The 144,179-nt window shown below is 35.5% G+C and overlaps 7 protein-coding genes and 2 non-coding genes across 19 annotated transcripts in view; 2 read left to right on the top strand and 7 right to left on the bottom strand.

The window, feature by feature from the left end:
• Positions 1-9,501: 9,501 nt before the first annotated feature.
• On the bottom strand, positions 9,502-16,001 carry LOC112715166 (probable LRR receptor-like serine/threonine-protein kinase At5g10290). Of its 6 annotated transcripts, none has more exons than XM_025766934.3 (12): positions 15,674-16,001; positions 15,201-15,338; positions 14,320-14,452; positions 14,085-14,156; positions 13,442-13,585; positions 13,261-13,332; positions 13,110-13,175; positions 12,621-12,691; positions 12,373-12,507; positions 11,678-12,019; positions 10,858-11,252; positions 9,502-10,091 (listed from the first exon to the last, which is right to left on the bottom strand). In XM_025766934.3, the coding sequence occupies exons 2-12, from the start codon at positions 15,283-15,285 to the stop codon at positions 9,777-9,779; spliced, it is 1,830 nt and encodes a 609-aa protein (XP_025622719.1). In that variant the 5' UTR covers positions 15,286-15,338; positions 15,674-16,001; the 3' UTR covers positions 9,502-9,776. The 6 variants fall into 6 exon arrangements, with proteins under 6 accessions (XP_025622719.1, XP_072060724.1, XP_072060726.1 ...); XM_072204623.1 differs by having other exon boundaries at positions 15,913-15,978; XM_072204625.1 differs by having other exon boundaries at positions 12,373-12,504; positions 15,674-15,958.
• Positions 16,002-49,278: 33,277 nt separating this feature from the next.
• On the top strand, positions 49,279-52,534 carry LOC112715165 (uncharacterized). The gene is made up of 5 exons (XM_025766933.3): positions 49,279-49,930; positions 50,562-50,877; positions 51,569-51,661; positions 51,779-51,846; positions 52,106-52,534. Exons 1-5 carry the CDS (start codon positions 49,611-49,613, stop codon positions 52,269-52,271), a joined length of 963 nt encoding a protein of 320 aa, XP_025622718.1. The 5' UTR covers positions 49,279-49,610; the 3' UTR covers positions 52,272-52,534.
• A 357-nt stretch (positions 52,535-52,891) lies between these two features.
• Positions 52,892-52,982, bottom strand: TRNAY-GUA (transfer RNA tyrosine (anticodon GUA)). Its single transcript is given in 2 exon segments — positions 52,892-52,927; positions 52,946-52,982. It is a non-coding gene; the product is annotated as a tRNA-Tyr (tRNA).
• A 19,372-nt stretch (positions 52,983-72,354) lies between these two features.
• LOC112715163 (chaperone protein dnaJ A6, chloroplastic) lies at positions 72,355-77,112 on the top strand. 2 transcript variants are annotated; one of them, XM_025766931.2, is made up of 8 exons: positions 72,355-72,837; positions 73,231-73,458; positions 74,282-74,420; positions 74,544-74,601; positions 75,357-75,399; positions 75,748-75,796; positions 75,880-75,960; positions 76,046-77,112. In XM_025766931.2, the coding sequence occupies exons 2-8, from the start codon at positions 73,352-73,354 to the stop codon at positions 76,901-76,903; spliced, it is 1,335 nt and encodes a 444-aa protein (XP_025622716.1). In that variant the 5' UTR covers positions 72,355-72,837; positions 73,231-73,351; the 3' UTR covers positions 76,904-77,112. The 2 variants fall into 2 exon arrangements, with proteins under 2 accessions (XP_025622716.1, XP_025622717.1); XM_025766932.3 differs by having other exon boundaries at positions 72,565-72,866.
• A 964-nt stretch (positions 77,113-78,076) lies between these two features.
• On the bottom strand, positions 78,077-78,160 carry TRNAM-CAU (transfer RNA methionine (anticodon CAU)). The gene is given in 2 exon segments: positions 78,077-78,112; positions 78,123-78,160. It is a non-coding gene; the product is annotated as a tRNA-Met (tRNA).
• Positions 78,161-89,009: 10,849 nt separating this feature from the next.
• On the bottom strand, positions 89,010-99,753 carry LOC112715162 (linamarin synthase 2). Its single transcript, XM_025766930.3, has 3 exons — positions 99,141-99,753; positions 96,858-97,770; positions 89,010-89,670 (listed from the first exon to the last, which is right to left on the bottom strand). Exons 1-3 carry the CDS (start codon positions 99,649-99,651, stop codon positions 89,568-89,570), a joined length of 1,527 nt encoding a protein of 508 aa, XP_025622715.2. The 5' UTR covers positions 99,652-99,753; the 3' UTR covers positions 89,010-89,567.
• Positions 99,754-106,717: 6,964 nt separating this feature from the next.
• Positions 106,718-107,878, bottom strand: LOC112717326 (uncharacterized). The gene is made up of 2 exons (XM_025769392.1): positions 107,127-107,878; positions 106,718-107,015 (listed from the first exon to the last, which is right to left on the bottom strand). The coding sequence occupies exons 1-2, from the start codon at positions 107,876-107,878 to the stop codon at positions 106,718-106,720; spliced, it is 1,050 nt and encodes a 349-aa protein (XP_025625177.1).
• A 24,564-nt stretch (positions 107,879-132,442) lies between these two features.
• Positions 132,443-133,246, bottom strand: LOC114924524 (uncharacterized). The gene has a single exon (XM_029289366.1). It carries the CDS (start codon positions 133,244-133,246, stop codon positions 132,443-132,445), a length of 804 nt encoding a protein of 267 aa, XP_029145199.1.
• Positions 133,247-139,146: 5,900 nt separating this feature from the next.
• LOC112715161 (uncharacterized) overlaps positions 139,147-144,179 on the bottom strand; it is a 6,463-nt gene continuing 1,430 nt past the window's right edge. For 2 of the 5 annotated variants that reach the window (XM_072204621.1, XM_072204622.1), the window contains 10 exons: positions 144,136-144,179; positions 143,683-143,779; positions 142,818-142,889; positions 142,625-142,716; positions 142,448-142,529; positions 142,267-142,359; positions 141,987-142,051; positions 140,938-141,115; positions 139,771-139,879; positions 139,147-139,653 (listed from right to left, as the gene is read on the bottom strand). The exon at positions 144,136-144,179 is cut by the window's right edge and continues 96 nt beyond it. In XM_072204621.1, the coding sequence (XP_072060722.1) occupies positions 139,553-139,653; positions 139,771-139,879; positions 140,938-141,115; positions 141,987-142,051; positions 142,267-142,359; positions 142,448-142,529; positions 142,625-142,716; positions 142,818-142,889; positions 143,683-143,779; positions 144,136-144,179 (933 nt within the window). In that variant the 3' untranslated portion in view covers positions 139,147-139,552. Of the gene's footprint in view, positions 139,880-140,937; positions 141,116-141,986; positions 142,052-142,266; positions 142,360-142,447; positions 142,530-142,624; positions 142,717-142,817; positions 142,890-143,682; positions 143,785-144,135 lie in introns of all 5 variants that reach the window. The other 3 variants (XM_025766928.2, XM_072204620.1, XM_072204619.1) reach the window with 3 other exon arrangements.

Genomic DNA, 144,179 nt, shown 5'->3' with positions numbered 1-144,179 from the left:
GAAGACCGGGTTTGTTTTGGGAGGGATACTGAGGAGGTCCCTCATTTTTTCTACATGTATGAAAGCAAGATTACCCGTTTGGGTGTTTTTCTTCCATTTTCTGCTTTTGAAATAGCTGTTTTACGTCACTGCCGAGTTGCTCCCACCCAACTTCAATTCTTGGGGTTTTCTGAAAATTTACCAGTTTATCAGCCACGCTTAGATTTTCCGACCTCTTTGAGGATTTTCTTCTATCTTTTCCACATGACCAAGCCCTTCAGTGGGCAAAATAACAAGCAGCAATGGGTGTCTTTCCGAGCCATACAAGGTCCGAGAGTTTTCACCCTTTTTGATGAATCCTTCCATGACTTCAAAAATTATTTTTTCAAAGTTCAAGGTGTAGAGGGTCACCACCACTTTTTCCTGGATGAAAATTCTGTTCCTCGCTTTCCTCTGTACTGGTTGGAGGCCTCCCCCTATGAGAAATATGGTTTGGATGACTTGGATGAGGTGGAGGCCGCCATTGTGGGGTTCTTCCAAGAAGTGTGGGGGAGTGCCCCATATCTGGATACCAAAAAATTTCTCCAGGGGTCGCCAACCTTTGTCCAGACACAATTAGGTAGCCTTTGTCTTTTCTGCTTTATTTCCGACTTGTTTTCCCGACTTGTCTGACTTTTTTGGCTACTAATTTGTTTTTTGCAGAGATGGCGAAGAGGAATTCCAGTGAATCTTACCAGAGGGTTCAGGAGGCCAAAGCGAGGTCCCGTGCCAGGACCAGCAGCGCCAGGGTAACTAGCTCTCCTCTTTCTCATCCTTCCCCTTCTTCCCAAAATTTGGGGACCTCTTCTCGTCCTATTATTGTTTCCTCCTCGGCCTCTTCTCAGCCGCCCCCTTCCCCCCGATCTTTTCCTGAGCCAGACAAGAAGAAGCGCAAGACTTTAGAGTCTTCCTCTTCTTTTGAAGGCGAGGCTAAGGTGGATGCTCCTGCATTTGTCCGGAAACACATCTATCCCTATACCCGTATAGGTATGGATGATGTTTCTGTCCAGAATCACCTCACTATTCTGGCTCAGGAAAATATCTGGGCGGCGACGGTGTGCACTAAGTTTCTTGATATTTTTTAGAAGACTCCTCTTAGCTCTCTGGGTTCAACTTCGAGGGTTGAAGAGTTGGAGGAAAGGCTTCTCATGTATCAGAAACATGAGAAGGAGTTGAAGGAGGAGGTCGCTAAATTGAAGGAGGAGAGGGATGGCCTCCGGGAGAAGGGGAGAAAGTTACAAGCCCAATGCAATATGGAGGAGGGCTTGAGGAAGAAGGCGCAGGAGAGTTATTCGAGCTTGTTCAAGGACCTCGTGGAGGTGAGGAAGGACTTGTTGAATTCTCGGACTGCTTACGCCGTGTTGGAGGACTCTATTGCTGAGGGAGTCGAGGAGGCTTGGAGGATTTTTAAGGAGCAGGTCGGAGTCCTTGCTCCCGATCTGGATCTCTCTCCTTTGAACCCTGACAAGATTGTCATTGATTGTCTCCTCCCCGACTTGTGTCTGAATCCGAGTTGAAGACTCGGGGTCAGAGAATCATAGAGTCTCCTCCCCGACCAGACGACGCTCCGAGTTCTTCCAAGGCTCCTGAGACTTTTCTTCCAACTCCTGTCGGTGCTTCTCTCCCTGGTCCTGGTGGCGTTGCGGCCAATCTTCCTAATTCTGGTGGTGATCCGACTACTCCCGGTGGTGATGCTTAAAAATTTATTGGCTATCTGAGGGGCCCGGCCTGTGGGTCCCCTCTTTTTAAACTCTCTCTTTTTTTATGTTGGTGGTGGTGATTGACATTTTATTTGGCCTTTTAAGGCCGTAAACAAAATATTTTAGAAATACCCTTTTTTGGATAAGGGTTTAAGTTATCTTTCGTGTGCATACTTTTCTGTTTTTGATACTTAGAAAATTTCTTCGACTTTTTCTTGAAAAACCTTTTCATTTGGCCTGTCTGTCCTTCTTAGCTTTTTTCGCTTTGAGGACTTAGGACAGTCTTTTAGCTTTTTTAATAGGTTTTTCGATCTCTTTCTCACTATTCCTTATACTTAACTTTGCGGTTTATTGATTTTTTATGACTTAGGTTATTTTTGCGATGCGTTTTTCTTCTACTCGATTTTTCATTTCGATTTATGGGTTGAAGTGTTTCCGAGCTTCTCTACTCGGGTTTTCATTTCGACTTATGAGTCGGAGTGTTTCCGAGTTTCTTACGATCAACTTTTATAACCTCTTTACACCGACTTGTACCTCGTCGTTTTATCCTGACGACCATCTAGGTCGGTTCATGGGATTTTCACGCTTTGTCGAACTTAAGTCGGCGCATTTCGTAGAAAAAAAATAAACGAGAAGGAATTTTTATAAGAGATATTTGAAAAAGATCTTTATTTATTTGGAAAGGTACTTTTACTGCTACTAAGGGCTTTTAGCAACTTATTCCCCTTAGGCTCTACTATGATGCCTCGTTAAAAACCCTTCTTCAGAAAAAATCCTTTGTTTTTTGGGAAAAAATCGTGAAGTAGGGAAAAGAGTACATCAGGGAGTAGAGTTCGCTTTTAACTATAGTACCTTTTTCATGTTGCAAGCATGCCACGACTTTGGTAACTCGGTGCTGTTTAGGTCGGTCACCTTATAATAACCCTTTCCTAAGACCTCATTAATTTTGTATGGTCCCTTCCAATTAGCAGCGAGTTTTCCTTCCCCCGATTTGTTGACTCCAATGTCGTTTTTGATCAATACCAAGTCGTTTGGGGTGAAGCTTTTTCGAATGACTTTTTTGTTGTACCTGGTAGTCATCCTTTGTTTCAACGCTGCTTCCCTTATCTGGGCTTGCTCTCGGACTTCGGGGAGCAGTTCGAGCTCCTCTTTGTGCCCCTGTATGTTTCCGATCTCATCGTGGAGAATCACCCTTGGACTTTGTTCGATGATTTCTATTGGTATCATGGCTTCTATGCCGTAGACGAGTCAGAAGGGAATTTCTCCAGTGGTAGATTGTGGCCTCGTCCGGTAGGCCCATAACACTTGTGGGAGCTCTTCAACCCAGGCTCCTTTTGCACCTTGTACTCTTTTCTTTAGTCCTGCCAGTATGACTTTGTTGGGTGCCTCGACTTGTCCATTTGCTTGTGGATGTTCCACCGAGGTGAACTGGTGTTTGATCTTCATACTGGCCACCAGGCTTTTGAAGGTAGAGTCGGTGAACTGGGTTCTGTTGTCTGTAGTAATGGAATAAGGTATTCCAAACCTTGTGATGATATTTTTATAGAGGAACCTCCGACTTCTCTGGGCTGTGATAGTGGCTAATGGTTCTGCTTCTATCCACTTTGTGAAGTAGTCTATTCCCACAATCAAGTATTTAACTTATCCTGGGGCCTGGGGAAAAGGACCTAACAGATCCATCCCCCATTTTGCAAAGGGCCATGGAGAAGTTATACTGATTAGCTCCTCGGGGGGAGCCACGTGGAAATTTGCGTGCGTTTGGCATGGTCGGCACTTTTTCACAAATTCTGTGGCATCTTTCTACAAGGTCAGCCAGTAGAATCCAGCTCGGATTACTTTCCTAGCTAGTGACCTGGCTCCGAGATGGTTTTCGCAGATCCCATTATGAACCTCCTCGAGTACCTCAGTGGTCCTTGAGGTCGGTACGCACTTCAACAATGGTGCTGATATTCCTCTTTTATAAAGGATATTTTTCACCAGGGTGTAATGTTGTGCTTCCCTCCGGATTTTCTTAATCTCTTTTTCCTCTTTGGGGAGGATGTCGAATTTTAGGTATTCGACCAAGGGATTCATCCATCCGAGGTTTAGCCCAATTACCTCTAGGACATCTCGTTTGTCCTCTACTTTTACCACAGAGGGTTCTTAGAGAGTTTCCTGGATCAAGCTTCTATTATTCCCTCCTGGTTTGGTACTTGCTAACTTGGAGAGGGCGTCTGCTCTGCTATTGAGATCCCGAGTTATATGCTTAACTTCGGTTTCCGCAAAGTGCCCTAAGTGTTCCAGAGTTCTCTCCAAGTACCTTTTCATGTTTGGGTCTTTAGCTTGATACTCTCCATTTATCTGGAAGGTCACCACTTGAGAGTCGCTGTATATCACCACTTTCGTTGCACCGACCTCTTCTGCCAGTTTCAACCCTGCAATCAGGGCTTCATACTCTGCTTGATTATTTGAAGCTGTGAATTCAAATTTGAGGGATACCTCTATTTGGGTTCCCCTTTCGTCAGCCAGTATTATGCCTGCACTGCTTCCTGTCTTGTTTGAGGATCCATCTACGTAAAGTTCCCATGTAGTTGGCTTCTCTTGATCTCCCGTGTATTCTGTTATGAAGTCGGTGAGGCATTGGGATTTGATCGCTGTCCGAGTTTCATACTTTAAGTCAAACTTGAAAAGCTCTATTGCCCATTGAACCATTCTCCCTGTAACATCCATCTTCTGGAGGATTTGCTTCATGGGCTGGTTCGTTCAGACTCTTATAGTATGTGCTTGAAAATAAGGTTGTAGTCTTCGTGAGGCTATTACTAAGGAGTAGGCAAACTTCTCTAGTTTGTGGTACCTTAGCTCAGGGCCCTGCAGAACTTTGCTAATGAAGCAAACCGGATGCTGTCCGACCTCGTCCTCCCTTATCAGGGCTGATGCGATGGCTTTGTCTGCTACGGACAAATATAGGACGAGATCTTCCCCGACTAGAGGTCGGGTCAGGATCGGCGGTTGGCTCAAGAATCTTTTGAACTCTTGGAACGCTTCTTCACATTCTGGAGTCCATTCGAATTGGCATCCCTTTCTTAGTAAAGAAAATAGTGGAAGGGATTTGAGTGCTGACCCTGCCAAGAACCTGGAGAGGGCTGCTAGTCGGCCATTCAATTGTTAGACCTCTCTTAGGCAGGTCGGGCTCTTCATTTCAAGGATGGCTTTACACTTATCGGGATTTGCTTCGATCCCTCTCTGTGTTAGCATGAACCCTAGAAATTTTCCAGCCTCCACCACGAAGGTACACTTTGCGGGATTTAGCCTCATCCCGTGCAACCTTATGGTGTCGAAGACTTGCAAGCGGTCTGTCAAGAGATCAGCTTCTTCCTTAGTTTTCACTAGCATGTCTTCTACGTAGACTTCCATTAAGCTCCCGAGGTGGGGGGCGAACACCTTGTTCATCAGCCTTTGGTATGTGGCCCCTGCATTTTTTAGTCCAAATGGCATGACCACGTAGCAGAAATTTGCTCGGGGCGTGATGAACGATGTTTTCTCTTGGTCTGGCTCATACATAGGGATTTGGTCCATGAACGACAAGTATTGATACCCCGAACTAGAGTCTACTAGAGTATCAATACTTGGGAGTGGATAAGGGTCCTTGGGACACGCTTTATTTAAGTCGGTGTAGTCGACACACATCCTCCATTGACCGTTTTGCTTCTTGACTAGCACTACGTTTGCTAGCCATGTTGGATATTTAACTTCTCTGATGAAGCCAGCTTCTAGGAGTGCCTGTACTTGCTCTTCCACCGCTAGAGCTCGTTCAGGGCCAAGCTTGCGCCTTTTCTGTTGTACAGGTCGGGATCCTGGATACACTGAGAGCTTGTGGGACATAAGCTCGAGATCTATCCCAGGCATGTCGGAGGCTTTCCAGGCAAAGAGGTCGGAATTGATTCTTAGGAGTTTAGTCAACCCTTGCTTCAGGGTTTCCCCTAGGTTGGCTCCTATGTAGGTATTTTTCCCTTCCTCTTTGCCGACCTGTATTTCCTCGGTTTTTCCTCCTGGATGTGGTCGCAACTCTTCTTTGGCCCTTGCTCCACCGAGTTCTATGGTGTTGACTTCTTTGCCTTTTCCCCTTAGGTTCAGGCTTTCATTGTGGCACTTTCTTGCCAATTTCTGGTCCCCACGCACCGTTGCTATCCCCGCTGATGTCGGGAATTTCATGCAGAGATGGGGGGTAGATACCACTGCTCCTAATCGGTTTAGGGTAGCTCTTCCGATTAGGGCATTATATGCTGACCCCACATCGATGACTATGAAGTCTATATTCAGAGTTTTGGATTTTTCTCCTTTTCCAAAAGTAGTGTGGAGGGGCAGGAAATCCAGTGGTTTTATTGGCGTGTCGCCTAGCCCATACAAGGTGTCGGGGTAGGCTCTCAGCTCCCTTTCGTCGAGCCCTAGTTTATCAAACGCAAGCTTGAAAAGGATGTCTGCTGAACTTCCTTGGTCCACCAGAGTTCTGTGGAGATGGGCGTTGGCTAGGATCATGGTTATCACCACCGGATCATCGTGTCCGGGGATTATTCCTTGCCCATCTTCCTTTGTGAATGAGATGGTAGGAAGGTCGGGCGATTCACTTCCGACCTGGTAGATTCGCTTGAGATGTCTTTTGCGAGAGGACTTGGTGAGCCCCCCTCTCGCGAATCTGCCTGAGATCATATGTATATGTCTCTCCGGAGTCTGCAGTGGTGGGTCTCTTCTGTCCGTGTCATCCCACTTTCTCTTTCCATGATTGTCCGACCTCTCCATGAGATATCTGTCAAGTCGGCCTTCTCTGGCCAGCTTTTCTATCACATTCTTGAGGTCGTAACAGTCGTTTGTTGAGTGACCATATATTTTATGGTACTCGCAGTAGTCGCTGCGACTCCCCTCTTTTTTATTCTTGATGGGTCTGGGAGGCGGCAACCTTTCAGTATTGCAAATTTCTCTATATACGTCCACTATGGAAACCTTTAGAGGAGTATAAGAGTGATATTTCCTGGGTCTGTCGAGACCGAGGTCTTCTTTCTTCTTTGGCTCCCTCTCTCTATCTTTTATCGAGGGGAGGTGTCCAGGTCGCCAGCTTGACTCTCTCAGTCTGGCGTTTTCCTCCATGTTGATGTACTTCTCAGCTCTTTCTTGTACATCACTCAAGGAGGTGGGGTGTCTTTTTTATATGGACTGTGAGAAGGGTCTTTCTCTAAGCCTATTTACCAGCCCCATAATGACTGCCTCGGTGGGCAGGTCTTGAATCTCTAAGCATGCTTTGTTGAATCTTTCCATATAATCCCGTAGAGGTTCTTCGACCTCCTGTTTTATTCCCAGGAGGCTCGGTGCATGCTTTACCTTGTCTTTCTGAATGGAGAACCGCATTAGAAATTTTCTCAAGAGGTCTTTAAAGCTGGTGACCGACCTTGGAGGGAGGCTATCAAACCACTTCATCGCTGCTTTTGATAAGGTGGTCGGGAAAGCTTTGCAGCGTGTTGCATCAGAAGCGTCAGCCAGATACATCCGACTTTTAAAGTTGCTTAAATGATTCTTTGGATCTGTGGTTCCATCATAGAGGTCCATGTCGGGACTTTTAAAGTTTCTTGGAACTTTTGCCCTCATTATGTCCTCACTAAAGGGGTCCTCTCCTCCTGGGGGTGACTCTTCTCGGTCACTGTGGGAGTTTCGACTTTTGAGGGAGGATTCTAACTTTAAGATTTTTTCTTCTAACTCTTTTCGTCGTTCCATCTCCTCTCTTAAGTGCTTTTCTATTTCCCTTTGTCGCTCCCGCTCCTGTTCCAGTTGTTCCAAGCGACCTTGGTGGCCATGGAATAGCCCCATTAGTTCAGTTGTATGGGGTGGCCCATCCTTTTCCGATTCACGCCCCTCGGAGGAGTTCATCTTCAAATTTTTAAATTCGTAGGTGCCTTCCCTATGTTGGTCGTTGGTTCCCTGGTGAAGGGTTAGGTTTGCGTCATTGTTTCCGGTATCTAGATTCTCTTGTTCAGAATCTGATGCCACATGACCATCTTCCTGTGACATGTCCACCATTACTGGTTGATCTCTCGGGTCCCCGGCAACGGCGCCAATGTTACGATGGGCAACCGGAGATTAATGGGTTGGACAAGTTTGGCTGGCCCAATCGTCTGAACGATGAAACGTCCAAGTGAGTTGGTGATCCAAGGCCCCCGTCCAACTTGTGTAAGGGAGAATGGGGGGTGGTACCTGCAAAGACACTCCGATGCCAAAGTTAGCAAAGGGGCAAAACAGGTCTAGAGAGTATTGGGCTTCTGGTATACCTGAGAGGTGTTAGTGTATTTATAGGGGTGAACCCATAACCACCGCTGAAGTAGTTCCGCCTTTTAAGGTGGATAACCGTTCCTTTATCTTAGGGAGGTTGAGATATGGCTCCCGGAAGTGGGTAGAGAGATTTTAGGGCGGTTACTCATTTGAATGAGTGATTATCTGCCAGCTAATATTCGTCCCCGACTACTTTAGGGTTAGTCGTGGTAAGAACCGACTTCGTAGGGAAGAGGTCGGTTCAAGGCGAGGCTCAACCCTTTTGGGTTGGGCCTTTTGTTGGAACCTGGGCCTTATCATTGGGCCAGGGTATGAACAATTATATTACTAATTTAACAACTAAAATGTATCACATGACACTCATTCAAATTGAGATGAAATATTTTTCTTTAAAATTAATAAATTTCCTTCCTCTATTTTCTTATCTACCTTGCTTTCTTTTGTCTATTTAACTATTTCTTTCTACTCTTGCCACTCTATATATAACTTATAATATATATTTTATATTTTATATTTTATATTGCTAATTTGACAAATCAAAATGTGCCACGAAATATTCTTTCATTACAATTAAAATAAAATCTTTTTTTCCAAAATTGACAAACTCTCTCTTTCCTTCCTGGTTTCCTCGTCTTTATCTTTCTCTATTTTTTTTATTCTACAAAAAATAAAATTAATAAAATAATATAATTTAAATATATAAAAAAATATTATTTTTAAATAACAAATATAAAAAATAATTAATTTTATTTGTACAACAGATTTAACACCAAATTAAATATAAAAATATACACATTAAATTCTTTTAAATTTTAGAAATAAATATTAAAATTAAGTATTAATAAAAAAATATTTTTATAATATATAATATCAAGACAAAATCAACATAATTTCAAAATATTTATATTTATATTCCCGTAATAATATTATTACAGACAAAAAAACTAATATGTATATAATTGAATTAACACAAACACAAACCAATGAGTTGAACTTACACAAACTCCACTCGACATATTTAATATATGAGCTTAACTACAAAATCATGCTTGCATTAGTGCATTACAAATTCATAAATTCAATATATGAGCTTAACTACAAAATCATGCTTGCATTACAAATTCATACACTCAGCTTATCTTAACGGTTGCTTCTAGCCTTATGAAGAGAAATTTAAAGCTTGCATTACAAATTCATAAACTCAGCTTATCTTAACGGTTGCTTCTAGCCTTATGAAGAGAAATTTAAAGGTTATGAAGTACACTTTGATTATCTACGTTAAAACTTTATCTTGTGCCCTTAATGATTACCATAAGACAACATAAAATTCTTGTAACTGAAAATTCAGAAAAAAACGAGGCCTCGATTTCTCGGTTTCCTAAAACTGGGTTTTCGAGCTATTGAGGAGTACCTGCTCAGTTTCACACATCCATGCATTATTTAAACAAACTGCAAAACCTGTAATCACGGCTTAGAAAAGGAAAAGAAAGATCCAAAATGTCATGTTCATAGCTTTGGTTGAAAAGTCTCATGTATTCTCACAAGGGTTTGCTCTATGCACATGAACTACTTTAAGGAATTACATGGAAGAATTTCTGTAATTCACTAAAACAGACTACAGAGTTTGTTCCCCAAATTTTTTGGGTTTGGCTCATGTTTTTCAACCACAGCTGTCAACATTTTATGACGTGTGATTGTAATTTGGATACTCTAATAACAGAAATTTTTTGTTCTACAAAGACACTGATGACCTCATTGATCGTATCATCTTCCACCAGACAACTCAATGGCATCTTGGTTATTTATTGAATCTTCTCCCCACCCCAATCTTCTTTGCAGTCTCTCGTAATCCTGCCTCCGGTTGACCTCTACGTGTTGCCATTCCTCCCACCTTTCGGCCAGTCCTTCTCCGTCCAACATTCTCACGACCTCCGACATTGCTGGTCGGTCCTCTGGTGATGCTTGTGTGCAGAGTAATGCAACTTGAACAATCATTTCAACTTCTTCTATTTTGTAATTTTGTTTCAGGTTGCGATCAACAATAGCATCTAGTCTTTTCTCCCGTTCAAGTTTCTTAACCTTCAACATCACAAATATGGCAAAAACAGTAACCAAAAAGCACAAACTGAATTGCACAAGCTCCACGTCTCTTATTATTAGTTCACCATTCACCATTCACCATTCATTATCAATTATCAATATGATCAAGGTGAGAAAGTATAAGGAACCAACTTTGAGTGGCTAATATTAGCCAACTTTTCTTTTTTTAATTATAAAAATTTTCATTTTTTGGAGGATTAGCATTTAGGATTTATAATTTAAAATTTAGAGTTAAGGATTTGACATAGGGTTTAGAATTTAAGATAAACAAAATAATCTTAAAAAAATTAGCTAATGTTGGCTGAAAAAAATTGGTTCCCTAGCTTTAGTCGATCAAGGTAAGGGCATTTGAAACCAAAACGTACACTTTAAACAATAAGTTATTATGGACAAAAGCAAACACTAACTTCCCCGGGGTTTAAAAAGACCATACTTAATACCCTTATATTCCTAAATTTTGTAATATATGAAACTGATCTCCACTACAAGCATAAGATTTGAGAGTGGTAGGTGTAAATATGATAGATAAAAGGGTGCTGAGTCTAGTGTCACTTAACTTTAAGGGAGATCACTGTAATTTACCATATACAATCATACTCACAATGTGTATTGATAAAATAAAATGCCAAACCGGAAATCATCAAGGCATCGAAGCAAAGTTCAGAGCATGTTCCTACATTTAAAAAACAAGCTGACACACATGGGGAGCAGACAAAAAGGTTAGGATAAAAGGAGGTTGTCTTACATGGTCAAGCAACAGCACATCGTCTTCCTCTTCCAAACGTGAAAAGTCAATTGCACGTTGACCTGTAACAAGCTCTAGAAGCATTATTCCATATCCGAAGACATCAGTCTTTTCTGAAGATTTTCCAGTGGACAAGTATTCAGGAGCTATGTGGCCCATGGTCCCACGAACTTGAGTTGTCACATTAGTCCTTCGAACGTCAACTAACTTTGCTAAACCGAAGTCTCCTACAACTGCCTCGAAGTCTCCATCCAGTAATACATTAGCTGCCTTCACATCCCGATGGATAATCTTAGGATTGCATTGCTCATGAAGATATTCTAGGCCTCGGGCTGTTCCCAGAGCCACTTTTTTTCTCGTAGGCCAATCCAAAACAGCCTCCCCAGGTTTAAGTTCTTCATAAATAAATGACCCAAGTTTTAGAGCCAGCATAAACAACAATATACAGTTCTATGTTATCAATATAAATTTAAATTTGGCGGAGCAGGATACAGAATTTTTTATGCTAACTAGTGGACATTTGAAATTGGGTAAGCCTACATTATGACAGTTCTATTGATTATATAGATCAACTTCATCTTTCTCTTTTGTGTTTTATTTCCCTAAGCCTCTGTTATGATGATGATAATTATACTCTGGAATGTTAAATAGCTATAGGAATGAAACAAAATAAGGATGCAAAATGGAGGCAACTCTTCAACTATACGAAGAACCTGTGCAATCACAGTTATAAAAATAAATAAAAATATTACTCTCGCAAAGCCAATTTGATTTATAACTAGCAGGACTGCTCGTGCCATATAAGTTGATGGTTAAATACCTCGAAGACGATAGGCAACACTTAGGTTCTGCATGAAGGGATAGACTAATAGGCGCTCCGTTGGAGTCGTACAGAACCCAATCAGCCGTAACAAGTTCCTATGGACAGCTACACTTATCATCTCAACTTCACGCTGGAAAGCAGCATCTCCACCAGGACTTTCATAATCGGTTAACCTTTTAACAGCAATTTTTGTGCCATCGGGTAGAACACCTTTATAAACCTTCCCAAAGCCTCCCTGTCCTAAAACATTTCTCTCACTAAAGTTGTCTGTAGCTATTTGCAGTTCTCTCCAAGCAAATCTTTTCAGCTGACCAAATGCAATTCGCCCATCAACTTCACCTGGAAAAGCAAGGGAGATAGGTAATTTACATTAATTAATTTCATATTGTTATTACACTCTACATTAAAAGCTTCAGTTTCCTGAATTCTCTTTTTCTTTCTATTTAAATTTTTCATCTCTTAAAAGATAACTTTTCCTCTTGTTCTTCTTTTCTATGTTGAAAACATCCTTGTATGAAAATTAACATAATATATATTATATAGCATTATTTCAACATGATTTCACAATGAAAGCAGTACTAGAAGGTTTAATCCGTAGATTATCGAGATTTAACTGAATCTTGCCCTAGTCGACCAAAATGTAGGAAAAGCTTAACAAAAAAAATTGCAAAGAGTATAAACAGAACTCGAACCTGCAACATCTACGTAAACATCACGCTTGTAGCTCTTGCGCCAGAAGAACAGTAGACCACCAAGACAAATAAGAACAACTAAACCTAAAACTATTCCAACAATGATGCCAGTTTTCGGTTTATGCGATGAACCTGCTGAACAAAGGAAAACTAGTTTCAGAATACAGTGTGTAGCAGGGGTGGGTGAGGTAAATACTAAATAGCCTTCAAAAATAGAAAAGGATCAGCAAATATTTCAAACAAGTAACCTTGGTCTGCAATATCATAGGCACAAAGTTTACGATAATTCATGCCACAGTTCAACTTATTTCCAGTGAAACTGCAACATGGAACACAGAAACAAAGTGGAACGTATTAAAAAGTTAAATTAATTCCGCTATTAACAAGCAAAAACAGTGCATGGATCGAAATTTGAATATACAAGAGTGGCCATTCCAACACAACACTCTCACTTCTCACAGCAGGAGCACCCTGACAGACGCAAATAATTCAAGGACAACAACAGAGGTGCCTTTTTACAAGTTTAATTTCTTGATTGCTATAATACAGAGTATCTTTCTTAAATTAACTAAAATGTCATCAATTTCCCTGCTCATTCAGTATGCCTATTTCATATGGCATCTTGTGTCGGATTCTTTTGGACATTGTGACTACCTATGATCTTTGAGTCAGGGAAAGAACGGTAGCTTTCAACTATGGTTTAAATGTCTCAAGTAACTGTTGATTATCATACATACTTGTATTTAGAAACATTGAATAAGCCTTCTGGAATCTGACCACTGAGATCATTTGAATCTAGAAGACTGCAAAACAGAAATTCAAAAAATCAATCAGATCATAAAGTGATACTGAAAGTTTTATGCCTGCATCTAAGAAAATATTACATACACATTGATCAGGCTTGGAAGATTGGCTAATGATTCAGGAATAGATCCGTTGAGGTTGTTTTGACTCAATGTTCTGATTGCAAGACAAAAAATAGATGCATTCAAAAAAGGTTAACAATGGAAAACAAATGCTATTAATCACTATATATCTGTAGAACTTGGAAACAGATTTCCATACTTACAAGAACTGAAGCTTTTTAAGGTTACCAAGGGAAGAGGGTATTTCACCGGTTAATCTGTTGTTTTGCAGATCCAATCTGACTAATCTTGTAAGGTTTCCTAATTCTTTTGGTATACCTCCAGTGATGCCATTCCCATTTAGAACACTATATGCATAGAATACAGACATAAGCCATTTGTTACATTTTAAATCTTGATTGTGAGGTTCATAGTAGGAGTAAATACTAAATACAGTTTGGAAAAGCAACAAATGACTTTTCAAAATATAACCAGATTACAATACAAAGATGCACATGCATGGCTCACATTAAAAGAAAATACATTTCTGGAAAAATATCAAATGACTATCCAAATCACCACACATTCACAGTCCCATAGAAACACATAGAGAGCAGGGGAGAAAGCAAGCAAAGGACGACACATGTGACACATATTTCTATATTCATTGTCTAAAATTTAATCCTGAGATAAACGTGCACCGAGAATTTAGATGCTTTCACAGTTCAGATTATAATACTCGTGCAAAAGACCAAGAAAGATACGACTAGCAAATAAAATGTGGGCAAGTGAAGGGAAGTAAAATTCAGTTGCAAAGTTTCTATAAAATTTTACCCATGTGTGAATATTTCATTTATAAAGACTTACAGAGTTTGAAGACCTTTTAATGCTCCTATTCTTGGTGTCAAGTATCCTGTAAATCCCATAAATGCTAGTGAACTGCAACAAACTAATTTATATAATTATCCAGCACATAAATATTCAATATATAAAAATGCGGCATGGATAGTCTTACAGTAACAAAGACGTCCATCGACCTATTCCGCACATCAAATATTTAAAAGAAAATAATCGAGAGAGATTTGCGTTAAGAATATCTTACACTTGATAAATATTGCCACTTGGGTCACAGTAAACATTAGACCAAGTGCACGGGCTGACTTGGTCTCTATTCCAGTTAGTAAGCTGATTTTTTGAAGCATTCAATGATAACTTCAATGCATATAGGGCTTCCTCTGAAAGAACAGGATCATCATAATTCATACAGCTATTGCAACTAAATCTAGAAGTCATCAACACTTGCAAGTTTCACAAAAAACAAAAAGGCAATTATGTCTAAGATTCATAACATTTTCTATGTATATCCCATATACAAAATTAGCGGCTTCTTTTCAAATTTCTGAAACATGTTCTTTCTCAATAAGTAAATGACCAGAATTCCAAAGTTTTATAATCAACGAAAATGGTTATTCTACAATTGGCATAATGATCATTCATATAAGACAAACGTCACATAAAGATTGCCAGCAGTTCAAACGAAACAAGCAATCATACTACCAGAAGATATGACTAAGTGAAAAAAGAAGGTGCGTAGAAAAAATTATAGCTCTAACATGTATAATGAGCCAAATAGCACAATTATTACTACAATAGAAAATAGCAATATTAGTCTTTGGGGTTTTTATGTCAAATGTGACTCAACTTCTCACTCTGAAATTCTCCCTATCCTCTATCACACTAGCGCAGCCAACTTCCTCCTAACCCTAAAAGCCGATTTTGATTCCAGTGACAGAGGGAACTAAAAGTTAACATTGAATCTAATTTCTTATGAAACCTCAATTGTTATCCACATTAAAGCTGAAATCCGAAATTGGCCATGGAAACAAGAACAAAAGGAAACAAGATTATTACAATTTGACTTAAATGTTACATAGTTCCCATGCTTCTCAATATTTGTCTCGTAAGATGAATACAAGATTGTACCTTGTGAATTATTTTCAAGCTCTGAAGAACATAGTGTAGCCAATAGCAAAAACAATACTATGAAATCCATTTCTACTTGTATCATCCACTTGCACCATGTGCATGATAATCAATCAGCATAACGAACAACCTTCAACTCTGCAATGCAGAATATCAAACCATTAAGATGAAACAATTAAATTAAAACAATAAAGACAAACGCCACATAAAGATATGAACCAAAATGCCAAAGTCATGAACCTCCAAAGAAAAAAAAAAAAAAAAAAAAAAAACTCTTCATAATAGAGATGTCTTGCATGTATGCCTCATTTATATATATAATTTCTTCCTCCGTTTTCAAAAATAACCGTCAATATGAACAGAGCCAAAAAAAAATCAGTGTTTATTGCAAAAGAAAAAATCAGAGCAAAGAAAGGAATAAAAAATAAAAAACATATGACATATCTGCCAAAAGCATGAGTGAGAAAACTTACTAACAGATACGGTTAAAGAAGAAGAAGAAAGAGAAAACGAAACCCAGAATTGGAACTATGTAGAAGAGTCTTTAGTCATTACTCATTAGAGTTGCGGTGAGTAGAAGACAAAATATGAAACATTGTCTCTTTTTTTCTTTTTATTTCTTGTCATTTTTTGTGAGTGGAAGATAAAGAAGTAAAATAAATAATTAAAGAAAGAAATAAAGGAAGTAAATGTGTGGAAGTAAGGTACGTACTAGCCTACTAGGTGAGAAAAGAGTGTTTTGAATGAACATTGAAGGCGAAGCAGAATACTGATTAGTGAATACTAAACTAACAGAGAGACAGCTTTTTTTTTTTTTTGGGGGAGAGACAGCTCATTTAGATGGCTAATTTTTTTTATATGGATTAAATATGTGTAATACATTATTATTATTTTTTTATGGAGTTATTTATTTTTTAAATTGATATTAATCAAATCGAATGTTCTGATTTATTTGATGAAAAAAATTATAAATTAGACGGTTTGATTTTAATTTTTTTATTTTTTATTTTATAAAAAAATTAGAAAATTTAATTAATATTTAAAATTTAATTAATTTGTGTTCTAAAAATACATTTCAAAAATATAATAATAGATTTTTTAATATTTTTAATATATTTATTGTATTAAAATATAAAAAAATTAATTTTTATAATAACTTTTATAAAATATCTTTTTATGGTATAGTTAATTTCTGTCTTTTAAGACACAAATTAACAAAATTCTAATATAAAAAAACTTTTAATTTTTAAAACTTAAATCCGACAATCTAATTTGTAAATTTTTTAAAAAAAAACTTAAATAACTTAAATTAGTAGATTCTATTTTTTGGATATTATATAACTAAATAAGAGATTAGAAATACCAATTTTTTTAAGAGAAAGTCTAGAAGATCAATATTTTTATTAAAATTTGACCAACACTTAACTAGTAAAAGAAAAATAAGTAATTTCATATCATTAGATAAAATCTCATACCATTAAAAACACTAATAATAACTAATTAATACTTATAAATCACAAAACTTATTACCCCTAACACTTCTTTCTTTAATTCCATAACATTGTCTCATCTTTTTGTTATACACATTACACACTGCATAGAAAAAAATAATAAGCATAAAATATTTTATATCATCATTTAATTATATCTATTTGTTTAAATAATTATTTAGGTGTTTAATATAAAATAATTAATTTTGTTTTTATAATTTAAAATAATTAAATATATATAAAATTATTTTAAATTTACAATATGTTAAAATTAAATTCATTAATATTTTTTTAACCAATAATCAATTAATTTTTCTAAGTTTTCTTTATTTTTTTAATTATATTATATATAAATTAAAAATTAATTATCAAATCAGTTATTTATATAAAATACACATTAAAATATAAAATATATATTAAAAATAAATTAAACAATACATATATTTATGTATAAATATATAATAATTAATTTGATAGCTATTTTTGTTTTTCATTAAATTATATCAAATTTTAAAGATTCACTCCTTTTATTTTATTTTATTTTATTTGTTTCTTTTAAATGTTTTTAACAAATAAATTAATTAGAAACTAAAGGAAAATGCATAAAATGGATGCAAAACTAAAAGATTCCAACATTAATAATAGTTGGATAGTGGAGTCTATCCATATCATTGTGTGCTAGGTAGAACAACTAACTTTAAGACTATGACCAATTAATTATTGGCCGATGTCTGTGTCTCTCACTGGTCGTTACTTGGACTTTATTGGATGACTAGTCCACTACCACTGCTAGCTTCTCGAACCTGCATTTCACAAAATAAAAATATATAAAATTTCGTACTGAATTTATATTTTATAGGTCTTTATGAAAAGTAAAATATCATGCAAGTTTTTTAAAGGGAAAAAGACAGATATGTCCTTGACTTTTCAAACTTTTGACAAATACATTTCTAACAAAATTTAAATATAAAAAAGTCTTTGACTTTAACAAACGGAGGACAATTTAGTCCTTCCATCTATTTGCCTCTCATAAACCTAACGGAACTGGCTGACGTGACTGAAACGGTGTACAGGTGTCCGTTACGATGCCACGTTGGAAGGGGAAAAAAGTTCGAAGGACAAATAAGTCTTTGACGTCATTTTACAAATAAAGTTCGAATGACAAATAGGTCCTTGAAAATTTTTTTTTCATTATACTTCTAGTCTTCTATTATGCTTCTATTATGAGAATTTAGTTTATAAAATTAGGCTAATTTTTTTTGTATGGAAAAAATATTGGTGTTTTTGTTGAAAATAGAAGAATGTGGTATAATTATAGATGGGTGGATTTTTTTTGTGGGAAGTCAACACGTGGAGGGCGTGGTGCAACACGTGGAGGGCGTGGTGAACACGTGGGAGGCGTGTTGAACACGTGGCAGCATCTTAGCCAACACGTGGGGGCATGTTGAATAATTTCCACAATACTGTAATACACTTCAAATGTCAATATTCAACCAAAACACTAATTTTCTTTCCATATTAAAAATAATTTCTGATAAAATTATGCTTGTATTTTGAAATCTAGTTAACTTGTTTTATTCTACAATTTAAATTATTTGTATTAAAATTGTAGAAATTGGGTTTGTTATGTTTCTACTCTTTTTCTTAAATTGCATTAGTTTAGTTTTAGTGCATTTGTGTATTATATTAGAATTTGTTAAATTGCATTAGTTCAGTTTTCATCATACCAGTGGCATTAGTTAGCATCAGTTAATTTATACATCAAGTTAGCATTAGTTCATTTGTGCATCATTCATGTATTAAGTTAGCATTAGTGCATTTGTGTATTATATTAGAACTAGTATTTTTATGCATAATAACATTACGAGAATATTTTTTTTAAAATTATAGTTTACTTTGTTCTAACAGTATAAATTATGCATGACACAAAAGATTTATAAAATCAAACTACTTTTACAAAAAAGTCGTAAGTTGACAAAAGTTTCTGACTAAGAAGACCAAGATATCTGCAGATAAAAAATTAAATAATAAGATTTTTAGTTATTATTTTTATATGAAAAGTCTAATTTTTTATTAGTAATTAATTTTAACATTCGTTATCTAAAATTTAAAATAATTTAATCTGTATAATTTTACATTTAAATTATTTTAATTGTAAAAAAATATCGAATGACATATTTTGATTTGTCAAATTACTAATATAAAATATAATTATATATAGAGTAAAAATAGTAGAGAGAAATATAAAAATGAAGAGAGGTAGATGAGAGAATTTAGGAAATGAGTTTATTAATTTTGAAAAAAAAATTCTCAAGGACCTATTTGTCCTTCGAACTTTATTTGTAAAATGACGTCAATAACTTATTTGTCCTTCGAACTTTTTTCCCCTTCCAACGTGGCACCGTAACGGACACCTGGATACCGTTTCAGCCACGTCAGCCAGTTCCGTTAGGTGTATGAGAGGCAAATAGACGGAAGGACTAAATTGTCCTCCGTTTGTTAAAATCAGAAACTTTTTTGTATTTAAATTTTGTCAGAAATGTATTTGTCAAAAGTTTGAAAAGTCAGGATTTATTTGTCTTTTTCCTTTTTTTAAAAGAATATCAAACAAGTAATAATGATAGACAAATATATTCTTGAAAATTTGTAATATTGGACACAGTTCATCATGCTCTCTTTTATCCTATAAATTGAAACACCAAATCTTTGAAAAATTGCAGCTCAAAATACAATTCGTATTCTTAGTCTTTTATCTCATTCTGTCAAACAACTATAAGTCTACTATTACAATTTTTCGGGAACTTTTTTTTTTCCTTAGAAATCTATATATCTATCACAATTTTTCTTTTCAGAAACTTAATAATTATTTTTCTTAATGACCTATAAATTCGTCGTAAAATTCTTGCAAAACTTATAAGTCCTAATACTCTAGTTTTTATTTGTTTTCAAATTTAATTCGATTTCAATCGGGCTTTCTTTCTAACACGCACGCATACATTTTGCAGTAGAAAAGTTATGTAAAAGGTGTCTTAAATACATACCTAACTTGTCCTACTTGTATTTGTATACTTGCATCCCTTGTGGATCGTATACAATGCGGCCTGCACTACTGCACTTCCTATATAAAACAAGGAGAAGACGTGTATGTAAGTGTCTTCCTTTTAATATGACAGATGAGAGATATTAAATAATAGGATAATTTATGTAAATAAATTATTATACTTTTAAAATTAAGTAAATATATTGTTTTTAAAATAAAGATACAAATGCATTATTTTACGTATTTATATAAATTATTACTGGTAGTAGCGGTTTGTGAATACATAGAATTCGCTGCTGTCAGCTGTGGATTATGAGCAAACGTGGCAGCACAGAAACTACTATAGTCAGCCGCAATTTCTGCTTGTTTGGAGATTGTCATAAATCGCTATTGCCAATAACGGTTTATATACTTAGTAGTTCGTGTGTAAACCACTAGAACCTATAGCGATTTACGTTTAGTATGTGTGAGCATTGTGGCTTACATAAATCGTGGAGGGGCCAAAGGTGGAGGAAGAGTGTTATTTCTCATAAATAGATGGTGAGAAAAGTTTTGTGGCTCTGGTCCACTACTCAGAAAAAATTCAAAAGAGCAAAAGGCATGGTATAAAATTCACGGATAAAGAACCGCTTAGTATTTTTATCCGATCTTCGATTACGTTGGCAGAGATTAAGCTCAGCATATTACGGAAGCTCGGTGCATGTGGGACGAAGTGGGTAAAAAATTATTTTACAAGATTCACATTGCTGTGTGTCAGCTGGTGTGAGATATGAGACCTTTGTGATAGGGTCCGATGAAGACCTGTAGGTCTTGTTTCATTACCGGCGTAGTTTTTCGGAGGTGGGAATACCTGAGCTGTTTGCGAAGTTGGAAGATGGTGTCGACAGCTTTGGGGCATCGGCACCGAATCCTCAGTCGACCACATCGATGCCTGTGGTAGCAGCGGCAGTTCTGATTCCTGAGCCCCAACGTGTTGTTCATGCTAGTGTGCCTCCTGTTGTGCCTGATTTTGAATTTGAGGCCGGACCGGATCGAGTTGAGAATGGCTTGCGTGACCATGATTCGGATGAGGAGTCGGTCGATATTGGAGGGACAGTGACGATGATATTTCAAGCAGTACACCTACAGTCCATGGAGGTTTCGGTTCTGGAACACAAGAGTACCCTCCACATCTGTCAGCCTTAAACTTGGAAGCCATCGGCATACACCAGAATGTAGAGACAACCTTCGTGGGACAGGGTATGTATGATGTGAATTCTTTGACGGAATTTTAGATTGGCCAATTGTTCGTTCTAGAGTAAAGAGGAAGCTGTGCTGAATGTGAAAAATTATAGCATTTGGCGTGGAGTTGAGTACAGAATTATGGAGTCTGACAATCTTAAATTATTTAATAATTTTTAATTAATAATTTTATATAAAAATAATTATATTTGAATTTTTATCCTATAACATATATCTCTAATATTAGCACTAACATTCTTCCAAATTTTGCATCATTATTTAAATATTAATAAATAGTAAACTTTTTCATGTATTTTTTAAATTAAAGTAGAATTAGTTTTGAAATAAAATAATTTTACACGTATATCTAATTATATAATGTTATATTAATAAAAATAATTTTATTTTTTATATTAATATCGTGAATAATTATCCAAAAAATATGATTAGACAATTATATAAACAAAAATATTTGACAATAAAAAAATTTTAGCCAAAAATAATTAAATTTTTTGTTTAACATTAATTAATTATTATTAGAATAAAATAAATATTAAATAAAATAAATTTATATTTTTTATTTTTTTAATATTATTGATATATAAAATATTTTATATTATCAGTATACTAAAATTAAATTTATTAAAATATTTGATAAATATTGAAAAACATTTTGGCATGAAATAATTAAACTTCACTAAAAATATATTGATATAATTTTTTGTACCAAAATTTCTGCTACTAATAAAACATATGGAAGCAGAAGATTTGGGAAATGGATTAATGGTAGCAAAGGTTTGAAGATGCATAGGATAAAAGTTAAGAAAACAAAAGAAAGGAAAAAATATAATTTCTAAAAAATTTGTGTAGGTACAATTTGTAAATATTTTAAGAAGAGTTACTGGTTAGGGGTGAGTACAGGTCGGTTTAGTTTAGGTTTATGGTAAAATTAGAACCGAACCGATTAAAATACAATTAGTTCGGTTTAATTTGAATTTATATTTTTTTTTGTACATGTGTCCGAACCAAACCAAATATATTAAGAACGGATTGGTTCGGTTCGAGTAATTGGGTACTCGATGATTTTAAAATTTATAAAAAAAACTAAATTTTTATCTTAAAAATTCAACAAATACAATAAACATGTGACATCAATAGAAATAATCCAAACATGTTAAACACCAAATACATTAAAAACTAAACTCATTAAAATCCAAACATATTAATAATAAATAATCTTTGTCTAATAAAAAAATTATATATTTTTTTATTTATTTATTTAATTAATATATGATCAGGTTCACGGGTTGATTCGGATTCCATACTCTCAGAACCGATATCCGAACCAATCACTAACAAAAATCATCAGTTTGATTCGGGTTGAACCCAATTACCCGTTGATTCCAAAACCAATTTAATTAGTTCGGTTTGGATTCAGACAGATAATCGGATACTTATTGTCTGTACTCACCCCTATCACTGGTGTTTTTTCTCTAGAGAGTAGAAAGGACTATCGAATCGTTGGCTGGCTAAACAAATAGTACTCTTATGCAATGCACCAATAATTTAATAAAAAAATTAATAAAAATTTATCATATGTAATGCATATATTTTTTTTCTAAATATAATAAAGAAAACTTCATTCTTCACTTAATCACTTCTATTCTTCATCAAAGAAATTTTCTAAAACAAATTGCCCATTTAAAAATTGAACTAATGCTAAAAAAATAAATAAGAGAAAAAATAAGAGGTGACATTCTATAATTATTTTCTAGAGTATTGCTGATAGTATATTATAGATTTATAGTAATAGTCTAAACTCTAAAGACATGATCAACACTAAGCATTTTGACCATCAGAACAAAATAAGATTGAGAATAATGTGTAAATATATATGACTTTTCTCTAAGTACCAACAAATTATTTATACATAATATTATCAAGTTTACTATAATCTACTTTTTCTTAGAAATTGGCTAATATATCAATCTTGTATTATTACATTAATTAAAATATTTAAATTTGAAGAACAAAAATTTACAAATGAAAATGTCATTCTAGAGCCCCTTGGCCCTCAATCAACCTCATCCTATGATTGGCAGACAGACAATGAGAAATTGACAAAGTTGGGATTCTATAAGCATCTATCTTTGATTATTTTATTTCCCTACTTGTTATAGCGTGATGCTTGGACACATATATGTACGCTTTTTAATTTTATTACGAAGAAGGTAATAGTGTAGGACAGTAACATAGAGAAGCAACGTGTTTTACAAATGTGTGATGTCAGGGAGCTATAAATCGAATGGTATGAGTGTTCTCAGAAAAATCGAACGATCCAATTTTTGTTTTATTAAAAAAAAATCTTTTTGTAGAACACGAACGGTTCAATTTGCTTATTCCAAAATTTAAAATTTTTCCCTTATAAATCGAATCATCCGATTTGACTATGATATTTTTTTTCTAAAACAACTCATATGGTCCGACTTATTAAGGCACAAGTCAAAAAAGACTACTTTCACATCTTGGTCTAGCATTATTATACCCCGATAACACAACACATCACATGCATGCCCCCAATAACCAAAAAATGAGCCCACATATGTATAGTTTAATTGAATTCAGCTGTTTTTCTAGGAAACGCCTCACCAAACCTTGAAAAAACTGTCTTTTGGATGTGTTTGAAAAGACAAAGAAAAATTATGTAAAATTATTTATAAATTAATTATTATATTTGAAATATACCATTGTTAAAATTGATTTGACTTAATTTTAATAATTTGTATTTTTCTTGTTTCATTATGTTATTATTTCTTTCACTTCCATATAAAAATTTACAAAATAAAAAAATTACTAAGAAAAAGAAAAGAGCACATGCAAAACAAATTAAAAAAATAAAAGCAAATAGAAAACAAAAATCATTGAAAACTAGTTTAACAGATGAAGGGATGAAGAAGGAAAATTGTCGTCGTTTTGATAGTTTATTTGTGTGGTGATGGTCAATATCATAGTGTAGTCTAGTAGCGAAAACGATGACCAGAGCTACATATATTTGAGTATGTAATGTGATGGTCATAGCCTTTCGAAGCATGATGATCTTCCAATGCAATATCAGATGTAGGTTTATTGCTTTGCAACATTTGGTTATAGTTTATGTCTATCATAAGAGCACAAGTTTATTGTTTGGTTTGATGAGACATAAATATTAAATAAAAAAAAGATATAAAATTATGTTTGGTTAATATATGAATTGAGATAGAGATACAAAAATATAGATATAGAAGATATAAATATAATAACATATAATTTTTTCGATTTATTTAGTACTTACATATACAAACAAAATAATATAATAAAATGTAAATACCAATATTGTCTTTAGTATTGTGAAACTACCACTATCATTATCACATTTTCTGTCATTACTAACACCACTTTCCTACCACCATTTATAACTCTTAAACTAATTAAAAAATGTAATTAGACAAAATATTATCATCAAATCTAATAAATATTAATTAAAATTTAAATGAATAAAAAAATAAATAAATAATAAAAAAATAAAAAATCCAAATGCAATAGACATAATAAAAATAGATCTGGAGGTAGAAAAAAGTAATCGTATGGAAGAGAGGCAAACTCAGAGAAAGAGAAGAAAAAAAACAGATCCAAAAGCTACAACGCCAAAAATAATGACAATTGCGACTTGAAGCAGAGACAACAACAGATCTAAAAATAAGAGCAGATGTAATCGTGAATAGTGATGATGACAACAATAGCTGCGACGAAGGATCTTGATTTGAAAGAATGAGAGATGGAAGAGATGAGGCTCTGAAAATGAGGAACTGGGAGGGAATGAAATAGAAGGAAGGACAGGGGATAAAGTTATCACAAAGTAAGAAGGACAGGTGACGGTGGAACAGATCAGAAAAAAAAAAGGTAAGAAGAAATAAGAGAATTAGGGTTAAACTTACCACAAGGATAAAATTAGAATTTAATAAAAAATAAGGGACAAAAGTGAAAAATTTTGTGTTTTAAGAGTTATGTCTTAGTGCCTTAGGATAAAGGAGAGACACTAAAGACACATATTTTGTGTGCACTTGTGTACTACCGTGTCTATAAAAAATTTGTTTTATAAACTAAACAACAGACATGTACCACAGTATCTATGTCTTGATGAACATATATCACAAAACAAATGCTGCATAATAGCACACAAAGATACAAAATTTGTGTCTTGCACTGAAAGGTAGAACACTAATTCAAAGACATGGATTACAATTTTTTTTAGCAATAATTTTTTTAACTATTTTCCATACTAAATTCTTAAACTTGAAATTACTTTTGTCATAATTCTAAATATGTTCTTCTTCTTTTTCTATATCTCTCATTTATCACCATTTTCTCCTCTTTCCTTCCTTCCACCCTAACCATCATCGTCTCTCTTCCTCCATTCTTACAACCCAAATCATTGTTGTCTCTCCTTCTCCTTTCATCCTAATCTTCACTACCTTAGTGCCTCTACCATCTCCATCATCATTATTGTTGTTTTCATTTGTTATAATTGTACCTTTGTGTCTGCTGTCTCTCTTTCCTATCTACGTTTTGCACATTGTCATCTCTTTCTTCATTTTTCTTTACTCCATCTTTGTCTTTGACTTTCTTATCCTTACTTTCGTGTCTGCCTCGACAAGATTTATTAATGACACCTCTACTTCACACTGCTTTTATCTTTGTTTTTACCCTATATCTATTGTAACCTCTACTTCATGTCACATTTGTCTTTGTCTTTGGTACCATGATCTTTTAAATCCACATTTCTCTTTCTTCCTCTATCAAATTGACTACATCTTTTTTTCATATCATTGTCTTTGTTTGTCTCTATTTCTTTTTCATGTCAATTCTTTTTCTTTGTCTTTTTTCCTCGTTGTCATCTTTATTAAGTCATCTATTTCTTTTCTTCGATTTATTGATTTTGATTGATAATTTTTAGTGATCTTATATTTTTTGTTGTTGGATTTGGATTGAAATTTTATTTTAGGTTAAGAGCTATTAATGATGGTGGTTTATATCAAGATGGAATTAGAGAAGTGATGGTTGTGATGATTTGTGATAAGGGTAATATTGAAATTTTGATAAAGTTGTAATTTCTATGTTCTGTCATATATTTAATTACCAAACAATTTTTTTGGATAGAGTCTCAGGCCCAAAAACAGACACGACCCGAGACCAAATCAGCCTCGATAGAAACCATCTCTCCAACCAAATTGTAGCCTAATTGAAGCCTTCCTCCTTGCATCACCATTAGTGCATCTTTAGCCCGAACTTCTAGCACTTCACCATAATGTCCGTCGTGTCATGCTTCTGCCTTGCCAGTCTTTAATCTTCATCCACCATGACTGTCAAATTTTGTCCATCACTGTCGAATCAGAGTAATTTAGTCTTCTACCACACAAATGTGAGTTTTCGGAAAAGATTGGGAATTCGATGCCACCCATCGCCTTTGAAAAGGTTGCATTGATACCTAATAAATTAGGTTCTTATACCTTTGATTAGCTTCTGCCGACGTTGATGCTAGGTCCGAACCAAATTCCGTTATCTCCATTGTGCCTCTGTCGCCTCTTTATCTGCGAGTTGCCTAATCTCCCCTATTGATCTCCAACTTCAATTATCTTTCAAGCAATTATCCAAATATTTTCTTGCAATTGGGTATGCTAATTCGTTTCCCTCTCTCGTGATCTAGGTGAAACACAGGTGGGAATCAATTTATCCAACCTTCTGAATATGTCGTATTTAGGAATGGCTCCCTCTTTCGTTTCATTCCAATATATTGCATTTACATTGGCTTTGATCTACTTTTTTGGTGGAGGCCGCTAGGTAGCTTTCCTATTATTTTTTATTCTTTGATTACTTGTGGTTGTTGTGATTATTTGCCTAGAATTAATTGCTTCTCTGAAGTTTGTCTCAATGACTTTTTCTCTGATAATTGTAACTTCTAGGTTTATTGTCGTATTTTAAAATATGCATTCTTCTTTATTTTTTAAACTTCCTAGCACATAAATTCTATTTTAGCCATTATGAGCTTTGTTATCTCTCTTCCTTGCAACTTAGCTTTATTGAACATTTCAATTAGCCATAACCCAAAATTTGTAACTAATTCTTTAGTAGGAGTACAATGTACTTGGCCACCAAACTAGGCAGCTCTAGCCTATAGAAAGAGCAAAAGAACATGTTTTATTGTTTCAATATCCTCCCTGCATAACAAACAATTAGGACTATTAATAATTTTTTTTAATAAATTATAATTTACTAGGAGAATGTCATGAGTAGCTCTCCATAGTAAAAATTAATCTTCGAAGGAGTTTGCAAATTCTAAATATCCTTCCAAAGTTCTTTCATATCCGTACTAGATGAAGGATCCTCATTTTTATGCTATGTTAGTTTTTCTTGACCACATGATAACCAATTTTAACAGTGTTGTTCTCATTCTAATTGTGAGCCCAAATCAATTGATCTTCTCTTCTTACCAAACTCAAAGGTATTAGCAAGATTTTCTCTCTAATGTGATTAGAAAAAATTTCACTTCTTTTGTTCATTCCACTTTATATCTTCTATTATCAAATTTCTGACCAGCTGAATTGTGAGATTTTTAGTTCTTTAAATCTTCTTCATTCCTATTATCCAATTGTTATTCCAAATTCTGATTTTAGAACTTTTTTTGATACTCCATCTTTTATTTCTCTTGAAAAAATTTTTGTCTATAAAGATACTCCTCCATAACCAAGAGGTTTCTCTTTCACACTTGGTATTCCAAAAATCAACATCTTTAAAGTATTTTGCCTTCAAAATTGCTACCTATAAAGACTCCGAATTCTTTTGAATTCTCTAAACCTGTTTGGTAAGATGAGCTATGTTTTGACGGTGAAGATCTTTAAATTTCAAACTCCTTTGTGCTTTACTATTGTAAAATTTATTCCAGCTTTCTAGTGTATCTCCTTATCCCTGTCAATTGTTGCATACCAAATCTAGTAAATTTAACACAAAATTTTTTACAAAATTTTTTTGCAAACATTAGCACGTTTACTGCGTAAAAAGGAATGGCTTGTATAACTGATTTAATTAAGACTTTTTCCTATGCTTGGCTCAAAAATTTTTCTTTCTTTTCATTCATTTTCCATGACTTTGTCTTCAATCTAAGCGGTCTTATTTTTTGATCACCCTTATTGAGATGGAAGACCTAAATACTTTCCAAGATCATCCCAAAAAACTATTCCTATAATTCCCTTAATATTAATCCGTTTCTGAATAGACACCTGTTGCCAAAAAATTAATCCTGATTTATCTAAATTAATCTTTTGTCCTGATACTTTCGTACACTTATTCAAAATTAGAATAATTTTGTACATCTCTTCTTTATTTACATTAGTAAAGATGATACAATCATTATCAAACAACAGATGTGTAATGATGGGACAGTTGGAGCTATCTTGAATTTTGAAATTCTTCCTTTTTTCAAAGCCTCTTCCATAAAGATGGAAAAAACCTCCAAGGCCAGAATAAAAAGGTAAGGTGATAGCAGATCACATTGTCTCAAATTCCTTTGTGAAATAATCTCTTTTAAGAGATTTTCAGTAATTTTGAACCTATAATAAATTGCGCTCCTTACACACTCTATACAAAGCTCAACTCACATAAGATGAAATCTGAAAACCACCAAAACTTTTTCTATAAATTGCATTCTACTCTACCACATGATTTATTCATATCTAATTTAATTGTCAAACTCTCTGAACTTTTTTTTATCTTTTTTTGTTAGGCTATGAAAAGTCTCTTATACTATACTAATGTTATCTTGTATGTATCTACCTCTTACAAAAGCACCTTGAATTGATGAAACGATTTTATCTAGGATGTTCTTGAGCTGATTTACTAAAATCTTAAACATGATTTATACACAAAATTATAACTTATAGGTCTAAGATGATTAAGGCTCTCATGATACTTAATTTTAAGAATTAAAACCACAGTTGTTTCTCCTATTTTTTTAGGAATCTTTTAGCTTGAAAAAAATCTTTGACTTTCACAATTACCTCTTTGCTAATAACATTCTCATGCTTCTGATAAAAGAGCTCATTCAATCTATTAGGTCCATGTGCCTTCATACTCCCTAAGTTAAAAACTGCCTCTTGAATCTCCTTGTTAGTGAGCTCTTTTGTTAAGCCCTCATTCATCTCCTGTATTATCCGACTCAGTACTTTATTAATGCAATTTTTAGTATTCCCAAGATAGTAGTAGTAACGAGCTCTGCAAAGTGATCTTAATGAGCATCATTACCTCCCTATTTTCACTAATCCAACGGTCCTCTAAAATTTTTAATCTTTCTATTCTATTTTTATCACATTTCTAGATAGTGGTTACATGAAAAAATGAGGTATTCTTATCACCCCACTTAAGTCATTTAGCTCTTTATCATTGTTCTTAAAATTTTTTCTCACTCTTTTACAGTTGTGCAATCTCTTTGTTTATTTCTTGAATCTGCCAATGTGCTTCTTAGAGAAATCATTGTTTTGAACCTTCTCCAATTTATTCTTAAGCCTTACAACCTCTTTATCCGCTCTAGAAAATGTGTTCCTGCTCTATTTTTTCAATTCTTTTTGCAATTGCTCATTTTTTCTTTGAATTTATTCTAGTTGTTTGTCTCTCTGCCTTGATAGTTTCAACCTCTTTTATTATTTCTTTCACGATATGTGAAAGGTATGTGTTTTCAGATGTCACCTCTCAACCAGGACAAACACATAACTTGGTGAACACTACACCAATCTATCCTCAAATCAAGTTGGGTTAGGCTGAGTCTCGATCAAATCAGACTAATGATATGCAACCACTATTTTGTTCTTGTGTGATATACTCCTTCTATGTTTGTGATCTTGGTTTTGCTTGATTCATTATTTTCAATATTTGATGTTTGAATGCATTGAGCATGATTGAGACCATCTTTGAATTAAACTCACTCACCCATATAGCCTAACCCTTATATCTACCTTTGTAAGCCAATTTTGAGCTTTTTAATCCCCTTTGTTCTAACTGTAACCACATCAAAACCCTAAGCGTAAAACCATGGAATAACCTTGAATTGCATCTTTGATTAGTTTAGGTTGATGTGTGTGTCATTTAAGTGTGGGAGAATTTTGGGAAGCATTGGTAGAGAAAAAATTTTATTTTGGGTATTCATTGAAAAAATTGAAAAATGGGTGCACATTCATGTATCAACTTGCTTTAACCATATGCATTTGTCATATAAAAAAAATTTAGAAAAAGAGAAATATAGAGAAAAATATAATATAGTAAAAAGGAGACAAATGTTTCCCCAAAAGAAAAACAAAAGAAAATGAATAAGAAATGCATATGTGTTGTGAATGGAAACTAAGGCATGAATGTGTGTGAAAAGAAGTAATGGGTGGTTAGAATGCATTTTTGTGGGTTGGTTGATATAGGTTGAGTTGGGTACTTAAGCTAATCAAAAATTCAATCCCTTAGTCCACTTAGCCATATATTCATCTTACCATTACCCCAACCCCATTATAACCTTCTAAAGACATCATGATACTTGCATACATGCATCAAATACTTGTTGATTGTTAGATGAAAGACAAATCCTTGAAAGCATGATTAGAGGAGACTTAAGTGAATTGACCCTAAATACCGAGCGATTAGAGTATATACACACCTAGTGAGGGTTCGATTACTCAATTTTATGTCTCCACCTCTCTTATCATGTATTCTTGTAAGTTGCTTCATTTTGATGAGTTGAATCAATTCTTTAGATTTTGATTGCATTGAATTAATTCTTTACTTAGCCCTTATATGTCTATACTCTTGCTTGAAAATTTGATTGTTTGTTTTCACCAAATCAATAGGAACTATAGATAGATAGGTATAGATAGTATATAGTATACTTGCATGCATATAAATAGTTGCATTCAATAAGTTGTTGCCCCTTTGATCATTCTCCTTTGTTTGGTTTAGCATGAGGACATGCTATTGTTTAAGTGTGGAAGAATTGATGAGTCCATATTTGACGATATATTTTGGCTTAATTTGAATGAATTTCATCACATAAACTCACACTTATTCACTTAAATAGCATACTTTTGTGTTTTATCCCTAAGTTGAACCTAAATGTGAAAACATGCATTTTTATGCTTAAATTGAGCAATTTAATCCCACTTTTATTTCATTTGATGCCGTGATATGTTTGTGAGTAATTTCAGGTCCTAGAGACAAGAATGGATAGGCAAAAGTGGAAAGAAGCATGTACAAATGGAGAACACATGAAGAAAACAAAGGAGAAGCACACAGTCAAATGTGCATACGCACAACCTTCTGTGCGTACGCACAAGAAGAAAATCAGTATGTGTGCATGCGCACAACCCTCTGTGCAAATGCACAAGTGAAAATTCTGCAAGTGTGCGTACGGACACATCTGTGCGTACGCACAGGTCCCTGCACGTTGATTCATTAATAAAGCACGTGGCTCGTGATTTTGGGGATCTTTTGGCCCAATTTTGGAAGGCTTAAGCTAGTTTTGAAGTGCTATATCAAGGGACATCATTCACATATGAAAAAAAGCTTTCATTAGGACTTAGACATAAGCTTTACATTCAGTTTTAGTTAGTTTTCATTAGTAGTAGGAAGCTTCCATAGAAGTAGGAGTACTGTAGAATTTCTCTCTTAGGGTTTATGTAGTTTTCATTGTAGCATTTTATAGCAAGTTTTGATCTTGAATTTTCACTCATCTTTTGTAAGTACTCTTTAATTTCTCTTCAATTACATCATCTTTACTCTTATTTTCTTTTGGTTCAAGTACTTTTTTAATATTTACAAATTTAAGTTCTTGAAGTTTTGATTGATGCATTTAATGTTTTATGATTTATATTTGCTTGTTTGGATGTCTATTGTTGATATTGTGAATAGTTGGTTATAGTTTTTTATTTTCCTTTGCAATTTCTCATATTTTGTTTTTATGCCCACAAGGTATTTGTAAAAATGTCAATTATGAGTTTTGAGTAGATTTTCACACCTTGGCTAGGAAAATGAGTTCCTAGGATACTAGAGTCATGATGTCCGACATTTAGTGACAACTCTTGGGTAGCTAGTTGACTCTTGTTTCTATTGATGCTAGCTTTTTACCAACTAATTTGGTAAGTTAGCTAGGACTTATGGATTAAGGTCAATTATGCTTGCTTGACTTACTCCTCGATGTTAGGTGTAGACGAAGTGAGATTGACTCATCATAGTTGCCATAGTTATGGTTATGACGATGATAGGATTTTTTGGATCCTCACTCCCAAGTCAAAGCTCTTTATGCATTTATAGCATTTTCACTAGTTTTGACCTTGTTTCCTTTTTTACTTTCATTAATTTCCTTTTTGATCATTTCTTAGTTCTTTTAATCTTTTGTTCTTTGATTGAAAACCCCTTCGCCTCACAACCAAAAGTGTGACACTTCAATTACATTCCGAGGGAGAATGACCCGAGGTTTAATTACTCTCGGTTTAATATTTGAATTTGAAAACTAAACTTTGATATTCAGAGTTAGTTGTTGATTTGGCTATACTTGCAACGAAGTGATTCAATTTTGTGAAAATCTAGATCAACACTAAACCTTCACATCACTCTTCTCTGAGTAAGAGGAAGAAAGAGAGTGTGATGTAAGTGGCTGTTGTCCAGTCACAATCTCGAATGGACTCTTTCCTATGGACTCACTCCTTTGAAGATTGTATGAGAACTGGACAACGTCTAAGAGTTTTGCCCAGTCCTTCTGATTAGCACTTACAAAATGTTTCAAGTAACACTCGAGTAAATCATTCACTCTTTCCATCTGCCCATCAGTTTGAGGATGGAAGCTTGTTGAGAAATGAAACTCTGACCCATGGAGTTTGAATAGCATTGTCCATAGTCGTCCTGTGAAGCGTGGATCTCGATCACTAATGATTCTCTTAGGAAATCTCCAGTACTTCACCACATTCTTAAAGAATAGTTGTGCTGCTTCCTCTGCAGAGCAGTCAGTAGGGACAAGTATAAAGGTAGCATATTTCGAGAATAGATCCACTATTACAAGGATAGATCTAAATCCCTCAGACTTTGGTAAGGCAAAGATGAAATCTAGAGAGATACTTTTTCACAGTTGCTCCAGCAGAGGCAGAGGTTTCAACAAACCACTTGGTATCTTGTTTTCAATCTTATCTTATTAGCATATGAGACAAGTCTTCACATATCTCTCCACTTCATTTCTCATTTGAAGTCAATAATAGGAAGATTCAATGAGCACCAAGGTCCTTCGTTTCTTCTTATAAAATAAATAGATTCCAAAATAGATATTTATATGAGTTATAAGTAAAAAATTTTATTTAATAGAATTATTTTTATTTAAAAATTCTATTAAATAAAAATAATTCTAAAATTCTGTTTCTTTGATTTTATTAAAAAATAAAACTATTTGAAGCTATTTTAGTTTATATCACCTATGACAACTATCCATCCTGTGGTTCAAAATCAACAGATTTTTTGAGCAACTCGTAAGAGATAAATGCATCGAAATTTCATGACCTTTTTGATACGACCAGGGAAATCTTTTATCTATGAGATTTCTCTCCGCATTGAATTTCATCAAATCCTAACAAGTCGGAATAGGTACCAGTTAAGTTATGGGATTTATGTTATTTCATTCGTTATACGAAAGAGTAGGTCGAGAAACTATATACCAACCCATTTAGTGTCGTGACATTCCTTCATTAACTTTCTCCTTAGATTTTTCCACTTAGGAATGTATAGTCTTCTCTCTCTGGTGTAGAGAAGGTCGTCTTCTAGCCAAAATCTTTTGGTCTTACATTCTTTAGACAACTCCAATAACTTCTTGGCCAATAGATCATGTTGCAACCCTATTTGATGGTATGCACAATATCTCCTTCGCCCATAAAAATGGCTGCCAACTCAGCCTTGCAGCTCAGCACATCTGCTACTACATTAGTCTTACCTGACTTGTATTCAAATTTGAAATCAAACTCAGCTAAGAAATCTTGCCACCTAGCTTGTTTGGGGCTTAACTTCTTCTGCGTTTGGAAGTAGCTTGTAACCATACTATCTGTCTTGACGATGAAGGGTAAACTAAACAAGTAGTGGTACCAAGTTCTCAAACAATACACCACTGCAGTCATCTTCTTCTCTTGGACGGTGTATCGCCTCTTTGTATCATTCAACTTGCGACTCTTAAAGGCAATGGGATGTCCTTTTTGCATCAAAACTCTTCCAATAGCAATGTCAGAAGCATCAGTGTAGACTTCAAACACCTTTGAGTAGCCGGACAATGCTAGTACTGGTCCTTCTGTGATAGCAACCTTCAATTTATCAAAGGCCTTTTAACATTCCTTGGACCATTCCCAAGATTGATTCTTCTTGAGAAGATTGGTTAATGGTGAAGCCTTGGTGGAGTATCCCTTGATAAATCTCTGATAGTAGTTAGCCAACCCAAGGAATGATCTCAATTTAGATACTTTATTTAGTACTCCCATTCTTTAATAGCCTTCACCTTCTTTTGATCCATAGAGAGAGTTTCACCTTTATGATGTGTCCTAAAAAGTAGACTTCATCCCTTGCAAATGAATACTTTTCTCTTTTAGATGTTGACTCTTTTTGTAATAGAGCTAAATATGTAATCTATCCCTTCTTGAATACTTTCTTGAGTTGCATAGCAGAGAGCATAGGTGGTCCTCTAGCTGTATAGACTGTAGGGATCATGCATGGAGACACTTTCTCTATGACGCATACTATGTCGTAGTATGACATCGGTATTATATTTGTATTCCTTTGCAAGTCGAGTCCGATGATCATCTTGAAATCATCCATGGGTGCTACTAAAAAATCCACAAGACCCTTCCAAGAACCAAGAGTCATTTCTTCCTCTTTTGTTACTCCCTTAAAGGGTTTACTCTTGGTATTCACGAGTTTGAACCAGCCAGTCTTTTCGGTGATCTTTAACCCAAGCCTCTTTGCTTCATCAGGCGTGATGAAATTGTATATAGCACCAGTGTCGATCATAGTCATGACGGATTTTTCATTGATAAAGACTTTGACATATATCAAGCCTTTCTTTTCTACAGGACTTGCCTCTTTGCTATTCACACTATTCATGAGTTGGACAGATCCAACACACTTAGTCACTTATGATTGAGCCTCTCGTTCTTCAGCAATAGACGCCAGAGTCCCTAGCTTAAGGCATTCCTTCTTTTGGTGTGGTCTCTTACACACGAAGGATCTTCCTTTGGACACGAAAACTTTCTTCTTTTTCTCGTATTCTTTTTTTGAAGAGTAATTTCCTTCTTTCTTGGTTGAAAAACTTTTTTCCTTGTCTTTCCCACCCTTAGTGAAACTAGGTTTGGAGAAAAATTTGGGTTTAGAGTCTCCCCAATAATATTCGGTAAGCGATTCGGCCACTACGATGGCCTCTCGACATTTTTAATATTTCTCCTTTGTAATTCTTGCTTTGTCCAAGGTTGGAGTCCATTAATGAAGAAGAACAACACATCCTCTGATACTAAGTTAGGAATTTGAAGCATGAGAGTAGTGAACTCCTTTACGTAGTCGTTAATCGTACTCTTGTCCTTTAACTTCTTTCTTGCTTCATAGACTACATTCTCAGGAAAGAATTGTCTTTTCAACTCTCTTTTAAAATCTTTCCATGTGGGTATGTTACAAGTACCCTTCTTCATATCTACACATTTTCTCCTCCACCATAAAGTAGCATTATCAGAAGGATTTTGCTACTGTGTAGAAGAAAGATTTCTTCTACATGTATAAAAGCTACGTGTCTTGTTTAAGAATTTGACAGTTGTTCAGTATAAAAATGTGCGTTAGATTAGCAACTTTACGAGAATTCTAGAAAACTGTGATTACAGGAATGGTAGGTCCCATATATTTTTTTAATCAATATACAATGAAGCTTGTAAAAAATGCTAATGACTAAAATTAAAAAATATTTTTTATGCAATTATTTAATAAATTTAACATAGTGAATCATAAAAGTATTTTATAATCGCATGTTAATGAAAATTTATTTTCACACATAGTACACAAATCTAAAAATTTAAAGTTATTTGCAAACATAGAATACATCATAAAAAAATTTTCTTTTAAATATATAATATATAGAACTAAATTACACAAATTATTAAATATTAAATAAATTTTAATTTATTTATCTTCATTATTGATAAACTAACAGGTACTATATGCGCTTTTAATTTATATTATTATATAATACCAAACCTTTCACCTCCATATTATGTATTTTATAAATTATATAATAATTATTTAATTAATTAAAAATAAAAGACCAAAATTGAATTCAAATAATAAAATTAATAATCATAATGTAACGTTTGTCCATAATTAATCTCTATTAACACAATTATACGTTATTTTTTTATCATAATTAAATTCTCAATTAAAATAATTTATAAATATCTAAATCCTAAACACTAAAATCATACACCATAAAACTTTATATCTTAAATTCTAAATCCTACACCTTAAAACCATAAATTCTAAATAAATAAAAAAATTCTAAATTTTCAACACTAAATTTTATACTCTGAACTACAAACTCTAAATCATAAATTATAAAATCACAAACTCTAAATTTTAAATCACAAATCTTAAACCATAAATCTTAATTCTAAAATCCAAATTTTAAACCCTAGACTATACTCACCACATATAGAAATTTTTAACTCTCCCTCACTCTACATTCTTAATCTAAATCCTACACACTTATCAATATCCCTCCGCCCCTTAATCACTAAACGCTAATGAAGTGAGTTATTTCATATATCTATATGTGGAGAAAATTATATTTTATGTCTTATTTTACATTTCTTTTTCTCTTATTTGCGTGATTAATTTTATCACAAAATCAAAGAAAAAATTATATTCAAAGGCATAGTAGTGTATTGTGTATATATAGTTTCACTACTACTTTTATCAGTGACATCTTATTTTTTCATGAATTAATTTTAGAGTAATACCCCAAATAGGTTCCCAAGAAATTTAGTATCCGACAGTTTTGTCCCCCACAAAATTTAAGTAAGATTTTGACCCTGAGATTTTCAGATATCCCCCAAATACGTTCCCAAAACTGTTTGATCCGGTTAAAGTGGTGACGTGTCAGGTTAACTGTGACATGTCACCTTTAGGACATTTTGATCCTCATCTACACTGAACAAAACGACGTCGTATTGGAACCAAGGGTAAAACGACGTCGTTTCGGGGAGGACAAATTCGTCCCTACTTAGACAGAGAATGCAAATGGCACCGTTTTCATGTTGGGGACCTATTTGTCTTATAATAGTATCTTAGGGGACCTATTTGACCTATAATTCGTGATGTTAAAAGAAGCTATATTTACTTCAACGCAAACCTTAAAAACACATTGACATTGGTCTGTTCATTTATCAAAATGGTAACATAAACCTGAGAACCCAAACATGTTAACCACACAAATATTTGGCTTCAATAGCAACACAAACCAAATCAAGTCAAAAGTAGATTTATTTTCTTCAACATAAACTAAACGAAACCATTCTAAACAACATAACGTCTTCTTCCTCCAACATAACAAAAGGTGGTAACATAACTAAGACAACAACTTTCACACTAATTCTTAGAAGCATCATTTCTTGAAAGACTGGTTCAACTCTCGTGTTGGAATGAATTTGAACAACTTAGATACTGTGCCACTGGTTACAACTGATATTGTCTCAACATTAACACTCTCTGAATTCTTTGCCCTAATTACTGTCACTTGGAATAAACAGTATTGTTATCACCATATTTCACACAAAATTTCAAACATGGTGATAACAATACTGTTTATTCCAAGCTCAGTTTTTTTTAGACGTCCAAAGGAGACAGTAATTATGGCCAAGAATTCAGGGAGTATTAGTGCTGAGACAATATCAGCTGCAACCAGTGGCACAGTATCTAAGTTGTTCAAATTCATTCCAACACGAGGGTTGAACCAGTCTTTCAAGAAATGATGCTTTTAAGAATAAGTGTGAAAGTTCATGTCTTAGTTATATTACCACCTTTTGTTATATTGGAGGAAGAAGACGTTATGTTATTTGGAATCGTTTCGTTTAGTTTGTGTTGAAGAAAATAAACCTTCTTTTGACTTGATTTGGTTTGTGTTGCTATTGAAGCCAAATATTTGTGTAGTTAACATGTTTGGGTTTTCAGGTTTATGTTACTATTTTGATAAATGAACAGACCAATGTCAATGTATTTTTAAGGTTTGCGTTGAAGTAAATATAGCTTCTTTTAACATTACGAATTATAGGTCAAATAGGTCCCCTAAGATACTATTATAAGGCAAATAGGTCCCCCACATGAAAATGGCGCCGTTTGCATTCTCTGTCTAAGTGGGGACGAATTTGTCCTCCCCGAAACAACGTCGTTTTGCCCCTGGTTCCAATATGACGTTATTTTGTCCAGCGTGGATGGGGACCGAAATGTCCTAAAGGTGATATGTCACAGTTAACCTGACACGTCACCATTTTAACCGGATCAAACGATTTTAAGAACGTATCTGGGGGATATCTGAGAACCTCAGGATCGAAATCTTAGTTAAATTTTGTGGGGGACAAAACTGTCGGATGGAAATTTTTTGGGGACCTATTTGGGGTATTACTCAAAAATATATTTCATCTTAGGATATGCTCACAAATTTTCTGCCCAAAAGTATTACAATAATAACAAATATGAACCACAATACAATTAATAAAAAAAACATAATATACACCCACCGTAAAAAAAAAACAATTACGACCCACAACCTGCAATAAATTAAAAACAATTATCTAAGGCCATTTATACCATTTAATAAATTAATTAGTTAATTACTAATCCACTGCAATCTTTTTAATTAATTTCCTGCAGCATCTAACCACCTCCTAGTAGCCTTCAGCTTTTGTCTTTCAAAGTCTAATCTCATCTGTCAAATAATATACGGAACAAACATGTTGGAGTTATCGATAATAAAGAATTAAGCAATACGTGTTTTCTACATGTGTATAACAATATGAACTTCTATACCATAGCGAGATCCTTATCAGAAAGGTAGAAAGCTGTAGTGCGTATTTTTATTGCTTCTTTGACCACCCCTTAGCCTTCGAAGTACCTCTCCATTTTCCATGGGAAGTTCTCCACCTCTCGAGCGTCCGTCACGCCCTTAAACTCCTTCGAATTTGGGAGATCAATCTTTGTCTTCTCCCTTATAATGGTTGGTCGAGATTTTGCCTCCTCGAACTTTCTCAAATAGCTTCAAAGGATTCACAAGCTTCTCTTCAATTTGGAGCATTCATTCTTTGAAAGCATCTTGTTCTTTCAATACATGAGCCTCGAGGGTCTCCTTATCGTGTTCTATCCTATAGAAGCGCTCATCCATAGAGGATAGAACATTCTCCAATATTGAAACTCTCTCTTCTAGGAAGTTAGATTTCTTACCTCTAGGCTCACTTGAAGAGCGCACCTTCTTTCTTTTCCATTGAGAAGGAATAGTATCCCTTTTCCGTTGAGACTCAACATGCTCCACAACTACACTAGAAGGCATACCCACAAATCACTTGTGCTCCCTCTCGAACCTTGCTCTGATACTAAATTGTCACGGCCTTGGACACACTCTGACGCTACTGTGCCGGCACTCGGACTTACTCAACTTCTTGAGCTAAGACCAAGTCAGCCTAATCTTCAATACTTAGCAAGAAAGATAAGAACACAAGAGAACACAAGAGAATGGAAGCTTTGGTGGAAAGAATACTATATTACTCAAGAGTTTGTTACAAATGACTCACACACCCAAGCTCTAACTCTCACCCCCTATTTATAGTCACCCACCTCCTTAATAGATGGTTAAAATTAAATCTAATTGACGTTTAAGATTGATAATCCAGAACTTTCTCTATAACTATATATCGTACCACAACTTTCTAAATACTTATAGATTATTCCATATTACTCTTTATTCTTCTATATAAATCCACACTCTTCTAGAATACTATATGACTTTTCAAATCTTTCTAGAACCTTTTAAGATATTCCAAAACCTTTCAAGATATTCTAAAACATTTTGAAAACATCTAAAGCATTTTCAAAACTCCAAAAAACTATACAAATACCGTAAAATTTAACCTTCTAAAAAATTTACCGTGACAATATGACTAAGTTATTTTTTATTATTTTATATGTCAATTAATATATATAATCTTTAAATAAATTATTTTATATTAATTTAATTTAATTTAATATCCATTCTTCTTCAAATTAATCGTATGTTTTTAATTATGTACCTTTATTAAAATAAATTTTAAATTTTTTTAAATATTTATAAATTAAAAAATAATTATGATCACGAGATTACATGAAGAGGAGAAGAGAAGAAACTGCTGTCATAAATTTATAGTACAGTGACATATGTCATTCATGCAAGTAATTCAATGATAATTAATAAATAGAAAATTAAATAAAATATATATAATAATAATAAATAGAAAATTATTTAAAATGATACATTTATCCTATTCTAATAAAAAGTGTTAGATATGTTAATGAGTTTTCACTAAATTATTATAGAATTGAATATGGACTCAAGTAAGGGTAAAATACTTATATAAACTAAAGACAATTCAATATTACATGAATAATCCAAAATAAAAAAATATTACGTGGATGTCTCTAATCATACTTTTATATAAATCGAATTAAATTAATTCGAATTACATAGTATAGTAGTAAATCGAAATATATGGGATTGAATTACATGGAAACATTATTTTAAGTATAAATCAAATTGACCTAACTCAAATTACTTTACGTGGCACTAAATCAAATCAGTCTAATTCAAATTACATGGTGCAACAATAAATCAAATTAAGCCAATTCGATTTGTATTCCCTTATTAAATCGAATGTAACAAATTCGATTTATGCTCAATAATGGTTAAGGATAAATCGAATTCACTATTCTCGAATTAGTATGCATTGAGCTATATGTATATATCGAATTTAAAGAATTCGAATTAGTATGAAATCAATATATATAAATAAGAGCTGAACGTGAATTCTTCACGATAGTAGAAGTCACAATGGCTAGTGATGATAGTTTTTTAGTTCTGGTGCACTATAGAGAGTCGATTAAAGCAAAACGCATTCTGGAATCAAAGTAACTGATAATGATTCGTTTAGTGTTTTTCTCAAACTTTTAACGAGTTTCAACGAGATTCAGAATACTATAATCTATAAACTAGGGATGTAAAGCGTGAAATGGGTGGAGAAGTTATTCTTTAGAATTTCGATTTTAGTGTTGCAGAATGATGTGAAGTACGATTCCTTCGTCATAAGCAGTGACGAAGATTTGCAAGTTCTATTCTATTGTCGTCGGCAGTTTTCCGAGGTGAGGACCCCTGAACTGTTGGCCAAGCTTGTAGATGTGGTCTGCAGTTCAGAAATTTCGAACCGGAATACTCAACCTACAGCAATGACAGCCTGCTCTAGTTCAATGCCTTTTGGTGCCTCTTCATCTGTGCCCGTGATTGCACCTGAAGTAATTTTAGTTGCCTCCTCGTCCTTTGCAGCTGATCTAAACCAAAATCATGACAGAGAAATAGGTGATACTCTATTCGGTGAGCACATTTTGATTTTAGACCGACTTACAAGAGGGTTTGGTTGGCTAAGTAGAAGGTCGTGGCTCAGATTTACAGAGATTGAAAAGAGTCATATAATGAGTTGCAACGATGGGTACAAGGTGTGCAGATGACGATGTCGGGTAGTGCCTCGTTAATCTAACATTTGATAATTCACAACGAAAAGCTAAACCCTTTAGTATATAACTAAAATTGTAGTTCCTCATTAATCTAACATTTAATAATTTAATTTTTTAAATAAATTAAATAATTTTAAATTCTTGCTAATCTTCTATTGCCTAGTTAATCCAATACTTAAAATCTAAAATAAGTTAAATTAATTTAAACTCCAACAAAATTTCTAACATCGTTAAACTTCTAACAATAAAAATGTACAAACTCTAACCAAACCTATTAAATCTACTCGTCAACATACTTAGTTACCCCTCATTCAACATGCATTTGTGATTTCAATCTTCTAACACCTTAAATCCGAAAATTAATACTCTAGCTACTATTTAAAATTTAAAGATTCTAATAATTCTAATAATCAAGTTTTAAGCAATTTAATATCACTAACAGATCTTTATTTCTTAAAGAAAAAAAGTTAATTTTTTTACTAACCTCTTTATGCACATTACCAGCAATATGGGCGATTCTATCCAACTGATAGATTTTATTTGGGTCGTCTTCCATCTCCACAGTTTCAATCTTCTACTATAGATTTCCTTAGTTGCTCTGGATTTTTCGTTTTGGTTGGGTATGGCATAGTAAAATGTAATTCGAAACAAGTCAATTTGAATTCTATATATAGAGGTATGTATGTAAATCAAATCAGGATGTGTCGATTTACATTGGAACGCGAATATGCGTAAATCGAATCAAGGTGTGTTGATTTACTATTGGTGTAATTCGAATTCAACCAATTCGATTTACTATGTACAAATACCATGCGCTAAATCGATATAGGCTGTATTAATTTACTATGGACGATGTCTAATACCATGTGCATTCCTTAGTAAATCGTAGACACTTACTTCGATTTACATGAAAGCTTACTAATTCAATACACTTTAATTCAATTTACTACTATAATTTGTAATTTGAATTTAGTGAATTCGATTTATATAGTAATATAGATGGAGACATCAACGTAACGTTTTTTGTTTTGGGTGATTCATATAATATTAAGTTTCCTTTGGTTTATATAAATGTTTTACCCCAAATTTAAAATAGGGTAAATTTTTAAAATCACACTCGATTTTTAATTTTATAGAGATATTGACAAAAATAACTCACACTTTTAATAACAACAAAATATCTTTAAAATATTATAAAATACGATAAAAAAACCAAAATAATATTTTTTTATAACTGACAAACAACTTTTGTAATTTACAAATTACTTATGCATTTGATTCAAAATTTTGTAAAAGTATTTGAATAACTATTTAAACATACATATAAAAAATCGGATAAAAAGTTTATCTTTATAAATTTTTTTTTATTTTTAAAAAAATTCTTGATCATTAATAAAAAAAATCGTAATATAAAAAAATTTACTTAGCATAAAATTATTAAATTTTAAAAATAAAATTGTCTTATGCTTTTAATAGGGGTGTATATGGTCCGATCCGACTCGAAGATCCTACACGGACTTGAACACTTTGAGAGCTAATTTGGTGTAATTTTACCAGGTTTAGGATCAGATAAAGGTCTTAAAAATAGACTCGGTCATTATTTAGGGTTTGGTCCGGATCAAGGCGAACCCGGCTTCACCCGACCCATGTGCATCCTAAGGGACTAAAAAATATATATATATATATTTTAAATACATTTTAATATTATGTTATATTAATTATAAGCTTATTATTTTATTTTTAATCACACTTGTTAATTAGAAAATAGATCAAAGATGAAAGTAGAATTTATGAACAAATTTAAGTTCAAATATGAATATCAACTTCTTAGTAACAACTTTTTTCTTCTTTATAAATAAATGCATATAATTTTTTGACATAAAATTTATCAAAATCTGGACTTCACCAGTTTAAATTCGGTTTTAGTGTGAACCGAAAGTAGTAAGATTTTTCATTGAATTTAAACTCGAATAAAGGTTTCAAAAATAAACTCAATTATTATTTAGGATCATATTCGGATCAACACGAACTCAGTTTCACATGGCTATGTACACCCCTAATTTTTAATAATATTTGTAAAAAATTATATCAAAATTTTATTTTTAAAATAATTTTTAAAAATATATTTGATATTAAATATTTTTATTTTATTTTAAAATATTTTTATTGTTAATAAAAACATTTTTTTGTGAGTATTCTAATAACTCCGATGTAAAAGTTGTATGTGGTTTAAGGTCTTTGGAAAGTTTTAAAAATAATTTTTTTTGAATTTTTGATTTATGAAAAATAGTAGTATTAATATTTGGTGCAATTTTTAAAATTAAATTATAGCTTTCTAAGTAGTTATTTAAGAGTTTATAGATAAATTAAAAAAATGACTTTTCTCATAATACTACTATTTTTTATCACATTTCTAAATATTTTTAAAACTAAAAGTTCAAATACAAAATAACTTATTTATAAATTATTTTTAATATAATTATTTATTATTTAAACTATTTTAAAAAAACTTAATTAAACTATTTTTACCCAAATTGAGCCTTAATCTTCAAAATAAATACGCATCCCGTCTTGTAACAATAACAAAATGATACATTGATTAAGAAAATGTCACAGAAAAGTGAAAACATTTGTCATTCGTCACATTGTCTTCGACTCTTCGGGTTCGTTTGGACTTTGGTCCTTGAGTAATTTGTCATTAGTTAGAAGATTTTAACGATAACTTTATTTAATTAATCAAGATTTGTCTGTCCGAAAGTCTAAAGGTGTCAACCAATAAAGGTAGGAACATAAAATAATTGCCACCTTGACTCGTGCCGTGCCCCGCTTTTCAATTTATAATAATTTTTACGTTCTTATTTTATTGAGGAAAGAAAATATTTTATGTATCTTATCGGAATCTGCATCTTATACATACTTTATTATTAATAACTCATTCAAAAATAAAATGTCTGATTTACATACATTTTTTGTTTTTATAACATTTATTTTTAGATTTTGATTCTATACGTAAAACCTAAAAATTATTTATTTTAATAATTGCTATTAGTTTTATGTTAAATGATAATGAAACAGTTCATCACAAAAACAAATGATAATGAAACAACTTAATTGTCAATATAATAAATTAAAAGTATTTAATGAATATATGTTTTTAGTACATATATTCAAGTCATTAATTTAGATGTTTTAATAAAAATATAAATTTTAAATTTTTAATGTATTTATTATATATTTATTAAAATATTAATTTAAAAATTTTTTATATTAACTAAATTCTAAACTAACATATTAATGTGACAAATTAAAGATAAAAACATAAATTAGCATAACGTGTAAATTTTTAATTTGAAAAGTTTATCATATCACGTAAATCTTTAAATTTAGAAATTTATTTTATATAATTTGGTTTCAAGTTATATAAAGAGAAAAAGAAAGAATTAAAATACTTTATATCTTGTTTTATAAAAATTAATATAGCTAGTTTATAATTATTTTTTTTACGAAGGTCTGAATTGTTATTTAGTTTTTGTTAGAAATAAGAAATTTTCTCTGAAAAATAAAAGAGTAATACATAACATTATTTTTCAAAGAATATTTTGTTAAATTTCTATTTTAAGGGTAAATCACTTCAATAAATTAATTAAAGTATGATAAATATTAGGGTAAAAAATGCATTTAAGCCAAGGAGAGAAATTTATTACGCATATAAGCCAAACAAAAATCTGATGCAAGAATCAGCCAAAGTACACTTTAATATAATTCGAAACAATTACATTTTTATATGTTATTTTTAATTCAATGTACTAATAGTAGTTAAAATTAATTTATATTTAATAATTTTATACTAAAATTAATTTACTATAATCTTGTTTTATACTTCTTTTAGTATATTTTTTTATATTATATAGTATTTTTTCTAGTATCTTATTGTACAATATGTAATTCGAATTACCATTTGATTCGAAATGTGAGTAATTCGAATCAATTTGATTCGAACTTCCTCCTACTCACGTGTTCCTACTAATTCGAATCGACACAATTCGAATTATGCTTTTATAATTCGTTCCAAGTTGATTCGAATTATTTGAATGCAATGGTTGGGAATAATTCGAGCTGTATTGATTAAAATTATTAAGGAATGTAATTCAAATAAAGTTGTTTCGAATTACATTAAAATGTGCTTTGGCTGATTCTTGTATCAGATTTTTGTTTAGCTTATATGCGTAATAAATTTCTCTCATTGGCTTAAATGCATTTTTTACCCTAAATATTACATATATCACCCAAAAACTAAAAACATTACGCATGTCTTCGTATTTTTATATAAATCGAATGAGGCCATATCGATATAGTAGAGAATATGGTAAAACGATTCAAACTGCTTCAATTTATGCATGAATGCTTGAACCTCTAGTAAATCAAATGAATACAATTCAATTTACTTTGTTATTATTAACTAAGTAAATCCATTGAGACTGCTTCGATTTACATGAACGTAAACCATTAATAAATCGACACAATGCAATTCGATTTACTATATATTCACTAAGATATATAAATGGATGTATGTTAATTTGATTTATTATGGTACAAATATATACAAAGAATATAATAAAGAGTACATTTAATAATATTCATAATAAATACAATAACAAATATATTTAATAATAAATTAAAAAAATAATTATAAATATTTCTTATAAATTATTAAAAAATGTTATTATAAATTATAAATAATTTATTATAGTTCTGTTGATATTTTAGCATCCTAAGAAAATACTAATAATTAACCCTTTTTACCAATATTAGTTAATAGTTAATAGTTAATAACTTATTTTTATTGAATAATTCTCCACATACAGGTATTTTTTTATACAAGTCTTTACAAGTCATTTATATTAACGCGCTTCGAACATTATTGCATGTTTTCACTGCACCTTCTTCTTCTTCTTGCTGCACGTTTTTCTTCCTCTTCCTCTTCTTCTTCTTATTTTTTTCGTTTCTTGCATTCTCTTTCTCTTTCTTCATTTTACGTGCTTTTCTCTTTGTTTTCTTTTTTCGTTATTCTCGATTTTCATTGTTTTTTGACATCAAGCTCTGAAATCGTTTTTGAAGAATAAGAAGCAGCAGAAGATGATGAGGAGAAAGAAAAAGAGTTCTGAATTATGCATAAGGTGTACTTGAACGAATTTTGGATGTATTTCTTAAATCCTTTGGGTGTAGTTTTGTAATTCTTTGGGTGTATTTTTGTAATTCTTTGGATGTATTTCTATAATCGTTTGGGTGTATTTCTGTAATCTTTTGAGTGTATTTCTGAAGTTCTATTATCTTCAAATTTGGCAAGAAACTCGTTTTCATGGAGGAAGAAGAAGAAGAGTGGTTCATAATGCATGGTGAGTAGCACGCTTTGGAAACAGGAAGTGGTTGAATAACGTGCGTTTATTTATTCTTGAATGTGGGAGTGTAATGCATGTGTTTTGTTGGGCTTGTGCCAACTTGTAAGACTTGTAAGCTAAAATGACTTGTATATGTAGCAGGCCTCATTTTTATTATGGCTGCATACGGATCGGATCGGATCGGATTAGCCTATAATTCTATTCGATCCACACTACACTCATCCGATCGGATACGATATTCGCATTTTTTTAAGTCGGATCGAATCGGATATTGGGTATATCCGCATAATTCAAAAAAACTGTGTTTAAGATCTTGTTTGGTTATTTTTACAAAAAATGTCAAAAAAAAATTATTTTTTACCTGTTTAAACCTATTTACTCCTAAAATATTATCAATAAAAGTTTTCTTGAATAACAAAAAATATAATAACACAAGATCTAAGTTTAATTCTTCTAAGTTGAAGTACAATATAAAAAATTAAAAATAAAATATCATAAAATTCATAAAATAACGCACTAAAATTGATATCACATCAATGTTTACTTTTTTAAACTATGCTATTTATATGAGATGTGCGGATATGCGGATTGGATGCGGATATTATCCGATCCATATGCAGCCCTGATTTTTATATTATTAAGTGTTTGTTTGGGCACCATTATCTTAATAAAAAAAATCTTTTTTCAATGAAAAATATTTTTTTATTTTTTAGTATGTTTGACAAATTTTTAGTTGTAAAAGTAAAAATATTATAAAAATAAAAAATATCTTTTTTGAAAAGCTGTAATTTACATAATTTTTTAAAAGATCTTTTTTCTTTAAAAAAAGATATTTTTCATGTATTAAATAGACAAAAAGTACTTTTATATTATTATACTCAACCATAATTGATAGATAAAAAAATATTTTTGTTTGAAATATCCAAACATATAATTATTTTTACTTTTTCATAAGATTAAAAAAAATAATTCCAAAAAAAATATTTTCTTAAAAGTTCACCCGATAAACAAATCCTAAAATTTATATTTTGAAATTTAAGATTTTGAATTTAGTCTTTAATATTTAAACTTAATAAAATATTTGCCAAAAATATTATATTTTGTTGGTCATTTAACATTAAATCCATTGACCACCGTAATAGTCAATTTAGTATTTAATTTTAATAAAACATCAAGTAATTTTAAATTTAATTATTATGAGTTCTAATTTTTAAGAATACATGCTAAAATTGTTATTAATACAAATTTGAAATTCTTTATTTTAATAAATACTCAACAAATCATTAAAAATTCAACTTTATAACTTTACCAAAAAAAATTTTCTAATTAAAAATTTTAACTTTTTCAAATTTATTTTATTTAATATTTATTAATTATAACAATAATTAATAAATATTAAATAAAATAAATTTAAACTATTTTAACTGATTTTCTGTCTTTTAAATATTATTATTATTATAAAATAAAAGATACATTATAAAAATAATTACATAATATATACACAAAAATTATATAAATTATATGTGTGTTATTTATGAAAAATACATTGTTAAAATTAGTTAATAATTAATTACTTATATTTTTTTACAAAAAAGGCAAAAATATATTTTGATTAAATTAGTTAATAAATAATTATTTATAATTTATAAAGATATTTTTAATAATTTATAAAAAATAGTTGCAATTATTATTTTTTTAATTTATTATTGAATGTCCTTTTTATTGTACTCGTTCGATTTAATAGGAAGTCTAAGCATTCATGTTTTTTTTACTAAAAATAGAAAAATTCGAACCTACATAAGTGAGTACGGAAAAATTATACTATTTAAAGTTTGAGTTATAACTTGTTGACAACGTGATCGAGACATTTAGTTAAAAGAAACAATGGTTAAGTGCATATTAAAGTTTAGTATTAAATATTTTATATTAAAACATATATTTTATATAATTAATCTAATGACAAATTTTGTTTATAGAAATAAATAACAGTTGATTTAGACAATATTGATTGAATTTTTTTATATATCCATATATGCATCAATTTCAATTCTAAACTCAAACTTCGTTGTCATTGCATAACGGAAAAAAAATAATAATAATAAGAAAAAAAAAGATGATGCTAAATTATTGCTTCCATTTCCATCACTGGTTAGTTTCTCTTTCTTCAGCGTTTTCTTTTAGCCAATGAAGAAGAGAACAAGTGAACTATATCTCTGCAATATCAATCTCCACTTCCACACTCTGCAACGCGCACACATTGTTGAAACTTGAAACTCCAATACTACTTCCTATTCCTCTTCCTCAACGCACTTTTAATTTCTCCACTCTAACACACACAAAGTTCAAATAATAATAATAATTAAAAAAAAAACAGAAAAAGAAAGGCTCAATGACTGGCGCTAGATGCTTCAGCTTCACGGCTTTCCAAGACCGCTGCTTCCGGCGATCATTCTCTGCGGCAGGGCTGAAATCGGCGACCACCGACCTCGGCGACGGCGGCACAGTGATGCACTGCTGGGTGCCGAAGAGCATGGCAGCTTCGAAGCCTTTCCTGGTGTTGATCCACGGCATCGGCGCCAATGCAATGTGGCAGTGGAACGACTTCGTTTCGTCTCTGACGTCTCGATTCAATGTCTTCGTCCCTGACCTCGTCTTCTTTGGTGACTCCTACACCACCAAACCCGAGAGATCCGAGTCCTTCCAAGCCAGGTTCCTACTTTTTCCTTTTTTCTTTTTGTTTTGATAACTGTAAAGACTAAAACAGCTCGTATGACAGTTACGCTTAACTCAGTTAGTTGTAAGTTAGTTACTTCCCTCCAAAGAGTTAGTTATTCAGTTGTGCAGATTACAAAAGAATTGATGACACTAGAAATTATGTTTTCCAAGAGCAAGTAAGAGATTTTTACGACCAACTCGTGGTTAGCTCGCTCGTAAGTCGCTTAAGGAAGTGTGTGGGTTCGAATTTTTATTGGCCAGCGTCAATAGCACATCTATTTGAAAAAATTGTTTGCAACAGCTATGTTGCATATTGGAAATGAAAAAATAATAGCTAAAATTGTGGTGTATATATTGAAAAGATTAACACAAGAAGTGGGAGAATATCATAGATGTGTTTTGTCATGAATAGTATAAATGATGTAAGGCAGGATCGTATATTTATTCTCTACTTTCTTGTTTCTGAGCGCGTATAAGAATTTCTCTGAAAATTTATAAGATTTTCTCTTGGCAACAGCTGATATATGTGATGATCTATTGTATATATTTAGTTGAAACGATGAATCGCTATAAATGGAGATCAAGAAACTCATTTATTCCCCAATTGTTTGAGTTGTAATACCAGGTGCGTGATGGCAATGCTGGAGGCTCATGGTGTTCACAGCAGAGTGAACATTGTTGGGTTGAGCTATGGCGGATTTGTGGCGTACAGCATGGCAGCGCAGTTTCCGGAGAGTGTAGACAGGCTGGTGTTATGCTGTGCTGGTGTGTGCTTGGAGGAAAAGGACATGGATGAAGGGATGTTCAAGGTGAGGACTGTGGATGAAGCCGTGAACCTCTTGCTGCCGCAGACGCCGGAGAAGATTAGGGAGCTGGTGAAGCTTACTTTTGTGAAGCCTATCAAGGTTTTGCCTAGTTGCTTCCTCAATGATTTCATTGATGTAAGTGGCTTAGTTTCTGTTTTTTTAAATTAGAACATCCAACATATCCATTGTTCACATTGTTTAGTATTCTCATTGTCTACTTATACTTTTCCTTTTTTTAATTTTTGTAATCTTATCCTTTGGTTTATAGTTACAGGTTGCTCTGATTTTAAATAATTTCCGGAATGGTTTACTTGGAATTGTTTGTAAGAAATCTCACTTGACTTTGTAAAGTTCACAATTTTGGTTAGAGTATTGGACTGAATAATAGCAGGACAATCATGATTCATACTTTCATAGGCATGTGCATAACTGCGTATACATATTTATACTTGCCTCATTAATGTTGCATTGATTATTTGCAACATCAATCAGCTAGCTCTTGTGTAATAAACAATAACTGATAAATTAACTCAGGCTATGTTTACATAATCTGTCCTAATCCCAGAAAAACAAGGAAGATTGTGTTAGGCTTGCGACAGATATGTAACGCTTTTTCGCATCCTAATACATGGCCACTACGTGACGTCTTTGGATCTATGTAGGGTCATGTTAGGCTTGCAACAGCCATGTAAAACTTAGCCATATCCCTTTGCATGGCTGCAATGACTCTTTGGATCCATTTAGGGTTGTGTTAGGCTTGTGGCAACTAAAGTAAAATTTTGTTGCATCCCAAAACTCATCTGAAAATGGCCTTATGTACTTGCAGGTGATGTGTACTGAATGCCGCCAAGAGAGGAAAGAACTAATCCAAGCATTGCATAAGGATAGAAATATGTCTAATCTTCCTAAAATCTCCAAGGTTTGGTTAATTTATTTGCTTCTGAAACTGATTTTGTATACTCAGTTTATTTTTACCACATAGCAATTTTGCATTCCAATACTTGTTAGAAATCATGACTTTTCAATAATGATGCAGCCCACACAAATTATCTGGGGGGAGCAAGACCAGATATTCCCATTGGAATTAGCTCACAGACTCAAACGGTAAAGTTTTAAGAAACCAAGTCTTCTGTTAATTTTATCTTGGGTTTTGTCAACCAAAAGGAACTGGTCAAGTTTTAACCCATGCCCTTAGCAAAACCCTTTTGTCCTCTATAATTTAGACTCGACTCTACAATTGGACCCTATGTAGAATAAACCATTAAGATGAAGCTAATTCATTCTTGTAACTAGCTTTGTTGTTTTCAGTGTGTTCCCCATTGATCTGAATTTCGGGTTATAAATTATTGTTACTTCTCTGTAGGCATATCGGAGAGAAAGCGAATCTGGTGGTACTTAAGAATGCAGGGCATGCAATCAATGTGGAGAAGCCCAAGGAAATGTACAAAAACATAAAGTCCTTCCTCATTGATCCCCTGACTCCACTATCTAATCAAGAAAACCACAGCAATGGTCATAAAGTGGACTAGAAACTAGAAGGAGAGTTTGACCCCTGGCCTAAGAAAGAGACCTTTCAACGTTGTAGATATTTTTGTCTTACTATTTCTGCGCCAATCTAATCCGTGCGGATCATTCACTATGAATATGTAGGTTAAGGATTATATATATGGACAATCAGATTCCATGGATATATATGAATGACTTATGGCCATATGATATCATGGGTCAATTATGTATCTGCCCATCATGCTTCACCTACAACACAATATTTATTGAAATGTTTTCCCTTTCATTTTTTGGTTGGCTGTTTGAAACAATGTTGAAACCATGACTATGGGAAAATAGTATAATTGAGATTTGAGAGGGAAATAATTCAGATAGAATAACTGAGACGAGAAGAAATCAAGGTAAATGTTCCATAATGATAATATAATAAAAAATGCTATTTGTACACCAAAATGTGTATTTGTATTCCAACATTTATTTTATAATGGTGTATTATATTAGAATACAATTTGCCTAGTTTTTCCACAGACCACAATACGTAACCTAACCTAATACATTAATAATGATACTAATTGGACTATTTTAGCCTCTCTGAACCAGCGAAGTTAGCGTATAAAGCAAGGAGGAAAATAAAGAAAAATATTCCGACCTGCCGGATTCGAACCAGCGACCTAAGGATACCAGCTAGGAAACCCCACTACAGTCCTCCGCTCTACCAACTGAGCTAAGGTCGGTTAATGTAAATCTAATTCATAAATTATTTATATATATATATATATCCCATTTTATTTGGTGTCTAATTGTCCATTTATTACTGGGCTTTCTTGATTGTTTCAGTTTTCTTAGTTCTTTTGTTTACATTATATTGTTTACAATAAAACTATAGGATCAAGTCTTTTTGTTTTTTAAATTAAATCCAACCAATCTCTTTTATTGTACGCGCATTTTTTTTTCAATATATATTCAATACCAAAAAAAAAATTATATATATTCAATAAATGTATTAAACTTATCCCATTTTATTTTGGTGTCTAGTTATCTATTTATTATTAGGTTTTATTGGCTGATCTAGTTTTTTGCCTAAAATTTTTAATTATAGAAAAGACATGTGTGCAATAATTCAAGTATTTAACTTTATTGGTGCATGTATTTTTATTTTGGTACGAGAATCAGTAATTAAACTTACTGATTATTTCGCAAGTTAATTTTTAAAAAATTTTAATATTAAATTAGAGAATTCGATTTGTTTATTGTGATTTTTTTTAAAATTTATAAATCGGAGGATCCAATTTTTATTTTTAACAAATTAAATAGTCTGATTTTTGTTCCAAAAAAATCGGAAGGTTCGATTTTTATATTTTAAATAAAAAAGTTTCACGTTTAAAAATAACATCTTTGTAATCTATGATCCTGAAAAAATCATTTTCACCCAAGCATAAAAAATAATGTGCGGCCAATTTTTCTTAGTTCTTTTGTTTACATTATATTATACATACGAATCCCGCTAGAGATACAATGAGAAATCTTGACAATGTGTATAATGGACTAGTTATTTAACCCAATAGAGATAAATAATAAAAATCCCTCTATAGATTACTCTAAATTCAAAAACTCTCATTCAGTTATTTCACATCAAATTTCAAATTTCAAATATCACAATTTTAAATTTCAAAGTTTTAAAAATCTAATTAATTATTTCAAAAAAATAACCATCCAAAATTCTAATTTACCAAAACATTTCACTCCAATACCCTTTTCTTTTTTAACCGGTAGCCACCCCACCTTCATCAATAATCATCCCACTTTACCTTCGCTGCTTGGCCTGCCAGACGCTACTCACCCTTAGCAAAAATAATCATCCACTTAAGAATAAAAATAATCATTCATATACCTAATGAATTGAACATTCAACATATTTTAATATTATATAACTAAACCCAATACAGTCAAAATAAACATCTACATAAAAATTAAAATAATCATCCACATACCTACTAAAATGACCATTAAATACATTAAAATATCTCATTTACAATCAGAATAGACATCTCATTTATATGAAAAATAAACATTTACATGCATCTTGGTGCCAACAATGTTGCAGCGACAACAATGGCGCTCCTTCTTCTCATCACCACCATTTTCTCATCATCGCAAGATCCACGTCATAATCAAATACCACTTGGCTCAACTCTTTACCCAGCTACTCAACCTACTACATGGCTTTCTCCTTCTAACCTCTTTGCATTTGGCTTTTACCAGCAACAGCAGGCCAATGATAATGGCGGAAGGTGCAGCAGCAATATTACCACATGCATTCTTGTCACCGCCATCATGCCTGCCATCGTTTCGTGCCGATGATGCGTCCGGTTGAAAGTGCAGAAAATTCTGATGCTGGACGTTGTTCAGCCACGTCGAAGTTGGTCCTCCATCGCCGGCACTAGAGAGAGTTAGCATCTCAGTGCCGTTGCCATCCTCGGACTCGGCGTCTCTGTCCTCACTAAAATCCTTCCATTCGCTGTGGTGTTTTCAAGCTTTGGAGACCCAATCCTGTGGCTTGTCTGCTTCGCCTTCTTCTTTGCCAAGGGATTCATCAAGCCCGGTCTTGAGAACCGCATCGCGTACCAGTTCGTCTCACTCTTTGGATGCTCCTTGCTAGGGTTAGGGTACAACTTGGTCTTCAGTGAAGCGCTTCTCGCGCTGGCGATTCCGTTGGTTTCAGCGGCACCAATGAGAGAGAATGGAGAGGGAGAGAGAGAGAGGGAGGGAGAGGAAGACCGATTAGAAGTGTTTGTAACTGTTTAGAATCTTTATTTGCTTTGTATTTAAAATAAGAAATAATTTTATAATTAATTAATTTAATTATCATTTAATATTAATTTCAAAAATACCCCTATTGTACACATTGTACACTAATTACATTGGCTCCTCATACTTTCTTTATACATTATATACAATAAAGCTAGACGACCTAAAAGTTAGGCGATCAAGTCTTTTTCGATCTAAGTTTCTTTTATTATACGTGTACTTTTTTCTTTTTCTTCTTCGCTTTTTTTTGTCTTCTTCATCCTCCCTCATTATCATTATCGTCGTCTTCGTCATCATCTTCTTTATCATCTTTTTCTTTTTCTTCTATATATGTTCAATAAAACTATTAAACACATAAATTTTGATGCACAACACAGCAATTTTGGTGCACAATACAAAATTTTTTAAAGGACCATATGTTCAGAATATTAACACCTAACTAACAAAAATGCACCATATAAAAATTTTGGTACACAGTAGAGAAATTTGATGCATAACACAAAAATTTTGATGTACAGCACACAAATTTTGATGCATGACACATAAATTTTGGTGCACGACACATAAATTTTTAAAAGACCACATGCTCAAAATATTGATTCATCCAACCAACAAAATACATTTAGCGAAAAAATTTATATATTATGTGCAAAACTTTCTATGTTATGTACAAATATGCAAAAATTTTTATACTATATCAATATGTTTATGCTATATGCAAAAATTTTTGTGTTATGTGTAAAATTTGTGCTGTATCAATAAATTTTTATGCTCTCAAACAAAAATTTTTTTGCTGGAGAAAAAGAAAGCAGTGATGCATGCGTACTTTTTTTGTTGGATTTGTGCCAATTTGGTTGAACTTGGTTACATTACAAAAATTATACCAGAGATAAACTATTTTAATTTAGACATTCAATTGCCTCAATACTATCACCTTCAATGAATAAATCAAACATGCATCATTTTTGGACCTTCTCCAAGCTCATTAGACAAGCTAAGACTTCTACTTCATTGGTATGGAGAGATAAGAAGCTCATCCACGTGACTGCCATGAGAATCTCTCCATGCCAATCTTGTTTTACCATTTCAATTCCAACTGTGCCATCATCAATGTAAGATGCGTCGACATTAATTTTGATAAGGTGGGTAGGTGGTATTTCTAAAAAATTGAGGCTATTCATCTCTAATGATATGTTTTAGATCCCCTTTTTCACTCTCAATTGAACTTTCAAAAATTTCTCATGCTTTCTTACTGCATTTTCTGTTGCTTCGAGGGGACTTTTTAAAATGTCATTGAAGACCATGTCATTTCTCGCAGACCAAATTAATTGTAGGTTCGTGAAGAACAACCCTTGTCTATCTGGGTCTAGCTCTCTCAGCATTTCTTCAATCCATTCTGTGATGGTCTTCTCAAGTTGTGCATGTGATCGAATTGTTAAGGGACTATCAAATCAGAATATTCTTGCATACTCACATTTTTTGAAAAGGTGATTTTCAGACACTTCTTTCCTCCAACACATCAAATAAAGTGAAATGCAATTCATACCTCCTTTTTTGCAAATTGAGTCACGTTGAGAGGGATCTCTTCATGTTTCTTCAAACATAGTGTGTTATTCTTGGATGGGTCTTTTCTCTCCACAGCCTATCTCAATTTAGCTCTGTTGAATCAGAGGATATGGAGCTTTGGTGTTAGAGATTATTCTGCTTGATTACTTTATGGTATGCGTCTCTAGCCCTATATTCTCCATCCTTATTAAATTTTAATTTTTAAAAGAATTTGTCTTGTTGTTTGTGTGACTAGTAGGGGTAATTCTAGGATCTGTTGTGCCTCAAATAATATAAAATTTTTCCTAATTTTTTTCGCATCCCAATATGTGCCATAATCAATTATCAAGTCTCGCACTATCGCATTCTCTTTTAAAGTTGTTATGAAATTCCATATTCTATGCTTGTTTTGTTTGGACAACTAGCATATTTTTTAGATTTTATGCACTTTTTATCCTCTATTTTCCAAAGCCCCACATCTCAATTACCTCCCTGCCATTTAGAATGCTTCTAGGAAAGATTTTTTGGAATAGTATCTTGCTTTAATGACTCTGGTCGCCAGTGAATCTAGTTTCTTGATGAGTCTCCAACCCTATTTTGCAAGTATGGCCTGATTAAAAGCCTCAAAATCTCTGAAGCCGAGCCCTTGATTTGTCTTGTTGGAAGACATTTTGTTCTATTTTACCTAATAAATTTTTTTCTCTCTGTTTTTACTCTCCTTGTAGAATCTATATATCATTGCATCTAGGTGTTGGCACAATCTTTTGGGTAGTTGGAAACAACCCATTATATATGTGTAAATGGATTGTCCTATAGCCTTGATAAGTGTCTCCTTCCTGGCTCTAAATAAATGCTTTTCCTTCCATCCTTTAGGCTTCTTTCATATCCTCTCCTGGATAAAGTAAAAAACCTCATTCTTAAATCTTCCCACGAAGGTATAGAGGCCCAGCCGCACGTCCAAGTACTTTGAGTGGTTATTAATTGCCTTTATCCCTAACCAATCTTGGATAAAATTCTATCTGGTAGTTGGCACATTTCAGCTAAATGATATTTTTTACTCTAGGTTGATTCTTTAGCTTGACTCTTTTTGGTAAAGAGATAGTATATTATTTATCCATATAATGTCCTAGTCTGTCACTCTTGAGAATAATATGCTATCATCTGCAAAAAAGAAATGGTTGATCTATGATGCCTGTCTGACTACACTAATCCCTCGGATAACTTGCCTTTTTTGGACTCTGATTAGTAATCAAGATAGCACTTCAATACACAATAACAAAAGGTATGGAGAGATAGATCACCTTTTCGAAGATCTCTAGAGGGTCTGAAGCTCTTGGTAGGAGTCCCATTCAAAATAACGAAAAATAATACTATTGACACAATTTCATATGAGTCTAACCCACTTGTCTAAGAACCTTATGGTTGTTAAAACATCCTTTAAGAACTCCCATTTAATTTCGTTATACGCTTTTATCATATCAAGCTTTAGTCCAATGTAGCCTTTTTAACCCCCCTCCCCAATCTTCTTCTTCACATAATAGAAGATTTCAAAGGCCATAATCGGGTTATCAGTTATTAACCCGTTCTTTACAAAATGCTTTGAAATTTTCCTACTATATAGGGTAGGATCTGTTTCGATCTATTAGCAATTTTCTTAGTTACAAATTTAAATATGACATTACATAGGGATATAGGTCTAAATCTTTTGTATGTTTGGGAGTTTTTGATATTTGGAAATCATACAAATATAAGTAGAATTAAGGAGATTAGGGTTAACATTATCATTAAGAATATGTAGCACACAATTTATAACATTATCACCGACTATTTTCCACATCTTTTGGTAAAAGAGTGTCGACATGCCATCAGGTCCTGGCACCTTAGTTGGATGCATATACTTTAGAATTGCCAAAACTTCTTCTACAATGAATGTTCTATCCAGAGTCTCACTCATTCCCATGTTGATTATGTCTTTGACTACTTCAGTGATTCTTTGGTCATCAGTGACCTCCTTAGAGCTAAAAAGCTTCTAAAAAAAACTAATCACCACTTTCTTTATCTTCTTTTCATATTCAAAAATTCATCCAACATCATCTCGGATAGACTTCACCCAATTCCTGCTTTTCCTTTGCAAGACCTTCTAATAAAAGAATTTGGAGTTTCTATCTCTATACTTCTACCAATTTATAATTGACCTTTGCGCCCACCAGGTTTCTCTTATTTCAGCATATCATCCAGTTCACCTTCAATTTTTTGATTCTTCTGATTACTTCTTCTTCTTGTTTGATTGAGTTTAAATGTTGGAGCTTGTTCTGAAAAATTTTGATTCTCATTGGAATGTTACCGAATTTCCTTTCTTTCTATTTATCTAGTTCTATGTCATAGTGCTTTACTTTCATATAGATCAGTTCTCAATTACCCTCCTAGGCTTCTTTTATTGTCTTCTTGCAATTTTTACTTGATAACTAGCATTCTTCGAACTTGAAAATAGTGCTGAGGTTTCCTTCTTCTTCTTATTTCTCCGAATAGGTCTACTAGTATTAAGTAGTGATCAGACTTATATCTGTTAAGGTGTTGTACAATTGTTTTGGAAAAATATTTTTCCATTCAATTGTTGCCAAAGTGCAGTCAAGTCTCTCTTGTATGTTGTCATCACCTCTTTGTCTGTTAGTCCAAGTGAAGGAATGACCCACGAATCCTAAATCAAGGAGTTTACTTGTTTGCACTACGTCCTTAAATTCTTGAGCTTATGTGTAGTTGACCATGCTCGCCCCATATTTTTCTTCTTGTCCCATAACTTGATTAAAGTCTCCTTACACTAGCTATGCTCTCCCATTATCTCTGCACAAAACATGTAGTAACTCCCAACTTAAGTGCTTGTTTGTGTTCTCTGGCCATCCATAGAATTCAGTTGCCCTCCATCCTATATCTACATCTGTTTCTTCAACCTAAATGACTATATGGTTAATTGAGAAGGATTTGATGCTGGCATTGACCGAATTGTCCCAAAGCAAAGCTAAATCTCCCGATCATTGTCTTCCCTCCTCCACACAATTCACTCTTACTATATTTGATAAGTCACCCTTGTGTCTTAACCTTATAATCTTTATCTCCTTTCTTCTTGTTTCCATGAGAAAAATAAGATTGGGTCCTTCTTGTTTAATGAGCTTGTTTAGAGCTCAAACTGTCCATAGGTTTTCAAGACCACGACAGTTCCAACTAGGGGTGCACAGACCCGGCCCGGCCCGAAGGCCTGGCCCGGTCCCGAACACTTTAGGGACTAATTTGGTGTGATTTCATCGGATCTAGGGTCGGGTATGGGTCTCAAAAATAGACCCGGTCATTATTTCGGGTCGGGTCCGGGCCATAGCTCCGGTCACCCGAAGTCGGCCCGGTGGCCCGGTCATCATACACAATTAATATTTTGTGTTATTAGTGATAGATCATGACTATTCTTATGTGGAATTTTATTGTAAACCTTAATATTTTGTGTTATTAGTCATTATAAGACTATAAATTAATGTATTATGTTTAGAATGCATAAGACTTTAGACTAATACATAAGATTGTGTTATTTGTATTGATTTAAATATTTGGTATTATTAGACAATATTAGTATTGATTGTGGTTATGCTTTAGTATTGATTGTGGTTATGCTTTAATTTTGAAGAAGGGTTGGTTCTTGTTATATTTTTCTAAGTGAATTTTACCATGTTAACTAATGGTTGGAGTCTTGGAAATTTGAATTTTTTTACATGCTAGCTTACAAGAAGGTATCAACGTAATGTAATGTTAACGGCCCGGTTTTCACCCGGTTTTCACCCGGTATAATTGTGGCCCGAAAGTGTATTGGTTTCATCGGGTCTAGGGCCGGGTTCGGGTCTAATAAATAGACCCGGTGTATATTTCGGGCCGGGTCTGGGTCACATCAAACCCGGTTTCACCCGGCCCATGTGCACCCCTAGTTCCAACTGATAATCTTCATGTATTCGGCAGGGCTACCCAGTAGCCTCTGCCATTGTGTTCTCTCCTTTCTCAGTCAACTTTCTTATCTTTGATTTTGGGGTATCTATCTCCATTACTTCTTTTTCTTGTATCTTCCTTTTTTCATTTGGTGCCTCCATATTCTCCTTTCATATTTATGTTGTTGATGCTTCTTTATAGGACAACCTCTTCTATGTTTTAGTTTCTGTTTTGGCATTGACTTTTCTTGTATTGGTGGTATTGACTAGCACGCTTTTCGTTGCTGCATTATCTTCATTTTTCCTTTTTATTTGACTTTCACCATTACTCCTCCTTCTTCTCCTTTGCCTCTAATCACAAACTTTCTCTCTTTTGAAATGGTGATTTTACCTGTACATCTTGTGCTATCTTCCTTCCCTGATTTTGGGTCAGTTTAGGTCTAAGTGTTTAGGTTTTCTTCTTCTGTGTATTTCGAGTTTGAATTTTGTTAGTTTTTCCAAAAATTTCTCAGCCATGACTCTTTGCCTCTTTAGATCTTCTCCTTTTACATTGTTTCCTTTTACCTTTTTCCTTTTTTTTCTTATGCTCACCTTCGTTCCTGGACTTTCTGCCATCATCTATGGTCCCAGCTTCTTGGAACTGTTCTTCCTTGCCTTCTTATCTCTCACCACCTTCGCGTAGATACTGTCTTCATGTCCAATCTCCCCATAGTAATAGCAGAAGTTTGGTAATTTTTCATATTTGAACTCTACCCATACTAGGTCATCTTCCTAACTTCCTATATTAGCACCTTTAAGAAGAGGCTTCTTATTGGTTTCTAGTGTTACCATGACCTTTATGAATTTGGTCTGATCTTTACTACTCTCGAAGATTTTGCACTTCTTCACTTCATCCATAATAGGTGCAATTTTTCTTCTAAGCTTTGCGGTCTTGTGGTTCTCTTGGAGGTTCCAAAGTTGAATCTTGATTTCTGCTTCGTCCAACCTTTTATCTATTAGATCTTCACTTTTATTCCATCTTTTCACTAGTAGTCATGAGTTCCTAAAGGACCAAGAATTTTCTTTGATTACTTCTTCATGTCCTTCTCTCCTCTTAGAAGAAGAACTGGTAGATCTTCGGTTTTAGCTCGACTACTCTAAAACGTTAGAGTTTTTTTCTATATGTTGTACATTGTTGATTGTACCCATGCTGTGTTGATGTTTTATCTAAGTGTAGTTTTCTACTAGGTTGTTTGTGCATCCTTATATCCCTTTCTCAACATTCTCATCATCATACATTATCAAGGGTTCTTCTTTTTTCTTCTTGTCTTTTATCATTGTTTGAGGTTATTTGGCTATTGTTTGGGTCTGATATTGTATTGTGGTTTAATGGAATAGGACAATACCGATGTTGTGCAGCATAGGACCATTTTATACACGATGTAGGACGGATGAGACACTACTCTCCTTTAAAACCTAGGGAATCCCTAGGTAGGACGAAAAGATTAATAATTTAGGATTGAGTTTGAATTACAAAATAATATAGTGAAAAATTTGGACTGTGTTTAACATTGTATAACTCAGTCCATGTGTACTTTTTGGAGTGAAATTGAGAAAATAATTTTGTCGAGAACTTGATTTAGGGTTTACAATTCTTTTATTATACAATTTGTTCTTGTCAAATTGATTTATGTTAACAATTACTAAATTGAGTAAATAGCCATTTTGTGATTATGACTTTGACAAAATAGACAAAAAAATATAAATAACCAAAATAATTACAAAAATTATAGTTGTTAAAACTGGATCGAATCGTAGAAGTTTGGTCAGTTTGGTTCGTTATTTAAATCATATAAGGAATTAAATCAATCAAATTCGTTGAAAACCGATGATTCACGTTAAAAATCGTTGGTTCATGAGTCAGCACAAAAAACGTATTTGTCAAAGGTAGGCCAGCGAGAGAAGATGTACCTAAGATGCACACCAAATTTGGTTAAATATATAAACTTTATAAAGGATTCTCTTTTTGCTTATATGCCTGATGTGAGACTAACAACAAAAAAAGAATTTTTAGAATGATGTGTATTGTACAAGCTCAATTTTATGGAAATGGAGCCTGTATGTGAGCTTTTCATCGATATGGAATCAAGGGGGGTTAGACATGTATGTGGGGCAGAATTTTGGCAGCTTTTAGGAGAAGAACTCGGACCGTCCGAGTTCTTTGTTTGTGAATTTCCTAAACCCGAAGACGCACGGTCCGATTTGTGGTGGGGAGGGAAAATGGTTTGGTGCGGATAAATCGGACCCTGCGATATGGCTGAGTTGGAAGAGAACTCGAACGGTCCGAGTTGCATGTAGCGACTGGAGTCGGACCGTCCGTTTTGGCTAGGAATGGCAGGACCGGTTTATGAAAACGCATGGTCCGATTTGGTTGTTTAATATATTTTTGAATGAAGTTAACCTAGTCGAATGGTCCGAGTTGAGTATAGAGTCTATATAAAAGGGTGCAACGAGTTAGTGTTAGGTTACCCGTCTTCTTCCCTTCTTCAGCGCCGCTTCCTCTGTTTCGTATTTCTGGATATCTTTCATACTTGTTCTAAATCACAAAAGTTAGTAGTTAATGTTATGTTTTTTTTTGTGAGTAAGAGAAATGAGTGATAGAGTACTACTAAAGGTGTATTATTTTGGTCAAATTTTATTACAAACGTCTGAAGGGGTAAAATTTATTTGTGAAAATCCACTAGATGTTGTTATTCCTTTTATCATTTCCTTTGAAGAACTCAAAGGTTTGATCTGTGAGAAGATTGATTCTGAGAGGGCAAAAAAAATATCCTGTGTTCTATACAGATATCCCATACCGGTATTTGGTGGGTTTGTCCAATTTCAAACAAGATATGTGACGGACGACGCGAGCATGCAGGAGATGTTTTCAATGTATATTGAAAACCGGGCCCAGATCTCGTTTATCGAGTTGTATGTTGAGTTTGAACAATCTGAGGCTGACCGAAACATTCTACGAGAAGATTATAATAGTGACAGTGAAGAAGAGTTCGAAAGCAACTACGAATGTGTTGGTGCAGATGGAGATGAAGATCATGGTAACGGAAATATGGATCCAGATGTGACAGAGGTGGCAGATGCACTCGCAAACGATATGCCGTTTGGGGAGCCTTCATTCATGCGAGTTCTGGACTTGGAAGCCATGCATGTTCCGGAGTTTCCGGAATATATGACTGCAGGTACATTATAAAAAAATTAATAGTTTTTTTTATTTAGTTATTGAATTATTTATGAATGAATTAGTATTTATTAACCATTATTTTAGCATGCGTTGATGTCATGTATGTGTTAGACATTGAACCGGTTGACCCGATCCTATGTAAAAAAAAATTAAAAAATAGTACGAAGTTAAAAAAATAAAAGTCAACATATGTGTTCACTAACATTTGAAACATATAACGTTATTTTAAACTAATATAGAACATAGAAGTTAATATTTTATTATTATTTACGTTATACACTATAGGTATTGGGTAGAAAATAATAATAAAATTCTCTACATTACGAAAATGAAAGTTAACGTGTGTTTGTAGATATGACATAGAGAACCGGACCGGTTAGTATTTGGTTCGTCGGGGTTGACGGTCGACCCGGTCGGTCTGGGCCGGTTTTTTACATCTGACGTTCATGTCAGTATTTGTGAAAAAAGTTACCCAGTAACATGATGTTAGGGTCAGATTTATATCATACTTGATGCAGTTAATATTGATTTATTAGGGTTTTGAAATATATACATATTTATTGAAATTTTTCCCATGCTGGTTGTCCTGGCAGAAGTTCCTATTGTCGCAAATGGTGAATTTGCTGTTGGGATGGAGTTTAGTTCCCGGGAAGCTATTATTAAGGCAATAAATAGTATACCATACGACGAAGCGTAGACTACCGGGTGTATGAATCTGAGCCTTTGACATTTTATGCCAAGTGTACACAGTATGGGTCAGGGTGTGATTGGCTTATCAGGGTTAGTCTGATCAGCAGGAAGTATTGTTGGGTTATAAGGAGGTATAATGGTAGTCACACTTGTACCAGAGCCACCATTTCACAGGATCATTCGAAGCTGGACTCCATCACAATTGCAGAAGCAATAAAGCCATTGGTTGAGGCTGACCCCTCCGTAAAGGTAAAATCGGTTATAGCAGAAGTGCAATCGAAGTTCAACTATACTGTTAATTATCGGAAAGCATGGTTGGCTAAGCAAAGGGCAGTAGAAAAAATATTTGCATGTAGATTTCAGGAGGAATGATGTTCGGATCCACCCGATCCACAGCATAAGCAACCCAAACAAACTGGAAAAAATAAAGGAACCTCAACATAACAGTCCACAACGCCAATTACAATAACAATGCTGTATAATTATGTCTCAGACCCTAAACCAAAAACTAATACTACTTTAATTAAAACACACCTGCCCTTCTTGAAGTTCATCAAATGACTTCCTAAAGTGAGCTAACTTCATATATCTATATCGTCGGTCACCACGCTCCCAGTTCCGCCACCTATTATGATATATTCAATTACCTCAACTACCATTAAATGAATCTTAAATATCAAGATACGGGTACATTGTAACAAATTATTACCTGTTTGCTAGCAGAAAACTTCGAGGTTCCCTAGGTAGCGGCGATAGGTATGGCAGCCTGATCCAAGCCCAACAGAGTAGAAGTGTTAGTGGACCATCTATTTCCTTGCAGTTAAAACGGGATGCCCGGCATAATGCCCTGTAGAGATGTGCCAGGCATGCCGCTCCCCAATTATACTGACCAATACTACCAAAATCACGTAACAAGGGTAAAAATTTCCAATGCACTCCTGCCCCAGACTTATCCCCAAACAAGATCGTCCCGATCAACAACATAATATGGCACCTCACATACCTCTGTATACTGATATCATCAATCAACTGTAAATTTTCCTTTAGATCACGCAGCCAGGTAAGTTTTATGCAACTAGATCTACAATCAGACATACGCGGTACAACTCCAAATTGAAGCAAACATTCCGCCTCCAACGCTTCAAAACTGCTCATTGTCATCCCTGTGACTGGAAGACCATCTGTGGGAAGACCAAGAATCAGAGCTACATCTTCAAGTGTCACAGCACATTCACCAATGGGAAGGTGGAACGTATGTGTCTCTGGGTGCCAACGTTCAATTAGAGCATTTACCAATGCTTTATGACACTGCACTATCCCAATCTGAGATGCATGATAGAACCTGGTAATTCGCAAATGATCCTCCACCCTTTCGTTGTACCGATCCGAAGGAAGTGGATGGTTACATGTCAATATTCTTGATTTCTACAAAAAAAAAAACATAACAAATTACTAATCAAATTATTAAGAATTACTAACTTACCATCATCAATCCTTTGACTGAATCCTTATACAACTAATTCTTGTAACTTCTAAATTTAATTAGTTAATCCTCAAAAGTATTCATAACTGCTAATGAAACTCATTACAAATACATATATTCCTAATCATAAATCTCAACAATATTACAACATCCACAATAATATCGAACGTTAATTACTCTTTTATTAAAAAATTTTTTCCCTGCAATACAAAATATTAATAATCTGTATATGCCATCATTCATATTCTAACAACGGTAATAATTAACTTGCTAATAATAATTACTACAATTAAATTTATTTAAATATTCTCGTAAAGAAATATCTAACATGGCTTAATTAAAATAACCTTTCTAATCAACTCAGCATTAACACTTTATCACAATAATAATAACATTTAACCAAAATCGATAACAGTTATACTTAATTTCTTAAAAACACATTTAAATAACATTGGCTTACAAATAATAATTATACTAAAAATAAATAAATTTATAAAAAATTTACATTATCTACTACTTACTACTACAGCCAAAAACACAAAACTAAACAACAACAACAACATAATCATAAAAAATTTTCTTATCATGATATATATAATTAATAATCTGTAAAAAAATATTTAAATAAAATCTAACAAATATTTAAAAATTAGTCATAACCATTCTATTTATATTCTTCAACTACACGTCTAACAACAACATAATCATAACAAATTTCCTAATCATGATTTATATAATTAATAATTTGTAAAATAATTTTAAACAAATCTAACATGAAGCTCAGATTGATCAACATCTTTAATTTTGTATTTTTTTGGCATTGTTGTTGCTCCTCCACCATACAAAACTCAGAGAAATGAAGAAGAAGGCTGTGAGGGTGAAAGGTTAGTGGGAGTGAAGTGTGGATTCGGATGGTGAGGGAGCTAACTTTTCTTTCTGTGTTTATGAGGGGCACCGTTTAGGAACTCAATGGGGAAGCGACGCGTGTCCATTGTTAAACCAACTCGGACCGTGCGATTGGTCCAACGAAAATCGGACGGTCCGTGAAGCTCAGCCATCTCGGAGGGTCCGAATCCCTCACCAACCTGAGCCAAATGTACTGGAGTCGGACTGTGCGTTTTGTGCCTTGAACTCGGAGGGTCCGAGTACCTTTCCCCCTGACACCACAACTTGGTTACACACCTGCCACCCCCATATCATTATTATAAACCAGTTAGGGTACAATATGTAAATTAAAAAGCGGTATTGTATAATAAGCGAGATACGGGGCTTTAGTTTATATTTATAACCGTTTCAATTAATTTGGTTTATATTTATTTAATTTAATTTTAGTTTGTACTAATTTTTTTCAAATTAATCATATTTTTTAATAATATACGATTGATACCATGAATAAAATATTTTTTATTAATCATAATATATTTTCTCTATGACTATGGTATTTAATATTTAAAGTATATAATAGATATAGTTAATAAATTATTAGAATTAAAAAAATAATAATTAATATAAATTCAGTCATTCTTAAATTATTTTTATTTTATTTAATAATAATAATTATAAACTCATTTATTTTTTTCTTTTCATAATTATATGATATATATTAGTATTAATTTTTTCAATAAATACTTATAGTGTATAATCGTTAATAGATATACACTAATTAAAGAATGATTAAAATTTGAAAATAATAGTTATTTTAATATAAAAATAAAATAAAAATACTTATGATAGAGTAAAAATAATAAAATATTTATTATTTTTGTTCTGTATTATTTTAGAATGATTTGATTATTTTTAGAATATTATTAAAGATATGTATTTTAAATTTTAATTTTAAGTTTTTTACTATTTTATATTTTTTATTTATGTTGGACCGAATCAACCGGTTTAATCCGTGATTCACTGGTTAAAACAATAACCTAATTAAGGATGGTAAAATTTTTCGAAGCACGGGATTTCCGTAGAAACCGCCCTAAATGGAGACTCGAAGATAGAGAATTTTCTCCACGTAGATGGGAATGGGGGCGAAAATTCTCCCGTGACAGACGTTGGGATCCGAGTAGGGATCCCCGCCCCGTCTCCGCTAATCTCCGAATTATTAAATTTATTTAAATACCCTTAATAATTTATTCTTAATATAAATTTTTTAGTAATTTCACATACCATATATATATATATATATATATATATATATATATATATATATATATATATATATATATATATATATATATACACACCCTAATTTTAAAAGTGTCTTCTCTTCTCTCCATAATACTAACACTGCGCCATCCCACTCCTCAGTCATCCCAAAAGGCTAGAACTCACAAATTCCAATCTCTCACAATGTCACAATTATACTTCTCGCCATTCTTGTTCAGTGTTCATCGTGTCATTACCTCCTCGCCGCCTCATTGTCTATTACTGCGACGTCTTTTTTCCTTTTTACTGCTGTGTGACTGTATCCTTGTATGTTGTGATAATGTTTTTTGATTTTTTGATTTTTTTTTTAATTTTTCATTAGAACTTTCATATAAATAATCAATATAGAAAGATGAAGAATGTGACCTGCGAAAAATGGGAATGGGGGACAATATTCTCCCACGGCAAAGATTGAAGTAGGGACGGGAAACAAATCTATGAACGGAAACAAGAAGCGAGAAGGTATTTTCCGTCCTAACCCTTTTTCGTTGCCATCTCTAAACCTAATGATCCAATAATTTGATCCGTTCAATTATTAATTTGATTCTGACAACTATATAAAAAATATATTTTATTTGACAAAATAAATCAAATGCATATAAATATATAAGTAAATTTATTACACGTTTGATTATGTTTATCAAATGAAACATATCTTTAAAGGATTATTTTATTATTTTTATCTTTTTATTTGTGAAAATTCTAATTTTTTAGAGTCAAAATAATTTTTATTCTACTAAATTAATATTAAATGCATTTGAATTCCGAAACAATTATTAATATTTTAGAAAGGAAAAAAAAGTATAATAATATTTAGATAGCATGCCACCACTCCTGATTCCTGAAGCTAAGATCTTTGTGGTGATTCCTAAATTTAGAGTATTAATGTAAGTTTTATTTATTTTAAGAATTAAATAATTTAAATATTTTCTAAATCTTTTTAAAAGAAATTCTTTATATATAAGCGTTTTTTCATACAAGTCATATAAGTTATTTATTTATTTTTTTTTTTCTTCTTCTTTATCTTTTTTCGTGCCTCTTCTTCTTCTTTTTCGTTTTTGAAGTGTTTCATCTTCATTGTCGTGTTTCTCCTCGTTTTTCTTTTGATTTTGTAACATTATGTATTGTTTTCTTCTTTGTTTGATTTTTTCCTCCCAAAAAGAATTATAAGAATATGAAATAAGAAAATGAAGAAGAAGAAGCAGCAGAAAATGAGGAGGAGAAAGAGTAAAAGTTCTGAATTATGCATAAGGTGTACTTCAACGAATTTTGGGTATATTTTTTAAATCCTTTGGGTGTATTTCTGTAATCCTTTGGGTGTATTTCTATAATCGTTTGGGTGAATTCCTGTAACCATTTGGGTGTATTTATGTAACCGTTTGGGTGTATTTCTGTAATCAATTGGGTGTATTTCTATAATCGTTTGGGTGTATTTCTGAAGTTCCATTATCTTCAAAACGATTTCAAAACTTGATTTCAGAAACCGTGAAAATCGAAAAAAAACGAAGCAAGAATACCAATAATAAACGCAGATAAAACAACGAATGAAAAGGTAAAGAGAGAACGCACGAAGGAGATCGAACAAATTTGAAAAGAAACTTATTTTTATGGAGGAAGAAGAAGAAGAGTAGGAGAAGAAGAAGGAGAAGAAGAAGGAAGAGGAGCAGGAGAAGGAGGAACGCGAAGCACGCCATAGAAATCGTATATGGGCCAGCGTGGTTTTTGTTAAGTTTCTCCCAATTTGTATGACTTGTAAACCAAATGACTTGTATGTGTAGCACTCCTCATCTTTTAATAAATTGAATAAATTACTATTTGTACCCATGAAAGTTTAATACACTGACAAATGTACCCATAAAAAAACAAAAATAACTTTGTACCCACAAAAGACAGATTTTTAGAGACAAATCTATCCAAACCCTAAAAAATTATTTAAAATGTCCAAACTGCCCTCTATTCCTCCACATCATCCCCCCACAATAAGCTCAACCCTGAACCCGTTGGCTTGCTACCACCATAGCCATCAACATCATCACCACTTCCGCCGCCATTATACTCAACCCATCTTCATCATCGTTGTCTTCAATCTCATGCACCTCAACAGCATCATCATCGTCCCCCTCGTCTTCATCTATCTCCTCTCCAGACTCATTCTCCTCTTCATCAATTATGAAAAAAAAAATTCAAACTTTGAAAAAAATGAGGCACCCCGCAAATCAGTAACACAAAAAATTCAAAGTGAAGGAGAAAAGGACCCGCGATTGAGGAACGCAGATATGAACGCTGTTGGTAATATTTATTTGTCAAATAAACGTTCTAATTTTTAACAGCATCTCTCTCTTTCTCTAAATACAATTATTCAATTAAGCTAAGCAAACGAAGCACCCATCTTTATACAGAAGAGAGAGAACAAAAACAACATAGAGACAGAAGACATGTCTGCTTTGATACCTTCAGCGTCAACTCCGATCACCACCAAAACCACGCCAACGAAGACAACTTCTCCGGATACAGCGGCTACTTCAGCTTCTCCCGCGGAAATGTCTCTGTCGTTGACCACACTTCTCCGTCTTCTTCACCAGACATCTTCAAATTTAGCGATCTGGATCCAAGTTACTTGCAGTCTCCCTTCGAACTGGTGCATGTAGCAGAAAATGGTAATGACAACCGATAGCATTTTCGTCTCAGACGAACCAATGCTTCCAACGCCTACAGAGATGAGATTGGAGAAAGGTTACACCCTTCGTGAGTGGCGCCAGTGAGAAGTGAGAAATGATAGAAAATTTTGAAAATTCGGAAGATTTAAAAAACCTTAATAAGGATGGGGTTGTTGATGTTGACAATGAGAGGAGAAAGAAGCTGTTGAGGAAGAGGCAGAAACGTCAAAAAGGGAGAACGGTGGGTCGATGATGTTGATGGCTATGGTGGTAGCAAGGAATGAGAACGGTGGTAGGGACGTAGGGTTTGGAATTGGGGAAGAGAAGGTGGGAAATAAAATTATAAATTAAAATTAGATTATTTTTAAAGGGTAAATTTGGAATTTTAAATAATTTTTTAAGGTTTGGATATATTTGTCTATAAAAATCTATTTTTTATGGGTACAAAGTCATTTTTGTTTTTTTTGTGGGTACATTTGTCAGCGTTTTAAATTTTTATAGGTACAAATGGTAATTTATTTTAATAAATTATTCTTCGAACACTAATAAAAAATCTAAAAAAAATATTATTATCTTAACAATGGCATTAACAAATTTTTTAAAATTGTTTTGTATGGAATAAAATATATATATTTTTTAATTTTTAAATTATTAATTTTTTATAAATTTATTTAAATTATATCACAAAAAATATTTTATCCCATGTAAAACAATTTTAAAAAATAACTTAAAAAATGTTAGAAATACTATAAAAATTTGTAATATCCTAATAACTTAGGTAAATACATGCATGTACTCAAATTTTAAATAAAATACTCTACATATTTTATAATAATTTAAAAATTAAAAATATATATTTTTATCATTTACTTACTTAAGTCACTAGGACATTGCAAATTTTTATAGTACTCTTAAAAATTTTTTTATTCCATGTGTAGTAATTTAAAAAAATTATTTTATCAAAAAATATTTTATTCTATGCAAAATAATTTTAAAAAATAATTTAAAAATGGTAAGAGTACTATAAAAATTTGTAACAGACCCATTCAAATTACTATGTGTATTAAAACAATGCTAGTTCGAATTAGATTGATTGGTGCGAGTCACGCTTCTTTATAGTTTCAATCAATGTGATTCGAATTACTTCATAGATATAACAAATACATAATTTGAATTGGCTCAATTCGAATTAGTTGATTTTGACTAATTTAAATTTATGTGATTCGAATTATTGTGGGTTTTGTAATTCGAATTAGTCTCGTTCGAATTACATGAAAATTTCTTTTTGATAGAACCTTATAACATTTTTCTTTTAGTAGAATTATGTAATATCTGTTTGAATTTGGTTTATATATGTGATTTACCTTAATATTAAATGCATTTGAATTCCTAAACAATTATTAGTATTTTAGAAAGGAAAAAAAAGTATAATAATATTCGGATAGCATGCCACCACTCCTGATTCCTGAAGTTAAGATGTTTTTGGTGACTCCTAAATTTTGAGTATTAATGTAAGCTTTATTTATTAAATAATTTAAATATTTTCTAAATCTTCTAATAAATTGTTCTTCGAACACTAATAAAAAATCTTAAAAAATTATTATTATTTTAACAACCGCACTAAAGCTACTGTTTAAGTATTTAGTTAAATCCATATTTTATTTATGGAAAATTCCGAAAATTCAAGTGGCCGAAAATGTGTAGTTGATTTGCAGCAATAAGAGAAGGCGTTAGGGTTCTAGAATTAACTAAACAATAATAAGTTAAGCAGTTCAAGTAATAAAAACCGAAACAAAACTCCACCACCCGGTTCCTTCATTCCTTGCTTGCTTTGGTGTGTAGTAATTGGAGAGTTCCGTTTCCAACTCCCATCACAAATACACACACGCAGCATTACTACGCTATGCCCTCCTCATCCTTCAACCTTCCACGCGCCACAACACTATCTTCTCTCTAGTGATAACATCACGCGCCACACCGTAGTAGCGAGCTACGCTTAAACCAAGACTCAGCCACCTGGTTCGTCCTTGTGTATTGGGAACTACGTAGTTAGTTTTGTTCTTCTTATTTGTTCATTTCTTCGTTTTTTGTTGTTAAATAAATTGACCCTCTTTTCTGTTAGAAATTACGTTGCTTATCTATTTAGTTCACTAATTGCAACTTTCGTATTCCTTTTATTATTATTAGTATTATTTGCTCATGCGAAATTTGAAATTTTGTTTACGGTATATGTTGTTATATATCTCGTCACTTTTGTTCTGTTTGTAAAACCTTGGATTCTTATTTTGTTTATTTTTTGTGGGTGAAATTTGCTTTGCTACTGCAATTGCTTGTAGGTTTTTCAGACTTTCTCATATCATTTATGGCATAATTGATAATTCTCAATGAAATTTTCATTTTTACTTTTTGCAGATTGAAGAATTTCGTTAAGGATTGGTGGTGGTGGTGGTTGTTGTTGAAGAGCTTGGTTAAGTATTCTTATACTGATTATTATCAGTGTATTGGCTTGCTGAAATAGTGAAAATTATATCGGATGGCAATTACACATTTTGGTAGTACGTTTGCAACTCAATGGGGAATTCGTCCTCAGGTTTTCGCAAGATCCAGCATAGTAAGCAAGACTACGTCATCCAGCCACAAGTGAGTTCTCCTTTGGTTAGATATATCTGTTATATGGAATACAATTAACAATTGGTTTGAGGTGTTCTGCCACTATTCCTTGTTAATCATGATGATGCTCTTGAATTGAAAAAGTGCTAAATAACTTCTAACATGTTTTCCTTATCATAGTATCCATGTGATAACAATAAGCTTTGGAGAAGATGTAATTTTGTTACTGTAATTGTCGTGCATAGTAGTTTTATTATTTGTGTATTGTCACAGATTCTCAGAGCTAGGTGCTGTTTTTATCCTACCTGATATTAAATCTTAATATAATGCAATGTCTTACTTAATAGCAGTGGTGGATCTTTGTGGAAGGAGTGACAGTGGCGGTCGCCAAATTTTGACATAACTTGTAAACTTTTTTAGAGTAAACCCCCCAATATTGTCTTTGATTAAAATACGAGAGACAAAATAGTCATTTAAGATTTAAACGTGACAAATTCATTCCACTCAATCATTTTACCAAACAAGTTTGTCTCTAACCATTTCAAAAAAGCGGGGACATATTAGTCCTCTCATGTATACGTATGGAATGACTTATCTGTCACCCTTTTCTGAATGATGATTGACTAATTTGTCAACTTCCGAATCTTGAGAGACGATGTTGTCCTTTGTATTTTTTCCGTGAGATGAAATAATTACTCATTTCTTTTATAATTACTACTAACTCTTAATATTAAATGGCTCCCAATGGACTAGCTTCGTCCTTGTTTAATAGATACACTTTCTTTGAGCATAGTTCATTGTGTTGTAGAGTGTACTCCAATTAACTTGTGTATTTGTGTATTACTTCCTACAGTGTTACAAGCAGGGTGAGCTTTATAGCGGCCCCAGCTTCAAGCTTTTTCTCCCGGGATTCCTCACGTGCACTATTTAACATGAGTTCATCTCAGACATATCACCGAAGGGGTTCAAGGTTGATAGTTAGAGCAGAAACAGTAAGTTTGAATTACTTGTGCATTTCTAAGTAACACTGCCTTTTGGGTTTTTCTAATACAATTGTGCCTTACTAAATTAGTCCTTCACGCTAATTTGTTCCCTTTTAACATTACAATATGCAGGATTACTATTCCGTCCTTGGCGTGTCAAGAAATGCTAGTAAATCTGAAATTAAGAGTGGTATTATTCCATGCTTCCGCTGTCTAATACGATTGAACTTCCACCATTTTTAACTGATATGCTCAAATTTCTTGTTTTATTACCTAATTGTGTCTTTTGACTTATTTTTATCGATAGCCACTTTCTTAAGGTGGGCAATGGTGTCGATATAAAGCGAAAGCAATTACAACACTGAATCTATTAAATAGTAAATTCTTATTCCCTATTGTATAACTCAAAAAGGTGCACCTAAAATACACGTGAAGTATACAAGTACTAGAAATGAACAGGAAATCTCAAGGTATGCTTGGTTGGGGTTAAAATGAGGTGAAAATTTTCATGGATGAGTTCCATGACTAAAATTACACATGGAGCTCACCTGTAGAACTTACTGCCCCATTTTTACCCTCAGCCAAATGTACACTAGAACTTAAAACTATCAAAGGAGTCTGCCAATACCCCGGAACGGAAAAAGAGTAGTCATATCGGTCAACTGTGAAGGATTTGTTAGTGATGTATTACATAAGCTTGTTGCTAAGACTTGAGAGCTACTTTGTTGAAAGGTTTTCATTAACGTAGGATTTTGTCTTCTCCAAGAAAGTTTAATTTTATTTGGCAAGATTGCAAACTGTCAGTTCAGTTATAAGAGCTAGTGCGAGATGATTGTAATTGATAAATTATCAAGTGTGTATGTTATGTTTCATTGTGCACATTTTGTTTGTTTATTGCTTCTTGTGTGATTGCAATATCAAATTGCTATACTTTTTATGTTTCAGCTTATCGGAAGCTTGCCCGGAATTATCATCCAGATGTGAACAAGTGAGTTTTTGCCATCTGTTTTAATCACCATCTACTTTCTTACATTCTCCCTCTGCTTAATTGCTTTGTTCCATCTCCTATTTTTTTTTTAAATTTATATTCTTATTTTAATGTTGCTCTGGACAATGAAATTTGAATGTCCTATGCTATAATGCTTGTAGATTGTCCTTAGTTAAAGAAAGAAAAGGTATTTTGTATAATACCTCAACTGCTTATTGGATAAATCTTTTGATCAAGAACCCCATCACATGCCAGTTTTGCTAGTTGTGTTGGTTTCTTATGTCGATCAGAGTCATGCGATAAATTTTGCTTATAGCTGAACACTTCTGTATTCACTTTATGCTGCAGAGATCCTGGTGCAGAACAGAAATTTAAGGACATTAGCAATGCATATGAGGTAAAGCTATAGATTTTCTAGTGTTAGTGGCATTTATTCATGTTTAGTAGTAAATAGTGGTCTAAATTTTAACTATTTTGCAGGTCTTATCAGATGATGAGAAACGATCGATATATGATCAATATGGAGAGGCCGGGCTTAAAGGTTCAGGAATGGGCATGGGGGTAGGTAACCTTTGACAATGATGAAGTATTTATCATCACATGCATGTTTCTCAATTCTCAGAAAGAAATTTATCTGTGATTTCAGGATTTCAGCAGTCCTTTTGATATATTTGAAACGCTTTTTGAGGGCATGGGTGGCATGGGTGGCATGGGTTCAAGAGGTGCTTGGAATGGAGCAATTGACGGTGAAGATGAATATTACAGTCTCGTTTTGAACTTCAAAGAAGCAGTTTTTGGAGTAGAAAAGGAGATAGAGATTAGGCGGTTAGATAGCTGTGGAACTTGCAATGGTTCAGGGGCTAAACCGGGGACCAAGTCATCCAGATGTAGCACTTGTGGCGGTCAAGGTCGTGTTGTCTCATCAACCAGGACCCCTCTAGGCATCTTTCAGCAGTCTATGACCTGCTCTTCCTGCAATGGAACCGGAGAAACATCAACACCATGCAGCACATGTTCTGGGGATGGTCGTGTGAGGAAAACAAAACGGATAAGTCTGAAGGTTCCCCCTGGTGTGGATTCTGGTAGCCGTTTAAGAGTCCGGAATGAAGGCAATGCTGGAAGACGTGGCGGTGCACCTGGTGACCTCTTTGTAGTTATCGAAGTTATCCCAGATCCTGTCCTCAAACGAGATGACACCAACATTCTGTACACCTCCAAGGTGTCTTATATTGATGCTATCTTGGGAACTACAATCAAGGTTCCTACTGTAGATGGCATGGTGGATTTAAAAGTCCCGGCTGGGACTCAACCCGGCACGACGCTCGTTATGGCTCGGAAAGGTGTTCCGCTGCTGAATAAGAGTAACATGAGAGGTGATCAATTGGTTCGCGTGCAAGTCGAAATCCCCAAGAGACTGAGCAGTGATGAGAGAAAACTTATTGAGGAACTTGCTGATTTGAGCAAAGGAAAGAGTAAAGCTGCTGCTAGTGGTACTAGGAGATAAATTTTTTTGGGTCAAAACATGTTTTTTGTTTTTCCTTTTCTATGTAACGTTTTACTCACTAAATATTAATTCTCCTTTTCATGGATTGCTTCTATTTTTTACCATGACACTTGAGGAGAACAGAACATGGTAGGAATAGGTTGTTGCTCCTTATAGATACAGGCTTATATGAGGATTGAAAAAACTAGAAGTCTTGTTCTTCATTGGAACTGTTGTGTCTTTCATATTTAGTTATTCTTTTGGGAAAACAATTTAGATGAACACTGAGGTATATACACTTATTACGTTTAAGGGAAAATTGTTCAAGCCATGCTCCGGTTGATATTATAATAGTAGTTAACTTATTTTATCACCAGAAGTTTGTATGTTTTGCCAAAGTTTAAACATGTTACTTGTCGCAATATCTGTAAGCATATATCATGATTGAAAGCTACTAAAAAAATTGAAATTTAAAAGATAGCGGTGATACTTTGTTTTAATGGGCTCATGCCTAAAGGCAGAGGGGGTTTAGACAAAGATATTCGTCATTAAACCAGTTTGGAAGTTATGTTTCTTCTGGTAAGATAGAATATTAGAATATATTCAAGAAAATCTGGAAAATAACATAAAAGAGAAAGTTATAAACATACTGCCGATTAGTAAATGAAGGAAGAATTAATTAATTTTTGAAGTTCCAGACAATAAAATTCTCTTTTTTTTTTTTTTTTTTCAAATTGTTGTCTGTTTTTGTATTTATGAGAATGTTTAAGAATATCTTTAATAAAATATGTTGGATTGATTAGAGCAGTAAACGCCTTGGTCCTTTGATTAAAGCATTCAAATTTGAGAACAATACACGAAAAAAGTTTTGTTGAAACTTTTTTTTTTTAAATTTTTTTTTTATTGAATCAACATTTAGATATTAGTAATTCTATCGGGATAAAAGGTACATAAAATATAGATACATAATCTTATAAGAATGGCTATAGGTTTACTAGTTCGGACTTCGGATTATGCGTACAAAGTGCTGTGAGGTAAGAGTGAGTTCAACTAAAATTATTTAAAAAGAAAAATTAAGGTTTTTGGCAAAAGGAGTGCAATAAAATTTCAAGGAGCAAGAAGGAATGATAGGTAACAACCTTTACAAGAAGCAGTGAAGCACAGAGGAAATAAAAATGGAAAAATGAAAAAATATGGGGTGAGAGAGGCTCGAACTCTCGACCTCAGGATCACTCTAAGCTATGAGACCTACGCGCTAACCAACTGCGCCACCACCCCAATGTTGATGAAATTTAAAATAAAATTATATTTATCATAATATATGTTTTCTCTTGCAAACGACCATGACAAGTTAAATCTTCAATTACTTATTATAAGAATAAAACGACAATTGTACTATAGAAGATACTTTTCGTGTGCCAAAAATACCCTAACGGACCAATTATGTAATCAACATCCGGATATTCTTGGCACACGGAAGCCATCTTCCATGGTTATAATTGTCGTTTTATTCTTATATGAGTACATTTGTCAGCATCTGTATTTTTTATGGGTACAAATGGTAATTTATTCTTTATCATAATATATGTTTTCTGGTGTGATAATGATATATTAGGAATTTGATCATTACAAGTTGGTATCATGGTAGAACTCGGGCATAGAAGTTCCAGAATTGCGGAAGAACATAAAGGTTTGACAATTGTGATTATTGTTTCTAGGGAAGATGAAGACTAATAGGGATGGAAGAAAAGTAACAATTTCAGCAGCTTACCTTTTCTCTGGAAAGCCCGAAATGAAATAATCTTCGAAGGAATCTCCATAGTACCACAAGCAATAGTTGATGTGGTAGTCTTTGAAAGCTCTTATTTTAGGAGAGTTTGTGAATGTTAAATGAAAAAAGAGGATGAAATTACTTTTTTTTTTAATATGTTTTTTGTTAGATAGATTGGACAACCCTCAATCTTAGGTACCACACTTACTCTTCACATGTTTACCACACGTTGCAGGTTGTAGCAACAGCTAGGAGATTTTTTGATCGGTTGCAATCGGTGGGACTCAAACTCAAGACCCCCAGGTGGAGAAGAAAAGACTATGTCATTTGAGTTATAGCTCATTGGCAATGTTTTTTTTATTACATTCTTAAATGTTGTAATAGATTTTCTCCCTCTTTACCATTGTGTGAAGTCCATCTCGTGGACTCAAACATTTTTAATCCATCTAATAAAATTCACCTGTTTTTAATAAAAAAATTAACCGAAAAAGAAAAACTTGTTCATAATGTTGAATAAAGTTTGTGTTTTTGAGCTTTACTCTTAAGCACATACTTCACTAGTGAGACCTCCGTCATACTTTCGGTGACCGCTGCCAAACACTGCCCATGAGAGGAGGTTATGTCCGTAGAAGACAATTCAGGACTCATGATCCAAAACAACCACCAGGACAAGAGAAAAACACTACTCTAAAGAGTGAAAGAAAGGTACATAATGGGAGAAGATTAAGCCTTTACAGGAGATACTTTTCTAGTCCCCAAAGAAGAGGAATAGATGCTAGGAGAGCAACAACATTCAAATATGAAGATAGTGCAACTACTAGTGGTGGAGGCCCAAAAAACAAAGTCATTCAGTGACACAGTGAGAGGAGGGATGATCCCCATGGAGATGGAGGATGACATCTTTTCATTGTCCGAGGGGGAAGAGTCTAAAGAATTTGACACCAACATGGAGGTCGGGGATAAGGAGGAGGAAAACAGAGGCGCTAAAGAGACAACAAAAATGAGCAACCAAATTCCTGAGATTAGAGTGGAAAGAATGGATGGGATCTTCAACTTCGTCCTAAACGAGGCAGCAATAAAGACACTTAGACACCTCTGGTGGGACACCCTCATAGTGGAACTCCTAGGAAGGAAGATATCCTTTCTAGCAATTACAAGGAGGCTAGAAACTATATGGGAAAGGAAGGGTAGTGGTGCACGAAATTGTGATCATCAATGGGGCCATCAACATGGTACGCTCAATTGCAATCTCAACGCTTTATCACAACTTCGCACAACTAACCAGCAAGTGCACTGGGTCATCCAAGTAATAAACCTTACGCGAGTAAGGGTCGATCCCACGGAGATTGTTGGTATAAAGCAAGCTATGGTCATCTTGTAAATCTCAGTCAGGCAGATTCAAATGGTTATAGGTGATTTATGAATAAAGCATAAAATAACGATAGAGATACTTATGCAATTCATTGGTGAGAATTTCAGATAAGCGTATGAAGATGATTTGTCCCTTCCGTCTCTCTGCTTTTCTACTGTCTTCATCCAACCCTTCTTACTCCTTTCCATGGCAAGCTGTATGTAGGGTTTCACTGTTGTCAGTGGCTACCTCCCATCCTCTCAGTGAAAATGTTCAACGCGCTCTGTCACAGCACGGCTATTCAGCTGTCGGTTCTCGATCATGTCGGAATAGAATCCAGTGATTCTTTTGCGTCTGTCACTAACGCCCCACAATCGCGAGTTTGAAGCTCGTCATAGTCATTCAATCCTTGAATCCTACTCAGAATACCACAGACAAGGTTTAGACCTTCCGGATTCTCTTGAATGCCGCCATCAATTCTAGCTTATACCACGAAGATTCTGATTAAGGGATCTAAGAGATAAACATTCAAGCCTCGTTTGCTTGTAGAACGGAAGTGGTTGTCAGGCACGCGTTCATAAGTGAGAATGATGATGAGCGTCACATAATCATCACATTCATCATGTTCTTGGGTACGAATGAATATCTTAGAACAAGAATAAGCTGAATTGAATAGAAGAACAATAGTAATTGCATTAATACTCGAGGTACAGCAGAGCTCCACACCTTAATCTATGGTGTGTAGAAACTCCACCGTTGAAAATACATAAGAACAAGGTCTAGGCATGGCCGAATGGCCAGCCTCCCAAAGAGGGTTCAATCATAAAAACATGATCAAAAGATTCAAGTGATCAAAAGACGAAAATACAATAGCAAAAGGTCCTACTTATAGAGAACTAGTAGCTAGGGTTTACAGAAATGAGTAAATGACATAAAAATCCACTTCCGCACCCACTTGGTGTGTGCTTGGGCTGAGCATTGAAGCATTTTCGTGTAGAGACTCTTCTTGGAGTTAAACACCAGCTTTTGTGCCAGTTTGGGCGTTTAACTCCCCTTCTTGTGCCAGTTCTGGCGTTTTACGCCAAAATTCTTGAGCTGACTTGGAACGCCTGTTTGGGCCATCAAATATCGGGAAAAGTATGGACTATTATACATTGCTGGAAAGCCCAGAATGTCTACTTTCCAACGCAGTTAAGAGCGCGCTAATTGGGCTTATGTAGCTCCAGAAAATTCACTTCGAGTGCAGGGAGGTCAGAATCCAACAGCATCTGCAGTCCTTTTCAGTCTGTGAATCAGATTTTTGCTCAGGTCCCTCAATTTCAGCCAGAAAATACCTGAAATCATAGAAAAACACACAAACTCATAGTAAAGTCCAGAAAAGTGAATTTTAACTAAAAACTAACAAAAATATAATAAAAACTAACTAAAACATTCTAAAAACATACTAAAAACAATGCCAAAAAGCGTATAAATTATCCGCTCATCACAACACCAAACTTAAATTGTTGCTTGTCCCCAAGCAACTGAAGATCAAATAAGATAAAAAGAAGAGAATATGCAATGAATTCCAAAAATATCTATGAAGATCAGTATTAATTAGATGAGCGGGGCTTTTAGCTTTTTGCCTCTGAACAGTTTTGGCATCTCACTTTATCCTTTGAAATTCAGAATGATGGGCTTCTATAGGAACTCAGAATCCAGATAGTGTTATTGATTCTCCTACTTTATGAGTCTTGCCGTGGCCCAAAGCACTCTGTCTTCCAGTATTACCATCGGATATATACATGCCACAGACACATGACTGGGTGAACCTTTTCAGATTGTGACTCAGCTTTGCTAGAGTCCCCAATTAGAGGTGTCCAGGGTTCTTAAGCACACTCTTTTTGCCTTGGATCACAACTTTATTATTTCTTTTTCTTTTTTTTTGCATATACTATCTCTTTTTTTTTTTGAATTCACTGCTTTTTCTTGCTTCAAGAATCATTTTTATGATTTTTCAGATCCTCAGTAACATGTCTCCTTTTTCATCATTCTTTCAAGAGCCCACATTCATGAACAACAAATTCAAAAGACATATTCACTGTTCAAGCATACATTCAGAAGTCAAAGTATTACCTCCACATCAAAATAATTAATCTGCTATAAAATTCAAAATTCATGCAATTCTTCTCCTTTTCAATTAAGAACATTTTTCATTTAAGAAAGGTGATGGATTCATAGGACATTCATAACTTTAAGGTATAGACACTAAGACACTAATGATCATAAGACACAAACATAGATAAACATAGGCATAAAAATTCGAAAAACAGGAAATTAAGGAACAAGGAGATTAAAGAGCGGGTCCACCTTAGTGATGGCAGCTTGTTCTTCCTCTTGAAGATCTTATGGAGTGCTTGAGCTCCTCAATGTCTCTTCTTTGCCTTTGTTGCTCCTCTCTCATGACTCTTTGATCTTCTCTAATTTCATGGAGGAGAATGGAATGTTCTTGGTGCTCCACCCTTAGTTGTCCCATGTTGGAACTCAATTCTCCTAGGGAGGTGTTGATTTGCTCCCAATAGTTTTGTGGAGGAAAGTGCATCCCTTGAGGCATCTCAGGGATTTCATGATGAGTGGGATCTCTTGTTTGCTCCATCCTTTTCTTAGTGATGGGCTTGTCCTCATCAATAAGGATGTCTCCCTCTATGTTAATTCCAACTGAATAACAGAGGTGACAAATGAGATGAGGGAAGGCTAACCTTGCTAAGGTAGAGGACTTGTCCGCCACCTTATAAAGTTCTTGGGATATAACCTCATGAACTTCTACTTCCTCTCCAATCATGATGCTATGAATCATGATAGCCCGGTCTATAGTAACTTCGGATCGGTTGCTAGTGGGAATGATTGAGCGTTGGATAAACTCCAACCATCCCCTAGCCACGGGCTTGAGGTCATGCCTTCTCAGTTGAACCGGCTTCCCTCTTGAATCTCTCTTCCATTGAGCGCCCTCTTCACAAATGTCTATGAGGACTTGGTCCAACCTTTGATCAAAGTTGACCCTTCTAGTGTAAGGGTGTTCATCTCCTTGCATCATGGGCAAGTTGAACGCCAACCTTACATTTTCCAGACTAAAATCTAAGCATTTCTCCCGAACCATTGTAAGCCAATTCTTTGGGTCCGGGTTCACACTTTGATCATGGTTCTTGGTGATCCATGCATTTGCATAGAACTCTTGAACCATTAAGATTCCGACTTGTTGAGTGGGGTTGGTAAGAACTTCCCAACCTCTTCTTTGGATCTCATGTCGGATCTCCGGATATTCACTCTTTTTGAGTTTGAAAGGGACCTCGGGGATCACCTTCTTCATGGCCACAACTTCATAGAAGTGGTCTTGATGCACCCTTGAGATGAATCTCTCCATCTCCCATGACTCGGAGGTGGAAGCTTTTGCCTTCCCTTTCCTCTTTCTAGAGGTTTCTCCGGCCTTAGATGCCATAAATGGTTATGGAAAAACAAAAAGCAATACTTTTACCACACCAAACTTAGAAGGTTTGCTTGTCCTCGAGCAAAAGAAGAAAGAAGAGAGTAGAAGAAGAAGAAATAGAGGAGAAGGAGGTGGCTTTGTGGTTCGGCCAAGGGGGAGAAGTAGTGTTTAGGTTGTGTGAAAATGAAGGAGTGAAGATGAGTTTATATAGGAGTGGAGAGGGGGTGTATGGTTCGGCCATAATGGGTGGGTTTGGGAGGGAAAGTGGTTTGAATTTGAATGGTGAGGTAGGTGGGGTTTTATGAAGGATGGATGTGAGTGGTGAAGAGAATAGTGGGATTTGATAGGTGAGGGGTTCTTGGGGAAGAGGTATTGAGGTGATTGGTGAATGGGTGAAGAAGAGAGAGAGTGGTGGGGTAGGTGGGGATCTTGTGGGGTCCACAGATCCTGAGGTGTCAAGGAAAATTCATCCCTGAACCAGGTGGCGAGCAAAAATGCTCTTTATGCCAATTCTAGCGTTAAACGCCAGGCTGGTACCCATTTCTGGCGTTTAACGCCAACTTCTTGCCCTTTCCTGGCGTTTAACGCCAGTCTGGTGCCCTTTTCTGGCGTTAAACGCCCAGAATAGTGCCAGACTGGCGTTAAACGCCCATTTGCTGCCCTTACTGGCGTTTAAACGCCAGCAAGTTATCCTCCAGGGTGTGCTATTTTTCTTTCTGTTTTTCATTTTGTTTTTGCTTTTTCAATTGATTTTGTGACTTCCCATGATCATCAACCTGTAGAAAACATAAAAAAAAACAAAAGGAAAATAGATAAATATAACATTGGATTGTCTCCCAACAAGCACTTCTTTAATGTCAGTAGCTTGACAGTGGGCTCTCATGGAGCCTCACAGATACTCAGAGCAATGTTGGAACCTCCCAACACCAAACTTAGAGTTTGAATGTGGGGGTTCAACACCAAACTTAGAGTTTGGTTGTGGCCTCCCAACACCAAACTTAGAGTTTGACTGTGGGAGACTCTGTTTGACTCTGTTGTGAGAGAAGCTCTTCATGCTTCCTCTCCATGGTTACAGAGGGATATCCTTGAGCCTTAAACACAAAGGATTCTTCATTCACTTGAATGATCAATTCTCCTCTGTCAACATCAATCACAGCCTTTGTTGTGGCTAGGAAGAGTCTGCCAAGGATGATGGATTCATCCATGCACTTCCCAGTCTCTAGGACTATAAAATCAGCAGGGATGTAATGGTCTTCAACTTTTACCAGAACATCCTCTACAAGTCCATAAGCTTATTTTCTTGAATTGTCTGCCATCTCTAGTGAGATTCTTGCAGCTTGTACCTCAAAGATCCCTAACTTCTCCATTACAGAGAGAGGCATAAGGTTTATGGTTGACCCTAGGTCACACAGAGCCTTCTTGAAGGTCATGGTGCCTACTGTACAAGGTATTGAGAACTTCCCAGGGTCCTGTCCCTTTTGAGGTAATCTCTGCCTAGTCAAGTTATCCAGTTCTTTGGTGAGCAAAGGGGGTTCATCCTCCCAAGTCTCATTACCAAATAACTTGTCATTTAGCTTCATGATTGCTCCAAGGTACTTGGCAACTTGCTCTTCAGTGACATCTTCGTCCTCTTCAGAGGAAGAATACTCATCAGAGCTCATGAATGGCAGAAGTAAATTCAATGGAATCTCTATGGTCTCAGTGTGAGCCTCAGATTCCTATGGTTCCTCATTATGGAACTCATTGGAGGCCAGTGGACGTCCATTGAGGTCTTCCTCAGTGGCGCTCACTGCCTCTTCCTCCTCTCCAAATTCGGCCATGTTGATGACCTTGCACTCTCCTTTTGGATTCTCTTCTGTATTGCTTGGAAGAGTACTAGAAGGGAGTTCAGTAACTTTCTTACTCAGCTGACCCACTTGTGCCTCCAAGTTTCTAATGGAGGACCTTGTTTCAGTCATGAAACTTTGAGTGGTTTTGATTAGATCAGAGACCATGGTTGCTAAGTCAGAGTGGCTCTGCTTAGAATTCTCTGTCTGTTGCTGAGAAGATGATGGAAAAGGCTTGCCATTGCTAAACCTGTTTCTTCCACCATTATTATTGTTGAAACCTTGTTGAGGTCTCTGTTGATCCTTCCATGAGAGATTTGGATGATTTCTCCATGAAGGATTATAGGTGTTTCCATAGGGTTCTCCCATATAATTCACCTCTTCCATTGAAGGGTTCTCAGGATCATAAGCTTCTTCTTCAGATGAGGCATCCTTAGTACTACCTGGTGCAGCTTGCATTCCAGGCAGACTTTGAGAAATCATATTGACTTGCTGAGTCAATATTTTGTTCTGAGCCAATATGGCATTCAGAGTATCAATCTCAAGAACTCCTTTCTTCTAATTCGTCCCATTGTTCACAGGATTCCTTTCAGAAGTGTACATGAATAGGTTATTTGCAACCATTTCAATGAGTTCTTGAGCTTCTGCAGGCGTCTTCTTCAGATGAAGAGATCCTCCAGCAGAGCTGTCCAATGACATCTTGGACAGTTCAGACAGACCATCATAGAAGATACCTATGATGCTCCATTCAGAAAGCATGTCAGACGGACACTTTCTGATCAATTGTTTGTATCTTTCCCAAGCTTCATAGAGGGATTCACCTTTCTTCTGTCTGAAGGTTTGGACTTCCACTCTAAGCTTACTCAATTTTTGAGGTGGAAAGAACTTTGCCAAGAAGGCATTGACTAGTTTTTCCCAAGAGTTTAGGCTTTCTTTAGGTTGTGAATCCAACCATATCCTAGCTCTGTCTCTTACAGCAAAAGGGAATAGCATAAGTCTGTAGACCTTAGGGTTAACCCCATTGGTCTTGACAGTGTCATAGATTTGCAAGAATTCAGCTAAAAACTGATGAGGATCTTCCAATAGAAGTCCATGGAACTTGCAATTATGTTGCATTAGAGAAACTAATTGAGGCTTAAGCTCAAAGTGTTTGCTCCAATGGCAGGGATAGAGATGCTTCTCCTATAGAAGTCGGTAGTAGGTGCAGTAAAGTCACCCAACACCTTCCTTGCATTGTTGGCATTGTTGTTGTTTTCGGCTGCCATGTCTTCTTCTTTGAAGAATTCTGCTAGGTCCTCTACAGAGAGTTGTGCCTTAGCTTCTCTTAGCTTTCGCTTCAAGGTCCTTTCAGGTTCAGGGTCAGCCTCAACAAGAATGCTTTTGTCTTTGCTCTGCTCATATGAAAGAGAAGAGAACAAGAAAATATGGAATCCTCTATGTCACAGTATAGAGATTCCTTGAAGTGTCAGAGGAATAGAAAGAGGAGGTAGAAGAATTAGGATGTGAGAAAAAAGGGAAGAAATTTTCGAAAATAAATTAAAAAGATTTTAAAAACATTTTGAAAAATTGAAGAATGATTTTCGAAAAATATGATTGGGAAAGAGATAAGGTGTTTTTTTGAAAAAGATTTTGAAATTAGAAATAAAAAAGATATGATTGAAAACTTATTTTGAAAAAGATGTGATTAAAAAGATATGATTGAAAAGATATAGTTTTAAAAAGATATGATTGAGATGATATGATTTGGAAAACAATTAAAAAAGGTTTGATTTTTAAAATCAATGACTTGGCTAACAAGAAAAGATATGATTCAAACATTAAACCTTTCTTAACAGAAAAGGCAACATACTTGAAATGTTGAATCAAATCATTAATTGTTAGCAAGTATTTTTGAAAATGGAAAGAAATTGATTTTGAAAATATATGATTGAAAAGATATGATTTGAAAAAGATTTGATTTTGAAAAATTATGAAAACTTGAAAAAAGATTTGAATTAAAAACAAAATCTTCCCTCTTGTGCCATCCTGGCGTTAAACGCACAGAATGGTATACATTCTGGCATTTAACGCCCAAATTGCTACCCTTTTGGGCGTTAAACGCCCAGCCAGGCACCCTGGCTGGCGTTTAAACGCCAGTTTTCCTTCTTCACTGGGCGCTTTGAACGCCCAGCTTTTTCTGTGTAATTCCTCTGCTGTATGTTCTGAATCTTCAATTCTCTGTATTATTGACTTGAAAAGACACAAATTAAATTTTTTTTTAGATTTTTAATGATGAGGAAAAATCAAAATGCAACTAAAATCAAATAAACAATGCATGCAAGACACCAAACTTAGAAGTTTGTATACTACTGACACTAACAAGTTGAGAATGCATATGAGAAACAACAAAACACACAAAACAAGAGAATTTGAAGATCAGAGCAAGTAAATCATCAAGAACAACTTGAAGATCAATGAAGACACATGATAAATGCAAGAAGAACAGAAACATGCAATTGACACCAAACTTAAAATGAGACACTAGACTCAAACAGGAAATATTTTTGGTTTTTATGATTTTTTTAATTTTTTTGGTTTTTTCGAAAATTATGTGGAAAAAGAAAATAAAGAGGATCAAAACTTTTAATAAGAATTCAAGGAATCATGCAATGTTAGTCTAAAGCTTTAGTCTAAAGGAATTAGACATGGCTAGCCAAGCTTCAGCAGGACATTGCATTCAAGAGCTAAATTGATGAAGATCAATCAGATTTGGTGATGATAAGAACATCACCTTGAAACACTAGAATTCATTCTTAAAAATTCTGAAAAATACCTAATCTAAGCAACAAGATGAACCGTCAGTTGTCCAAACTCAAACAATCCCCGGCAACGGCGCCAAAAACTTGGTGCACGAAATTGTGATCATTAATGGGGCTATCAATATGGTACGCTCAATTGCAATCTCAATGCTTTATCACAACTTCGCACAACTAACCAGCAAGTGCACTGGGTCGTCCAAGTAATAAACCTTACGCGAGTAAGGGTCGATCCCACGGAGATTGTTGGTATGAAGCAAGCTATGGCCATCTTGTAAATCTCAGTCAGGCAGATTCAAATGGTTATAGGTGATTTATGAATAAAGCATAAAATAAAGATAGAGATACTTATGCAATTCATTGGTAAGAATTTCAGATAAGCGTATGAAGATGCTTTGTCCCTTCCGTCTCTCTGCTTTCCTACTGTCTTCATCCAACCCTTCTTCCTCCTTTCCATGGCAAGTTGTATGTAGGGTTTCACCGTTGTCAGTGGCTACCTCCCATCCTCTCAGTGAAAATGTTCAACGCGCTCTGTCACAGCACGGCTATTCAGCTGTCGGTTCTCGATCATGTCGGAATAGAATCCAGTAATTCTTTTGCGTCTGTCACTAACGCCCCACAATTGCGAGTTTGAAGCTCGTCACAGTCATTCAATCCTTGAATCCTACTCAGAATACCACAGACAAGGTTTAGACCTTCCGGATTCTCTTGAATGCCGCCATCAATTCTAGCTTATACCACGAAGATTCCGATTAAGGGATCTAAGAGATAAACATTCAAGCCTTGTTTGCTTGTAGAACGGAAGTGGTTGTTAGGCACGCGTTCATAAGTGAGAATGATGATGAGCGTCACATAATCATCACATTCATCATGTTCTTGGGTATGAATGAATATCTTAGAACAAGAATAAGTTGAATTGAATAGAAGAACAATAGTAATTGCATTAATACTCGAGGTACAGCAGAGCTCCACACCTTAATCTATGGTGTGTAGAAACTCCACCGTTGAAAATACATAAGAACAAGGTCTAGGCATGGCCGAATGGCCAGCCTCCCAAAGAGGGTTCAATCATAAAAACATGATCAAAAGATTCAAGTGATCAAAAGACGAAAATACAATAGCAAAAGGTCCTACTTATAGAGAACTAGTAGCTAGGGTTTACATAAATGAGTAAATGACATAAAAATCCACTTCCGGACCCACTTGGTGTGTGCTTGGGCTGAGCATTGAAGCATTTTCGTGTAGAGACTCTTCTTGGAGTTAAACACCAGCTTTTGTGCCAGTTTGGGCGTTTAACTCCCCTTCTTGTGCCAGTTCCGGCGTTTTACGCCAGAATTCTTGAGCTGACTTGGAACGCCTGTTTGGGCCATCAAATATCGTGCAAAGTATGGACTATTATACATTGCTGGAAAGCCCAGGATGTCTACTTTTCAACGCAGTTAAGAGCGCGCCAATTGAGCTTATGTAGCTCCAGAAAATTCACTTCGAGTGCAGGGAGGTCAGAATCCAACAGCATCTGCAGTCCTTTTCAGTCTCTGAATCAGATTTTTGCTCAGGTCCCTCAATTTCAGCCAGAAAATACCTGAAATCATAGAAAAACACACAAACTCATAGTAAAGTCCAGAAAAGTGAATTTTAACTAAAAACTAATAAAAATATAATAAAAACTAACTAAAACATACTAAAAACAATGCCAAAAAGCGTATAAATTATTCGCTCATCAGGTAGTATTGAAGTGATTGACCTTGGAAATGATTTTTTATCGTAAAATTTTATTCCCTATAAGACTTAGATTTTGCCTTTACCAGAGGATAATGAAAAATACTAGATCATTACCTTATCGTCCACCCATGGAAACCGAATTTTAACCAGAAGAAGCAACCATTGACTCCATTGTAGCTTGGGTGAGACTCCCAAATTTAGCAATTGAATACTATGAAGATGATATGTTGAAAAGGATAGGCAACATAATTGGAAGAACAATCAAGGTGGACACTAATACTGCTGACAAGTGTCGAGGGAAGTTCGCAAGGTTATGTGTTGAGATAGATCTTAATGAGCCACTAGTATCACAATACGCCATCAACGGGGTTCGATACCTGGTGGAATATGAAGGGATTTACAACATTTGTTTTTCTTGCGGAATGGTAGGGAACGAGAAAATAAATTGTGCAAAAAATAATGGCAGCAGACAACCGGTACTAATAGGGACAAAGACAAACCAGAAGGAGAATGGAGGTACGAAGGCAAATAAACAGACAGGAGGCAAAACACAAGAGGGTAGTATGAAATTTTCTAAAAAAGACAAGGACAAAAAAGTTCTTTAGGAGAAAGATGACCAATATGACACTTGGATGGTTGTGCAAAGGCCAGCTCGTGGAAAAAGAATAGAAAAAATTGGTATGAAGGGGATAAATAGTAGAGAGGGGAGCAAAAAAGGGGGACAAAATGGGACACTGTGACAGGTATGAGGTTTGCCTCCTTGTAGGTAATGGAGGAAGAGGTAACGGAATTTGAAACAAATGATAATCCTAATCAGGTGGTGGATAGAGAAAATGAGAGAGAGAGGACCCATCAGAGACAAAACCCGCTGGATAGAACCTATTAGCAAAGCCCAACAAGGAGACTAATACCCCAAAAGCCCAAAAAACCAAGCAAACTTCTGGTAACTCCCAAAACAGTCAAATAACAAGAAACACCAACAATAGACCAAACAAAGACACACAAGCTCACAACTCCATATACCAAAATACAAAGACCAACAACCCGGACCCTAAAACCTCGAACAAACCCGACGAACGACCCAAGACTGAAGTCGACCCATAATCCGTTTTAGAAAAGAAAGACATAGACCTCCCTTTGAACCAACAACAACACCTTGACCTATTCCCAAATCCCCAACTTTCTCTAACTAGATCGGAACACAACCCTGCCAACCTCTATCATAATCTAGAAGTGTCTATAGAGGATTATATGGTACCAAAACCTTCTTTTGTTGATGAGGAGATGGAGGACCAACAAGAAAAAGAGCCACCAGACCTTCACTTAATGCAAACGGAGCTAATGATAGAAGTTGCCTGAAGATATCAAGAAGGGAGGCTTCAAGAAAAAGGCAATGATCAGGACCCTATGAAAAATGTGGACAAAATACCTAAGAATAAAGGGCCATCAAATACGAATTAGGCTGAGACCACTTTGGCAGCAGGGGGCTACTCAGTGCAAACTGAGAGTGTTCACTCGATTGGGGTCTTGCACTTAAAGTGGTTTTAATGATTATTTTTGCCTGAAATTGTAGGGGTGTAGTTAGTAAGGCTTTTGGCCGCACTCTTTTAGAAAATTGGTAGACATCATAAACCAGATATAACCATCTTGATGGAAACAAAATGCAGCAGAATGCAAGTACAATCTGTGATTAGGAGATTGGGATTTCACTTCAGCCATGTTGAAGAGACGGAGGGTTTTAGCGGAGGAATTTGGATTCTCTGGAGGGACCCAGATCTTTCAATCAATGTCAAAATCTCACAAACAGTATATTCATATAGAGGTGAAACAAAGCAACAAAGATAGCTGGCTACTAACTGCTATTTATACTAGTCCTCAAAAGGCTAATAAAATGGTGCTCTGGACTGAATTAAAAAGTATGGCTCAAAATATAAAAGAACAGTGGCTCATGGTGGAAGATTACAATGAGATAGCAGACTTTCTAGAGAAAAAAGGAGGAGTGAGGATAGACCAAACAACCTGCAGAAAATTTAAACACTGGATAAACTCCTGCTCTTTGATAGACATTTGCTATGTGGGTTCCAAATTCACATGGAAGGGTCTTGACAGGGTGTTCAAGTGCTTAGATAGAGCACTCTCAAATGCTAATTGGTGAGTTAGATTTCTGGAAGCAAGGGGTGGAAGCCCTCACTAGAAGAAACTTGGATCATCACCCTCTCCTAATTTGCTATGATCCTTAGAAGCCCGATAAAAGAGAAAGACCGTTTCATTACGAAGCTATGTGGAACCTCGACCCTAAGTATAGGAATTTTATAAAAGCCAAATGGAGAAAGTACACCTCCTTAGCATCTGCTCTCAATTCCTTGACCCAGGATCTGTGCTTTTGGAACAAAAATGTCTTTGGCCATGTTGGGAAATTCAAAAGAAGACTGATAAACTGCACTGGGGGCATTCAAAGAGCTTGAAGTTATGGAAAAAATCCATCTTTAGATGAATTAGAAAGATCCCTCAATAAAGAGCTTGAAGACCTTCTCAACAAAGAAAAAAAATTCTTTGGATGCAAAAATCTAGAGATCTTTAGTTGGTCAATGGTGATAGAAATACCTAATATTATCATACAAAGACAATGACAAGAAAATGAAGAAATAAAGTGATCAAACTTAGGGACAACTAAGGGGAATGGATGGAGGATTCAAAAGATCTTGCCAACCATTCCCTTAACTTCTTCATGAATCTGTATAAAGATGATGATCAAGGGACATACACTCTAAATACTGACGGACACTGCGCTCCTCTCCAACACAACTAGATTAAAAAAATGACCAGCAAACTCAATAGGGATGAAATAAAGAAAGCAATACAGGATATCTGGAAGCTTCGGGGCCTGACGGCTACCTAGCCCTGTTCTATAAAGAGCATTGGGATACAATACAGGATGACATCTATATGCATGTGACGGATATCTGGAACAACCTGGGTCGAGTTAAGGACCATAACCATACCCTTATATCTCTCATGCCAAAAGTGTAAGGTCCATAATTCATCAACCAATTTAGATCGAGTGCACTATGAAATGTGAGTTATAAGTGCATAATCAAAATCATCGCAGCCAGACTCAAGCCCGCACTTATTGACCAAATTGCACCCAACCAAACTAGCTTCATACCAGGTCAAAATATACAAGACAATATCTTAGTAGCAAAAGAGATCACCTACATCATGAAGAAAATGAAAGGGAAGAAAGGCCTTGTGGCGGTCAAAGTCCACTTTAAAAAAGCGTATGATTGATTAAAATGGAATTTCCTTAAACAAAGTCTCGAGGACTTTGGAGTGCGAAGGAAGCTTTTGGAGTTGATAATGGAGTGTGTAACAACCGTCACGTACAATGTTTTATAGAATGAAAAAAAAAACAGAAGACTTCACCCCCACTAGAGGTTTAAGGCAAAGAGATCCCATCTCTCCGTATCTCTTTGTCATAGCTATGAACAGGTTATGATACATGATAGAGTAGCAAGTCAACAAAGAAAGATGGAAATAGGGGTGGCAACGGGGTGGATAGGGGTGGGTTGCTCTACCCGACCTCGCCCTGCCTTACAATAACCCGCATAAAATTCAGCCCACTCCTACCTGCGGGTAGTAAATGGTTGAACCCTAACCCGCCCAGCCCCTACCTGCCCCTATAATTATTAAAATCTAATAAATAAAATTAAATTTCAAAATTTATATAACCATCATCACATACATAACATAAATTAAAGTAAAATTTTAAATATGATACAATATTATCAATCATTTTACTATATATACCTAAACCCGGTCCCGTCCCGCGCCGCTAAAAACCTGCCCCGAGCGGGTAGGGGTGAGGTGAGTACCCGCGAATTCGGGTAGTGTTGCCATCCCTAAATGGAAACCCATGAGAATTAGCAAACAGGGTCCGAAAATATCCCATCTTCTCTTTGCAAATGATCTTTTAATTTTGTCAGAAGCAAGTGTAGAACAGATGGAGTTAATAATCAGCACAATGAAACGCTTCTCTTAAGCTTCAGGGTTGAAAATCAACACCAGTAAGACCTCTATTACATTCTCCAACAATGTGAAAAGAGAAACAAGGGCAGGAATAATTGGAAAAGTCCACTTCCAGGCGCAAGCAAGTCTCAAAAAATATTTGGGGGCAATGCTCTACAATCAAAGAAAAGGTAAGTAGCATTTCAAACACATCATTCAAATAATTCAAGACAAGCTGAAGGGATGGAAAGCTCAGTGCTTATCTTTAGCAGGACGAATGACTCTAGCCAAAGCAATTATTAGCTCCGATGACTTACTATAAAATGCAACACAGCAAATAATTAAGGAAATTGTATGAAAATTGAGAAAGCTCAAAGAAGCTTTGTGTGGGACGACAAAGAGAATCAAAAGAGAATGTATCTTGTGAAGTGAGACACCTTCTGTCTAGAAAAATACAAGGGTGGCATGGGGTTCAAGAAATTACAAGCGATGAATCAAGCGTTTCTCTTGAAGTTAATCTGAAAGCTTCTCATTGATCAAAATTTTATTTGGAGCAATATGATGCATCACAAATATGGGAGCCTTTATAGTCAGACACAAGGATACCAAGTTAGAGCTGTTGATTCCCCTTTATAGATGGAGTTAGTCACCATCTGGAGCACCATGTGAGAAAATTTTGATAGAGACAATAAAGTTGGGGAGAATAACATGACTTGGAAGCATGATGATAATAGAGAATTTTAGTTGCCTCACCTTATAAGGTGATAACCAATAATGAGAATGATGGAAAGAAAATCTAGAACAGAATTTGGAAATAGAAAAGAACGGGGAGAATAAAGGTGTTTATTTGGCTCATGACCCACAACAAGTTACTCACGGCGCAATAGACAGGTAGAATCATGGGAGGTAACCCTCACCGTCATCATTGTCGAGGAATTGAGGAGTCTTTAATACATGTGATAAGAGACTTCCCAAAGACAGCTTGCATCTGGGCAAAGATCATTCATCCTTGCACAACAACCCTTTTCTTTTCAGTTCCATTTGAGATTTGGTTGGATATTAATTTAAACAGTGACATTGGCAAGTTCTCACAAGACCAATGGATCGATCAGTTTATGGTCACTTGCTGGTGGATATGGAACTGGAGGAATAAAGAAGTTCACAATAACAACATGAACAAACCAGACAATGCATTAGACATCATAAGGAACTACTTGAGGAAGTTGAAGGGAGCTATCGCCAAACATTCTCTCACTAGAAATACAAAAAGTGAAGCCGTAAGAAGGACCACATGGAAAGCACCACCGATTGGGTGGACAAAACTAAATACTGATGGTTCGGTAAAGGAGGAGGAAGAAAAGGCCGATTATGGTGGTATCATCCGAATGTATAAGGGGTAGTGGATGGGGGAGGGGGGTTTAGCAAACCTTGGGCGTTGCAATTATTTAAATAATATATTTATATATAAATATATGATACCTGATTTGATGGCTGATTTTTCTCGATTAAAAAATTTTTTTAACCGCCATTTATTTTGTTTTTAGTAGCAATGAAAATTGTCGCTAATATATTTACTGACAATTAGACATTAATCGTATTACACTTTGTCTGTAAAATTAGGGATGTCAACAAGGCAGGTCGGGGGCGGGGGATGCCTCCCTACTCTCCATCCCTGCCCCCAGATTTGTTCCCCATCCCTGTTCCCATTCTCTGCCGTGGAAGAATATTGCTCCCAATTTCCCTTTCCCACAGGGCCCCATTCTCCGCAGGGACCTCATTTTCCATCTCTCTGATAGTTCTGACTAATTATTAATTTCCATAAGAATAGAGTTGAAAGTATTTATCCTATACAAAAACAGCAAAATTTTATACAAAAAGTGTAAATGATAACATGGTGACTTCTTTTAAAATGACGTAGTGCAGGACATCACGGCGAGCCAGAGCGTAGAGCAGTGGACGAGGTGAGGGATGTGACAGCAAAGAGGAGAATGGACACGATAACAGAATTGTGGAAAGAAATGCCACGAATATAGAGAACGATGCGGTGAGGGTAATGGAACGATGAGGGGGTGATAATGCGGTGAGACGGGAGAGTAGTGAGGGGGTGACGGCAGAGAGGTTGGATAGAGTATGGATGACGCTAGCCACTAGGGATCTATGAATCGAAGAATAGTTATGCAAATGAGGATTAAGAATTTCGAATCTCTCTCTCTTTCTATATATACATATATATATATATATATATATATATATATATATATATGACATGAGAAATGAATATGAGAAATAAAGATAATTAAATAAATTTATGAATTTCGGGGATTAGTGGGGACGGGGCGGGAATTCCCGCTCGGATCCCCGCGCTTGCCTCAGAGGAATCTTGCCTCCCGTTTCGATTCCCGTGGAAAAAATTCTCACAATCAGATCTCCATTCAGAGTAGTCTCCATAAGAATCTCTACGTCTTAGAGAGTTTTGTCATTCCTACCTAAAATATTTTAACAATAATTATACGATTGCCAATAAAAATTTATTGGCCGTAAAAAGTATATAATTACCATTTAATATATAATAATAAATATATAATTGTACAAAAACATAAATTAAATAAGATCTATAGTAATTATTATGTTATTATCAACAAAAAATTACTATTAAAAATAATTTTTGTTATAATATACATATTACAATTTTGTATTTAATCAATATGCTACTTATTCTTGTAAAAAAGTACTGTTTCGTGTGATTATTATACACCATTCAATTCAAAATAGTTTTCGTTAATTAATTTTTGGATTTGATTTTGAGTGTCAATATAAAATAATTTCATATGTGTATTTAATCTTATAATGTTATATCATAAAAGAACTAATTTTTATATTAACTGTATAAGTAGTCATCCAAAAAATAAATAATAAATATAATTGAGTGTATAAAATGTTTTAGATTTATCAAAATTAAAACTACAATTATTTTAAGGCGGACAGTATATAATGATAACAAATTAAACTACATTTTGAAAACGAAGGGCCTCTTCTACTAACCTATTGAAATCATTGTACGATGATCCACCTACATGAGTGGCTTCTAGAGCTTTCTTCCTCCATTCCAAAACATTTTTCTTTAATTCCCTTCCTATTTCTCCTTCCATCATTTCCTTAACAACCTCAGCAACCTCACCACGCTCCACGTCATGCCTTAACTCCACACCAAATCTCCAATTTGCACAAACATATCTACAATTCGTTTGTTGATCCGCAAAAAAAGGCCAACATATAATAGGAACACCTCCACACAAAGCTTCTATCACTGAATTCCAACCACAATGTGTTAAGAATACTCCAATTGATGAATGTGAAAGCACTTTTTCTTGTGGGCACCAACTTGTTATGTACCCTCTATCTCTAATCTCATTAGAGAATTCCATTGGCAAAATTGCTGATTCACCCATCACAATATTGTCCCTAATTATCCATAAAAATGGGTGATTACTATTTGCAAGGCCCCAAGCAAATTCTTTAAGGTGATCTTCACTCATGACGGTCCAACTTCCATAATTCACATAAACAACTGAATTGGGTTGCCATTTATCTAACCAATTGAGGCAACTTGAGTCTTCTAACCATAGGCTTGAAGATCCATGGGACATTAATTTGTCCTTGTTATTATTGAAGACATGGCTACCTAGAAAGGGAAGTGGTCCAATGTTGTATATGTTGGGGAATGTGTCGTTCTTGATTGCATCAAGGACTTCTAGCTCAAGATCTTGGAAAGTATTGAAAATTATTGTCGATGATTTTAAGCAATTCTGTGCCTCGGACCCCATGAAATCAAACATGGTCTCTTCTAGAGTTGTGGTCCTAATAAAGCTTGGCATGTCTTTAAGTCGAATGTTTTTCATACCTGGAATCCAGTCTATCGGATTGTTCAAGACACACTCAGTAATAGATTCTTGATCTGAAAAAACAGGACAAGACAAAGTTATTTGTTAATCAATCCAAATTACCAACTTAACATTTATATATACTTTACAGTAAAAAGACTAATGTGACAAAGTTAGGAATTTTTTTTTCAAAAATATATTTAATCTGGAGAAATTTTTTAAACAAATTACATGTTTTGAGTATCACAAATTTTCTAATTCTATTATACTTAAAATTTGAGATAACTTTTAATTTCATTCTAAAAATTTTCAGCACTCATCAAATCAGTTTCTGACATTTAGAAATGACCAAATTAGTTTCTCAATTTACAAATTGTGAATTCCCAATGTCTTCAATTCAACATTAACACAATGCTAATATAAAATGTCATAGACCAGCATGGCATTCCAATAGTAAAATGACATAGCTGCTCCCATACATATTTCAACAGTTCAGAGATACAGAGTGATAGAGAAAAATCAATGTGGATCCCTCTTTTCTTTTTTTTTTTTTTTATACAATGACTATACTCTGTATTCTATGTTCAATTTCACTATATCTGAGTTTCCATTGTTTAAAATACCTATTTAATTATACTAAAGTTTTAGCCATATTATTTTAGAGATGTCACACTAGTACTATAATACTTTATGTTAGTATTATATTAACGACAATTGAATTAGAGACGATGGAAATTTAAAATTTGTAAATTCGGGATAAATTTGGTTATTTTTAAAAGCCCAAAATTATTTTGACGAGGGTTTTATTTATTTTTTAAATTTTTTATGGTATTAATTTGATTTTGTAAAATTTTTAATTAGATTTTTATATTTTTTTTAATTGAGTTTTTACATCAAATTTTTTTTAATTAGGTCTCTCTTTATAATAATTGATTTAATTGTATAGAAATTCAACTAAAAAAAATAAATTCGTGCAAGAACTCAAACAAAAAAAAATATAGAAACTCAATTAAAAAAAAATTTGGTACAAAGACGACTCAACTAAAAAATATATATACAAAAACTTAATTAAAAATTTTATAAAACTATAAGAACCAACCGACTAATTAAACCTAAAACTAAACTAGTGATTTACTCTTTATTCTTTACCCGTATTAAGATATCTCACACACCACTTGAATCTAGCTATCTTAACATTCTAGTTACTAGTGCTAAATATAATAATAAATAAGAGGAGTATTAGGGACAGTAACTTTTTGTTTTGTAATCATCAATTGATTATTAATAGTATTTTTAATAGTGTGTGATTATATCCAATAATAAAAGATCATTCATTTTTCGTTTGATGATTAAGTACTATAAAACACAAAAATTACTTGCCACTAGATTTTTCCAATAAATAATACTAAACCAAATCCATAAAAGAATAGAAAACAGTTCCAACCTTTGAATGGAATAATGCCTCTGTTGGCAAGTTCACCAAACTGAAGATACGCCATGAATCCACAAGCAGAAGTTGTCCAAAACTGAGCTTCAGGTATCTTCAATTCCTGCGCCGCCTTGATTGCGAAACTCATGGCGCCATCAGAAATTATGTAACTAACATTAGGCACCTCAGAACTTGAGTTCAGCTTCATAAGAAGATCCTTAAACGGTTCCAAACAGTGTTTTCTAGTTGAATCGCAAAGGGCAGTGTTATCATGGTGGTTTGCATCATCTTGTGGCGGTGGCAAACCATCTGGGATGGTCTCAAAGTGAAAACCATGTTGGTTCTTCACGAAGTTGGGTCCTAAGAATTTGGCTATGCGCTTTTGGTTGAGTTCGGAGTTTACAAAGGTTACGTGGAAGCCATTAAAGTGAAGGATTCTTGCAAGTTGCATGAAAGGGTTTATGTGACCTTGTGCTGGAAATGGAACACACACAACATGGGGTTGCGATTTTCCAGAACAACTCATTTTTGTCCCAAGTAATTAATGTTTCGGTTCTGGTTTATGGCTTTATGCGATTTAGTGACATGGGCGTTTTTGTAAGATTTTGATAATGATTTATTGGGACAAAGTTTTGTAAAAGATAATAATTTTAATGTATTGATAATCTTTCAATACAAATATATATTTTTTCTTACATAGAATACTTTACGTGTCACTGCACATTAAAAATTATTATATGTATATAAAAATAAAAATATTATTTGTATATTAAAATTAATTATTAATATATTTATATATAAATATATGTGTGATTTAATTTATTTTAAATATATATTTATATTTAAATATATATTTTATAATAATAATAATTAATTTTAATGAATAATTTTTATGATAAATAACATAGTCCGTATAAAAAATAAAACTAATAGTTGGAAGAAGAAAAATGATTGCATGCATATAGATAAGTTCTAGCATCATGCCGATGTTCCATTATCACCAAGATATTAATATTAAGAGATCAAATGAAGGGATTGAGTTTATAATTCAAAGTGCAACACGTGTTTTGGCACACATGCTCAGGGAGAAGAATCCAAAACCAAATATGGCCAACTTTTAGGGTTATTTATTTATTTTTTTGCAGTACAGGTAGTATTTTTAATAATATAAAAATTTAGTGTATCTTTATTTTATATAAATATTATAAATTTAAGAGTTAAATTTATTATTTTTTTTAAATTTATAAATTTAAGAGTCAAATTTGTATTTTAATACTAAAAAATTTTTTAAACATGCAAATAAGATCTTTCGATTTAAATTTTTTTTATTTTTTTACTTTTTTTTTTATCAAAAACCTACTTTCAGTTTTCTATTTTTATCCAAAATCTAAGTCTCAATTTTCTACTTCCATCTAAATTTAAGTCTTCCATTTGTAGTTTTCAATTAAAAAAAAAATGTCTCCATACCTATAAAAAGCACACCAATCCTCCATAAATATATATAACATACTGCTTTAATCCTTTACCAAAAAATTAGCCAACTTTTAGTGCAAAGCTTTGTTTGTTTTTTTATTGGATTTCTTTTTTCTTAAATAAAAAAAAAATAAAAATAAAAAGAAAAGCAGAAAATAGATGAAGTGAAAGCAATAGACTATTGTTCGACTGTCGGATGTTAGACGATTCGTGAATGACTCTGGATGTAAATGGTGGGTTCCAGCCTCTTTCTGGATCGGGTGGTACAAGAGGTGGAGTGGCCGACTTCCCGAGCTCTTCAGGAGGAGTGGGGGTGTCACCTACAAGGACACTCCGACGCTCGAGTCAGAAAGGTGTGCAGATGGTGTGTAAGAAGGGAATAAAGTGATGTACCTTGGGGGGAGGGGTAGGACCCTCCCCCTTTGTACCCTGTCAGTAGGGTGGGCCCCACGAGGAATGTCCTCCTTCCTGGAAGCTTCTTGCCCCCCAGCTGTCAGACAGCTGGCAACAGGGGAACGTGCCCGGGTCACAGGTTGGGCGGGTCGCGTGCGTTAACCCAACTGCGTAGACCCGGTTGCCCCCAACGCGCCAGCTATGGTCGTGTGCGCCGTTGGTGGCGCGTTCTGTCTTCTCCGGCACGTGTAGTCGTTTCATCGGTCGCTCGTGGCGAGGACGCGCCTCTTGCGTGCACGTAACGCTGTTTGCTATAGGAAGCGTCCCTTGTCACCTCGTTCTTCGTGCCGAGCATTTAATGCTCTTAATGGGTAATTTGAAATCCCGCAAGAAAAGATAATTTTGCCTCTGCCCTTCGCGCTTCTCATAGTTGGTTTCTTTTACAGTTTTCATTTGGTTTTATCCCCCTTTCATTCCACTGCCGTTGCATCTTCTCTGCTCTCTCCTCTTCCTTTCTTAAATCCTTACTGTGAGCCACTGCTTTTGCGTTTCTCAGATTGTTATCAATTCTTTGATTTCCTTCAGCCATTATCACCATCCTGGTAAGCCTCATACTCTCTGTGCTGGTATTGATGTGATGTTGTTTATTTTTCTGCTTTGCATGTGCGTTGTGTTTTTCACATGGATTGTATTTCTGCTGATATTTTAGTGTTAGGTAGATACTGTAGGGGGTTACCATTCTAGGATTTTGATTTTCTGGCCTCATTTTGATGATTATAGTTACTGGACAGGCAAACTCTAGCTTCTGATAGTGATATTGTAGTTTCTGGTAGTACTGCCAACCTCCCTACCTTCTAGACTGATTTTGAGTGGTGCCTCTACTGTAGGTATGGTCCAGCGTCCCATCGTAAGGGTCGTGAGACCAGCTCCCTACGACCGATATGCGTGGGTGACCTCAGATGTAAAGGAGACCCCAAACCAAATGTCCCTGGAGGAACTCACCGAGTTCTGGCGGAACGACTATCTTTGCGGCGAGACTGACGAGAAAGTTAACTATGAAGTTTTTGTCCTTGCCAACAACGAAAGGATATTCCAGCTAAACTTGCATTCTCTCCAAGTCCCCGACTGGATGTGGTTATATAAGGCCATGTTTACTTGCCTGTGAGTTCGCCTCCCCTTTTCCCCTTTCCAGATGGCGCTACTCAATCGTTGTGACGTGGCACCGGCCCAATTGCATATGAACAGTTGGGCTTCCATCCGCTGTTTCGAGATGGTTTGCGAATACTTGGAGCTTCCGGTCTTCGTTGAAGTATTTTTGTTTCTTTTTATTTTGACGAATCCTTCTAAGGAGGGGAGGGCCAAAAAGGGCTTCATGTCCTTCCAGGCAGCCCAAGGCCGGAGGATTTTCGGCGTATTTGAAGATTCTTACCATGGTTTTAAGGATAAGTATTTCAAGGTCCGACCGGCCGAAGGTCGACATCCCTTTTGGTTGACTCTACAAGGGGAACGTCGCATACCGACGTACTGGAGTTTTGGGACGGGGGCTAACACCTTTTCTAAGATAACGTATAAAGGGTTGTCACCAGAGAACAAGAGGGTTGCCGACGTCTTGTTGGCTGTTTTTGGGAAGAACCTTGTTAACCCTCATCTTCTTATGGGTGACCGTGATATGGACATGAATTATATACATGAGTGGCCGTCTAGTGATTTGCCTGTGCTTACTATTGTTTTGGTTTATCTGCCCGATCTGACGATTAACTAATTTCTCTGTTTCATTGCAGTGTCAATGTCTGCCGAGGTGACTGGACTCGATGCGTTATTCAACACCTTCTTGGCTGGTAGTGATGACGACTCCGCTACCCCCGCTCATGAGGTGCCTCATGAGGATACCGTCAACCCGGAGGTTTAGTCCTAACCCTCCAAGGGGGAGATGGCCAGCACCAATATTGGAGTGGCTCCTCGTTCTGAGGTGGAGGTTGAACCAAAGCCCCGGGAAGAGGCGGACCTGGAGGAGGAAGTGGTTGTCATTGACAACCCAAGGAAGAGGAAGCCATCCTCCAATTCTGAGGGGGTTCTTACCGTCATGGAGAAGAACTTCGATGCCAGGAACTTTATCGATTCCCAATTGCTTCCCGGCACAGAAGACTTCTTCTTTGGTGGGGACCACTCTTCTCAAGTGAGGTGGATGTACCGCACTTTGCTCAGGGGGGCCGCCATAGCAAGAAAGGCGGAATCTGCTTTGGCGGGGACCCGATCTCTTGAGGTAAAGCTTGAATCTTCGGTCAAGGCTAATGCCAGATACAGAGAGGAGGTGAAGTTGCTTCGGGAGCAGCTTGCGGCTGCCGAGGAGAAGGCCAAGTCGGCCGAGGATAAAGTTAAGGTTGCTGACGAGAAGGTGAAGACTGCAGAGGAGAAAGTGAAGACCTCTGATGCTGCCGTGGCTCGCCTTACTGAGCGGAGCTTACCTTGGAGGGTCAGCTTAACTCTTCTTAAGGTCGGGTGGCCGAACTGAAGAAGGAGCGTGATGAGGCACTTTCCTCGGTCAAGACGATTCAGGCTGAGACTGCTGAATTCAAAAAGTATAAGGAGATCTTAAAGCAGGGCAAGAGTACCATCCTGATGACCGAGGAAGCTCTCAAGGCTCAAGTAAGGCTGCTGGCTCCCGACTTCGACACCTCAGCTGTTGGTGTCTTCAAGACTATCAAGGACGGCAATATCGTTGACATGCCGAAGAAGTGACTTGTGCTTTTGTAATTTGTGAACTTTTCATCTTATAACTTGTGAACTTTGTAATTTCTGGATTGCTTTTGTTGAAAACGTTAGCCGCTTGGTCGGTATGTAATTACTGTTTGTTCCCGCGTAATCGGTAATACCTTTATACTATATTTTGTTACCATTTTGTTGGTATTGGCTATTTGCTTATGTTCGTTTACCGTTATATTGGCTATTACTTTGATGGTTCCCGGGGTGATCAATCCCGGGTTACCGTGTCGCCGTAGTGTTTATTATTTGACATAACAAACTCGTTAACAATATAGAACATAGAAGGAAAGAGAATTCATCATAAAGTGAACATTAATCGGTAATTGGTCAGACATATAGCAAAATAAATAATTAACAAGTGTAAATGATTCAACATAAAGTAATGCGGATCTTACTGAACCTGGCAGGCCGTCCAGTCGGTGTGCTTGGCCTTGGAATAGAATCTTCTCAAGTAAGCTGTGTTCCATGTTCTCGGGACTTCTTTGCCGTCCAGTCGTTCTAACTTGTAGGCGCCTTTGCTGATTACCTCTTATACCCAGTATGGGCCTTCCCAGTTAGCCGCCAACTTCCCTTCCCCCGGGGTCGATGGGCCAATGTCGTTACGCCGTAAAACTAGGTCATTCAGCTCGAATTTTCTTTTGAGTACCTTGGCGTTGTAGCGCAGGCCCATCCTCTATTTTAATGTCATTTTCGACAAGTGGGCTATCTCCCTAGACTTGTCTACTAGGTCTTTCTCCACGACCTCTTCGATTCCCCCCAATATTAGCCGCGGGCTCGGCTTGCCAATCTCCACAGGTATTATCGCGTCTACCCTGTAAGTGAGACGGAAAGGGGTCTCCCCGGTAGACAATTGTTGGGTTGTGCGATAGGACCAGAGGACTGAGGATAACTCGTCTTCCCATGCTCCTTTCTTGTGGTCAAGTCGCTTTTTGAGGCCTTGTAAGATGACTTTGTTGGCAGCCTCGACTTGACCGTTAGTTTGGGGGTGTTCAACTGACGAAAACCTTCGCTTTATGCCTAAGCCAGCTAGGAATTCTCCAAACTTCTTGTCAGCGAACTGGGTGTTATTATCCGAGACGACGACCTCTGGGATCCCAAATTTGATTATCACTCGCCTCCACATGAACTTTCGACAGTTGGCCGATGATATGCTGGGTAGTGGCTCGGCTTCCACCCACTTAGTGTAGTAAGCGATGGCAACAATTAAGTACTTCACCTGCCCAGACCCTACCAGAAAGGGCCCCAACAGGTCGACTCCCCACTGCGAAAATAGTCGGGAGGCCATCAGGAGGCTAAGTTTTGCTGCCGGCGCTTTGTGGAAGTTGGCGTTCTCCTGACACCTCTTGCATTTCTCCACGAACGCTTTGGAGTCCGCCATCATCGAAGGCCAGTAGTAGCCAGCCCTGACAAGTTTCCGGGCTAGAGCCTTCCCCCCAATGTGGTGGCTGCAACATCCCTCGTGGACTTCGCATAGCACTAAGCCGTTTGGTCGGGATGCAGGCACTTTAGTAGGGGTTGGCTAAGCCCTTTCTTAAATAATTGGCCCTGTATTATGGTGTACTTGGTTGCTTCTCTTCTTAGCCCTCTTGCTGTTTTGTCGTCATTAGGGAATTTACCGTTCTCCAAGAAATCGGTAATCGCGTCCATCCATGAGGGGCTTGAGCAGACAAGGTGTAAGGTCACTGCTGGTTCTTTTATCAGGCGTTGGATGAGGGAACGGTTGCCCGTTCCTGACTTCGTGCTTGCCAGCTTTGATAAGAGGTCGGCCCTTGTGTTTTTCTCCCTAGGGACGTGCTGTACGGTGACTTCATCAAACTCTTTGCTCAACCTGTTGACTTGCTCCAAGTACTTTTGCAGCAGTGAATCCCTAGCTTGGTATGTCCCATTGACCTGTGACGTGACGATCTGGGAGTCACTACACACTTCTACTCTTGTGGCCCCGACCTCTTTTGCCAATTGGAGGCCGCCTAGGAGGGCCTCATATTCTACTTGGTTGTTAGATACGGAAAAGTCGCACTTGATCGACTACTCGTACACGACTCCGGTAGGACTTTCCAAGATGATTCCAGCTCCTCTGAACGTTTGGTTAGAGGCTCCATCTACGTGGAGCTTCCACCGTATGTTCGGGTTGTCGAGAAGATCCCCTGTTACCTCAACTAGGAAATCTGCCATTGCCTGAGCCTTGATGGCGTGTCTAGGTTCGTACTGCAGGTCGTATTTGGACAGCTCAATTGCCTAGGCCATCATCTGCCCCGCCAGGTCGGGTTTCTGCAATATCTGCTAGATCGCCTGGTCTATTCTAATTGTTATTGGATGCCCTTGAAAATATTGCCGGAGCCTGCGGGACGAGGTCAGCAGTGGGTAAGCTAGCTTTTCTAATTTGCTATATCTCAGCTCTGTCCCTTGCAGTGCTTTGCTGACAAAGTAGACCGGCTGCTGAACCTTCCACTCTTCCCGTAACAAGACAGCTGCCAAAGCCTCCTCTGTTACTGCCGAGTACAAGAATAGTATTTCCCCATTTTTGGGCTTACCGAGGATAGGTGGTGACGAGATGATTCTCTTGAAGTGATTAAAGGATTCCTCGCAAGCCGGGGTCCATTCAAACGCTATCATTTTCTTCATCAAATTGAAGAAAATGAGGGCCTTGGCAGCCGACGCGCCGAGGAATCAAGATAGCGTGGTTAACCTTTCGGCAAGTCTCTGCATGTCCTTTATGCTTTCTAGGCTTGTCATTCGTAGGATCGCCTCACACTTTTCCAAATTAGCTTCTACCCCCTCTGGGTTATCATGAATCCCAGGAATTTCCTGGCCTCCATGGCGAAGACATACTTGAGCGGGTTTAGCCTCATACCGTGTCACCGAAGAGCTGCGAACACGCTTTCCAAGTTACTAATGAGGTCGTTGGCCTTGATGGTCTAGACTAGGATGTCGTCCACGTAACCTCCACCGTTTTACCGATTAGGTCACAGAATATCTTGTTCATCAGCCTTTGGTACGTGGCTCCCGCGTTCTTCAGCCCAAACGGCATCACCTTGTAGTAATATGTTCCCCCCTTGCATTTTGAATGCCGTCTTTTCTTCATCCGGTTGATGCATTAGGATCTGGTTATACCCAGAATAGGCGTCCATGAAGCTCAGGTACTCGTAACCCGAGGCTGCATCTACCAGTGCATCAATATTAGGGAGGGAGAAAGAGTCCTTGGGGCAGGCTTTGTTGACGTCAGAGTAGTTTATGCACATTCTCCACTTCCCGTTACGTTTCCTGACCAAGACAACGTTTGATAGCCATGTTGAGTACTCCAGCTCCCGGATGAACCCCGCTTGTAAGAGGCTGCCCGTCTATCTGGCCACTTCACCGGCTCTTTCTTGGGACATTTTCCTCCTCCTCTGCGCTACCGGCTTAGCTTCCGATCTCACCGCTAGGTGGTGCGACATGACCTTGTCAATACCCGGCATGTCGGCTGGCGTCCACACGAACAGGTCGCCGTTTTTCCGAATTAGCTCCACCAACGGCTCCTTTAACTCATGGGGGAGGTTCCTGTTCACGAAGGTGAACTTTGCCTCCGAGTCGCTGACCTTGATTTTCTCGAGGTCTCCCTCGGGCTCTGGCCTGGGCTTATCCTCGACTCTTGCGTCCAGGTCGGCCAAGAAGACCCTGGCTACTTCCTTGGATTTCTTCCTTAGGGAGAGGTTGGCGTTGTCGCATGCGACTGCCGTTTCTAAGTCTCCCTTGATGGATCCAATCGACCCATTATCAGGAACAAACTTCATTACCAATAACTTGGTGTAGATTATTGCTTCGAGTTCGTTGATGGTTTCTTTGCCCTTTATGATGTTGTAGGCTGTGGAATCCCTCAAGACAACGAACTCCGCCATTATAGTCCTCCTCTCTGGACCCCTGCCTATGGAGACCGATAAAGAGATTATCCCATCTGGCTTGATGAAGTGGTCTCCGAGACCGACCACACCATGCTGGTGTGTCTTCAGGTCAGTATCTCGTAGACCTAGGGCGTCAAATACATTGCGGAACATGATGTTCGAATCCGCGCCGGTATCCACTAGGATTCGCTTAACCAGTCCGGTTCCTACCTCTGCTGTGATCACCATAGGGGGATTTTCCTGCATATTTTCAATCCACTGGTCCTCAGGGCCAAACGAGATTGGTGGTACTTTCCTGGGGGAAGGCGTGGCACTAGATGAGGATACCGCCAAGACTTTGGCGTCCTTCCTACACACTGACCTCGACCTAGGGGTGGTGTCCCTTCCAACTACTACATTCACCACCGTGAGTCCCTATTCGCTATCTTCCTCAGGTTCCCGCCTTTGTCTCACGGCTCGGTCCTTGTCGTCCTCGGGTCGGTCCCTATCTCGCCTCCTCGGCTCTCTTATGAGATGTGACAGTTCCGCTAGCTTGCCATCCTGGATTGCCTGTTCCAGGGCATCTTTGAGATCAAAACAGTCTTGGATCTTGTGACCAAAACCCTTATGATAATCGCAATAGAGGATTTTTTTTCCTCCGGTCCTGTCCTTCAAAAGTTGGGGCTTTGACAAAATACCCTTATCAGCTATCTCCTGATAGACCTCCACAATCGGGGCAGCTAGAGGAGTGTAATTGGTAAACCTGCCGACCTGGGGGAACGGCCTGGAGGTTTTGGCCGGGACTCCGTCCTTGTAGTGTTCCTTAAGCCTCTCTCCACTGCCGTGTTGGCGGGTATGGCTATGGACGGGCTGATGCTTGTTGGCCGCCACGATTTGGCTAACTTCGTCCTCATTTATATACTCCCTGGCCACGTTTTGAATCTCCTACATGGTCCACACAAGCTTAGTGGTCAGGTGCTTCCTGAAGTCCTCATTGAGCAATCCGTTCGTCAAGCATAAGCAGGGCACCGAGTCAGTTAAGCCGCCAATCTCCAGACACTCAGCATTGAACCTGTCCAGGTACTTCCTAGTCATCTCGCCGCTTCTTTGAGTCACCCCAAGCAGGTTAATCGGATGTTTGGCCTTGGCGATTCACGTGGTAAATTGAGCTAGGAAAGCACGGGTGATATCTCCAAAGGTCGTCATAGATCCTTGGTAAAGAGAATTGAACCAGCGTATCGCCGGGCCAGTAAGGGTCACGGGAAAGGCGTGGCATCTTACCTCATTACCGACTCCTTCGAGGTTCATCCTGGCCTCGAAGGCCGTTGATGCTCTTGGGGATCCTGGGTCCCATCATACTTTATGTCTGTTGGCTTGTCGAAATGCTTCGGTAGCCGAACCTCGAGGATAGAGTGGTGAAAAGGGGTTGCCCCCAGGATTATGGGACGACTCGTTCTCCTTTAATTTCCCTTTCGTTTTCTTCTCGGTTTCCTTCCCTAGTCAGTCTCGTTGGGAGTCGGGTGTAGATCACGGGGTCTTGCCACTGCCTCGGCGCGTCCCTACTTTCCCCTTGACTTTCTGACTCCGCTCGGGGACTCCGCGTGTGCCTGGAGCGGCTTCTCTCGAGACTTCTTTCTCCCCGTTGAGGGGATCGGGAGTAGTCCTGCCTGGGGGTTCATTGGTGATGGTCTCGACTTGCCAGCTTGCGTTCCAAATTTTGCACCCTATGCCGTAGTTCCTGCATTATCCTGGCGCTATCGCTTCTGGTCCCTCCAAAGGGACGCCTCTCCTGGGATCGCATGGGTAGGTCGGGTTATCGAAGGGAGGATCTGGTGCGTTCGTGGGAGGAAGCCATAGAGGTTGGCCTACGGCTTCGAGATGCTCCTTCTCCCCCTTGTGGTTCGACTCCGTCGCCGCGCTCCACGGGGCCCATCCAAAAATCCATTCAGTCGGTCCCCACAGACGACGCCAATGTTCAGTTGTCGGATGCCGGACGATTCATGAATGACTCCTGAATGTGAATGGTGGGTTTCGGCCTCATTTTGGATCGGGTGGTACGAGAGGTGGAGTGGCCGACTTCCCGAGCTCTTCAGGAGGAGTGGGGGTGCCACCTACAAGGACACTACGACGCTCGAGTCAGAAAAATGTGCAGGTGGTGTGTGAGAAGGGAATAAAGTGACGTACCTTGGGGGGAGGGATAGGATTTTTTCCCTTTATATCCTGTCAGTAGGGCATGCCCCACGAGGAATGTCCTCCTTCTTGGAAGCTTCCTGCCCCCAACTGTCAGACAGCTGGTAACAGGAAACATACCTAGGTCACAGGTCGGGCGGGTCGCATGCGTTAACCCAACCGCGTAGACCCGGTTGCTTGTGTGCCGGACCGGTCGCTTTACCAGTTGGGCTGGGCCGCAACAACTGTGTTGTTTCTTATGCTTCTTTTGCTGAAAAATGTTTATGTGATCAAAGATAAGTCTTATTTTATAGAAGAGTGACTAAGGGCAATTTTCATAAAATTAATAACTGTAAATTCAAATCGAAGTCTCTCAGAAGTTAAATTTTTACAAGTGTATCAGACTAAAACATACACAGTTAGGTCAATGTTCAAGCTAAGTAACACAATGTTATAAAACTAAGCTATTCACCAATTCCATTATTCCATTGACTGCCAAATGAGATGGATTGAACCTCAAGTCGCAAATTAAACATCAGTAAATAATTAAAAAATATAGAAAAGAAGAGAAAGGACGCTAAGAAAGAAAGGAGGAAGGAAGGAAGAAACCCAGTTTAACTTTACAAGAGGCCAATCTCTGAATGCTTCAAGAAAAATGTCCTTTTGAATATAGAGAACATTTTCTAGGACAGGCCTAGAAATGTCGCATAATAGAAATACAAAGATTAAAAGATACTTTTGTTAGGTCATATTTTTATGAGATTAATTTTAATATATTATTATTATAAAATATTATATATATATATATATATATTGTCGTTCAATCACATCAATATTTTTAGACAATTATTTATGTGATTAATATAAAAAAAACTATTTAATTTTATTATTATAACATTACATAATTAAATAAAAATAAAAATTTGTTTTAGACTAAAAATGTATTAAAATTAAACTTTTTTGTTTAGTTCTATACAATATTTTTTAATTTGATAAATCAAAATTAATTTATCATAGATCAAAATTCTATTTTATCTCTTTTTTCTACACATATTTTTATATCCGAGTATCTCTTGATGATTTATCAGTGGCTAAGAGAAGGGGGGTTGAATCTTATCCCCTTTTCTGCTTAATAACTCTTGCTGTACTTTAAAACATTTGAGGAGATATTTTTGTTTTTGTCTCGTGCCTAGTCAAGAGACTTTTTCGTTTTGTCTCGTGACCAGCTAGGAGATATTTTTCAGTTTTGTCTCCTGTACAGTAGAATAAGAAATGGAGTAGAAGAGAGAGAAAATTACACCCAGACATATCCTGATTCAGCTGCAAAGTACAATACAGCCTACATCCAGTCTCCATCACAACAATGATTGAATTTCACTATAATCATCCTTGATTACAAACACCAATTCTCCCTAGGAACTACCCTTCCCATCCGAAACAAGTCCAGAATCTAATCCCCAATCCTGAACTTGACTTGGTCACTGCCAAACTTTCAACTGCTAAGTGCTAACCCAACTTGCAAGAAAATTTCCACAGAATTATGAAACATAACACAGATGTACAAAGGACCTCTAAAGACATCTATGGCTTTTTCTTTTAATTTTGTGCACTCTGCCTTTTTCCGCTCTATGACTTTTTCTTACAAACCTCACTGTTTGCCTTTTTCCATGAGACTCAAGACAGACAAAATTAAACAGAAAAATACAAAATGAAGAACATTGAAGGAGAAGAACTTCTTGTTAGCTTAGGTAGCTATGTGAACAATGTGCTTTTACTCTTTTCCTTGCTTCAAGCCCTGGTAGTTCTCCCTTATTTATAGAAGGGGAAGCCTCCACGGTTGAAACTATTGAACCAAACTAAACTTCTTCTTCTTCATGCAAAACCGGTTCGGCTAGAGAGAGAAGAGAGATAACTAAATGCTATAACCAACATGCAATTACCTCTGAGTCTTCCTTTTACACCAAACTTCATCAATCCGAGCCATCCAACTTGACTTACACTCCAAGAAGGATCCCTAGCCCTTGATGCGTCCTTGATGCATGACAGCTCCTCCTGCTCCACTTTTGCTTCATCCTTCACGTAGCCTCCCTAACTACCTTTTGTGATGAGTGAACACAAAGCAGAGACGAGCCATGCTTCTGAGATCTTCTTCCTCTAATCGAGATCTTCTTCTTCCATTTTTGGTATGGAGAGCATGAGCTTACTTCACCAAATCTTACCTTATGTTGGTGAAGATCTCAGCCACAACATATTTTTTGTTTTCTTTTTCTTGCTATCATTGCAATGGTCTTTAGCTTGCCTCTAGCTTCTTCTTCTTCACTCTGATATCTTGCAAATGCTTCCATGTTTTTCTGATGGAAGTGACCAAAACTTAGGAAATAGAAGAGAGTAGAAAGAAAAGACAAAGCTATGGGAGTAGTAAGTGTTATCAAAAAAAAAATTAATTAAGATTAACTCCCTATGCTTCTTGTGTAGTAGCGTGTAAGCTATACTTAATGCTATCAAATCATTTTGACATTTTCTCTTTCATGTTTCCAAGGTTTGCATCAACTCCACTTAATAAAATTTGAATTCCATCAAAAGATAAAAGTGATAACCGTTGGAGCATGCAACATTATAATCAAAGGAATGAATTTCATCAAGTTAAATGGATATAGAAATATATTGTGCCACATTTCCTTTTGATTTTGGACCAGCTTCTTTGTTGGGCTTTTAAATTGGTTTTATTGGTCCAATAACAAGATGTTGTTTCAGCCAAGTCACTTAAATATTTTAACCAAGGTTGAATGTTTGCAATTTTTCTTTTCTTTTCGATCCAATAGTAAAAAATGCACAACAAAATTATTTTAATAACATATATAAATTGAAATCAAATTAATAATTTTACAATTAATTGTTTTAATAATATTTGATCATCGTCAATTTAAATTGAAATTTTTCAAACTCATCATCTCTAAATTATTATTCTAAAACAATTACCAAATAAGATCTGATCAAGGGTCGAAGAAGCGGTTACCACAACCACATTTCCTATCCAACGGCTTGTAAATAACGGCTTGTAAATTGTAATTGGAGTACCTGTCATGATCTTGAAGCAAGAAACCTTCCTTTGCGGCGGTTGGAGCTTGCACCGCCATGCATGGATGGCAGCTTTTGCACTTGTTGTGGCAGATAGGAGGAACCGAACCTAACCTATTTTTCTCTTAAAAAAGTAACAGATCCTGCATATTCATAACACAACTAATTGAATAATTCTTTTCAAACTAATTTTGACAGACAAAAAGAAAATAAAATGAACTGAATTGATAACGTTCCCGTGGAGAACTTGCAGGTATGCGTTCACTGACGCAAGAACTGGATAGAGCATGTGTGCATTATTACAATTATCATATGAACTAGGTGAAGCCATGAATGATGAATGACTATCATGTCAAATCATGTAATAATTGCCATTGTATGTATATTGTAAACTAAATTACTAATGATGAGAATGAGAGGGTGAGAACAAACGGTTTAATGATTAGAATTTATTTTATTTAATATTTATTAATTATCGTAATAATTAATGAATATTATATAAAAAAATATGAGGAGTTAATGGAATATTTGTATAATGTGTACAATAGAGATTTATGGAATATTAGAGATATAACTATTAGTGTTACCTTTTTCTGTCAGCTGAAGCTTTTGGGATGAGTGATATCATGATATGGTACTAAAGAGTTAGATCCGAAAGGTAAAGAATTTGATCTTTGGTGAAATCCACAATCAATTTAAACTTTTGGGAAGATGTTTATTATCTCTAGTATTCGGATGGTTATTCTAAATAGTATAGGGGACGTTCATTTTGTAACTCAATAGCTCATTGTACATATTGTACAAATAGTCCATTGTCTCCCTAACGGGAAGACAAATTATGACCATTTTAGGTTAATTTTTTTTAGTTACTAAATATTTTCAAAAAATAAATTAAATATTAGATATTAACTAAAATGTAATGAAAGATCTAAATGCTAATATATAAATATATAATGGCTTTATACAATGGTTTAAAAAAAAGTAAAATTATAATTAAAAATTAGATTATTAATTAATTATTTAATTTTAAATTTTAAAATTTTAAAAATTAGAATTAATATTTAAACACATTCACACTACGTACGGTTATTTTTAATTTTACTGAAACCTCTAATACACGTCCAAAATTGCCTGTCATCTTCTCCAGTCCTCACCTCACGTTACTAAATTTCTCACCGGCCATACCGACACTGCCGCATCCTCCCACTGACACCGCCGTCACCTCCGTCGGTCAGTCCGACGCGTCTCGCCCTTCGACGCTCAGCCTAATGTTGTTACCGCTATTTTCGCGCCTCTCTTCCGAACCGGATTCGTTTTTTCCCATTCTTTCAAACTTCTTCTCACCGATGATACCACCATGCTCTTCTTCTTCTTTGGATCCAAGCATGGTTAGCTTCTTTCATGATTTGAACTCTATATTTCACAACAGTGCCGCTTTTGTCATGCCTAGTCCTTCAAAACTATGTTTCGCCAAAATTCCAACAATAGAATTATTCAACTACTTCCTATATTGATTATTAGATCTTACTATATACATATCATTTATTCATTAATTTAATTCCATTATCACTTCATCAATTATAATCGTTGCGTCGTTTTCAGCATAACCTTTCAGTAAAACTATTTCAATGGCCAATTTATGATGAACATTTTAGTAGATATGCGGATGGTTATTTTAATTGTTACGTGAATAATTATTTTGATTGAATTGGGTTAGTTATATATAATTAAAATATGTTGGATGTTCAATTAATTATATATGCAGATAATTATTTTTATATATCCTTAAGTGGATGGTTATTTTCAATATGGGTGAGTGATGTCGGAGGCGGCGTGTGGCAAGCCAATCAGCGACGGTGAAGTGGGATAATTATTGATGAAAATTGGATGACAGCCGGTTGAAAAAGAAGAGGATGTTGGAGTGAAATGTTTTGGTAAATTAGAGTTTGAGATGGTTATTTTTTGAAATAATTGAATGGGCTTTTTTATTTAAGTAATTTGTAGAGTGTTTTTTGTTTTTTATATGTATTAGACTAAACATCCAGCACATTATTCATATTGTTAAGATTCCTCATTGTCTTCTTAACGAAATTCGTATTGAAAAAAATAAGAAATGTCTTAAGTGCACCAAATAGAATGTCAAATCTTAATGGTCTATAACTCTATATAAAAAAATATAAAATAATCTTATATAAAAAGTCTTTTTTATCCTTTTTTTCCTATCCTTTCTTCTATGATAAATTATAATACTTCTACAACCACTATACCAAGAATACCATTAATGGCAGTACCGTCACTACTATTATTGTTCTCTTGTTGTTATGCATTCAAATTTTGAAAACCCCATAATCAACACCAACCTCACTATAAAACTACCAAATCATCATCTTTCTTTTGCATCTTCTTTCTTGGAGAATCTTAAGCTACGACAGCAGAAATTGGTGTCGTGATGCTCCCCGACAATGTCGCAATGCCAGCATCTGAGAGGTCAAGAAGCATGTGAGATGCTGCTGAGGGTGGTGATAGCAAACAAGAGAGACTGCCACCGGAGACCTCGAGTTATGGCTCTGGTTTGGTGTGGAGGATGGTAGTCAATTTTGAGAAGAAACTCAAAGGCAGAGGAGATGAGCGGGTCCTCTGGTGCGTCGGTGGAAGTTGTGGTGGTAGCAACAAGCGACACTTGATGGGTGCATGATCGCTGGCATTAATGATGGGTGTTGGCATGATCTCTCCGCAACCATTGAGAGCGTGGCCGTTGATAGCAATAGAATGATTCATCAAGCATGTCTCATAATTGGCAACAGTGATATAGTGAAGAATATTAATGAATAAAGAAGGTATTTTAATGGTGGTGATAGTGGTTATATGGAAGGGAAGAAAGAAAAAAAGAAAGAGTGGAGGACAAAAATGAAATTTCACAAAGCAACTGTTTTTGAAATATTTAAATATAAATATTGATTATTATATAATTTTAAAATGTATTAAATCCTAGCTATCAATTTAAATTTTCAATGGCTGTAATTTATAAAGAATCTTGGTTTATAAAGCACCAAAATATACTTTTTTCATTTAAGAAGCTGAGAAAGTAGGGCACGGATTTGGTACCCCTAACATGTTTGCGTACCGAAACGCCAAAAACATATTTGGCTTATTGGTCAGCCAGGCAGTGCAAAATAAAAATGTTCATTTTAGTGGAGTCTTTTTTGCAATTACTTAGAACATAGAAGGGTTATTTATTAATTTTTTAAATGAATATATTTAGTTTAGTTATTAAAATTACTTGGACCATTAGTTAACTATTACCGCCGCCTCCCTCCTCTTCTTCCTGGTTCTCTTCCTCTTCTTCCTCCGCTGTCGCAAGCCGCCCCTTATCTCCACCGCCGATAGCGACTCAAACCTCTCCACTGCCTCTCCTACTGGCTCCTTCGTTGCGCTACCAACTCCTTCTCCTCTCCACTGAGACATGGTGGCTTCGGCATCGTCTTCTTCGGCACGCCGGAAGTCCACTGCCCATACTCCTTGATTTCGTCTTAACAACCTTCTGCTGCGAAGGGATAGTGTTCCTCGAGCTGGCGCAACCAATATGACTAGTATTCCTTGATCCACCACCACACCTTGAAGGGGAAGCTTGCTTATAGCATCTCCCATCTCCATAAAAACCTCCATTTTCTACTAATTGACCACTATACTCACCAGAACTTGCTTTAGAAGAATGCTCGATACAATCCATATTACTCCAATTTCTTAAAATTTCTAAAAATTCCAATACCCCAAATCAAATAAGATTCCAAATTCAGATTACTGTTTCAGCATCACAACGACCAAAATATATACAGATACGATTTTAATTTCAAATCACTGCTAACCCCAAAGTTTAAAATTCCGAAATAATCCCAACGATAATCATGAAATGCGTTGTGTGATTCAACTCTTCGACGAACATTGCCAAACATGGGATAATATGATGGGTCATCACAATGGAATCCAGCCAAAATACCTCCCACCCTTTCTGTAACAAATGGACAGATTCCATTTGTTTATATTCATTTTATTAACTAGTTTTGGAAAACTAGTTTTTTTAGATATTTTATTTATTATAGTTAAATGATATAGAAAATAACTTTATTAATTATAGTAAAATGTCACGAGAAATTAATAATTTTTTAGAATAATTTTATAAGTTATAGTAACATAATTTAAGAAATTAATTATTGTTTTGAATAATTTTATTAGTTAAAAATTAATAATTATGTTAGATTAATTTTATTAATTATAGTAATATGTTATAAAAAATTATTAATTGTTTAGAGTATTAATCACAATAAGATGTTGTAAAAAAATATTTTTATTAATTAAGATACTATAAAAAATTAATATTTTATCAACTATTTAAGATTTATAATTTAGAGTTTAAAATTTAGAATTTAAACAGAAAACATTAATTCATTCACTTCTTTTTTCTCTTATCTTTTTTGGGTTTAATAAACAAAATAAAATACAAATATTCTCTAAATTAAAAATAGGCAAAGTTTATATGTAGAATAATATGAATACCGTTATTTATATTGGTTTTGCACATACATTTAAATTTTTAATTTAAAAACTTTATGTCGTCATTTTTTTTAAATCAAATATATAAACATAATTAACCATGTGATTACAATATGATTACGTTTATTGGTATTGGATTGACTTAAATCGATAATTCAAATTATATTCATCTAAATTTTAAATTAAGAATTTTGTAATTTTAAATTATTAAAATAAATTAAATAAAATAAAAAATAAAAATCAAATCAACATAACACTATAATAAATTATAGGAAAATTATGTTAATACAAAAATTTTATTATTCTGTTTATAAACAATATAATTTTTTATCCATAAATAATTTTTTTAAATAATGTTAGAAGAAAATATATATAATATTATTTTTTAGATACTAATTTTTTATAACATCTTACTATAATTAATAAAATTAATTTAATATAATAATTAATTTCTCATATCATATTAACATAATTCATAAGATTATTTTAAAAAAATTTTAATTTCTTAGATCACAATACTATAATTAATAAAATTACTATAGTTAATGAAATTCTTTTTCTAAACGTAAACGTGATTCTATCCTCTAATCCCTTTTTCACGTTAGATTGAAATTTTTTTTCTATCTATCAATTTTATCCTTCATTGTTCATATGATTAATTTTATTATTTTTTTATAATATTTTTTCTCTAATACTCTCTCATGCATATTATTATTTTTTATAGAATTCTTATTATTTTTGGTTTATATAAATTTTTAACTGTTATTTTTTTGGATAGAATATTTTTTTTCTTTATCTTATGATTTTATTAATTCTATTAGAGTACTAAAGAGTACTGAGAGTACTGAAAAATAGAGTATTAAAATTTATTTAAATATCTAAAATAAAATCATAAGATCATATCTATAAGTGATTTTGAATAATATAATCCAAACAAAATTTAATTTATTATAATCTATTTTAATATAAAAATTATCAAACATAAACCACGTTAATACCAACTCATTTTTTATCAAAATTAATTTTGCATTCTGTTTACAAACTTTAATCCAAATACACAAATATCATTTAACTATAATTAATAAAATTAACCTAAAAAAATTAATTTCCAAAACATATTACTATATTTAATAAAATTAGGATTTTTACCAAAATAAATAATTTTACGAATATTTACCGATTTAAATTTCCTTGGCATATCTCGTTTACACTGTAAACGAAATGATTTTTCACGTATCTCGTTTACACACGTCAACGTGACACGTGTAAATCTCGTTTACACTGTAAACAACGAGATATGGCCTGTCCGCGCCTATATATAGAAGTCGTTCACAGCTTAGTTCTGGCCCCAATTTGACTTTTGTCAACCTCTTTTTTCCCTCTTTTAACCCTTTCTGACAATACCTTTGACTGAATCGGTGATGGCACACCAAGCGGGGAATGACAGAGACATCAACAAGGTGAACGAGACGACACATTACACCGAAGCGGCCGACTTCGAGGTTAGTTTTGTTATGTTTGTTTAATTTGAAGATGTGGCCGTTGTTAGGGTAGTCATGAAGAACTGGAACGTAGTTATATGAATTAGGAGTTAGGTCTGTAGAAGGAATTTAGAACTCTATTCGCTTGTGCTAGGTTGGTATGACATAATTATTAGTTTGGAACTCTGTTATTCTTGTGTTATGTTGTTAGTATTTATAACGTTGTAGTTAGAATTTTCCTATTATCGTATATGTAATGTAGAGATATGTGTAGGCTAGAAAGTTGAAATATTGTATTCTTAAGGCTATTTTTTTTCATTCTCCAGAGGCCTCGGCTCCTACTTCCCCAGCGAGTGAGCCATACTTTACCTCCACCGGACGCCATCGTCCCGTATCAGGCTGAGGCCGAATTTGGCGACACGGTGCCCCTTAGGGATTTTACTTTTGACAATGCCCTATTTTCAGCACTGGTGGAGCGATGACGTCCAGAGACGCACACGTTTCATCTTCTGTGGGGTGAGGTCACTATCACCCTGCAGGATGTGGCGTACCACCTAAGCCTACGCGCACACAGCAACCCCGTCGGGGGTACCTCCATGACTTTGGTAGGTGGTACCATACGGAGACGTGGGAGTTGGTGGAGCAGCTGCACGGCACCAGACCTCTCGTGGTAGCACAGCAGGTGGAGCAGAGGAAGGAGTATTTCACGCTGAAGCTTGGGTGACTGCGGGATCGTGTCCGCCAGATGCTTCCGACAGACAATCCCGAGACCCTCTGACAGTACGTCAGGTGTTATATCATGTTACTGATCGAAGGGTATCTAATGACTAATAATTCCAACAATCTGGTGCACCTTCGTTGGCTACCGTTGCTCCGGGACTTTGAGGAGTGTAGGGTGTTTTCCTGGGGCTCGGCTGTGCTAGCCTGGACGTATCAGTCACTTTGTTCGGCGGTACAGCGGGGTGTCACAGATATTGCTGGATGCACTCCGCTATGATATCTTGGATCTATCAAAGATTTTCTCAGTGGTGTCCACCAGATAGAGGGGTCTACCAGTATCTTTTGGCTGCAAGGAGAGAAATGTCTATTTATGTATTTGAGTTAAATAATTTTGTCAATTCTTTTGGTATGTTACTTAACGAATCGTATATGCTCTCCTGCGATGTGTTAGGTTGGTTAGATTGCCGCAGCAGAGTAGGGATCAACATGAGACCAGGGTCTTGCGTTGGAGGGTTTCGATCGACCGGCTACGGTTCGACGAGGTTAGTTTTAAAATACTTATGTTTTTATTTTGGATAATTAGATAGATATCATATGCTTTAGTATGCTTGTTATATGGATAATTAGATAGATTTCGTATAATAATTGTGTTTGTATTATGTCGAACACTTTCTTTCTTCAGTTTGCATGGAGAGTCTATGATGACTCTGCCATGCAGACTTTGTGTCCGCCCTGGTTTCGTGAGGAGGAGGAATGGGGGACATGGTTGTCAGCCGCACCGCTATTATGCTTTAATATCGTCCGGTTTTACCATGTTGATCGGGTGAAACAGCAGTTCAATGGAGAGCAGCAGGTACCAGGCACTCCGGTAAATCTTGATAGGTGAGATTGATGTTATATTTCCACTTACTTATCTGTTGTTAGAGTTCAGTTATTATGAAGTAAGGAAGAATTTAACACACCATTTTCATTGACAGGTACCTGACTACCACTGGTTGTGGTGAGGATGTATAGTGGCTGCTGAAGCTGAAGGAGTGGTATGATAGATAGCACTAGAGGTTTGATCCCGGTCGCCGGATCACTGTGCATCACACCGTCGATACCAGGCCGACCCTAAAGTACTATGACTGGTGGCGTAGGGCTTGCCGTGTTAGGCATCTGTCGGGGCAAGAGGTACTGGAGGACCCGAGGCTGGCGGAGTTGTCTCCCGACGTACAGCCCACTGCCAGCCAGCCCAGGGACGATCTCACTCTTCCTCGGGGTGTGTCGAATTGACATCGACGTGCGAGGGAAGGTAGGGATGATACTCGATGACCTGCTCGAAGGGAAAGAGGCCATAGAGAACGTCGACCTGGCGAGCTGGTGAGGAGGGAGAGGGCCCGGCCATGACATTTGGGGGTCGGCGTTGAGTCTGATGAGGAGGTGGAGTACGCCCATCAGGACGAGCATGGAGACATCGCACAGGACAGAGACGCTTCACCTCCACCACCTCCTCATCCCCCGTCACATGGAGCTTGGCATGCATTTGGGAGCGGCGGTCAGTAGCCTCTGGAAGACTGGGACATATCACCTCCTGGTTGGCATGAAGACGGTTCATCCGGTACCCATCAGGAGGAGGAGGAGATGGTTGACAAGATCCTAATTGATGATGCCTTCCATCTTCACACCGCCCCGCCCGTCACTATGGATCGGATAGCCTAGTCGTTATGCACAGGTAGGGAGGTTGGTATCGGGGAGTAGCAGCATCCATCAGGTCCCACAAACACGTCCTTCTGGATTCTCCAGATATCACCGATTTTTGCATCATCGTTTGGGACGGGTGTTCAGCCGGGTAGCCAGTAAGCGACCCCGCCCTCCCGCGATTATGGTATGTATCTGACCTCATCCCAGCCGCCAGTCACCTCTCCATCAGCGCCACCTTCGCATCCTCAGCTACAACTACATCAGTACGCCACGGGTCCACCGTCGGGGGGCCCAGCCATACCATGCCCCACCGCACCAGCAGCTGGTTGCCCCGGTGATGCTAGTCAGAGACCCTAGGCCGTCTCGACCTCAGTGCTAGGCTCAGCCTCCACCATGTGGCACCGAGCACAGACGTCATTACCAGGATCCCCACCACAGATGATGTTTACGTTGTCCTTTTTGTGTATTTTGTAGAACCTATGTACAATTACTCAAGAGGGGGGTGAATTGAGTAATGCAACAACAATTTATCTTTTTGCGAATTTTAAGGACAATATATAAAAGTGTTATTGTACTAGTATTTTTCCAAGAGCTTAACTCAATTGCTAAGCATTTATAAGGAGCTTTTACTTTCCAATAGACACTGACTCAAATAAATTGATCAAGATTTTCACCAATCGGACTTAAGCCACTCCTTAAGTACTTACGAAGCTACTTTTCGATCACAATTTATTTGCTCAAAAGTAAAGAGACAATATTATTGAAGAGATGAGTTTAGAGAGAAGCAAACGCTATTTAGAGTGGTTCGGCACAATCTTTGTCCTACGTCCACTTTCTTTCTCAATCGCAATTGAGAAGTTCCACTATTGCCAAGCTTCAAGGTGCTCGCGCAAAACCTTTTACAATCTGAGTCCTTAGTTTCTAACACCTCACGGTATATGATCACCACTCGTATACTAACCCACTCCACTTAGAGATACCTTCTCTAAGATTTGCCTTGAGTACTTAGTATACCTCTTTGGTATCCTCACCGACTATAGTGTTTATAACTCTTGACTCAACTTTGGAGATCACACTCCAATTCACAAGGTGTACAAGAAAAACAATTCTCAAAGAATTGTTGAGATGAAGTGAGTGCTCTCTAGAAGAGTGTGTGATTACAAGTTTTGCACTATTGAACCAAAATATTACTCTCTCAAAATGTGTATTAAATCACTTGAAAATGTGTAGAATGTAAGAATATGAATGAGGTATTTTTCTAAATCAAGAACGTGTGAAATAAGGCTTCAATCCATCCATTTATAGATTTCCCAATCCTTAGAAACGTTGGGGAATTAATGGGATGGAGCATTTATGTCAAAACTAGCCGTTTTTTATGTTTTTGAATTATTTGCATCGATGCATAACACTTTGCATCGATGCAAATGTGTCTTTGATGCTGAAATTTGAATTTTCAGCTAGGTTGCATCGATGCAAGCATCTTTGCATCGATGCAACAAGTCGTTGCATGCTTTGCATCGATGCAAGATGAGTGTGCATCGATGCAAACCTCAAACAATGGTTTAAAAACACTTCAAAATGCTTAGGATTGATCTCAAACTTGTTGGAGTCAATTCCTATGCTTTTGTACCTTTGAAAACAAGTTTTTAAAGCCTTTTGGCTAGCATTGAATTGCAAGATGTGCATGAAAACATTTTGTGAGTGTGTGTTGAGAGATTTAACAATTGGTTCTTAACAAGAAGTTACCTAAGTCCTAAGACTCTATACTTGTCTTCAAAAGTTGTGGACTTGAGTTTCTTGTTGTTGTTGTGTTTGCTTTCAACTCTTCATGTTTGTTCATTCAAGTTGTTTGTTGGTTTGTCTTTTCATGTCGTTTGTTGGTTTGTCATTCATCAAAACCTACGAATACAAACTTCGCATACAAGCAACATGATTTACAATTTCCCCCTTTTGATAATGACAAACCAATTTTGAGGATATGTATTTATAAATGATTTTTGAAAGCAACGATAATGCACTTTGTTTTATAGAAAACTTTGGAGAAGACCTTTAAAAAAAAAAAGAAGAAAAACTTTTGCAAGAGTTCCCCCTAAATATGTGCATTTGTTCCTTTAAAAGGGTGTTTATCAAAGGAAGATGATTTTGATATCAAAGTTTTTGCTTTAGCGGAAGTCCTTTTTGAAATCATTGTTTTGCAAAACTTTTTCCTTCTTTTCAAATCCTCAAACTTCTCTCCCTTTTTAAATCTTCAAATATTTCAAATCTTCAAATATCCTCAACCTTTTCTTCCCCCTTTTGACATTATCAAAAAGAAGAGAGTTTGACTTCCTCTTTATATATGAGAAACATGCATATTTCCCCCTAAAGAAGTGGAATATATCAAAGCATGCATATTAACTTAAAATAGGGGTACCAAGCCTATTTTGAGTCATTTAAAAAAAACATTCAAGCATTTAATCATTAAACAGATATCAAAGTATTAAACCAGAATAGAAATCCTTAGCTTACTAGGAGTTAGTTCAACAGTTCATATACTCAATTAAACATAAAGCAATAAAAAATGACTTGATGAAGAGGAGATAATCAATCTTGGTCTTCATTATCATCACTATCCTCTTCATATGGTAGGTGGATGCCGAAATGCTCATATAAGTCATCAATACGACGATCCAAGCGACCTGTGCGATGATCTACACGAGACACACGACGATTAAGTGCTTCAAGTTGCCTACCATGCTCTACTTCAATCCTTTGGATGTTTTGGTTGATGGATTGTAATTCTCTCATTAGATCAACCAAGGAGGGTGGTTCTTGAGCTTGAGGTGCTTGTGGAGGAGCTTGCTCTTGAGGATCTTGCTCATCAACATTTCTTCTTCCCATTTTATTGAGAAGATGAGTGTTGATACAAGATTGGGGTGGTACTTCCTTGGCAATCTCATTTGATACATCAATACCAACATAATCGAAGACTTTAGACCATAGGCAAAGGAATCCTAATCCACCATTCCTATCCTTCATCTTGAGCCTAATCATATGTTGTAATATAAAGTATGGCCAATTAATCTTAATCCCATTTATCATAGCCCACATGACAATCAAATCTTCATCAGTTACATTCGCATGCCCGGATATTCTAGGTTGCAATACATAGGTGACTAGATATAACAAAGTTCTATGTTCCGCACTCATTGAATTGCAACTAATTTTGGAGTGAGCTCCTTGTACAAGGTTGAACAGATGCATGGCATTTTCCTTAGAATAACCCCATTCATCAATTGGGGTTTTACCACCTTGAAACAAGTCACCTTGATTTGGCAACTCCCAAATGGTGGCTAACTCATCATCATCTAGCCTATAATCCTTTCTTCCTATCTTGAAGAACAATGTGAAATTTGATTCATCTCCCTCAACAATCTCAATCATGAGTGTACTATAGGCTATGGCAACTAAATCCGGATAATATTTATTCTTAATTTGAACAAAATCCATGAGACCTTGATGAACTAGAATAGCCTTAAGAGTATCAAACTTATGATTGACAAGAAGGGTCGGATCCAAATACCTCGGAGGAATTTCCTTTCTTCCGGCGAGCTTCTCCTCATAGAATTGAAGATCTTCATTAGAAGCAAAGTACCTTGCCAAAGGATGATTACTTGGAGGTGGAACCACACTTGAAGAACCTTTTGACTTCTTCATGGTTCTCTTGATTCTAGGCATTGTTGATGATGTTGTTTTATGGGTTTTGTAGAGGAGAATGTGGGGACTTCAAATATGTATTTTGTTTGTAGTGGGTATCAAGGTTTTGTGAGTTGTATGTGTGAGCTTGTTTTGGAGGTTATGGAGGTTTGAAAGTGGGGATATGAGTTGTGAGGTTGAAGATGATGAAAAAGGGGGGTTTAATTTTTCAAAAAAATGCCAAATTCACGTGTTTTTGTGCAATTTGGGCGAGTTTGCATCGATGCAATAGACCTTGCATCGATGCACATAGCACGTCGTGTGCTTTGCATCGATGCAGAGCTTGGTTGCATCGATGCAACATGCATCATTTGCCCAAAATCACCAAAATTTCATCCTTTGGGAGTCTTTTCTTCAAACCTTTTGAGTTCCATCATGTATATACTCACTTAAACCATTATAAACTTCAATTTGTTGATCCTCCATTGTTTATAATCTTCAAATTCTTCAATCTACCTCAAGATTGATCACTCATTCATCAACTTATAAACCTACAAAACAAAGGCTAATTGGATATCTCCAATGCTTAAGTTAGTAAGAGATACAAAAAATAGCAACATGAATACAATTAATTCAAACAAATCATATTAGATTAGAATCCAAGATACCAAGTTCATTTCGGATGTTAAAAAAACTTTCTTTACATAAAGGTTTAGTGAAGATGTCCGCTAGTTGTTTACTAGTTTCAACAAATTCAATAACCACATCACCCTTTTCAACATGGTCTCTTATGAAGTGATGTCTAATCTCAATATGCTTGGTTCTTGAATGTTGAACCGGATTCTTGGTTAAGTTTATTGCACTAGTATTATCACATTTGATAGGAATGTGGTCAAGCATGAGTCCATAATCCACAAGTTGTTGTTTCATCCATAAAATTTGGGCGCAACAACTACCGGCGGCTACATACTCGGCTTCGGCGGTAGACAAGGCTACACTTACTTGTTTCTTACTATACCATGAAACAAGAGAGTTTCCTAGCAAGTGACAAGTGCCGCTAGTGCTTTTCCTATCCAATTTGCAACCGGCAAAATCGGAATCGGAATAACCAATCAAATCACAGGTGGATCCTTTCGGATACCACAATCCAACATTTAAAGTTCCTATGAGATACTTCATAATCCTTTTTACCGCACTTAAGTGAGATTCCTTAGGATTAGCTTGGTATCTCGCACACATGCATACACTAAACATGATATCCGGTCTACTTGCCGTTAGATAAAGTAATGATCCTATCATGCCTCTATACTTCTTTACATCTATGCTTTTACCTTGTTCATCTTTGTCAAGGTAGCAAGTAGTGCTCATTGGTGTGTCCATTGCCTTAGCATTGTCCATTCCAAATCTTTTGAGCAATTCCTTGCAATATTTGGTTTGGCTAACGAAAGTTCCTTCTTTTCCTTGTTTGATTTGAAGACCAAGGAAGAAGTTGAGTTCGCCCATCATGGACATTTCAAATTCACTTTGCATGAGGTTGGAGAAAAACTTGCAAAGTGATTCGTTAGTTGAACCAAATATTATGTCATCGACGTAAACTTGTATCAAAAGAATATTTTTGTTTTCAATCAAGATAAATAAAGTTGTATCAACCTTCCCTCTTCTAAAACCCTTTTCTATTAAAAACTTGCTCAAACGTTCATACCAAGCTCTTGGAGCTTGTTTAAGACCATAAAGAGCTTTCTTAAGTTTAAAAACATGATTAGGATTTTCATAATCCTCAAAACCGGGGGGTTGTTCAACATATACTTCTTCTTTAATGAAACCATTAAGAAAGGCACTCTTAACATCCATTTGATAAAGTTTGAAGTTATAAGAGGATGCAAAAGCAAGTAACATCCTAATAGCTTCTAATCTAGCTACGGGAGCATAAGTTTCGTCATAATCAATGCCTTCCTCTTGATTATAACCTTTAGCTACTAATCTAGCTTTGTTTCTAACAATTGTACCATTTTCATCGAGTTTATTTCTAAAAACCCATTTTGTTCCTACAATTGTTTGATTACTTGGTCTAGGCACCAATTCCCAAACGTCATTTCGTTTGAATTGGTTAAGCTCCTCTTGCATTGCCATAGCCCAATGTTCATCATCAATTGCGGACTCGATGGTAGATGGTTCAATTTGAGAAACAAAAGCACTATATGCAAATAAATTTCTAAAAGTGGATCGAGTTGTTACCCCTTTCGAAACACCACCAATGACGTTGTCTAGAGGATGACTCTTTGAAGTACGCCAATCCTTTGGAAGTGCATTTGTTTGTGCTTGTGATGGTTCAATTTCTTCAACTTGAACACTATCCTTTGTTGAGCTTGTAGAGGCTTCATTTAAATCCTTTTCTTTGTCTTCACCATTCAAATTTAGTGAACCAAGGTTTTCTACATTCTTGTCAAAATCTTTTCTAGCACAACAATGGTTAGTTTCATCAAAAGCAACATGAATACTTTCTTCTATAGTCATGATGCGTTTATTATATACTCTAAAAGCTTTGCTAGTTAAAGAGTAGCCTAAGAAGATTCCTTCATCAGCCTTAGCATCAAATTTGCCTAAGTTATCTTTTCCATTATTTAGAATAAAGCATTTACAACCAAAGACGTGAAGGTGGGAAATATTTGGCTTTCTTCCTTTGTACAATTCGTACGGTGTTTTCTTAAGAATAGGTCGAATGATAATCCTATTCATAACATAACACGCGGTACTAACCGCATCCGCCCAAAAGTACTTAGGAATATTAGCCTCATTGAGCATAGTTCTCGCCATTTCTTCTAAATGACGATTTTTCCTTTCAACCACACCATTTTGTTGTGGTGTTCTAGGAGAGGAAAAATTATGCTCAATGCCATTTTCTTCACAAAAGGTTTCAAAAAGATTGTTTTCAAATTCTCCACCATGATCACTTCTAATAGATGATATATGCAAATTCTTTTCATTTTGAATAACTTTGGCTAATCTTTTGAATGCTCGAAATGCATCACTCTTGTTTGCTAGGAACAAGGTCCATGTAAATCGAGAGTAGTCATCAACAATAACTAAAGCATAGTAATTTCCACCAAAGCTCATAGTTCTAGAAGGACCAAATAAATCCATGTGCAAAAGTTGTAATGGCCTTGTTGTTGAAACAATGTTTTTGGATTTAAAAGAGGCCTTTACTTGTTTTCCCTTTTGACATGCGTCGCAAAGGACATCTTTTTCAAAACGTAGCTTTGGTAAGCCAATTACTAACTCTTTAGAGACCAATTTGTTAAGATGGTCCATGTTAGCATGAGCTACTCTACGATGCCATAACCAAGTTTCATCATTTTTGCTAACAAGGCATTTCACATCATTTGAGGAAACTTCATTTAGGTTAATCATGTATACATTGTCAACACGGTGCCCAATTAGCACAATTTCATTTGTGTCTTGCCTTTTTATCAAACAACATTTTGAATCAAAGGTGACTAAGTTTCCTTTGTCACAAAGTTGGCTAACACTAATGAGATTATGTTTGAGACCTTTGACAAGTATAACATTATCTATGGAAGTGGAAGGATTTTTACCAACTTTTCCAACGCCGATTACTTTGCCGGTGTTGTTGTCTCCATAGATCACGTTTCCTCCGTTTGTAGGCTCTATTGCGGTGAACTTTGATTCATCGCCGGTCATGTGTTTGGAGCATCCACTATCAACATACCAATTTGTATCCTTAGCTCCAACACGTACCTACAAAATAATTAAAATTGGGATTTAGGTACCCAAGTGAATTTGGGTCCTTGATGGTTAGTATGAGCGTAATGCCCATATGGTGCCCATCTCATATCTTGACTACGAAAGTTTATATGTTTAATTCTAGTAAAGCATACGGGTGCTATATGACCTACTTTATTACAATAATGACATATGACATTTGGATTATGCATCCTATGCATGTTTCTAAATGGTTGCCTAGGTTGTTCCCTAAATGCAACATCTTTTGATCTATATACATTGTGATTATAATTTCTAAATGAAGCATGTTGAGGAGGATGTTTAGAGGCTTCATTCCTTTTAGGCATGCTTACCTTTTGGGCTTGCGGTTGCCTAATAGGAGTCTTAACATTTTTAAATTTTCCTTTTTCAAAACCCAAACCTTCCTTATTATGAACATGCTTTTGGTCTTTCAACATTTTATCTAAGTTCTTTGAAGATTCATTGAACTTAGCTAAAGTGTTCTTAAGATTTGTAATTTCATTTTCATGCATTTTACAAGATTTGTATGGATCACTACTTGTGCTACACTTGTCTTTTCCAAGATTGATATTCTCGTTTTTCAACATCTCATTTTGTTTTGAAAGTTCCATATTGTTTTTCTTTAGGAGAGAATAATCTTGGGTAAGTTTTGTGTACACCTCAAGTAAGGCATCATATTCATCTTGTAAATTAAAGGAAGTGGGGTTGTCATTACTAACCTTTTCTTCGCTTGCCATTAAGCAAAGATTTGCAACCTCGTTGTCATCGGAGTCGGATTCATCCTCGTTCTCCCATGATATGTATGCTTTCTCCTTCTTCTTAAATTTCTTGTTTTTGTCCTCCTTTTGAAGTTTTGGACAATTGGGTTTGATGTGTCCAACTTCTCCACACTCATAGCATTTTGGTACCTTTGTTTTGCTCTTGAAGTTTTTCTTCATTGCAAACTTATTGAATCTTTTTAATAAGAGTGCAAATTCTTCATCTCCTTCTTCTTCATTATCATCACTTTCTTCTTGCAGTGATGTTGTTTTAAGGGCGAGACTTTTCTTCTTGCTTTCTTCACCTTTTTGTCTATTTAGCATAGTCATTTCATAGGTGAGAAGATTTCCTCGCAGTTGATCAAAAGTAAGTTGATCATAGAGCCTTCCTTCCACAATGGCGTTCACTTTGGAGTTCCATTTTGGTGTAAGGCTTGTAAGCACCTTGGTCACAATTTGTTTATCATTGTATTTTGTACCAAGCATGCTTAGATTGTTGAAGATCTTAGAGAGTCTTTCAAGGGCTTCTTCAATGCTCTCTTCATCTTTCATTTTGAAGTTTTCCCATTCATGAACCAGCATAAATACCTTTGATTCTTTAATGTGGTCGGTTCCTTCGTAAGTGATTTGGAGTTTATCCCAAATCTCTTTAGCGGTTTCACATGTAGAGATCTTCATATAATCATGCTCGTTAAGTGCACAATGAATGAAGTTGATGGCTTTATCATTCATTGCCACTTTCTTCCAATCATCGTCACTATATTCATCTTCTCCTTTTGGTACTTGCTTTAAGACGGAGACTCCTTCTTCTTTAGCACTTGTTGTCTTTTTTGGAATGTGATTTCCATTCTCAATTACTTTCCAAATTCTCACATCTTGAGAACGGATCCAAATTCTCATCTTATTTTTCCAATAAGAGTAATTTGTTCCGCTAAAAAGAGGAGGTCTAGCGGTTGAGTTACCTTCGCTAGTGTTGTTGTTGTTAAAGCCTGTGCTTGCCATGATCTTTTCCCTTAAACGGTTAAGTCTTTCAAAGGGTTAAGCTCTGATGCCACTTGTAGAACCTATGCACAATTACTCAAGAGGGGGGGTGAATTGAGTAATGCAACAACAATTTATCTTTTTGCGAATTTTAAGGACAATATATAAAAGTGTTATTGTACTAGTATTTTTCCAAGAGCTTAACTCAATTGCTAAGCATTTATAAGGAGCTTTTACTTTCCAATAGACACTGACTCAAATAAATTGATCAAGATTTTCACCAATCGGACTTAAGCCACTCCTTAAGTACTTACGAAGCTACTTTTCGATCACAATTTATTTGCTCAAAAGTAAAGAGACAATATTATTGAAGAGATGAGTTTAGAGAGAAGCAAACGCTATTTAGAGTGGTTCGGCACAATCTTTGTCCTACGTCCACTTTCTTTCTCAATCGCAATTGAGAAGTTCCACTATTGCCAAGCTTCAAGGTGCTCGCGCAAAACCTTTTACAATCTGAGTCCTTAGTTTCTAACACCTCACGGTATATGATCACCACTCGTATACTAACCCACTCCACTTAGAGATACCTTCTCTAAGATTTGCCTTGAGTACTTAGTATACCTCTTTGGTATCCTCACCGACTATAGTGTTTATAACTCTTGACTCAACTTTGGAGATCACACTCCAATTCACAAGGTGTACAAGAAAAACAATTCTCAAAGAATTGTTGAGATGAAGTGAGTGCTCTCTAGAAGAGTGTGTGATTACAAGTTTTGCACTATTGAACCAAAATATTACTCTCTCAAAATGTGTATTAAATCACTTGAAAATGTGTAGAATGTAAGAATATGAATGAGGTATTTTTCTAAATCAAGAACGTGTGAAATAAGGCTTCAATCCATCCATTTATAGATTTCTCAATCCTTAGAAACGTTGGGGAATTAATGGGATGGAGCATTTATGTCAAAACTAGCCGTTTTTTATGTTTTTGAATTATTTGCATCGATGCATAACACTTTGCATCGATGCAAATGTGTCTTTGATGCTGAAATTTGAATTTTCAGCTAGGTTGCATCGATGCAAGCATCTTTGCATCGATGCAACAAGTCGTTGCATGCTTTGCATCGATGCAAGATGAGTGTGCATCGATGCAAACCTCAAACAATGGTTTAAAAACACTTCAAAATGCTTAGGATTGATCTCAAACTTGTTGGAGTCAATTCCTATGCTTTTGTACCTTTGAAAACAAGTTTTTAAAGCCTTTTGGCTAGCATTGAATTGCAAGATGTGCATGAAAACATTTTGTGAGTGTGTGTTGAGAGATTTAACAATTGGTTCTTAACAAGAAGTTACCTAAGTCCTAAGACTCTATACTTGTCTTCAAAAGTTGTGGACTTGAGTTTCTTGTTGTTGTTGTGTTTGCTTTCAACTCTTCATGTTTGTTCATTCAAGTTGTTTGCTGGTTTGTCTTTTCATGTCGTTTGTTGGTTTGTCATTCATCAAAACCTACGAATACAAACTTCGCATACAAGCAACATGATTTACATATTTTTCTGTACTTTAGTTGGATTGTATATATGTACGTAGTTATGAACTATGTATTTATTTTTTAGTTGGATTGATGTTATTTTTATTTTGGTTGGATTGATGTTTTGTTTATTGTTACTTACTAGTTTGCCTTATTTTCATAGTTACGGAAAATTCATAATTATCATGACAAACTATTTAAACTTAAAACACGGCACTCGAACTCAAGAAATGTCATCTCCAGCATGGTTAAAACATAGAATGTAATAGTGACAATAAGAACTAAAATGTGACATCTTCAGAGGTAAAGTACATTTTCAATTCAAAACTTAAACGGCAGTAAAGTACATCCAAACTAAAATGGCCTAGGCATCTCCGGTGGGTTGATTAGGGCAACCCCGTCTAGTGTGGCCGACTTGCCTACACAAGGCACACCACTTCTCTTGTCATTCGATGTCATCCATATCGTTCTGGAATCTGGTGGACACTGGTCTTTCGGTCGCCTTTCGTTGCATGGCTGGGTTAGGACGCAGCATCGTCCCATGCCACTCAGCCCACAATGACTCATCGGGAATGGGTGGAAACTCCATCTTGTACACCTTGAACACAGCTTCCTGCCTGTAGACTGGATGCACATACAAGACCCACTCAATGCTAGTGGTGGCACATCCGGCAAGTGCGTGCCGGTACGGAAAGTGGAGAGACTGGAATAATCCGCAATCACATATACCTTCCGAAAGCCGAACCCAAAAGGAACCATGCCCCCATCCCTCGAACGGCTCTAGTTCCTCCACAACAAACACGGAGGCCCATCTATCGCAATGGGTCACACGCATCTTCGGAATGCCTTCCCTATTCTTCTCAATGGCGGCCAAGAGTTTTTGTGAGAAGCGGTTTCTGGCTACCAACTGGCTCTGCGCTTTCCTACTCTTCGTAACAAAAAACTTCTGCAGTCTCTCATAGGTTATCCGCACAATAGCTGAAATGGGCAAGTAGCGTGTCCCCTTCAACACAGCATTGATGCACTCGGACAGATTCGTAGTCATGTGTCCAAACCTTCGGCCACTGTCGCAATGCTGAAGCCAAATCTCCTTTTTGAAATGATCAGCCCAGTCCGCCATCGCTGGGGAGACGCCTCTCAATGCATCCATGTACCACTCAAATCCGGCCTGACTTGGACTATAAGCAGTGTTTATGAGGTATCGCTTGCCCTCGGCTGACTTGAACCGGCTCATGAAATTCGCAGCCATGTGTCTGATACAGTAAGCATGGAATGCCCTAAGGGGATGCCAACCACTATCATCGGAGCTTAGGGCGGCCTTGATGGCCTGAGATCTGTCGGATATAACCAGTAAACCGTCTTGTGGGGTGACGTGGCACCTCAAATTAGTAAGAAAAAATGACTATGACTCAGTGCTCTCAGACTCAATAATGGCAAAAGCAATTGTCAGTATGTTGCTATTCTCGTCTTGTGCCACCACAATAAGCAACACTCCACCATACTTGCCATACAGATGTGTGCCGTCTACGAATACAAACGGCTTGCAATGCTTGAAGGCCTCGACACATGACGGGAAAGCCTAAAATACTTTGTCAAACATGCTGCAGTCGTGCACCATGAGGTGTCCATCGTAGTACGATTTGACGCGTAGGTCATATATGGTGCCGGGGAAACAGCTCTGCATTGCCTAAAGCAGTTTTGGCACCTTGTTGTATGACTCTTCTCAATCACCGTAGATCCGTGAAATTGCCTTCTGCTTTGCCATTCACACCTTTCTGTATGAGGGTTTGAAGTGATAGCTTGCCTGGACCGCAGCTTGCAAGATTGGGATGCTGACAGAGGGGTTGGACTGAATCAAGGGCAATATGACCATGCAGATAAGACTGCTATCTAACTGACGATGGTCTTGAGACATGGTGGATGCTAGACAGCTGTGTGGTCCACCAAACCTCTGAACCTCCCTAATCACAACAAAAAATTTATGTTTACACTATATCTCTAACCTACATCACATATCATACAAAAGTACTCAAATTCACAATTAAATTTGAACTTACTCGTAACCGAGATTTTGAAGAAGGGCCACACAGAGACTCCATTGACACCCACTGTCGGTATGATTGCACTGCACATGGTACTTTAACCGGTGGGACTCGATCACCCGATACTCAGCACTCTCGTGAATACTGTAGTTCTTCACACCTTGAAGCACCGCCTCTCGACTTCTGAACCTGTGTCTAACCCGAAACTCTACACCACCGTCTAGGTTGTAATTCACTTTACAGGTGTCAAAAACCGGGGTCCTCTCATGCATGGCATTCAGATCTAGACTATGATAGTGACTTGGCACAGCCGATAGCGCCAGAATCGGGTGAGGTGGAGGCAGCACATGGCGTGCCACAGTCCCGGCAGGTGTCTCCGGCACAAACTCATCCTCATCGCCACCATCGGAAGACTCACTGTCCGTACTGTCTGCCACATAATCCTCGTCCGTCTCCTCCTCACCCTCCTCTGCCTCATGCTTCGAAATTGCGACATGAATGGGCGGTGGGGTGAGAGATCAGTTGTCCTGCACATAGGTTTCGTGTACGGAACCCCCACTACCACTGTGACCCATCTCAGCGGACAGCTCCATTACCTATTCACACATGATCCTCCCATGAATGTCGAACATCGATCGCACATGCTTGTCCCTGTGAAGTCGGAATAGTCAAAACCGGAAGACTCCATTTCCCATGGGTGCCAACAACCTATACCCCCACCCTACCTATCTCCCTCGCTTGTGTACCACCAAGCTTGCTCAATATCAAACTTTTCAAATCCAACAACGTCTCTACACGCTGAGTGGAAAACAATATCGGATCCTGACACTCAAATGTCACTCCGTTGTCGTCATTTCTCATACGACAATTGGGATAAACAAGCACAACTATGAATGGATTGTTACTGGCCATTCATCTTTTTTTGTGTGAGAAAAACGAGACAGAGAAATGATATGAAATGTGTGCGGAGAATACCAAGGGTTACACATCCTTTTACAGTGTAAACGAGATACATGAAAAATCATCTCGTTCACAGTGTAAACGAGATATGGCAAGGGAATTTAAATCGGTAAATATTCATAAAATTATTTATTTTGGTAAATATTATATTTATTTTATTTATTAAAATAAAAAATCTAACAAAATTAACATAACAAATGGAATCTGCCCATTTACTACAGAAGGGTAGGAGGCATTTTGGCTGGTTTCCGCTGTGATAGCCCACCACATTCTCCCATGTTCCGCAATGTTCGTTGAAGAGTTGAATCTGGGTACGATTTGTTCATTTTAAAATAGAATTACGTAAATTTCACTTAAACTTTAAATCTTCCGGTCAATAGTCAACCAGTCAAGTGCAAAAACAACAGTAGAATCATGCAACGCATTTCATGGTTGTCGTTGGGATTGCCTCAGAATTTTGAATCCTGGAGTTAGCAGTGATTTGAAATTGAAACTGTATCTGTATATATTTTGGTGGTTGTGATGCTGGAATAGTAATCTGAATCTGGAATCTTGTTTGATTTGGGGGGTAGTGGGGTTTTTAGGAATTTCAAGGAATTGGAGTAATATGGATTGTATTGAGCATTCTTCTAAAACAGGTTCTGGTGAGTTTAATGGTCCATTAGTAGAAAATAGAGATTTTTATGGAGATGGGAGATGCTATAAGCAAGCTTCCCATCCAAGGTGTGGTGGTGGTGGGTCAAGCTTCCCCTCAGATTATATTACTATAATTAATAAAAATTACTAAACCTTGTTTCTCATGAGCCTGGCAACACCGAAATATCCAGCTCCCAAATCCTTTACAGCCTCGTATTTGTCCATAGTGATCACAGTTAACCATCGAAACCCTCAATTGGATCCTCAACAAAGACAGAAACGGAATCAAAATAAAATCAAAGGGTCATTTTGTCCATCAATTTGATCAAAAGGGTACTTAAAGCTAGTCGCTTTTCACTGAATAGAAATTTGTTTCTTAATTTGTTTTGATTTTGTATAAATTAGGGACAGAAAGAGAGAGAAAGAGAATATGGTTAGAAAAATGATGGAGAAAAAGAGAGAGGAATGGAATTGGAATCCATAACTGCCGGCACCCTCAATCTATCTCTCCCTTTCTCTCAAGCCTCTAATGGATTCGATCTTTGACTCGATCAACGCCCGAGGTCTATCTCCTCTCGATGCACGACCTCTCCAATCCAACAATGCCGCTCTCCACACTGAATCTCCACCTCCTCATCCAACGACTAGAATCACATTCCCTTTAGATCTGATTCAAGGTCCAATCCTACATCCTCTCCCACTGCAACAACTTTGAGTCACTCTTTTCTCTCGCCAATGGCCCCGTTTTCCAATTTCACCTTTTCTCCGACAACCTCGCTGGAGTCCTCAAGCTCATCTCCGACCATATGGTTGATGCTGGGGTGCACAAAGTTGTGGCAGAGATTAGGGAGAAGAGGGAGGAGTTGAGGGTGAAGAGGGAGATGAAGGTGGCATTTAACGTAACAGGAGATACTTAACTCTAATTAATTTAAATTTACATATTTCTAATCTTTTGATATAAACCCATATATATTTCTGATATAACAACAATAACTATCAAGAAAATAATATTTTTAAAGTAACCCCACTGACACAAAAGCTGCAAAAAGTACTAGCTAGCCAATCACATTAAATTACATTTAGAATGATCTTGACCGTTGGATTAAAAAAATATAAAAGATCTAATAACTTCTCAATAAAAATATGCACCAATAAGCCAAACAAGTTTTTGGCGTTTCGGTGCGCAAACGTCTTCGGTGTACTGAATTGAATCCGTGCCCGAGAAAATATTTAGTCATGAGTCATGGATATTTTTCTTTCCTGTGTAGGCTGTAGAGAGAGAAGAAAACGTGAGAGGAACCATTCAAATTGGGAGATCCACATCATATTCAAGGACCATTTAAAAGATTTTTTTCTGTTTCTTTTTGTTTTCTTGCTACTCAAATTCTATCTAATCCATAGTTATCAGAATCGAATCAGCAATTGACCTGGCCAAATTATTAGGGCACTGAATCACTAGTTTAACCGGTAGATCACAGATTAAACTGGTTAATTCGGTCATAATTAAATAATTATATAAAATTTATTTTTTATATTAAATTTAACTTATTTTCTAATTCATTAATTAATTAGTATCTATTACATTATTTAAATATATGTTGAAAAATATTCATATTAATAGATGTCAAATAATTATCAATAACAAAAATATATTATGATTAATAAAATTTTTTTGCTTATCTTTTTTAATTTATAGATATTTAACAAAGTTCAATGTTTATTTTAATAATTATATATAATTTAAAAATAATTAATTTAAGAAAGAGTAAATATAAAATAAAAAATAAATTAAATTAATATAAATACTATTCATTAGAATAAAAAGATGAAAAACATCTTAAATTTGCATGACTAAAAGAGTTAATACATAAAGTTATTAATTAGAATATGTTTAATAGTTTATAATATATTTATATAAAGACACCATATATTATAAAGACTAAACTTAGTTTAGTGGTTGCAAACTCCTTTATAAGTTGAAGGTCTCAAGTTTGAACCTAACGCCTACCATATCCTTCAACTTTTTGAAATTTGAGTGATGCGCGTGCTCACGTTAGTGGGTCAACGGTTTGATCCTCGATTTAGGATGAATTTGACCGAATTTTTTGAGTTTGACCGATTCATTTGCTTGTCTGGTTAGAATGTTAATCCGGACCGATTTAAAATCCAGTTTATTAGTTTTTTTTATCGAAATGGCCGGTTCAGTCCAAATTTAATAACTATGATTTAGCCTTCTACAAAATAACATGTAACTTATTCTTTGTGATGTGTTAACTTCTTATTAGTTGATATTTTAATCTAATTATTGACTATATTAGTAATTTGAGTTGCTTAAATTTAACTAGAATTAATATTTTAACAATAATAGAATTAGTTGTAATTAACTTATTATAATAGATCATTATATGATTTTCAAAAGTATTAAATGGTTTATTTATTTGTGTTTGACTGGTTGTTTATAAAGGTGGTTGAAGTATATTTGAGAGTTGAGACTAATATCAAAATTGGTACTAATATATTTTAGTTTTAAGAAAATTAATCTTTAATAAAAAAAATTTATAAATTAATAACAATGTACAAAACCTGCATAATTTATTTAAAAGTATTATCTAAAAATATGATAATGACAGCTACACCAAAAATGTTAAACCGTTTGCAAAAAATACTAGCTAATATTTGTAGATCATGATTTGTTATTTACTTCTATTTACATGTTGAGTTATATATAAATGTGACTTCTATAGTGTGATTGTGGTATTTAATTAAAGTGACTATAATCAATCAAATTGCTATAATGAGAAAAAGCCAAAACCTTACATATTTTTCAAACTTAATCAAATTGTTATTTTTAGGGTTCAATTCTCTTCACCTAGACTCTCTTCTGAATATTATGATAATCACAACTGAAGCAAAGAATTTCCTTCAGCTAACTGAAAAAGTACTATCCGAATTTCTATAAATGAATCATTTTTTTGAATTAATACTCAAATTAATTTCTGAAGTTACATGCGTACATCAATCTAGTCCCCAAAATTATTAATGGTGTGCTTATATAGAATAGTAACTATCCTGGTAGACTTTCTAATGACTAGCTAAAGTGACAATTAAAATTTATTTTACCTCAATTTACTCTATGTGAAGTATTTAAAACCCTAATCTTGATTTCGCTTAAGAGTTTTAAAGACTTCTTAAGAAACAAATTGAGGTAAAAAATTTCAATTGCCACGTCAAATAGCCATTAGAGAGTTTGGCATTATAATTAACAGCATTGTAACGAAAACAAAATCAAGAACTAACATGAGTTACAAATCCAAATTGGGAGAACAAATTGAATAAATTGAAACTTTGAAGATCAAATTGAACACAAATATAACTTCAAGGACCAATTTGAGTATTAACTCTATTTTTCTTGCCAAAGTTCAAAAAGTTCAAAAACAAAAGAGCTCCACTTTGTAATAGTGCAAAAGAAGGGGCTCAACTTTGTATGAAAAATGTTAAGCATGCTGTGCGATTTTGCACAATAATTTCATTTACAATTTCTTGATTTAGAAAGCAAATCATAATACATGCACAAATGGATTAGTCAAGAAACCCTCCCAAACAACCTCGAAATAGTCAAGTGAATAACTGGTAAGCAAGTAAATTCATTCTTTCGGTAGTCACAAGTCAAAATTCCTCAAGCCAAATTAAGGTAATATAGGATTCAGAATCCCGGATCCGGAAGGCTAAGTCATAAAAAATTGGTACCTCCAGAACTCTCGAATTGTATACCTAATGCTCCTAGTCTATATAACCTTTAACTTACGAGGGTTTAGACTTTAGACACAAACTTTCTTGATTATTTCTGAATCCAAACATAACCCGTTTTGAGTCAACAAGTTAAGATCCAAGTGCCATTAACACAGTTCAGGTTTCCATTACTCAGTATCAGACTTCAATTTTGACCGATACAGTTCCTCATCTGGAATCACGGTTGGAATCACCCACGTGCCAAGAGGGTGCTCTGACACCTTTCCACCTATATAAAAAAGGAAAATTCCGTTGCCAATAAACCAAAACAAAACACTGGTAGCCTACAGTTTGAGGTCTAACAATATTAATCGAGAAGAATGAACCCATCGAAGTTCAAAATGACCTTCTTTAGTGGCTTCTGCACATCTTTTCTGGTAACTCTCAGACAGTTGTGGATCCAGTGAATTCAGCAAACTTTCATACTTGTCTTCAGCCTCGCCAATGCACTTAGCCTGAAATGTTCATACCAGAGGAATATATATAAAACATAAGGTAATGTTCATCTTGGTTCATGAAATTAGTCAGATGAATCAATTTGATCATTAACTTTTTAAAATAACCAACTTAATTCCACACTTTCAAAACCTCAATTCCTTTAGTCCCTGGCCAAACCTTTGTTTCACATCCGTTAATATAATGTTGATGTGGACAGTTTAAATGTTACCATGATACTATAATGGCTACGTAATGTTGACACATTTTAATTGTATTTAACATGATGTCCAAAATTGGTTCATAGAACTTAATTAAATCAAACTTAGTAGATAATATTTAATTCATATGAACCAACTTTGATCACTTTATTGACCACAATTAAAAGGTATCCACTATCCATGCTAAATAGCCATTAGTGTTAAGGTGACATTTAATTGTCAATATCAGGACTATACTAATAGTCGTGAATCGGAAGTTTGCACAAGGACTAGAAAGTCACATTTCCAAAACTGAAAGACTTAGATGATCATTTTGAAAAATTAGGGACCAAATTTAATCATTCATTCAAATTCAAGGACTAAAATAAACATTACCTCTATAACATATAGTTACCACAAGATTGAGAGAACGAGGAGGGGTTTTTTCTAGGGGTGGAAGCTACCAAAACATGTTTGTTTCCTTATTGAAAAGTTGTCTGTGTGTTTGAATAATTTGGTGGGCAAAATTATTGTACCAAATACTTAGGCTTTTTCTTTAAAATAATCATAAGCTGTGTTTTGGACATCATTTCAGAAAAGCTTTTTATACAATACACAGAATCTTTTTCATTTTCCTTTTCCTTTTTCTTATTCAAATTGACCCTAACTATTGAAACATCATATGATTAAATAATCATTCTAACCCTATTTTACCATAAACATAAGTTGATTCTCATATAATCAATTATATAAATCAGCAATCCAAGAAGTTTGTTTGATTTTCCAGCTTCTCCAACTTATTCTAAATTCCGCAAGAGTATATAAGAAAATATATAAATTAGTAATGCCAATTCTAGTGCAGACTTTGCAATACTGACCAACATAGCCGGAGCAGTTGAAGCTCCATATATTCTGACAAACATCCGCAAAATGTTGAAATTATTCTCTAGAACATCATCCTGTGTGATATGAGGGCTTTTAGTCGAATTAAGATTCAGACAAGAGCATGATGACCAATAAAAGACTTGTACTACTGAACTCACCTCATAATCATACCTGCAAGATTATTAGTATGAAATCAATATTTGTGTATGTTACAAACAAATTAAACATCAACAAGAACAGCAAAGAGGAACCAAAATAACCAAGAGTGAGTTTGGGATAAAAATGGGGATTGGAAACAGCCTTATAAAACACACTAAAAAATAAGAGTAATAAGACAAGTCCCGAGAAAAATAAAAATACCAAGCAAGTCGTTTAGGAAATTTGAAATTGATTTATAGATCTCTGGGGAAAAAAATAAAGGTATCAAATAAATCCCTAAAAAATTGCATTAGTGGGCTTATAGATCCTTGACAGAATGATGAACCGTGTCTAACATTGCAATTTTTCAAGGATCTTTAAGTCCAACATTCAATTTTTCAGAAACTTATTTGGTATTTTTTTGTCAGGGACCTATAAGTCCATCAAAAAACTGTTTAGGGACCTATTTGATACTTCATTTTCTTGAAGGACCTATAAGTTCATTGCAAATTTTTTCAAAGACCTACTTGTCATAGTAATAATAAAATTGTCATGGCAATGTATTTTTCTTCCATTGTTAATACTTTTGTTGGTACAAATTGGTCTTACATTTTTATAAATGTCAGTATGGTAAAAGTTTCATTAATTCCAAAGAAGAAAGTAGAAAGGGCACCTTTTTGAGTTAAAAGCATGAAAGAACAAAAAGCAGTCCTTATAATGCAACCATTTCAATACACCTTAATGCATTTTTACTGAATATCTAAAAATTCTGATATTTAAACATATATAAATGAAAATAGAAAATATTACCATTTGAGAGGCAAATACAAAATTCTCCCATGTTTGAATACATAAATATGATATTATATTATCCAACATCAACAAAATCAAAAGAAGTACTTACAGATCATCAGAAACTTCCACCAAGAACTCTGAAACTGAAAGAAACTCCATATGCAACTCCTCAACCTTAAACTCATATTCACAGAACAGAATTATCCTGATGAGATATATATCAGCTAACAAAAGTTATGTCGCTTTATGCACAAATTTATGTTGCCCCTTCGAGTAATATCTTAGAAAAAATCAGATGCCCAACTCAGAATATAATCACATAATAAAATGATTAAGATTTTGATGAAGAATGCAGTATCAATAAAGCATTTTTTGCTTATTATTTGTACCTCAGCTCCTCGCAGTTGATATAGGAGAAGATTCAAGACTCGATAATCAAAAGACTTCAAATGAATAGCCTTCATGACATCTTCAATAAGAATCTAAGTAACAATTATTTATTAGATTCTACATAGGGAACTTTTTGAAGAAAATGGTTTAATGTATACCTGTCTTGAGTTATAAGTGTACCTCTTTTTCGTTTACAAGCGCGTAACAAAGTTTTCTTTCAAGAGCCCAATACTCTTCTCCAAGTGTAAGTTCTTCTCTTATCCTAAGCTCATCAAGCAAAAAGAATGGAATACCAACTTAATCTCATCCTCAGCTACTCGAGGAGTCTTGAGTGTTTTACAAAGGCAGAATGTATACCTCTCTGTCAAAAGACCTTTATGTTTGAGAAGTGTCACCAGTGGTCGAACAGGATCATTTGAAAAGTAGGAAGCCAACACTCCGGTTGTTTTCTGCAAACAAAATTTAATTATATTGGAAATTTGAAAATTATTACTTTAAACATTAAGATTAGCAAATTTCCTCTATATAAATTCCAAATGCAGTCAATCACCTCATCTTTTCCTCCATGTACAGACTTTCCATTGGTTGGTGTAGGCAGCAGTTTCTCATTCATTTTATCAAGCTGCATATAAATAGCTGTGAATTTTAAGCAAAATAGGAGCTTTTGCAGATTTCTTACTGACCCCTTAGAATTTTGCAGAATATCGATTTCCGAAATTATCAGATGGTCAAATGTATGAACACAAATAATCTCAAACAAACAAACAAAAATACATGTTTCCTAGCAAAAGAAAATATTGCATCAAATTCAGTGCCCAAGCTACCAATTTTAACCTAGTCTACCTAAACCCATGCATGATATTTCTAATAACATAATAAGCCTCTAAAGTCTAAATCCTAATGGCATCCGACGGTGATTTCAAATTCTCAACCTTAGCTGCCTTCATCATATTAGTCAAGAATCTAGAGTCCACAAACTCCAAGCAAATATGAGCTGCTCTGAAACTGTTCAGGGCCGTTGCCCGTTGCACAATGCCATTTTGGCATTTGAGATTATGGTCCTTAAATAGGTCAAACCTGAGACAATGAGGAGTATCCAAGCCAATGCGATTTATCAATCATTACGTTGCAGTCAAATAATATACTTTATCCAATTACACCATCTGACTAAATATCCATTGCATCAATTTCCAAAATGATACCTAAACCGGTGTTGTCTTAAGCACCTCTTGCTTGAGGTGCTCTAACTTTTAGGCCTTCTAGCCACACTTGTTTTTACATTCATTGTTTGTTACACACATGCAATGGAATCTCATGTACAAGCACACTTCCAAAAAATTTAAGGGAAGAAAAAAAAGAATAAAAGAAAGTATGGCTAAATTTTAATAGCATCAATCTAATGTGTATGGATGTACCTGATAGATATAACTTTCTGTGAATGAAAGAATAGGCAAGTATTTGAAGACTGTTTGTGGCTTTGTTACATCCAATTCATGAAACATGAAATAAGATCTGCACTGGAAAAATAAGTTTACATTACAATTTGAATGATAGAGCAAGTTAGCTACGCTAATTTGTTGAAACAGTATGAAACATTCTACAAAACTTATCATGGAAATTATGTACCATAAAGAAAGCTGAAATCCCAGACATGTCACACCTTATATTTCAATTAATACAGCACACAGTAGCATAAAGTCCACAAACCTAGAATTATTAAGATAATCATCAACTTAGTTTATGCATTCCAAAATTTGTCTGTCTGATATTCAACATGCAACTATCTGCACATTTTCTAAATTCATCAAGCAACACATGAGAATAGCATGATCACAGGAAAGAGGTTTTTGTTTTGTAACTATACTTACAAAATCCTCAAGGGTGGAGTTTGCTTTTTCCATGGAATCCAGAC

Source organism: Arachis hypogaea, chromosome 10 (assembly GCF_003086295.3).
Source record: "Arachis hypogaea cultivar Tifrunner chromosome 10, arahy.Tifrunner.gnm2.J5K5, whole genome shotgun sequence".
Lineage (NCBI taxonomy): Eukaryota > Viridiplantae > Streptophyta > Magnoliopsida > Fabales > Fabaceae > Arachis > Arachis hypogaea.
This window is presented reverse-complemented; position numbering and strand designations above follow the sequence as displayed.

Bases quoted from the DNA above. Each gene is read 5' to 3' on its own strand.
- LOC112715166 (XM_025766934.3), bottom strand. From the start codon at position 15,285: ATGATACAAGTAGAAATGGATTTCATAGTATTGTTTTTGCTATTGGCT. The intron at 14,453-15,200 runs GTACAATCTTGT...CTGTTCTTTCAG, and splicing joins GCTTGAAAATAATTCACAAG to AGGAAGCCCTATATGCATTG. The intron at 12,692-13,109 runs GTATGTATGATA...TCCATGTTGCAG, and splicing joins TTCAATGTTTCTAAATACAA to TTTCACTGGAAATAAGTTGA.
- LOC112715165 (XM_025766933.3), top strand. From the start codon at position 49,611: ATGACTGGCGCTAGATGCTTCAGCTTCACGGCTTTCCAAGACCGCTGC. The intron at 49,931-50,561 runs GTTCCTACTTTT...TTGTAATACCAG, and splicing joins TCCGAGTCCTTCCAAGCCAG to GTGCGTGATGGCAATGCTGG. The intron at 50,878-51,568 runs GTAAGTGGCTTA...ATGTACTTGCAG, and splicing joins TCCTCAATGATTTCATTGAT to GTGATGTGTACTGAATGCCG.
- LOC112715163 (XM_025766931.2), top strand. From the start codon at position 73,352: ATGGCAATTACACATTTTGGTAGTACGTTTGCAACTCAATGGGGAATT. The intron at 74,602-75,356 runs GTATTATTCCAT...TTTATGTTTCAG, and splicing joins TAAATCTGAAATTAAGAGTG to CTTATCGGAAGCTTGCCCGG. The intron at 75,400-75,747 runs GTGAGTTTTTGC...TTTATGCTGCAG, and splicing joins TATCATCCAGATGTGAACAA to AGATCCTGGTGCAGAACAGA.
- LOC112715162 (XM_025766930.3), bottom strand. From the start codon at position 99,651: ATGAGTTGTTCTGGAAAATCGCAACCCCATGTTGTGTGTGTTCCATTT. The intron at 97,771-99,140 runs GTTGGAACTGTT...CTGTTTTTTCAG, and splicing joins AGGCATTATTCCATTCAAAG to ATCAAGAATCTATTACTGAG. The intron at 89,671-96,857 runs GTTAGTAGAAGA...CTATGATTTCAG, and splicing joins TCGTACAATGATTTCAATAG to GTATTTTCTGGCTGAAATTG.
- LOC112717326 (XM_025769392.1), bottom strand. From the start codon at position 107,878: ATGCAGGAAAATCCCCCTATGGTGATCACAGCAGAGGTAGGAACCGGA. The intron at 107,016-107,126 runs GTCCCAAGAAAG...TGTCTTGGTCAG, and splicing joins GCGCAGAGGAGGAGGAAAAT to GAAACGTAACGGGAAGTGGA.
- LOC114924524 (XM_029289366.1), bottom strand. From the start codon at position 133,246: ATGGCTGCGAATTTCATGAGCCGGTTCAAGTCAGCCGAGGGCAAGCGA.